Here is a 139,678-nt window from a genome sequence, read left to right on the forward strand (position 1 = left end):
AGATTGGACACTAATGTTATGAGCAGGTCTTGCATTATGCTGGGCCAGGAATCATAGTGGGCCAAGCCAATTGATAAATGAAGCCCAGTATATGGATGCTTAGATTGCTTTCTTTTGCCATTCCTTTATATTGCTTTTAGGGCCACGCTGCCCACGTTCCCTATCATATTGGACTTTTAAATAGGATTGTTCTTGGGCTAAAATAGACAAGGACCAACCTTACCTTGGGCTGAATCGTTCATTGATATGGTTGCGAGACACTGTTTCCAACCTATTTTTATAAATATATTTTGAACTTGGAGGTATGTTTTGATTCTGATGAGCTCTTGAAATTCAACTTATCTAAACTTTTTTATATATAAAAAAAAAGAACAGCTCTGCGTTTCTGTAGTTTGGTCATACATTAAGTGTGAAACTAAAGCCCAAAACAATTTGGTTCAATGGCACTGCTTTATAAAAATAGTTGTAGGTTCTGTATCATAAAATGACAACAAACATAGGGAGTGGATGTATAGATCCCTATTTTGTGAGGGGAGAGTCGAATTGTTAATTTTTTTTTTAAAGAGAGAATGCTGATCCAAATACTGAAGATATTATGAGAAAATATATCTAATTAAAAAATTAATTTTTTTATTCTTATAATTTTAATCAAGTTGCAACTCAATCCTTATAGTTTAGTCATTTCAAACATTAGTCTCTATATTTTAGAGAATAGAGTTACATGTTTAATTAACTTTAGAAATTAAAACGTTAAATGATTAAAATTATAGAGATTGAGTTATAACGAGTTAGAATTTAAGAACTAAGTTTCAATCGGGTCAACTATATAGTTAAAATGAGTGGCATCAAGTCAAAATTTAAAATTTAAGTCTGTTTACAGAGGTTTCGGTTGTAGTTAAGAATAAATAATATTCATTATTGTATTATTTTTTGCATTATTATCTCTAGAATGTTCCCACTAATGAGACACATATCACTATATGATTGTACACTGCAACATATAAATAGAGGAGCACATGCCCATAGCATACTCATTCTAGAGTATTATCATTTTACTGATAGTAATTTCCTGGTATCAGAGCCGTAAAAACATCAATAATGGCGTCATCAACTAGGAACAACACTATGAGCCAAAACCCTAGCACTCCTCTTAGTGAAGTCATCGTCACTTCAGAAAACCCTCACACTCTCCCCCTAGCAACGAGCCTCGCCTCTACTGAAGCCTTAGTTGTATCGTTCAATATCTCCATGCCTTTACCTTTTGTTCCCTCGTCTTGGTCTTGTTCGTTCGCCTTGCCAAACTTCTCCACAATTCTTCCTTTGATCTTCCCTTATATGTCGATTTTGAATCTTCCCTCCCAAATACCACTGCACCCAACTCTTCCCAATCAACACATACCCAGTTTTACCCAAACTTTCATCTGTTTGCTTATCCTTTTATTTCTAGCGCACCATTTCCAATGGCTCACCAAGCTCCAAATGTGTCTATGAGACCAATTCCTCTTCTAAGCTCCTTGAATCAAGCAAACTCCATCAAGTTGGATGGAGATAATTTCATTACATGGGAATCCATGATTCTTCCCATTATCAGAGGTCATCGACTTGAAGGATACTTATTGGGTACTAAAGCTACCCCACTTGAATCATCTCTAATGAAGCAGTGAAGATTCTCTCGAACCCAGCATTTGAGGACTGGTAGGCCACAGATCAAATCCTTCTGGGTTGGCTTCTTAGCACCATGACTCCTGAGATTGCATAACAAATGACGCACTGCAAGACATCATCAGCATTATAGAAGGCAGTAGAGGAGTATATTGGCGTAAATACAAGGTCCAGAGTCATTTTTTTGAAAAGTGAATTCCAAAGCACCAAAAAAAGAAGTCTCAAGATGAAGGAATATTTAGCAAAAATGAAAACAATCTCAAACAATCTTACTCTTGCTGGTGCTCCCCTTTTTGTTGCTGATCTAATCACCCATACTCTTGTACATCTTGATACAGACTACACACCTATTGTTGTGATCCTCTCTGAGAAGGACAATTTGAGTTAGAGTGACCTTCAATCTAAATTGCTCACATTTGAATCCTAACTAGAGCAACTCCAATCTTTATCTCCATCAAATTTCTCTAATGCCTTTGCTAATCTGACAGTGCAAAACACCAGATAGAGTCATTCCCATACATCAAGAAGGAGAGGAGGTAGGCAAGGTAGAGGCAGAGGTGGCCGTGAAAATAGAGGTCGTAGACAATCTGATAAATTAGAAAAGTTTTGTCATCTTTGTGACAAACCTGGACACAAGGTGTTTGACTACTGGCACCGCTATAATTGTGACTACAAAGGTCCCAAGAGAAATGAGAATGCCTTTGCTTATATAGCATCTTCAGATACTATAGTTGACCCCGCATGGTACATAGACACAGGAGCTACTCACCATGTTACTCATACCCCTGAAAATGTCAACTCTAGAACCTTTAACACAAGTATAAACTTACTCTCTGTTAGTAATGGTGCATCTCTTAAAGTTGTCAAGTTTGGAAACTCTAAACTACTATGTGACAATAGACTTTAGAACTCAACAATGTTCTTGTTCCTCCAAAAATGAGGAAAAATCTGATTAACGGCTATAAACTTACTAATGACAACTCAAATATCTTTGTTGAAATTCACTCACATGGGTGTTTTGTGAAGGACAAGAGTAGGCATAAGACATTGCTTCGAGGTACTACAACTCAAGGATCAACTCAAGGCCTTTATTAGATAAAAAATGAGGTGGTGCCTGCTAGAAATGTTGGTGCTATTAATTTTTTTTGGTAGAAGTAAATTTGAATTAGAAAAGAAATGTAAGTCAAATGTTTTCCTTTCAATAGTTGAGTCTTGGCATAAAAGACTTAGTCATCCAAATAGTTGTGCGTTGAAAAAGGTTCTTAGTAATGTTGATTTGAATATTAATGAAGACTTCAATTTCTGTGATTCCAGCCAACTTGGAAAATCTCACAAGCTTCCTTTCCCAACTTCACAATCTCGTGCCTCACATCATTTGGATCTAATCTACACAGATTTACAGGGTCCCTCACCAACCAATCCACTTTTGGATACAAGTATTATATAAGTTTTTTATATGACTGTACTCGTTTTCTTTGGGTATATCCTTTGAAGTTGAAAGATGAAGCATTATCGGCATTTATTCACTTTAAAAATATGATTGAAAATCAAATTAAAAGGAAAATTAAAGTTGTTCAAAGTGATTGGGGAGCTGAATTCAGATCCTTCTAATCTGTTTTAGATGAACATGGAATAATATTCAAACACTCTTGTCCCTACACCTCTATCCAAAATGGTCAAGTGGAAAGAAAACACAGGCATATAGTTGAAATGGGATTGACTCTTCTTGCTCAAGCTAAAATGCCATCATATTATTGGTGGGAGGCTTTCTTTACTATTATGTATTTAATAAATAGGTTGCCTACACCAATGTTGGACAATAAATCTCCTTTTGAAAGTTTGTTTGGTAAAAGGGTAGATTATAGTGGCTTCAAAACTTTTGGATGTGCTTGCTTTCCATGTCTTAGGCCATATAAATCAAAATAAATTTTAATTTCAAAGCACCAAGTATGTTTTTCTTGGCTATAGTGGGTCACACAAGGGTTATAAATGCTTAAGTTCTACTGGCAGAGTGTATATCTCACTCTATATCATCTTCAATGAAGAAGATTTTCCCTTCAGCGATGGTTTTCTAAATTTGAAACAACCAAAGAACTCTGAAATAGTAAATATCGCTGATACACCTTTTGTCATGTTACAAAATACTGACATTGCCTCTAAATTGCAGGATCAAAGAGGGAGTTGGAGAATGCCCATGCCAAATACTCATCAGTCCAAGAACTCTAATGATGTTGAATCTAATGGTGACTCTCTAAGCTCTCCGACCTCACACTAATCCCCCAAATCCTAATACAAATCCAAACCTACAACTAGAACCTCCTCAAGCCCCCACCTTTGACACACTAAACACTTCACAAATGCCACCAGAGAACCTGACATTAAATCACTCCTAACACAATCCATACCAAACCTAGCCACTACTACCCAAGCCAACTCATCACATGCTACCCTACATACTCACCCTATGCAAACTAGAAGTAAGAGTGGCATTTATAAACCTGGAGCATCTTACATTAGCTTGACTTAAACTGTAGAAATAGTCCCTCAATCACCCATGGAGGTACTCCATTCCCTACTATGGAAGCAAGCAATGGTTGATGAGTTCCTTGCCTTAAAGAAGAATGAGACAAGGGTCCTAGTCCCTAGACCTTCGACTTAGAAAGTTTTTGAAACAAGTGGCTCTTCAAACCAAAGTTCCATCCGGATGGGTCTCTAGCAAATTAAAAAGGAAAGCAAGACTGGTGGCAAAAGGGTTTCAACAAACTAAAGGTATTGACTTGTATGATCCTTTTGGTCCAGTTATAAAGGCATCTATCATCCAACTTATTTTGGCTCTTACAATTTCTCTTAGCTGTGAAGTTAAGCAAATTGACATTACCAATGCTTTTCTTAATAGTTTTCTTACTGAACCTATTTTTATGAAGCAACAGGAAGGTTTCATCGACCCTACCAAACATCATTTATGTATGCAAATTGTCCAAGGTCCTATGTGGCCTTAAGCAAGCCCCAAAGGCATGGTTTGATTAACTCAAAAATGTGTTGTTGTCGTGGGGATTCATTAACTCTAAAAGTGACATATCTTTGTTCATCTATTTTGACAAGTATTAGATACTAATGATATTAATATATGTTCATGATATTTTAGTTACAGGGAGTAACTCATATAGTCTGAAATGTTTCACTGAAAAACTACACAGTATTTTCTCCCTAAAAGATCCTAGGTCCCTTCACTGTTTTCTTAGAATCAAAGCATATCAAGATAGATCTGGGCTGTATCTAACCTAATGGAAGAATTTCTCTGATCTTTTGGACAGATTCCAAATGAGTCATGCCTCACCTTGTCAAACTCCTATAGCCTCAATACACTCTGGAGAGCCTCTTGAAGACCCCTCTACATATAGGACTACTGTTGGAGTATTGCAATATTTATGCAATACACGTCTAGATCTCAGCTTTAGTGTTGGAAGGCTAACTCAATTTCTTTCAAAACCAATAACAGAACACTGGAAAGTAGTGAAATGAGTATTAAGGTATCTTAGAGGGACAACCTACTATAGTATTCACATTAAACCATTAACTTTTCTTGATATTGTTGACTACTCTGATGTTGACTAAGCATCTTGCCCTGATAATAGAAGATCTGTTGGAGGTAGTGTATGTTCCTCAAGAATTTCTTATAAGTTGGTCATCTAAAAAGTAGAAAGTGGTTGCTAGATCTAGTACTGAGTCAGAATATCACTCTGTGGCTAATACTACAGCAGAACTTTGTTGGGTTAAGTCTCTCCTCTTTGAGCTCCACCTAAAACTCAAACATATACCTATCATATGGTGTGATAACACTAGTGCAGTAGCTTTATCTTCCAATTTTGTACACCATGCCAAGATTAAACATATTGAGATTGATGCTCATTTTGTAAGAGATCAAGTAATGTCAAAGCAATTAAGTGTTTGATATGTTCCTATTGAATATCAAATTGCTAATTGTCTTACAAAACCTCTTTAGCATGCACGATTCTGGTATTTGAGAGACAAGCTAGGGGTCATTACAACTCCAACAAGAACAAGTCAGATTCTTGGTGAAAGGGAGAGGAATAGAAAAGAACCTTAAAGTAAAGGAGGGAGTTAAGAATAAATAATATTCATTATTGTATTATTTTTTGCATTTGTATCTCTAAACTGTTCCCACCAATGGGACACATGTCATATATGATTGTACACTACAACATATAAATAGAGGAGCACATGCCTAGAGCATATTCATTCTAGAGCATTATCATTTTACTGATAGTAATTTCTGTTATCGATTCCCCTATCATCAGGTCACCAACTTCCTTGACTTTCCGGCACTAAGCAGACATCAACTCTATACAGTCTTACAATTTGCAAAGACTTGTGTTTTTGGTAAATAGTCATCCGAGCCTGGTCAGTGTGACCCCCTTTATGAGGAGGCAAGAAATTACAAAAATCAGTTTAAAAAATCCAGTTGCAACTTAATCCCCATAATTTAGTCATTTAAATATTAGTGCATATATTTTAGAAAACAAAGCTATATATTTAATTGAGCTTAGAGATTAAAGTTTTCAATGATTAAAATCATATAGATTGAGTTGCAGCGAGTTAAAATTTAAGGACTGAGTTTCAACTAAGTCAACTATATAGCTAAAATGAACTGCGTCAAGTTAAATTTAAGATCTGAGTTATAATGAAGTCAAAACTATAAAATTAATTTTTTTGGTACAAAAAACTATAAAAATAAATTTTTTAAAAGGGCTAAAGATGAAGATGCAAAAAAAGCTCTATATATTCATTGAAAAAAAAGAAGAACCCGTAATAGCATTGCTGGCTTCAATCCATTCAGCATTAGCCCAATTGGCAACCCAAAAATAAGAAGCCACAAAGAATAGAATCCCCATTTAAGAGGCGCATATCTTTTTGGCCCAAAAAAAAAGAAGGAAAAATGACCACAAAATACATATAAAAATTAAAAAAAAACAAAATAGGCATTCTAATAAGCAAAATGACTAAATGGACATGAGGTACCAATTTGGAATTTTTACTTTTGGCATAGAGATTGAAATGTCCATGGAGTGAGAGATAAAGAAGCTGAAGGTGAAAAGAAAGCAAACAGAGAAAGATATTGATGAAACACACATAGAAGGAAAGAGAAATGTTAGAAATGCTACTATCTTACTCCTCTGTATCACCATTCTATAGATATTATTGATTTGCTGGGTTTTGATTATGGGTAAGAGGGTTTGTAGTAAGAGAGGGAGTAAACTTGTAGGATTACGTAAGTGAGTAGAGAAATTGATGGTGGGGTTTGGGTTGTTCATTTTTTTGGTTGCTTCATGGTGAAATAGGGATAGGATTATTGGGTTTGAGGGTTTATATTTAGTATTTGGTAAATGATGTAGCAAAAATCAGAAAATAGTGGTAAGCAATTACGTAATGTAACTGCTGTCATATGCTTGTTAGTTTTTGGTAAATACCATTATGTGAATGGTATATTTCATCACACATGTAGTTAATCATGAAAGTTAATGGTTTAATGTTTACTATGATGTACTTCAAGTGCACGTCAACTAAATGGTTTATTTATGCTTATAAGTTGCCATCTGGTGAAAATAGGTTTACAAAACCCATTGAGAAAGTGGTCACTTTCACTATGAAAATTGTAAATTCCACTATGTGTTTTGTAAAATTCAGTGTAAAATTTTATTAGTGGTCGGAAACAGGTTACCTATCTCCCAAAAATAAGTTGCAAAACCTATTAACAAAGCTGTAATTTTTACTAAAAAAGTTGTAAATCCCAGTATATGTTTTGTAAAACTCAGTGTGAAATTTTATTAGTTTTTAGAAACAAGTTGCCCATCTCCTGAAAACAGGTTGCAAAACCCATTTAAGAAGTGGTCATTTTTACTACAAAGGTTATAAATCCCACTATGTATTTTGTAAAATTCAGCGTGGAATTTTATTGATTCTTAGAAACAAATTACCCATCCCTTGAAAATAGGTTGCAAAACCCATTTAAGAAGTGGTTTTCACTACGAAAGTTGTAAATCCCACTATGTGTTTTGTAAAATTCAGCATAGAATTTTATTGGTTTTTAGAAACAAGTCGTCCATCTCTTAAAAACAGGTTGCAAAACCTATTGAAGAAGTGATCATTTTTACTATGAAAGTTGTAAATCTCACTATGTGTTTTATCAAATTTAACATGGAATTTTATTGGTTTTTAGAAACAAGTTACCTATCTCCTGAAAACATGTTGCAAAACTCATTAACAAAGTGGTTACTTTCACTACGAAAATTGTAAATCCTAGTATGTATTTTGTAAAATTCAGGGCAAATGGTTTAATAATACTAGAAAATCAGGTAGCTTCACATTCCTTGAAAACAGGTTTATGCGAAGAACAAACACGAAACCAGAAAGAGGAATGCTAGACAATAACATTTTAAGCTTTGGGGACCCATTGAAAATGCTTTATGAAAAACAATATTCAAACTTTTTATTTGTTTATCACAGTTGGCATTACTTCATCGACCTCCTCGACAACGGCAACATCAGGGAGTACGAGTTATTTCAGGCAGAACAATGTACTTCAATGACGGTAACCCACTTCAACGACGATAATCTACTCCTGCGACAAGGGCAATGTAATTTCAAAGAACCCTTTTCGATTATTAGAGGAACTTGGATTTAGTTTTGTCAAGTGGAGGAAGTCAGTTTCTCCCTTTCTTCATCACACAAATGCACTTCTCAATTTTCAAAAACAATCAGGACATTTCAGTTTTTACACCAAAAACGTAAATTTCATATTAGTATCTCATGCCCATTTAGTCATTTTACTTATTTAAATGATTGTTTTGTCTTTTTGATTTTTATATTGTATTTTATGGTCATTTTCTCAAAAGAAAAACAAGGGGGGTTTCCTCCATGTGGTGACTCAGTAACGAGGTCAACGTCACCAGAACATGAAAAGCGTTACGGTGGCGTAACGTTGTTACCGGTAACAACCGCCACCTGCAGCCACCAGCTGCTCGCCTGCCACCCCGTGCGTAACAGAGGACGACGACGTTTGTGTCTTTTTTATTGTATTATTATTCACAATAAATTATGATTTGTCCGCTTTGATGTTGCCATTTGCTTGATACAGACAACTACAATTCACCGACTGCCCAGAAATCGAAACTGGAAACTCCCTCAATTCTTGCTCGAGGGCATTTTCGTCACTTAATTCTCCACTTTCCTTTCTCTAATAAAAGCCACCCCATTTGCGGTTTCCCCTGCCATTTTAGCCCTGTATTGCTCAGGAGGTGTTCGGTGTTCCAGCACCCCTGAGGGATATCCTTTTACACCCCCCATTTCCTTCTCCGTTCCCGATCCCATTCCTGTCTCCGATGGCCTCCGACAGCTTTGCCGACAAAAATGCTGTCTTCAGAAAACTCAAGGCAAAGTCCGATAACAAGGTTCGTTTTCTTCTTTCTTTCTTTTTTTTTTGAAATTTAACCGGGCCCGTCGTCATGTTATGCTTCCTTTAAATCTTATATTTCTTTGCTTTCCTTCTATGATTTTTACTTTGTGTCATTTCATTGCTGTGGATTTTGCGAGATCGGGTTCAGATCTGCGCTTTATTTTCTCTGGATTTGAAATCTTAATTTTTTTGCTTGTATTGCAGATGTGTTTCGATTGCAATGCAAAGAATCCAACTTGGGCGTCGGTTACATATGGGATCTTCCTCTGCATCGATTGCTCGGCTGTTCATCGCAGCCTTGGTGTGCACGTCAGCTTTGTGAGGCAAGTTGAATTATCTGGTCTCTTTTGGGGAGGCGAGTGTCTCTTATTTGCTTATTTGGCTGTTGAAAGTCGTTGATTTGCTTCGTAAGCAAAACCATTCTTTTTTGTGTATGGGGTCGTGTGTTGCAATGCGAGGAGGATTCCCTTTTCACACTAAAGAGTTAAGCATGTCGATGAATTTAAAACTGTGCGGTGCCACTTTTAGCTAATTTGCAAATTGAATTGTCCAAGCTTAATTTCATATCAACAGTGGCTATAAATCTGGATTCTGCATTTAGTATATCATTTCATGTGTCGTTATAGGGTATGGAAATGATTGCAGATATTATCTCTGTGCCATGAAATTTTGGAGGCATGCAAGTGTATGACTGTATGTAATTTTTTTCCTCAATGGGTTTGCCTGCTTCATATTGGAGATCTAATGGGAATCAGGACTAGCCTGTCTCTGTCACGGGCTTTAATGCTTTATTTGCAAGTATATAGCTGGCGAGTTCCTTTGTGGTTTGTTTTGAAGTTTATTCCTGCCTTTTCTTCTATCTATTGAGGGAGCTAGTGGCTGGTTAGAGGACCATCTATGAAATTGAATGGCATCTTAGTTGTCAATAGACGAAATCAACCTGGAGCAAATGAAAAAGCTTTATATATTATTCCTTTGTTATTTCTAATGACACAGAATAGTTATATCTGCCAAAATTTTTTTTCACCCTATTGATTATGGGACGGGTATATATTATTTTCACATCCTATGAATGAATAATTTGAAATGCTTGGTAGTTGTATGATGTATCATTGATTAATAATGTTCCATCCTTGTGTATGCTTTGCTTTTGATGATTTCCTTACCCAGTTTTTTTGTTAGATATACAAAAAAGGAGGAAGTAGCAGAATTTAAGGAAAATGAAGAAAGATGCATGCCATGAATCATGATAACCATGTCCTTTCTATGCAGATCTACAAATTTAGACTCATGGACTCCTGAGCAGCTGAGAACAATGAGCTTTGGAGGAAACAATCGTGCACATGTTTTCTTTAAGCAACATGGTTGGACTGATGGTGGAAAAATTGAAGCCAAGTATACATCTAGAGCTGCAGAGCTGTATAGACAACTTCTCTCCAAGGAAGTAGCTAAAAGTATGGCAGAGGAGGCAGGTTTGCCATCCTCACCTGTTGCTTCTCAGTCTACACAAGTAGCTAATGGACTTCCTGAAGTCAGAACCAATGAACCGCCAAAAGAGAACATTATGGAAAAGCCAGAAATGCCTGAGAGCACTGCTTCCCCTAAAGCTTCTCATACAACAGTTTCCAGTACTGTCAAGAAACCTATTGGTGTCAAAAAGGTTGGCAAGACTGGGGGCCTTGGTGCTCGGAAGCTTACTAAAAAGGTATGCATACAGTTGTCTTGTTCCCATATTTTATATGAAAAAGGCATCATATAAGTTTCCAATGGTTGAACATTTTTTTTCCTCTGCTTGATTTTAAGATTTGCTCTGATGACGAATAATTTTGTTGAAATACAGCCAAGTGAATCTCTATATGAACAGAAGCCAGAAGAAGCACCTGCTCCCGTTCCTTCCTCATCAAGCCATGCCTTGGCGGCTGGCCCATCCTTGACATCTCGGTTTGAGTACGTTGAAAATCTCCAGTCATCTGAGTTAAATTCTGCTGGAGATTCACACGTACTCAGTCATGTGGCTGCACCAAAGTCATCGAGCTTTTTTGCTGATTTTGGTATGGATAGTGGCTTCCCAAAACGGTCTGGGTCAAACTCCTCAAAAATGCAAGTAAGTTGTATGGACCGTTGCATTTGTCTCTGTATAGTGTAACTACTGCATGTAGTAAGGATATTTTGACCACATACATCCACATGTTGAATTGTTCTGAATGTTGCTTTCAGGGATAACTATGGCATATGCGTCTAGATTTGTGCATTAATGCATACTAGATTAAATATATGAAAAGATATGCATGTTATGTATGTTTTGAATGCATTAAGAGCATGTTTTGTTTGTTGTTGGCCAGATAAGATTTGCTTCAACTTATAATCTTGTTAGTAAGTTTCGTTTCAGGATCTCATGTGGGCATGTACTAAAGATGCATACTGTCTAGTCGTATGAACGAATCTGCATGCTAAGTGTTTGTTGAATGTTGTAACACTAACATGCATGTCTGTAGCTGTCAAGGAGCAGCATAAATGATCAGTTTGGAAGTGACATGAATACAAGTTGGGATGTCGTGCTTGATAAGACGATGGCATGATATCTTAATCTTGCATGGTATTGTGTGGTTAACGTAGTGGGAGAATTTTTGGAAAATTTTTAAATTGCAATATGCTAAACCATGGAATCATGGGGGGATTGCAGGAACCTTAAAAAAAAATAAAAAATCCTGGATTCATTTTAGAAAATAAAGCTTCAATATGCTAATTGCCTCAAATAATGATAGAGTTAATATTCTAGCCATTGAGGTCTTATATACTACCTACGGTCTTAATTATAACAGTTAGTTGACTAATTTGAGGAAATTAAGGAAAGAAGTTAAGTTAGTTATTTGTAATAAATATGTGTTGTCTTTCCTAAAATATCCTTGCTAATCAAGTGTGTTGGCTAGAATTACCATTGTTAGAAGGACTACCTTGGAAAAAAATACATAAATATGAGAGACAAAATGAATTAGGGTTTTATTTTTAGAACCAAAATAAAAGTCAAACGAGGTCTTATATTAAGAACCAGAGGTAGTAACATTTTTACATGGCTATCTCAGCTGACAGTTTTATTTCTGGCAAGACATATATAAAATATGTAGACAAGTGTTCTTACTGATGAATGTAAATTTTACTTCATATTTGGTTTTCAAATTCTGAATTTCTATATCTTATCAGATTCAGGATTCTGATGAAGCAAGGAAGAAGTTCTCAAATGCTAAATCTATATCCTCAGCCCAATTTTTTGGAGATCAGAACAAAGCTGCAGATGCGGACAGTCAAGTTACTTTGGCAAAGTTCTCGGTAATTATTTTTGCTGTTAATAATCCGCTTTCAATTTGTCTGACTAATATTAGCATGGAGATTTTGGGTATTGAGTTTGCATTCAACGGTTTTTTCCCCCCTTTATTTTCTCAGGATTAGTTCCTCTAAGCTTGGAACTCATATTATGATAGAAAGAATGTGAAGGGCCTGGAGATATATTAATGAGTTTACATTAAAATGAGACGGAGGAATTCAGGAATATATGAATTTGTGTTCTCAAACTTCCCTTTTCCCCCACTTGAAACAAAAGCAATGGTCAGCAAATTATTTGTCGTTGTGGCATGGATCATTGTTTATCATGACTGAAACAGGAAGAAGGCCTGGAGTTATTTCCAAACATCATTTGGGAAAAGTTGTCCACAATTGTGGCATCACCAATGCTGGTTTTTTCTTAATTATGCTTTTAGGAATTAACTTGGCTATTTTTCTCTCTTGTCAATGGGGAGCTTAAGGGATCAACTTATCAAGATCATCAATAAAAAATATATTTTTTTTAAGAATTATATAGTGTAGCTGACTTCCTATACTTAGTGTGTTTGGATACCTTCCTAAAAGAACTTTCATCATGTTTAGCAGTAGCAGAAAGGTTACCTTCCCAACCAACAATTTGTTGGATTTAGGAAAAATACTTCCAGCTTGTCTCCCAAACACACCTAATGCACGGGCCAGTATCTAGTTATATTGAATTGAACTCAAATGCAAATTCGAACTTGTTAAGATCCGCAAGGTCCTCTTAGATGGTTGCGCAATGATGTAAGAAAATTACTGTGAAAAAAAGAAGAAGAAGAAAATTACATGTGATTTTGCATGGTTCCATGCGCAATTTCACTTGTTACCTCATCATTGACGCTGTGGAGCGAACCCTTGATCACGTGGTGAAATTGATTACAATGTTTGTCATAACCTAAAAGGGCGAAGTTCCTTCTATGACTTATGGAAGAAAATTCTCTTCATTTTCTTCAAGAGTTTACTGGGTACCAAGCATGATCAAATACTTAAGCAGTAGTTGGTTTTAGCATCCTAATAGCAGGAAGAAGCTTTGATGTTAAAGCAATAGAGTCTTAACAGTATTTATCTTCCTGTTTTGTTTAGGGTTCAACTGCCATCTCTAGTGCAGATCTTTTTGGTCATTCGGCAGATCCCTCCATTGATATCAGTGCAAGTGACCTCATCAATCGTCTATCTTTTCAGGCATGCTTTTTCAGATTGATGAATTGAAACTTGGCTGTTTTGTCATTGTTTGTGCTCCGTGTCGTGGTGGTAATTGAGTTTCTTGTTTTACAGGCACAGCAGGATATCTCTTCTATCAAAAACATTGCCGGAGAGACTGGGAAGAAGCTGAGTTCTTTGGCATCCACTTTGATAACAGACCTTCAGGACAGAATCCTCTAATCCTTTATGTTCTGTCTGCCAGAAAAGGCTTTGCTGTTTATTCCAGATACCAGACAGTTATGTTTCCAATGCAATAGAAGAGCTCAATATACAATTTTTTTCTTAAGAAACAAAAATAAGATATTATAATATTCAGGCTTGTCGCAGGTGGTTGTTTCTATATATATATATATGTAGCACAGGTATTGTTTTGACTTTTGAGCTTCCTAATATGTTCAAGTATTTTAAATTAGTCAATATCATGCAAATTTGTAAGTTGTAACGAACACAGGTCAAAAAAAAAAAAAAACGAACACAGATGTCCTCTGCATCAGTTAGAAGTTTACTCTCCCGTAGACATTTCTGATTTTGCTGGGCCATTTTGTGAGTGAATAAGTTTTTCTTTGTTTATGGGCGGGCCGAGTGTGGGTTTGTCAAACCTGAAACTTGATGATGCGGATGTGATCATCAGACCAAATATGAAAGCTTTAGAAATCAAATTTCAAATCCACCAGCAAAAAAAAAAAAGGAGAGGAATTTGAACGTTCTGGCTTGACGGCACAATGCCTTTCTAATAAGAAAAACATTTGCTTGTTCTCATTATTGAATTTTTTTTTTTGGGGGGGTGAAATCTTAGTATTTGTTTTTGGTCAGGTGAAATTTCAATGGTTGATCTTTATGCTATTTGTTAGTATCAGAACATAAGTGGGGAGGAATTTTCCAATTCGTTTGTAACGAATTTATATATTACAGTGATAAACATGTATCGTGAAAAGTTATAATCACTGTCAATTTAATGGCGTTGGTTGGCATTCATTAAAAAAATATAGAACAAAATAAAGAAAATTGTAACATTGATAATTGCTGCCCCTAATATTAAAAAAAACAGAGGAAAAATGAATAGTGAATTGATTGACTATGAATCTCCCTTGTTGTGGGGAGAAATTGTTATTTTGCATAAAATTTGAGTGTTTAATTAGTTTTCATTATTTGGATGGCTAGGGATGATTTGAAATTAATTATTTTCTTGCAGACAGGGAACAAGAAAAAGAGAATCCAAAGCCTGAAAGTGTTTTTCAGATTCTTGTTTTTTTTTTCAATATTAATAAAATTGTTCTTGTGTTAAAAATAATTTTATTTAAACAAAGTCATACTAGTACTACCTTCAATTCTAATTATAAGAGCTAGTTAATTAATTTGAGGAGATTAAGAAAAGGAGTTAAATTAGTTATTTGTAATAAATATGTGATGTCTTTTCTAAAATATTCTTGTTAATTAAGTGTATTGGCTATAGCCACTATTGTTAGAAAGACTATATTGGAAAAAAAATGTATAAATACGAGAGATAAAATGAATTGGAGTTTTATATTTAAAACCAAAATAAAAGTCAAACAAGATTTTATATTAAAAACCATAGGTAGTACTCCTCCGATCCTTAATATAAGACCCATTTAACTAATTTGATTAAATTAAGGAAGTGAGGTAAGTTAGTTAATTATAAGAAAAGTGACATGTTTTTCTTAAAACACCATAATCATTTTTCTTAATACCTCCTCTTCCTCTTCTATTTGATTATGATTGAGGGGATATCCATATGGGTAATTCAAAGAAAATTGATAAATATAAGAAATGAGTCTTATATTTAAGACCAAAACCAACTTAAGAATTGGGTGCTATATTAAGGATTGGAAGAGTATCACACAAACGTCAATTTACAGATAGGGACAAAAGCATTTTTTAATAAAACTTATTTTTAAAAAAAGGATTTTCCAACACGAAATAGGCTTGGGTTGTACTAGCTGGCAGCTGCTAACTCATTTATTAGTAAAAATATCATTTGATTCATAAAGAAATAATAATTTCACTGGACTTAAATTTTAATGATAAGCAATAAAAGGAAAAGGTTGGAATGTTCGTATATTTGGTTTAATTAACATTTCGATTCAATGAGTATAAATATGAGAGATTTGGATAGATCTGATCTGACAGGTGATAATTTTGGATGAATTTAGAGTCTCATTTCTTTTAATTATTTATCTCTAAAAATATCTAATTATCTCTAATTCCAGGGCCATCTTATTTGTAACGTTCGAATTATCAGGATAATTTTCAAATGATTTAAAATGATTTTTATGGTCTTTTATACATCTATATTTATTATTATAATAATAAATTATAATTATTTGGAGAAGGCCCTCGATCACCATGTTCGCGTGTAGTTGGCAGAACGTGAGAGAGAGAGAGAGGGGGCGAGAGCGAGAGCGCGCAATGTCCCTTTCCTGAAATTTTTGGTGCGAAGGGGCAAATGCGAAATTGGGGATCGTTTTCCCTCTCTTTTCAAAATCTCTCTCCTCTTCAAAATTCTTTGGTTTTGAACACTTTTCATCTTTCCCTCTCCTTCTTCTCTCTCCGTTTTACTTCAGTTTCCCCCAATTTTTAAATCCCAAACCCTTGCAAATTCCTAACTTAAAACCTTTCAGCCCTAATTCCCGCCTCTTTTCGCCATTGCCCAACGATCCCGCTTCGCTTCACAAATTCTGATTTCGTTATGTACGTCCATCCTCCTGAAATCCTCCAAGCTAGGTTTTCAGATTCTGTTCTCGGCGGAGTACCCTTCAACGGCGCTTTAACGATTTCAGAGATGCCGGCTTCGGAGGCAGCTCTAACTGGGTCTTCACCGTCTTCGCATTCTAGGAGTCTTGATGGCCTTTCTTTGGTTCCATATGTGCCAAATCAGATGGGGGTTTCAGCGTCTTCATCCAGTGAAGCCCAGACGGAGCGGATCAATGCGTCCTTACCATCCAATGTGGGTGCATCTCACCCCTATTTAGGTTCCAAAACCCTAGATGATTGTTCCACTTCTGCATCAATAGAAATCTCAGCGCCTTTGGTGCCTCAGTCATCAACTCTTGACAAGTCGTCACTGCCCATGGCAACGGCTCATGAGAATAGCTATTACCTCCCATTCTGTGATTCCGGTGGGGAAGATCGAGGTGATGTTCCAGAGCCAATTCGATCGGTAAACAATTTATCATATTATCCACCTTTATCGTCTTCCCAGCAGTGGCCTTCGTGGCCCGCATCTTCACAGCTCCCCCCAAAAGAAACTTGGAATTCCGAGCTCACTTCTGATGAGATCTTGGTTCCATCTGAAGATACTGGCACGCCTTTGAACAATGGGTTTAATGTTTCCGGAATTGTACCCTTCACGGTGGTATGTTCCTTTATGTCTGTCTAGAAGATGATTGAATACTAGTCCTGTGGTTCTTGGATTTTGATTAGTTATTTGCATCACAGGGTGCTGGGCTTGAAAATCTTGGCAACACATGCTTTTTCAATGTTATCTTGCAATGCCTCACTCATACTGTGCCACTAATTCGGGGTCTTTGTACTTGCAGTCATACTGCACCTTGTGAAAGTAAGGCTTATTTCTTATTTGGAATGCCATTCTTGATTTAGTGCACATAATATCTTGTATTTATTGTGAGGTTTTGATTTTTGGATTTGGGAGTTTCAGGTGGTATGGGTGGATTCTGTGTTCTTTGTGTTCTTCGTGATCACATTGAACTTTCGTTGAAGTCTTCTGGAAGAATTCTGTCACCTCTGAAACTTGTTGACAATTTGAATTGTATCCTTTTCTTACCACAATTTAAGGTTTTATAAACTTTTCCTGCATCTTTCTGTTGCTATTAGTTATGTTACCAATGATTGGTATGGAGTATTAGGCAATGCTTCTGAAAATCTTGCATGTATTGGGCATGCATGTCTATGTGAATGCTAATATGTACCTCAAACAGTAGCTGGGATTTATTATTATTATTGTTATTATTTATTTATTTATTTATGTTATTTGGTGTATTTATATCTGATTACATATTGTGTCTAGTTTAGTTTAAAGGTCTCCAGTTGACATCAACGGCTAATGGATAAGGACCTAATTGTTAGGTGTCTATATTGGAGCTTTGCGTTTTCTTTGGTGTAAAGGCTTCCAGATGATATTAATGGCTAATGAATAAGGACCAAATTGTTTGCAAGCCCGGCTCCAATGGATGAGTACCTTATTCTTTAAAATGCTGTTTTCCATGACCGGCTATAGATTTTTCTTCTTTTTTTACAAGATACCAGCAGGAGGATGCCCATGAATTCCTGCAGTGCTTCTTAGATAAACTGGAAAGATGCTTTCTAGATTTGAAGAGAAATAGCAAGAGTTGGGAACAAGTTGACAATCTAGTGGAGAAAATATTTGGAGGTCGCCTCATCAGCAAAGTATGACAGAAATCTCCCTTTGTTATTTTTTTTTAAATTGTTTATTTCTAACTAATTAAATTAGTGTTATGCAAATTGATTTTTTGTTCAAGGTTCATAGTGTTTAAGTTGTTAATTATTTCATGTCTTGACTTTCATATTTCAGCTTCAATGTTGTAACTGTGGCCACTGTTCAGACACTTATGAGCCTCTCATTGACTTAAGCTTGGAGATAGAAAATGTGGATAGCCTTCCAAGTGCTTTAGCGTCTTTCACTAAGGTAGAAAAGATAGATGCTAAGTTTATATGTGATAGCTGCAAGGAAGAAGTATCCATGGAGAAGAGGCTTATTTTGGATCAGACACCTTCAGTTGCAACATTTCATTTAAAGAGATTTAAGACAGATGGGATATATGTTGAAAAGATTGATAATCATGTGGATTTCCCTCTAGAATTGGATTTGTTGCCTTATACCAATTGTAACAAGAGCAATAATGTGAGTTGTTATGCATTTCTCCCCCTTTTACCTTCATCTGACATTTGCAAATTATGGTTTTGGAGAGCTCTGGTTTTCATTTATTGTTTAGCATTGTCTGAATCTCCATCCTGATAACAGGAAGCTCTGAGGTATGACCTGTATGCCATTGTTGTGCATGTTGGACTATCATCTACTTCTGGGCATTACTTTTGTTTTGTCCGCACTGCACCTGACTTGTGGTATCGGTTGGATGATTCCAAGGTAATGTCTAAAAATTAAACTCTCCCCTGCTTACCTTGCCAGGATTTATTTCTGCTATGAAATGAGATGACACATAGGATATCATTCTTTCTCTTTATTACTTCCTTACATTTGGGGCTTTCTGGAGCCCTTTACAGTAAAGGATTTATATATTATTGAGATTCAATTATTTCCTTTAGGAGATTTAGAGATATTATTGATTTGCAAAGGGGTTTTGCCAAGATTTCGTAATGGCATGTTTTTCCTTCTTGATGTGCACGCATAAATGTCAACGTATTGGTAGATGCGATAGTTGAAATTTGCCTTTTAAGTGATCTCTTATTTACTCGTGGTGAATAATTTTTTTCTTGTTTGATCTTTTCTGTAGGTTACTAGGGTTGCAGGAGATTTTGTGCTGTCTCAGGAAGCATACATATTACTCTATGCTCGACAGGGCACACCATGGCTATCTGCCATAATGGATGCTTCAAGCCCATGCTTCGCCCCAAGTGTTCTTAATACTTCTCCGAAGTCAGTTTTAGACAATGTTGATGGCTCGTATTGTCCTAATCCTAGCGAGGCAAATTTTGCAAGTGGTGGTGCAAATGAATCCCAAGGAGTTTCCCAGCAGATGCCTGTTTATTCTAGTGGAGGATTTAATGAAATGCTCAATGATTATATGGATTCTTATCTTGAAGCTGGACAAGTTCACTTTGAGTTAAATCCAAGTACTGTTAGTTCTAACGGCTATAAAGAAGAAACCGGCGATGTCCAAGTGCCATGTAATGAGGGAAATGGTTCCATGTCCTCACATGATGAAAAAGGTCATCAGGAGGCTGTTGATATTAGAGAGAATGATGGTTTCCGTCCTTTAACTCCACCCAGCTCCCCAGGTCCAGATTCTAATTCTCCAGGTAACTTGATGAACTTTTTTTGGGGCCAAAATTAATTTTTTTTTTTTCAATGCTTTGTTTTTCTCCATGTTTTGGAACGGTATCTAACATCTGAGTCAGAGCTTTTAGATGTCACTTGCCGCATTCCACGGGATCATTTGAAGACGGAGAATCATGAGAGGGGTAAAAGACTATTAAATAAGAATGTGGATGATTCTGAGAGGAAAGAAGCTATGAGATATCTTAGCAAGAATGTGCATGGTTCAAGGAGATCAAAACTCTTGGGTGCCATGGCCGGTGGGCCCTCCCATGAAAGTTATTCGATAAAAAAGAGGAAGAAATTGGGTCTACAATGCAAGAAATCCATAACTCCTGGTGACCGTAAGAAGTCAAATCATGGTTCTGTCATGTGTGCTTCGAGATAACTCTCCTGAGGCTTCTGTCAGGGTAACTAGCGTCTTTTGGAAACAGAACTTTTACCGAGTTCTAGTGAAAATTTGCCTTCATTTTGCTAAATCTTGTCGATAAATACAGGCAAAAATGTATAGCTTGAGGCATTCTGCTGGCTCGTATTCTTGAATTTAATCACCAAGCGAGTTCTGCAATACAAATCGGCGTAGAATTGACGTGTGCAGTTGCCATGTTGTCCCCCCCCCCCCCCCAAACAAAAAAAAGGGAAAAAAAACTGCTAGTTAAACGTAATAACCTCAGGTTTTAACATGATGGTAAAATATGCGAATATAACATTTGACTGTTGACTGATTCCGAAACCGCAAGAAGGCATGATCCAGCAAAGTTGTGGGGATCTGTGTCCTGAATGCTACCAAGTGTCATTCAAGAAGATGCACGTACTAATATCTATGGGGGGTGTTCAGGACCTGACCTTGAAGCATTTGGTTTCTTTAATAAATGTCAAATGGGTTCTTGTGTACGTCTAAACTTGCGATTTATTCCCTGAAAAGAGGATCGTAGTTCAGTGGAATTTTGAACACAGCGCTCAAATGACTAATGTGTCTACCTGATGCTAATCATGAATTGAAATCCCAAGTGAAACTGCGTGAACCGGTTCTAAACCGGTCCTAAATCACACATATTGGAATTGGTGAAAGCGACGCTACTTTGATGAGCATAACCTCGACTATAAGCATAGAAGTTTTCCTGGATTTGACTCTGCATCACGTCAAATTTATTACTACCTTTTTCTTTTTTTTGGACTTACAAGAGGTGGGGTTCGAACCGGCAACACGTACACCCACTTACGCACACATACTAGTCAGCCAAGTGGCCAGTGATACTAGCTCCCATCTTTTAATATAAAGTATTACAAACTAAATCTTGTATTAAATAGTATCGCCATTTTTTGTATGGATAAGTAGTACTTTCTTATGCCGATACAGTAGCTATAACCTTCTTTGGAATACTGAGAGAAAAAACGAACATATTTTAATTAGTCTTGTTCTTTATATAGAGGTTGGAAATCAGACCTCCGACTATTATTTATTTAAAAGATGAAAACTTCTAACACTTCTTTTCAATTAAGTGGATCATGTCAAATTTATTATTTGAGCACATGATATATTCTTACATAATTTATTCCGATCAATATGGCAGACATTTACAGATCTTTGAAGAGAAAGAGCTAGTATATATACCAGCCAAACCACAACTATTAAACTCATTTCTCTTGGGTGGTTTATCTTCATTTATTTGGAAGCAGCACATGTGACAGAAAATTGTAAATATCAATCAATGTATACATCTAAATTTAATGTATATATGCAAATTGTTTTCATATGGCCCTTCATCTACAGTGAGAATTGAGAATTCACGATCTTATATTTTTAAAAAAATCACTGTATGGTAGCTGGGGAAATTAATTTATATTATATTTATAGTTTCATCCATTGATTGGTAATTAAGTTTGACAAATTAAAATTCCGAATTATTAAGCATTATCCTATTCCAGTGTTCTGAATTAATTTGATAAGAATGAAGATAGAACAAAGTATGAATAAGATTAATGATAATTATACTTTGATCAGGCACCCAAAAATAAAATGAGATAATTTACTTTTGTGTAAATATTAATATTATCAGCTAAGAAGCAGCGTAGCTCAGAATATTATAATGATACTGCAATTATCTATGGTAGACATATTTTCATTACATATAAATAGTAATACCAGGAAAGCGAAAAACATATGTTTTTATTAATATGATTATAATATCAATATATTTTTACTCAATTATTCTTGAATGTTGATGCGTCCAAGCAGATTCCATTTACGTCAAGGGTGATAGTGAACATAATAACCACCATGGCCTCCACCGTGTCCACCTCCTCCTCCGTAACCACCACCATGTGCACCACCTGCCCCGTATCCTCCTCCACCGCCAGAGCCACCTCCGCCACCTCCGCCATATCTGCATTGCCCCCACCAGCACCAGCTCCTCCGCCACTTCCATATCCTCCTCCATGAGCTCCTCCTTCACCATAGCCGGCGCCTCCACCACCTCCACTTCCCCCTCCTCCTCCGTACCCTATGCCATGCTCTCCACCGGCGCCATATCCTCCACCACCTCCACTACCCTGGCCTCCGCCATAACCACCACCATGCTCCCCTCCTCCACCATAACCTTCTCCAGCTCCACCACCTCCATAACCGGCACCATGTTCTCCTCCAGCGCCATAGCCTCCACCACTTCCTGCTCCACCGCCACCACCGTACCCGGCACCATGTTCTCCCCCAGCTCCATAACCTCCACCACTTCCCGCTCCTCCTCCACCTCCATAACCACCACCGTGCTCTCCCCCAGCTCCATAACCTGACCCGCCTCCACCACCACCACCGTGGCCTCCACCAGCTCCTTCACCTCCACCATATCCGCCACCAGCACCACCACCTCCTCCATAGCCACTACCATGCTCTCCACCACCGCCATAGCCACCCCCTGCTCCACCTCCTTGACCACCTCCATAACCACCACCGTGTTCCCCTCCTGCACCATAACCAGCACCACCACCACCACCACTTCCACCCCCACCTCCATATCCAGCACCATGCTCGCCCCCACCTCCATAGCCAGCCCCTCCTCCTCCACCACGCCCACCACCACCACCACCTGCACCACCATATCCTACGCCCCCACCTTCTCCACCGCCGCCACCACCTCCATAGCCAACAACTCCATGATCTCCTGCAGCTCCATAGCCGCCGCCGCCACCAGAGCCACCTCCATGTCCTCCGCCATAGCCAGCATCAAAAGTGAGAAGGGCCCTCCTTGCAGAACATAAGCCCAGAGCCAACAAGAGAAACAAGGCAAGAGTGGGAATTCTGTGAAGAGCCATGGGATTGGAAAAGAAGAAATCCCAGAAACTTGGTTGAGCGAAGGAGGGAGTGGGGTGGGTATATATAGGGAATGAAGCCGCGTATAAAGGAATAAGTGGTTGAAGGGCACATGGTACGAGAAGTTGGATGACCCCACAGTGTGGCCCAATATACAAGCACACAAAGATATACACACTAACCCACTCACTCCCCTTGTTGTGTGCTTCTGCTGTCTTCCACATCACCATATATCATTTTGCATATCTCTTCTATTCTCTTCAATTATTTTCCACCAATTCTTTCATACATATAGATGTTCAGTGAGAGTTTTTTATTAGGCTTTAGACACAAATCTTACTTTCCCCACTAAATCCTCCCCTGCCTAAATCTCTAGCTGCCACACCTGGCTACTGCCGACTCGCAACTTTCTGCTGCAAATTGCTCTCAGTATTTTATGTGTCTGTGTGTGTATAGAGATATATATAAATATATATTCTCCATTAGACCAAATAGTGATTACTTGGTACCTTTGCCGTTTCCCGGTCAAGGAGTGTGTTTAACACATATGCTACTCAAGAGATCAATTAAATTGCATGAATTAGAAGGTGATTGGAAGACCAAACTTCACCAGATGCAAGGTAGATAGGAATTATTAATACATATATGTATATATTGACCGACGTCAAGATGAAGAAAAGAAAAGGTAATTAAAGGTATTATAAGGCACATGAACATGCTTTACTGGTATGGTTTAAAATCATAATTAATTAATTATATATTCCTCCCAAAAATTTTACGTGTGGAATCACCAATACCATAAACGTTGCATGCGTCTCTTTACCTTATTGCACAAGTATTTCCATGCAAGCTTACGGAATGCGATCATAAACCTATCGGAAACTTCATAGTTTTCAATTTCTGCTCAATTACCGAAGAGTATAAAACCAGAAAATGCAGGTTCGACCTTCGGGACCCTCTGTCATACTGGTCTTTCTTCTTGAAATGTTTTGCAATATCGTCAAGTGCCACATTGGCATTCAAAAATTGGATTTTTTTTTATAAAATGGAACCAATTACTAATAACTAGCATTAAACTGCATGCTATGCATACGTATGATATGATGCTCACAAATAAGATAGTAGTATTTGAGCATGTGTAGAACATTATTTATGAGGTCATTATGAGCGTCAGCAACGACCTTTAGAAAGATCGATGCACATGCATCCCCAACTGTGTGCTTCTTTTAATTGGTTGCTTAAACAAATATTCTTTTGCACTGATGAAGAAACCGCACTTTGTGATGTTGACGTATGTGCGTGTTATCAAAAGCCGCCTACCTTCTGTGCTGCACCATGAAGTGGCAAGCTATAGGCATCCTATTTGGTTAAATATGATTCAATTCCCTTATTTTAGTAGTAATTAATCAAGCATATATATCAGATGTATGTAATCCTCCTTATCGTATTCATGCCTTAAAATTATTTGATAAAATAAAATTCCAATGATTTCTGATATTGCCATTGTTTAATGAGCACATTAATTAATTTTAGGGAATTTGACATGATTTCCAAAGATAATGCATATATTTCCTAATACCTCAGGAAATACGGGATAATATAGTGTTATATATATATGTTTGATACGCCAAAAAGTCATTTTAACAAAGAAAATGAGAATAAGCATGAGGAAGAGATTTTCCAGAATACCTATAATTAATGTCAAAGGACCAGTGGTGGATAATCAATGTTCAGATATCTTACAGACGGGAGCAAATTCTATGCTCAGCACAATGATAAACATGAAGTGCTCATCGTAATTTGGACCATCCAGATTGATTTTAGATAGTTCAGATTGAATTTAAATTTTTTATATATTTTAATCAATTTTTTGCTTTAGTAGATACAGAATTTAAAATAAATATAATATTATAACTAACATATCCTTAAAAAATAAATTTATCATTGGAAAAATTGTATATTAAAATTTTAAATATGAACCATTCATATTAGATTTGGATGGTTTAGATTGCATTACAGTGATGAGTATTATGATAAGCACTGAATAAATGAAGAGCTACAAAATGACTAATATTAAAATGACTTATCATTAATATTAAAAGAGCCAGAGTACGGGAGGTTCACATAGTTTTCAGGAATTTAAACAATTGAATATATGGAGTACTCCTTTCATGCCCTGGTTATTCGTTGTATATATGGTAACACGAAACTAATTAATCAGGTGCTCTTCGTTTCGTTCAGATTTGACTACTTTTTCGTGTTTAAGATTACATATAAACAGATTATGATAGAAGATTATTGTAAAATGAAATCGAATAATGCATATACAGTATATATATTTTTATATATTCGATAACTATATTACCTGTGAAACTGTGGAATTTGATACGTATTGTTGAGAGTTGAGACCATCTCAACTGGACATTCACGTAGCAATATATACAAGTATCACTGAATGGTTTAATATGAGCGCCCCATAATATCCTCCTTATTTTTTTGACCAAGATAATATCCTCCTTATTGTTGTTACTTTATACACATGTATATATTTATATACATGAGGATGAGAGGCCACATTAATATTATGGCGCGCCATCAACTCAAGGTTAATATCCACCACCTACGCCAATTCCGCGGCCAGCTCCAAATCCGACACCTGCGCCGCCACCGTATCCTCCTCCAGCACCAGCTCCACTGCCGCTCTCACTTCCACCTCCATCACCGCCCCCAGTACCATATCCTGCACCAACTCCTTGGCCACTTCCATTTGATCCTTCCCCTTGTGTTCCTCCTGAACCTCCTCCTCCGATGCCACTGCCACCTCCGCCTCCATATCCTCCACTATTTTTTCCTCCACCGCCGTATCCGCCTCCAACTCCTTCACCTCCTCCAGCACCGCCTCCACTGCCGCCCTCACTTCCACTTCCACCACCGCCTCCAGTACCATATCCTGCACCAACTCCTTGGCCACTCCCATTTGATCCTTCTCCTTGTGTTCCTCCTGAGCCCCCTCCTCCGATGCCACCGCCACTTCCGCCTCCATATCCTCCAGCTCCACCATTTTCACTGCCAGATCCCGTTGCACCACCGACTCCGCCTCCACCACTACCACCTCCAGTGCCACAGCCTTCACTTCCTCCACTACTAGTGCTTCCTACATTTCCGCCGTCCCCAGCACCTCCTCCTTCCCCGTAGCCATTTCCACTTGCACCACCACGCCCCCCTCCTTCAGCAGCTCCATATCCGGCACCAACACCTGCACCATTCTCACCACCAGCTTCTCCTCCACCGCCATAACCTCCAGCAGCAACATCGTGGTTGCCCTGACCTAGACCAGAGCTGACATCGCCCTTGGGAGTAGTGAGGAGTGTTCGAGCGGCAGAGCATGCAGCTAAACCCAAGAAAGCAAAGAACACAAAACCGACAAGTTTAGTTGTAGCCATGGGAATATACTCAAGCGTTGGAGTCCAACAATTGTTGGTTTTAGGTTTAAAGAGAAGATCGATATGTATATGTAGGGAAGGGTGTTGGAACGCAAAAACACATATTGTATCTGTATATTGCTGAAAGTGAAGTTAGGTCGCATGTCCCGACAAGGCAGTCCGATCGATACAAGTATGAGTTCTACATCACTTGCACTATAGTGTGCTATATATTGCTGTCGCCCAGAAGAGTTTGATTTTTGGATCGTTACAAATGAAGCCAGAGGTAGCTCGTCCTTCGAACTGATTTCCCAGTTGGACTATTGATGTATTTTTCCATTTATTAACGGAATGTACCTGTTACGGTATTACCTAATCCTAAACAAAATATAGGAAATTTCAGCAAGTTATTGTAAGCAACTTATTTAATTCACATATACTTTCGTGCCACCTGAACATGATGCATTCAATTCCCAGAAAGTAAATATGATTGTATTGTTATTGTCAGAAAATTACTAGAGGGTGAGAGGGTTAGTCTATTCTATTACAACTCACAAGAAAGAAGGGGAGAAGGGAGAGAGTCACTGATGTATTTCATTTCTATTCATGGTGGCCACCATTGTTTATAAAGTGGACAGTTGAAATATTTACGATAGAAAATACACCATATTCTATTCATCTTTTGAATAACGTAATTAAAAAAGAACAATTCAAATATTATCTTATATATACTCAGTCAAAACCTATTTAATTGATTATGAATTTAATATTATTTAATTCAGCCAGGTAGCTAGCCTCATCAAATATTATGGCCTGGCCATTAAGAGCAGACTCGAAATCCAATAGTTATTCAGATTTGCAAAAAAAAAAAAAAAGGGAGTTAATTTTTGTAGTTAAATGTTTTGAATGATCGAAAATGAGAAGCCACAAGAAACTGAAAAATATAATGCACATAGTTGAACCTTTGAATGCACTGAACAGAAATTAGTTGGAAGCAAAGTCTTATCCGTTCCCCTGTAACGTTTTGGTTAAGAATTCCCTTGTCCGGCTAGTTCAAATCTGCGACAAATATCATATATATGTGCTTTTGAATGACCACACACACCGTATAGCATGGCTACCTTACCTATACTTAATTTAGTTGATATTAACATGTGGACTGGGAAGCAAAATGAAGGACACTTGTTATTTGCCAACTTGCCTTGCCAGAGGACCTGGCAACTTTTGCTGTACGTTATTGTGGCGGAGAGTATTTTGCAGATATTCACTTAGAATTCTAGCCCATCATTGAAGTTTTATGGAAAAATTAAGTTATTTAATTAATCGCTCTTAACACTAAGAAGGTATTCAAAATAAATAGTCCTACTTAAACTTTACTAAGCTTAATAAACTTCTTTTTAATACATGCAGGCATGCATCCATACTTATACATGCATATAGTTTTTTATGGGATTTTTAACACCGACAAATTCAAGTTAATTTCACTTTAGAATTGGCACTTGGGGTTTGGTCAATGTCATTTCAATGTATTTACTGGGAGACATTTTTTAAAAGTTTTCCTCGACATTGACAATTTTCTTTCTTGCAGACAGTAATTAGACAGTCTCACACTATATATATGGTTATGACACCAGGTCATATTGGCCCTTCGGTAAACGTTATCGTCATGATCATAAATTGGAGTACTAGGATCAAGACAAATAAAAGAGCCTTGTTTCTTCACAACATCGAAATTTCCTTAGTTACCAGGAAGGGATAGTTAGAGATTGATTTGAACAAGTAATTATAACTTAAAGGAAGACGTGCTGATCAGATCTTCATAAGTCACCACCCTCCCTTTATTACTTGTTGCTTTATTACTGTCATGGCCTATGTAAATATTGTATTCATTCTCCCCTAATTTTCATGTCCTTTCCTTTTTCTTACGTGGCCATTATATATATATATATATATATATATATCCTTCTTGCAGCAGATTGATCCAATACTTTCTGCCATTATTTGATTTGGCAATATAAGTGGCTTCCAGCCAATCAGCATTAATAAACTCTTCTCCTCTGATAAAAAATTTCCATCGACTTCTTGTAAAACATAGAGCTTAGATGAGAATTCCGTGTAAGGACAATGCATAAAGTAACCCAATCAATTAACTAATTAAACACAAAAATATATATAGGGTAGCTCATGACTGCAAATTACCTAACAACATATATAAGGTAGAAATGTGTAAGATCACAAGGCTTTATGGCCCTTCAAAAGTCTCATTTCTGGAGAGTTGAAGGATATGTAACCATTGCTATATTTACACACACACACACACACACACGCTATGAGCAGCAATAATAGATCGAAACTGCTTCCGTAGCATTTAGTGGATGATCACATGCAAATTAATTAAATAGGTGAAGCGTAGGACCCATCCATCTCATTCTGCTTATAAGTGGAAATTACCCTTTTCTTTTTCCACCACGCCTGTGCTTGATGACACCATTCCTATTCCCACTATACGTCTTTCTGACGTTATCATCTGTGAGACGAGCCAGTCTGCTTAATTGTCGTTCAAGACTCTACGTATGGCGGTAGGAATTTAGCACTTCGATATTTGTTTCAACAATTTTTTGATGATTCGAACAATCCCCTTATAATTAATCCTTGCTATTAGTTAGCTGGGAGTTTATCTATATATGAATCTTGATGAGCCATCTGAGGGTTGATTTTGCGCATGCGAAGTGTTTAGTAGTTACTCCTTTTGTTCTTTTTATAAGACACTTTTAACATTATCGTTGGCACTAATTAATGAGAGGCTTAACACTCATTTTGTCTTGAAATCAATAAGTTTCTATAATCTTACCTTTATTTGAGTTCATATGGTTTAAATTGAAAAAAAATAAAATCAACATTGAATAAGAACAATATGAAAAGATGTAATGAATATATTGTATGATGCCTTGTATAAAGGTTTGGAGGGAGTATTTATTATTAGCATAAAATTAAGGACAGATCTGGTAAAATTATACTGTTCTTTCTTACTGCTACTTTACTTAAAAACAATATATAGGTGGTGTTGAGCTATCGCTGAGATTTATGAATTTGATCATGTTCATTCTGAATATATATATATATATATATATATAGAACTTCTTGTCTGCCAGAAGAAGTATAAAATTATATGCATAACTTCTCTATTATTATTCCCTCTAAATATTTGATTGCTCGCAAATTTTATATTCAAAATCCATCAATTCATACATCATAAAACACAATATACTACTTTGCATTTTAACAGCATTTTAACTAAGCAAGACCCCAAAATATTTCAACAAAAGGGTCGTCATTTCAGATTTCGGCCATATCTTCCACAAAATATATTTGCATGAAAAGCCCATTTGTGATTGTTAACACATCACATTTTTGTATAACTATGCCATATTTGGCTATTATCGTGTCAAAATCCAAAAAGTTAATATAACCTTTGATCTTTTAAACTTGTCCTTATTTTGATTTTGACCCCTCAAATTTCAAACTGTAAGTTTTTGTCTCTCAAATTTTTCCATTTAATACATTGGTCCCCATAATCCAATAAAAACTTAAATTATTTTGCCTTTTGAGGGATCAAAACTTATAGTTTGAAACTTGAGAAATCAAAACCAAAATGAGTACAAACTTAAGAGGCTAAAAATTATATTAACCCAAATGCAAATTACGGGTAATATCCTCAGTATGATTTTTTTAAAGCTCCAGTTATTAGGCCGAATAAGGTCCCCCCCCCCCCCCCCAAACAAAAAGATTCAAGCTCAGTTATTAGGCTAAATAAGGCTGAGTGTTGTGGCCATATGTAGTGTGACGGAAGCCCAATCCAGCATCAGGAGTACCATCCATTTCCAATACATAGGCGCGGCCCATTGCTGACAATGCCAAAACGACACCGCTTAAGTGTAAACACCCCATTTTGCCCCTAGTAGATGGGAGAATCATTAACACATCAAACAAATAATCGTGTGAATTAATTTGGATGTTTAGTCTATAATGACTCTTATCCTGTGTTTGGTATGAGAAAAATTGTAGGGAGGAACAATTTTGATGAGTTCGATTTAAAAAAATTAGAGAACTAAGGTTATAAAATTTTAATAAAAATAAGATGTAAGATATAAAAGAGTAATAAAAATTAATTCAAAAATTTTAACTCAATTTTTTTAATTTTTTAAATTGAGTGCATTAAAATTTTTCCACCCCTCTTCTTTCCTTGTCTCAATTTCGCTTGTACCAAATCGACATTTAGGAAAATTTCATTGATTAGAAGACTATTAACAAATGGAGGCATATATACCCAATATTTGAAAGAGAGGATTATAATGAAATCCTAAGAAAAGAAAATAATTATGATTAAATCTCAATGACAAATGAGTAGTGTCATTTATTACCTCAAAACTTGTCATTGGAGATTGCTTTTGTTGCATCTAGAATTTTGTTTTGGTAATTATATTCCTCACTTGGAATTTCATAGAATTTCTCCCTACTTAAAATCCGGTTTTTACTATAAGAGCTATTTTGACATTTAAGTTGATTCTAAATATAAGATTCTAATACACTTTGTCTCTTATATTTATTCATTTTTTCAAAATAGTTCTTAAAGTAGTTACATATATTAAAAGTTTCATTAAATAGTAGTTCTAGAAAATCTGACACTCATTTATTACAAATAAATAATTTAATAAATTTTCTTAATCTTCTCAAATTAGTCAAGTAACTTTTATATTAAGATCATAAATAGTACTCTTCTGGTCCTAAATGTAAGACCTTTATACATGTATAAGGGTCTTACATTTAGAACTAGAGGAGTACATTGTTTGGTTTTCACCCATAAGTCCCTTGTCTTCTATGCGACATATAAATAAAAAAAAGTTTCGGGGCAATATATATATATTTTTCTGAAGAGCCACAAAGCACCCCTAGCTGCGCTTAATTAATTAAAGTAATAATGTGGGTCTCATGTGATAATTCAAAAATAATATGTTCGATTATTAACAACTACTTATCAATCATTCAACCTATTGGATTTTTTTATATCAGACTTGGTTTTGTTGATTTATCAATTATTGATGGGATTCTTTTGAGATTAGTTGTCGTAATTGATAAGTAGACACACTTTTATGCAATTATTGATGTCCAGTATTACTAAACCAAATTTAAGGACCACTGAGCTCAATCAAAGTCGCTTTGTCAGAATTATTTTTTCAATTTATAAACTTGGAATTTGGGCCCCTTCTTCTTTACTTAACTACCATGGATAATATAATACGCATCCATTATTATTGTCTATGATCTCTGGAGTTAGAACATGCATGGACATTGTACGAGGTTTTGAAAATATTAAAAAAAAAAAAGAAGAAAATATAAAAGGGGGTCAGAAAAAAAATAATAGAATATAAAAAGTTACAAAGTCCACCGACACTTAGGTTAAAAAATGAGAAGTATTCTCGACTCACGTCATGCATGACACAAATAAATAAAGAATTTTTATACTTTTCACATAGTAACTATACAAATTTTGATTTTTAATAGAAAAACTATATTTTACAGAGTTTGTGATCAATTTGGGGGGTATTTTATATAGGTATCTCAATTCACGTCATGCATGACGCAAATAAATAAATATTCTTTTTATATTTTTCACTCAAACTTTTAATTTTAAATAGAAAAGCCATATTTTATAGAGTTTGTGATCAATTTGTATAAAAGTTCCTATAGTTTTTTATTTAAGGAATTCATCGTTTGGGATTATCATCAGCATTAATTAAAATCCTTATAAGTAATTGTGTCGCTAATATGACAACTGTATTTGGAATTTGGAAATATTAATTAAAATTTGACCACAACTCTATCGCTTAATTTATTAATGAAAAAACTATAAAAATCTTATTTCAAGTTCACCACAACTATAATAGTTAAAACCATGCCTTTCTTTTCAAATATTGAAAAGATTAAAATATGTTCATAATATGGCCATAATCAAACTACAGGCAAGTTCATGATAGAAATTACAATGATCATGTGAAAGCAATTTTTTTTGGCCAGAGCATGTGTTAACAAATTGAATTAAAGTATTCAACTAATCAACAATTAGTTCAGTGAAATTAAGTTTGCTAATATTTTCCGTTGTGTAAAAAACTTTATTAAATACCAATTTATTAGTATGTACGTCAACAAAGTCATCATTAGTCAGCTAAAAAATCATGAAGATCATTTGCAAGTTATGCCATATTGATATCTCTTTATCGTGAGAATATTTAATAAGAAAGTATTAATAATTATGCTATCTCATGATACGAAACCCAACTCGGTTTGGGGGACTGGACCAGTAAATTAGTTTGTTAACCGGTCTAACTAAGAGTTTTAAACCGATTGATCGGGTTGGATTTTATATGTTTTTTTCTTTTCATTATTGAACTTAAAATGACCTCATTTTGAGTTATACAAAATAATGGTCTATCATATTTGTGCTTTATTGGATTATGTGTGATTTACATATAAATATTCTACTTGGGAATTAATGGCTTTTTATTTAAATATTACTCTTTTCAGAGTTATATATGAATACTTTTGTATATTCTAATTAAATTATATGATTCTAAATGACTGATTTGATCTCGGGTTGAACCACTAACCTTTGAATTATTGTCTTAGACCAATCCAGTTTTTGGTACCTTGTGTTTTTTTAGGGTCATGGTATGAAAATCCAACTTGGTTTGAGGGGTCAAAGCAGCGAACTAGTTTCCTAGTTGGTCCAGTTAAAAATTTTGAATTGGTTGGCCATGTTGGATTTTATACATTTTTCATTCAATAATGACATTAAAATGACCTTGTTTTGAGTTTAAAAAATAGCAATCCATCGTATTTATGCTTTATTAATTCTTTTTCACTACCTCTTATTTTGCATGATTTATATATGAATGCTCTACTTACTTATGAATTAATGTTTTTATTATTTAAATATTACTCTTTTCACAGTTATAATATTTTTATATATTTTAATTAAATTAAGTTATTTTAAATGATCAGTTTGCCCTGAATTAACCTTCTAAACCATTGTCTTAATTAGTTTATTCACTGATCCCATTTTTAGTAGCTTGCTTTTGGTCAAAAGATTAAGTCTGTGTGCGTATTAAAACACTACATATGCAAAAGGGTTGGCTAAAAAAACATATGCAAAAGGAAATTTAACTCCAAAAAACTACACCACACGTCAAATCACCAATCGCAAAACAAAATCGAGCCCTTCAAGTTATTTATTTGTTGGTTCTTTAAATTTTAATCCAGTCTCAAGATATAATCGACTTTATAAAATTTTCGGGTTGAAATAGACATCACTGTGTTGATTCATCAGACGAACTCTCTAGACACGGGTCTGATACAAAAAACGTTAATAAGAAAGAGGCCAAGTAACAAGTGGGACCAAAAAAAAAAGAAGAAGAAGCATGGGGCACATGGGAACGACAACGATATTGCATTTGTTCTTGTCCAAATTACTCGACCACATTAGTTTAATTCTGGTGCCCGACAATCCATGTGTTAATTAAAAATATCGATCGATAATAATATTATCCTGAGCTAGAGTGGAGACGAAGTTTGAGTATTGAATTGACGAAACTGCCCGCAATACTTTATGACTTGAATCTCAAGGACCAAAGGGCAAGTTTGAGTTTTGAAATTGCCAAGTGGAATAGACAAGTGTAATGCAAATATAAAGAGGGGAGGGTGGAAGTCCCATGAAACCAAATCGGAGAAGTTAAGGAAGAAAGATGGAGTCTCAGAGCCAAATCAGGTTTCCTTTTCGAACTTCAATTCGCTTGATCTATTCTGATTAAAGTTTACCTTTTGAGATCTTATTTTCTTACCAAAGCTTCAGGTTCCTTGGGTGTCTGTGTGTGTATAAAGTGTATTATTATGCGCTTGTGATTCATACATATCACCAACCATGCACTTACAGGGAAGTCCCTCTTGAAGGCACCTTCGGCAACGTGTACTGTAAATGTGGAGAGGGCTGGACATGTGTGATCAGCAAGACCACAGGGCCTGATGCTGGCAAACCCTACTTTAAATGTGGCGAAAGTTGCGACTGCTCTATGTATGTTACAGCAGTAACTTACACCTCAAATTTTTCATAACATTTGTATATGTAATACCACCTCCTGTCCCTCACAGTAAGGGGTTGAATTTGATCCTAAATATAAGATTATAATTTATTTTGTCCTCCTTATTCATCCAAACTAATTTTATTGATTGCATATGTTAAGGGAATTTGCATCAAGTGATAGTTTCAAACCAAATTATTTGAGAAGGTATTTTAGGAAAACCAACACATATTTTTAACAAATCACTAATTTAACTACTTTTGTTAGTTTACCCAATTAGTTAAGTAGATCTTATATATTTACTTAAAAGTGGAATGGAATAAGACACCAAGTTAAAGGGGTTTATTGTTGTCTGGTGCATGCAGAGATGGGGCAAAAGTGCCAGGAGAGGAGGTGAAGGAGGTAGGAGATGCTGCGAGCGGAGCGTACTGCAAGTGTGGAGAAGGATGGAGCTGTGTGATTTCTAGGGTTCAGCCATCTGATGCGCAGAAAGGTTTTGAATGCGCTGGACCCTGCACCTGCGCTGTGGAGGCCAAATGAATGGTGCTTCTTCACTGATATAATTATCTGCTTGCGTCTGTGGTTTACTTTGGTTGCAGAAATAAAGAAATATTATTGTATGTTCAAACTCCTCACTTTGGTTATTTTATGTATCCCCATGTATTTGCGTGTGTGATTTTCTAGCAAATCAAGGTTTGTATGTAATATGCTTTAATTTAATTAATCAAATAAACTTTTCATCAACGAAATATTATTTGTGGGAATTATGTAAGACGAGACGATGGGGGGAAAAAAACGAAAGACTTGTTTAAGATCCAATGTGAATCAATGGAGAATAGACTGAAAATAAAGATGCATGGCGAGAACCGAAATACTTTACATAGAGGGCGAGATAGACGCAAACTGATGGATCACTTTTATAAATATGGTTCAAAAGAAATATTCTTCTCAGTCTTAAATATATGAACTAGTTGCAGGTTCTAAATTTAAAATTTCAATGCAATTTATCTCTCAAATTTATGAATTTCTTTATCCAACTATTTATTTTTATTGCATGTATTAAAGGGATTTTATTAAAAAGATGATTTTTAATACGACTGATTGAGGGAATATTTTAGGAAAACCAATGTATACTTTTTATAAATAGTTTTTTTTTTAATCTTTACAAATTAGCTATCATACTCTTGTATTTAGGATGACTGCAAGTATAATGCTTTTGGATTACAATAACTTAGTAGGGTCTCTAAGCAATCCATGACGTCCATGTTTATTGGCACTCTTAGAAGGGTGACAGATTTCATCCTCTATAAATTTATTAAAAGCTAAGTGATAAATATTCATAGATATGCGACCAAACATGTGGACCAAAAAAGAGCCCAAGGGAACAAGGAAAGGGCTCCATAATTGCTATGATGATGATCTTCTTACCTAATTTATCGATAATGTTACTTTAATATTCCTTATCCACACAATGGAGGGTGGATATCCCAATAATATTATTGTCATATATAATTCGTCATTACACATGACGGGAAAGAATTTTCTCCCCCAGCAAATTAACCAAACAAAAAGGAACAAAAGAGCATGGCTAAGTTTGGAAGTGATCGAGAATCGTATAGAAGCCAATGGCCAAATGAGAATAGACAAGTCCACGTAACAAGGAGCCACACGCGCGGCCGGCAAAAAGAATGGAGAACTCCACATATAAGCAGGAGAGACCACCCTCAAAGCCAACCAAATATATCGAAGAAGAAGAAGAAGGAACATGGAGATTCAGTCTCAGAGCTCTGTCCCCCTCAAGTAATCATTCCCCTAACTTCATCTTCCTTCTTCTTGTACCGCTTCTAACCTCTACCTACTGAAATTCTTTTTATATCAGTCCTTAAAGCTTCATCGATCTGCCATAATATAAACTCTGCTATACGTATCTCACATATATCTGGTTCATGGCACTAGAGGTTAATTTGAATATCATATATTTGCAGGGAAGTGACGCCTGAAGGAAACTCAGTAGACTTGTGCTGCAAAACTGGAGAGGGTTGGACATGTGTGGTAACCAAGACCTCAGGCCCAGATGCCGGAAAATCCATTAAATGTGATGAGAATTGCTCACTTACTATGTACGTCAATACTTTATGCCCATTTCAGACGACTGAATTAATTGCAGCATATGGGATGATTAATGCTATGGGTTTGGTTTTTTGGCATGTAGCGAGGGGGACAAAGTGTGCAAAGAGGAGTCGAAGGAGGTTGGTGACACAGCTTGCTGCAAATGTGGTGAAGGTTGGAGCTGTGTCATTTCCAAAGCCTGAGTGTTATGTGGCGCCACTTGTCTTGATGCAAAATAAATTCTGTCCATATGCATAATATCTCGTGCGTTATCATTATGTTGCAGAAAATAAAGGATTGTGTATAATTATTATGAATCTCTTGCATAATCACTGTCTGTATTACGTACACGCTCTTTAAATTGTCCTTGTCATGATTTATCTAATATTGGCTCTTCTTTCTTCTTCTCTGTTTTGTCCTTCCTTTCGGGCCAAGTATTAATAAAAACTTGCCAATTGATCGAGTAGAGAATACAACGACGGTATCTATTAATTGCTATATCTAGACATATGGAGCGTGTTTGTTCACGGTTACGTGAATATTCTCTGTAAATTAAAGCAACGAATGAGGGAGGGAAATGGGGAAAGCGTTCATAAGGGTTTAGCCCAGTCTAAGTCTCAATCTAGGGTGGTGAAAGTTAATTATTAATGTTGCTTTAATGTCTCATGAGCAGCAACAGAAACAAAAACAAGAAGCTTTTATCTTGCTCCGTTGAGACACACCCACGGGCAAGGGGCCTCTAATACCCTACTCTCGGATGCCCCACCATCGATGAGTAATCCAGTGTAGCTCCGATCCGTTTTCTTGTGATCAACCACCATCGTTCGGAATTCGCATCCGAAGATGACCTGGAAAAGGTTCATAAAAATGGCAAAAATAAGGGTTTAAGGATCCAAACATTTTCGGTGGACGCATCGGGCCGTGCGTGTAGTAATCCACGCACGCATAGGAATGGCAACTTCCAAGGTCATTGCAGACCGATAGAGTGGGACGTAGCTAGTGGGACGGCGCCAGGTTTCTTCTTCCTCCGATGGATAGAAGCCATTTTGGTTGAACCCTGAAAGATTGTGAAATGCGAAGGGAAGATGTGATTGGAGATTGCCTTTGGGAGGTTCTGTTTCAGCTCAGATTTTCAGAAGGCACTGCTCCGTTCTTCCTTAAGAATGTAATATTTCTGTTTGAGCATCCGCTTTCATTGGACATAACAGTTCTGCATAACGACTTTGATGGAGGAAAGCTGAAGAATCCCTTGTCGTGGATTTGACTTGGCAGCAAGTTGTGCTTTTACAAGGTTCAGATTAGCGTTAACATACAAAGGGAAGTGGGGGAAAAGGTCCAAAAAGTTGTCCCCAGCGACATGAACTCCACTTTCCTTACTCTTCACTTCCTTCCACATTTTTATTCTTGCCATCAGATACACTTCAATTAAATGGTTGAGATTTAATATCCTATGAAAAATTTAAAAAATGTGTAAAATATTTTAATAAAAATATAACGATGTGCACTATTTAGATCAAATTAATTATTTAAATTTATTTATATACATTTTTTGTTGTTTGATATTAAAATAATATTTTTATATAAGATCTTAAATCTTAACCGTTTAATTTATATGAGAATAAAAAGGTGAAGAGAAGTGGAGGGAAGTGAAAATGTTTCTCTCCGACTGTGAGCACTGGAGGTGGAGGAAGTTCTGAATCCCATCATCTTTTTGAAAATACCGATATTTAGGGCTTGTTTAGTTTTATTTTTTATTTTCTGTTGTCAAAACACTTTTATAAAACTGTTTTTGAAAACAAGCTTTGAGAATAGAAAAAACGTAAAATATGTTTGGATAATTATTTTAAAAAGTCACATTTCAAATTAATTTGGTAAACAGTGGCTCGGCATAGATAAATAGTGGGCAGTAAGTAAGAAGAAAAGAAAGTTTCTCTAATTTTCTAAAACAAAAAATAAAAATACTAAAACAAAAACAAGAAAACATCTAAAAATTGTTAGGTTTTTTAGTTTTTAAAAACATAGTGTATGTTTTGTTTCTATTTAAAACAACCAACTAAAAACAAATTATCAAATAAGTTTTTTTTTGTTTTTAAAAATAAAAAATTGTTTTCAAAACAAGAACCAAACAAGCCCTCGATGATGTCCCCTCAATAAATGATCTTTCCGGTTTTCAAAAATATCACTATTTAATGAGAGACAGATTTTGGGGAAAAAACAAAAATAAATATTCAGATACCAAACAACTATTTATTATATTTAGGGACGGTGATTAATCATCAAGTATTCATTGAGAATGTGAGATCAAACTATATTAATAATCAATTACTAATTGAATAGAAATTCATTAATATTCAATTTTATTATCTGGATCTTTAAGACCATAAATGGAGGTTATTTGTAATACTGGTATGCTCATCAATTAAAGTGATTAACTTGATTTTTTTGGCCAACGATTAACTTAATTAGTTGGGTCTTAAGAATATCATTTGAAAAATAATATTAGCTAGTTCATTAGAGGTGGGAATACGGGCCGACTCAACCCATCAGGGCTAAAATTTTAAAAATATCCCAATTTGCTAGGCTTAACCTTTAAGTTGACAGGCCCAGGGTCGGCTCACAGGCTTTTGGTCTGTTTAAGAAAAAAAATTCTATTTTTCATATTTCTCATATTTTTTATCAAAAAATGAAAGCAAACTAATGAAATTATTAATAAAAGACATAAATATGAATAAAATTAAGTCACAAATACAAAATATCATTATATATAAATATCCTTCAACATCTAAAACATCTATCAACGAGACAATGACATTCAAAAGTTCCATCAATATTTAGGGGTGGAAATAGTACTTATGACACTAAAATTTAAATAAAAGACAAGACTTAAAAATTAATTATGTACACTTTTTTTAATCTTAGTCTTTTTTTTTTTTTACATATCACTATGTAATTTAAATTTTTTTAAAAAAATGTAGGCTTTTTGATAGGTTTCAGGCCAAGCTACGCTTTTATACAAGTCAAGCTCAGGCTGAAGAATAAGCGTGTAACAGGCCATAGGCTAAGCCCATGCCGATGTGCTACAAAACAAGCCTAGCTTGTTAAGAGCAAGGACTGGCCTAACTTGGCCTGTTTCCACCTTTATCAATAGTGCAACTGTGTAATAGACAAACACTATCATTAATTTCTTAAAACTTCATCATCATTATAATTAATTACTCTTCTCATAAGTATGCTCTTCTTTCATAGCAAAAATATCAAGTTTTTCTTCTTCATAGGAATTTTGTTGTTGAAACTCATAAATTTCTAATTCAAATTATAGAATCACAAGTTATATAAGTACAAAAATACTCTCTTATCAAATATATATAGTTTAAAAATATCAACACATATAATACAAATCAAATAACTATTAAAGTCCAAAGTAACCCATTTTTTAAAATTTAATTGGACAAATTATTGTTTAAAACCAAATAAATCAAACCATTATGTGAAATTTAATTTCAAAATGATAATAATAACTAAATATTCAAAATATCATTAATAATGTAAAAATAATAATAATATTAGAATTACACAAAAATTTTTAAAAAATTATAAAAAGACTTTAACAGGTCAGTCCGCAGCCTTGCAGGGCCGGCCTGTTTAAGCCCTTGACCTCTTATAAGTTCGTTTTTATTTGACAGGAAACATTTCAAGCTCGACCTTATAATTTTCAGGCCTCAGCAGGCCGGTCTGTTTTTCTGGCTCTATACTTCATAGATTCATACAAATTGACTCATAAATGAACACCAAGAGTTCTGATGCGTAACTGATCCAATTGATAACAAACTCACACACCAGTCCATTGACTACTCAAAGCAGCCCACTAGAAACCGTAATTACAGGCTGCAGCAGCATTGTTTGTTAATTCTTTTTATAAAAAATATTGCTGTTTTTTTATTTAAATACAAGTATTATTCTATTAAAAGGAAGTCTATTTGAAACATTGTTAATGTTGCTATTTGAGGGTGTTTTAATTAGCTTTTTAGAAATAATTTTATGAGTAAATATATAAGAAGAGTTTTGCCTCAATTTGCATAAAATTATTTTTAAGTGCGTGTGAAAAGTTTTTCAAACACCCACGAATATATTCCCCTAAATCATCGTTCTACCTCCGCGTTTTGGGCCAATTTGATCCTTTTATTGAATAACCTTGGTTTTTTGCTGTGACTTATGCTTATATGATTGCGGTTGCTGGCCCATTACGCACTAATAAATGATTTTATTATTCAAAATTAATTTTAAAGCTGAACTATTGAAATTATTTTTGGACAATGCAAATCGTACCACAATTATGAAGGTGCTCGTCACAGTGATGATGACCTAAACGGTTTCAAATTAAAAACGAGACACAGAGTTGGGACAAATTTGCAATTTTATTTGAAGGACCACGAGTGGGGTGAGCGGGTCCTTGCACTTGATTAATTTATGCGCGTATCGTGATAATTCAAAAATAATATGCTAGACTATACTGTGACGACGTCTTATCAATCATTCAACTTATTTGGAATTTTCTATATTAAACATGATTTGGCTGATTTATCAATTACTGATTAGATTAATTTAACATTAATTGGCGTAATTGATAAGGAAACACATTCTTATACAATTATTGACGTATTATTAAGTCATATTTAAGTATTATTGAGCTCAATTAGGTGGCTTTCTCAAAATAATTTTGCAATTGGTAAACTTCATTTAAAATTTTAACGTTACATGAGAGAAATTAAGCCCTTTCTTCTTGGCTTAACTATGGCCAATATATGCATACAATACTTTTATCTATGATCTGGAGCTAGAATATAATAAGCCTGGAAACTAGACGAGGTTTTGAAAACATTTTTTAATTTAGAATATAAAAAGGAGGTTAAGCCATAAAATAAAAAAAATAGAGTATACAAGAAAGTTACAAAGTCCGCTGACACTCACATTGAAAAAATTATGAGGAGCATTATTTAAGATTTATAGTTTTATATGGGTATCTCAACTCACGTCATGCATGACACAAACACTGCTATATAAATATTCCTCCTTTTTTTTTTTTTTCATGTGAGAAGCGAAGTGCCAAATGAAACGGAAAGTATAATACCCATATATAAATAGTAGAGGGTGGGAGTCCCATGAAATTAACCAACCAAATATCGAAGAAGCTGATCGAGGAAGATGGCATCTCAAAGCCAAATCAGGTTTTCTTTCCTAACTCCGATTCGCTTTAACGTTTGCCTCTTGAGAGATCTTGTCTTCTTAAAGAGCTTCATCAGATTAATATATCACTGTACTGTACTTGCAGGGAAGTCCCGGTGGAAGGCAGCTTGGGCAACGTGTTCTGTAAATGTGGAGAGGGATGGACATGCGTGATCAGTAAGACCACAGGCCCTGATGCTGGCAAACCCTACTATAAATGTGGCGAGAAGTGCGACTGCTCTATGTATGTTTCATCAATAATAACTTACAAAGTGAATTTATGTCTTATATTTAAGACTAAATTAACTATCAAACTAGCTCTTATATTAAATATCAGATAGTATTAATTAAAGTGGTATTTTGTATGTGATGCATGCAGAGATGGGGTGAAAGTGCCAGGACAGGAAGCGAAGGAGGTAGGAGATGTTGCGAGTGGAGCATACTGCAAGTGTGGAGAAGGATGGGGCTGTGTGATTTCTAGGGTTCAGCCATCTGAGGCCCAGAAAGGTTTCGAATGCGCTGGACCCTGCACCTGTGCTATCGAGGCCTGATGAATAACACTTCATCACTAAAATAATACTACCTCTGATTCTAATTATTATAAGACCCTATAATTAGGACAGGAGGTAGTATTAGTTATCTGTGACGTCTGTGCTTTACTTTGGCTGCAAAAAAATAAATAAAGGGATATTGTATGCTCAAACCCCGTCCCTTCGGTTCCTTTATGTATCCCCATGGATCTGCGTGTGTGATTTGCCCGCAAATCAAGGTTGTTATGTAATTAAGAACTTGTCATCGTTTGGGTTATTAATATTAATGTTGTTGTTGTTGTTGTTATATATGTATGTATGTCATCTTATGCTTAATCTACAGTGTTAAAGGATGATTGTTGCTTTTTTTTTTGTCTTGTGAGCAGCAACAGAAAGCTGCTTCCGTAGTTGCTGCCACGAACAAATTAAAAGCTTCACTTCCTCTTCTCTGTTTCTACTATAATATATAGCTGCACGAAACAAAAACAAAAAAACTTTTATCTGGTCCCATTGAGACACACCCACATGTTGCAACCAGCGATGGAAAACCAACATATATAGCTACCATTGTTCGGACTCCCTATGGCCCACCTCATATGTGAAGATGGCCTGGAACAGGTTTATAAAAATGGCAAAAGTTAAATGAGGGTTTAAGGATCCAAAGAATACTAAGGCCATTAATTGCTGGTTCTTGTAGAACGTCTTCGGCACCCGCTGCCTCTTTGTCCAATACAATAGATAACTAGAGCCGGAAGCATTTGGTTGAACCCTATAAACTCTCTAATGTTTAGTGGAGAATTGTGATTGGAGATTGGCATTTCTGTTTAAGCATCCTCTTTCGTTATGGATAACAGTTCTGCAAAAGGAACCCAAAAAGCTTGAGGATCTCTTGTCAGGGACGTGCCTTGGCAGCGAGTTGAACTATTGATCAGAGGGTTCAGATTAGCATGAACATATGAAGGAAAGTAGGGGAAAGATCCAATATCTTGCCGTTTTAAGGGTCTATTTAGATTCATGGTATAAAAAAGGTGACTTATTTTTAATTTTATTTTTGAAGAAATTAGGTTGGGTAAAGTTAAATTGGTAACATAATTTTATATTTGGATTGAATTTTATAAAAGTTAGTTTGTAAAAGTTAGATTAGATAAAAGTTGTTTGGATTATAATTAAATAAATAAGTTTAGTTTATAAAATTATCAAAATAGATATGGCTTTTATTAAATAATAAAAAATGATAAAAAAATTAATTTACATAATATAGTTAATTAAAATTATTTTAACAGGAAGAAGTGAAATTCAATTATTGAAATATATTTTAAGCGTGCTCCACTAACCATAAGCATGATATATAAACTCAAAAAACAGCTTAGATTAGTTTATCCAAATCGTGCGTCTGAATCCCACTTTTTAGGGTGTGTTTGGATGACTTCAAACCGTGGTTTGGAAAAGTGATTCTGGAGAATAGATTTTGTGGAGAATAGATTCTGAGAAAAAGTGATTCTGAGAAGTGAGAGTGTTTGGATAGTTATTACCAGAAGTGCTTTTGACATGTGGAAATGACCAAAAAGGGTATAAGTTAATATGATAATTATATAATGGATAGATTTTATGATTTATTTTGATTTGAAGAAATAAAATTGTTAATGAAATAATTTTTACTAACATAATTAATAATATATAAGATAATATAATTAATACATAATTAATATGTGTACATATATTTATAAAACATAATATTAAATATGTTTATAGAAAAATGATTTTTTTATAACAGAAAAATATTAATTTTGTTTAAAGATTGTAAACGTGAAATCCCATAACATTTTTTCATAACTACTTTTTGTAATAACATACTACATGTATAATAACCTCTGATGTTTAATACAATTAATTAATTAATTGTCACCACACATATATATTCATAAAATATAAGAGTGAAAAATATTTTTAGAGAAGATGAATTATTTTGTTGCAAAATAGAATAAACACGTCTTAAAATAATTTATTAATTATTCAAGTAAGTAATAATTAGCTTGAGAATATAAGGCATAATATTAATAAGAGAAATATAAATAAAGAAGTGTCATAATCATTAAGATGATGCATCGATACAAAGCATTTGTAATAGGTTTTGTTTTTAACTACATATTACAATCTATGATAAAAGGAAATAAATAAGACATGACTACTATCCTCGTATTGAATTAACAAGTTCGTCTCTTATGCTGTCACGAACCTGAGCCATGTAAGATGAAGATTGAATTGATGAATGTATACGTGAAAATCTAACCCCATCACCATCATCTTCTGCATAAGTACCTTCTTCTTCCAACTGAACGAATCCAGGATCAGTAATAGATGTCGTTCTAATAAAATTATGTATAGCCATCGTTGCACAAACGATTTTAACTTGTGTTTCAAAATCATAAGATGGCATGTTTTGTAAGATTGCGAACTTTTTTTTCCAAACTCCGAAAGTTCTTTCAATTGTACTCCTTAAACTTGAATGGAAATAATTAAAGATTTCATTGTCATTTTCAAACCCAGATGTCCTTCGAAAATCAGGCAAATGGTAACGCTCCCGTCTGTATGGGCCGAGATATCCATTCGGTGTTGGGTATCCAGCATCCACCAAATAATATTTTCCTATATAAAAAATGAAATTATTGTAAATTATGTTTGTTAAGCTAAATATAAAAAAATATAGGAAATAAAAAAATACCTTCAGGTGGATGGGGAAAGTTCATTGAAGGAGTTGTGAGGGCATGATCAAATATCCGAGCATCATGTGCGCTACCTTCCCATCCGGCCAAGACAAAAGTAAAACACATGTCCCAATCACAAACCGCCATGACATTTTGTGACACTGTTCCTTTCCTAGAGATAAATTTAGTTTGATCTGTTGCACTGACAACGCAGGAAACATGTGTGCCATCAATTGCTCCAATAGCATGTTTAAAAAAAGGCCAGTATTTACCAAACCGAATTTTTGTATGAACATGCCGGAATGTTGGATCTTTTGGTTTGATATTAGACATGGCAAGTCTACAGCATGCCATTAGGACATTATGAAAATGTCTGCTAATTGTCTCCCCTGAATGTTGAAATCTTTCTTGCTGCATTCTGCTACTAAGTGCATGCCCAACGGTATGTAAAAACATTGCAACTGATTCATGTATCCCTATATTTTTAGTTTCTTTTAGACCATGTTGTTGCAATTGTTCCACCAGACTTAAGAACACATCTCGTTCCATCCTAAACATGTTATAACAACGACTGGAGTTGCCATCTAAAACATCCCTTACCCATATGCAGCCTGTATAAGCACTTGTATGCCGAGGCTCCTTACACAAGTTCAAAGTAGCGTATGCACCAACCAATGCTGCAACTTTGTTAACTCTTTTTTTCCGTCCCTTAGCATGCTCTTCCACATGTTTAATTTCATCATCCATATTCGTTTTATCCTGTGCACATACACATAAAGTTTAGAATTCCTACGTAGAAATTACGAAACATTTATAAAAGTTACAGAGTTGTTTGATTCATATAACAATCCACTGGTCACATAAAACATACACATATGGAACTGTCTAATATAATAAACAAGTCATAAATCCCTAGTAAAATGCTCTAAAATGGGTAGAAGCTGTTCCTTCTGATCCTTCAGAGCTGCATACATTTCTCGTGCATCCTGCCGTTCCATAAGGAGTTGTGTGCACCGTCTAAAGAAATCAGGATCACTGACAACTTCAGGAACTGTTTTCAGGTGAGACAGGACTCCCCTAATTGAAACCTCATAAGCACGCGCTTCTTCTTCCAACCTTCTAGCTTCTGCTCGTGAAATGACCTCATTTCCACGCTCGGCCTCAGAAATATTTGTTTCAGCAATCTTGCTAATTGCATCCGCTATTTTCATAGAGGGAGATGTGCGTTTCTTCTTGACTTCACTCTTCCTTCTGACCCCCAGTGAGCTACTAGGTCGACTCCTACCTCTGCTTGTACCCCCACCACTGGTATCCTGTCTCAATTCAGTGTTGCCTCCACTACCTCCACTATTATCATTGAAGTTCACTGTGTTAAATTCCCCACTTATACCAGTTGGTGCACCTAAAATTTCATCACTATCTCCGGACCCTTCTTCCAAATCTTCATTCGGTGTTCCTTCACTTGGAAGTGTCATGGAAGAAGGTGCCCATGCTTGTGGTCCAGTTGCAGCCACACTTCCAAATAGTTGCGTCAATTCATCCCTAAATTGAAGTCCTCTTTCTCTGAATTTTTCGTAGTTTGGAACTTCCTGCACATTAGACACCAATAATATCATAAAATATTCCAAAAACAGTAAATATACACAAAACATTAACAAGTAGAGAAAATGTAAGATCAAAAGGTTCAATAATTACCCTTATTTTTCTCTCTCCACCAATCATCAGTTGCACTGACAGTATTCCTTTCAGTATCCCATCCCAATCCTGTCTCACGAAGCAGCCTATCCCATGTCTGCCACTCCTTTCGTAGGAATCATATTTATTCTTAAATTGACCTTTTTCATACACTCTTCCAGTTTTGGCAGTAAAGTTATCACCAAGAATATCCCAAGCTTTCTTTGTTAAGCTAGTACCTTTTCTTTCCCCTTGTTGCACAAGTTCAATGCAGAGGTCAATAAACACTTTTGTGGTTCGTAGGTCCCAGGAAGCTTTCACCGTATTCTTACGCATTATGCTATAGCACAATTATAACTCTTCAGTCATCCCAGGTTAATCAACTCAAAATCAATTGAAATAACAAAAATCATATTGTCTACTGTAATAGGTGAAAAAATTGATCACATTTTAAATCTCAATTCCTTCCTACCAAACCAAGTGTGACAAAAATTAATAAACACAAAAAATTTCTAATTTTACATGGTTGGAAAAAATACACCCCCTCCTTTCTAAACTTCATTATCTGTTTTTACTTCAAAATACTAAAAATTTTAAAACGTCCAAAATAACATGTTAATTAAATAACATTATAAAGCACATTATTGTTTTTAAAAAATAACATGTTGCACAAGCCTTTCATAATATTTTTAAAAATTATATCCTTATCAGATTTGTCAACCGAAAATAAAAAAACTACCAACATAAACCTCTGACCAAAATACAAATCACTTCCTTCAATATATATACATGGATTTCAGTTGTGATTTCATTTTTCCTCACTCTCAAAAGTTGGCCATAAATTTATCAAAATCCTTAATACAACAATACAGAACAATACAATTCTTATCTCATCCCAAATCAGATCAACTCTTAACAAATAATGTTCATTATCACAAGTACTATCCACGGCAAAAAAAAAAAAAAACCAAAGTCTCGACTTCACAGCTTCTTCTCCGGGGGAAATCTGGACTACAGCAGGAAAAACAAATTGCATTGAATTTATATAACAATTGCCAGACTTTCTCATCCATATACGTCCCCTGCCTCCAGAACCAGACATTGATTACCATAATTTGTTCCCTCTTTGTTTCATAAAATCAGAACCAATTTACCAAACGAACATACCATTTATAATCCCCAGCACATGAAGCTCAATTAAAGAAATCCAAAAACACGATAAACCCCGAAACAATCCATGGCAAAAACGAACAAGATCTTCGGCAATAACCATTGATCAAATCCGCCGAATGACGCAAAGGAAGACCAAGGAATATCCAGACAACAATTATACATCGCTTGGATCCACTAGGCATACAAAGCTGAAATCGAAGGCCACGGTTCAAAAATAGAACCGAGAGGAAGCTTGCAATTGAAGAGGATATACAGCCAAATCATTCCAATTCAACATACCACAGTCAAAATACTAATAGCCACGGTTGAAAAAAAATTCATATCACTTCCGGATGACAGACCGAAAACAGAGGAGGGACCGAATCAGAACCACCGAACCAGAATCATAAGCAAGAAGCTGATAGATCAATGAATGGAGGAAATACGAACAAAATTTTGGGCAATCACCAGAGAGAGCTCACCGGGTGAACTGAAGAACGAAGATTGGAGACAGAGGATGGATGGATCGGAGCTTCCTTTGGTTTTGGCGAGCCGAGAAACGCACGACCACCCCTGTTTTCGCGAGGCCAGGACGATCTCACCGGTGTCGAGTTTCAGAGCAGCGACGGCGAACACTCGAGCTGGCAAAGAGGCGAGCTGGCGATGAAGCACGGCCCTTACCCACAAGTAGAATGAGCCAAAAGCTCAACCAAGCAGAATCAAATTTTGAAACGGGCTTCTGAACTAAAATAAGGAGCTTTTAGACCTATGATCGCTAACCCGAATAGACTCTTAATGATGTGCAAGTTGTCCCTCACACTTAAAAGCTTTGGCTGGCTTTTAGTCATATGTAACATGTGATTTAATTATTGGGTTAAAATGCAAATTTACTCAGAAAAATATTAGAATAATGTTGCCCCAAAATTTTTTTGAACTACAAGTTGGTTTCAAAAGTGTTAAAATAGAATAATGCTACCCCATACTGTTAACATAGTCAATACCAATATTTTAATGTTTGACGTCAATTTTTTAACAAGGTGTGACAATATTGCTATATTTTGAAACTTTCAAGATGACAATAAACTAAAAAAAAAAAATCAGAATGACACTGATCTTAAACAAAAAATTTTGAGGTAAATTTACAACTTAACACTTAAAAGTGACATGGGGAAAGTGCCACTCCATGTGTGCATGCATATGAATGTATTATTATTTAAGTCCCAACTTAGCAATAGCAACGGAAGTGACGGCTGAAGCCAAGAACAGGGAGGGATCCAGATGCTGGCAAATGCTTCTTCATATCTTCTATTATTATTTAAATCCATATTTACAACTAAAGTGTGGAATCATTCACATGTACAAGTTTCATATTGTTGGCAAAAAGAAGGGGGGGGGGGTTTCCATGTCAAGTTATTGAAATACTACGATGAGTCTGAAACTTAGAGTGGAGCGTTTGTTGGTGGAATCAAGTTGAATATTTGGTGGCGGGGAAGTGTCGGTGGGCGTCCCCATTACGATTGGTGGGCCAAATCGAATATGGAAGCCGCTTGGATTTCTGTGTGTGTTGTTATGCTAATTATGCTTAATTAGCGTTTTTAAATTTTAATGACTCATATGCATGGACTCAGTGATCCCAGCTTCCTTTTTTTTTTTTTTTTTTAAATCACTACTCCCCCCCCGTCTATAATATAAAAGTTGGTTAACTTTTCTAACACACTAAAAAATACTCCCTCTGTTCCTTATTATAAGAGACATCTGATGCTTATGACATGTTCCCATATATAAGAGACACTTAAAAGTTGTCTCTATTTTTTTGTATTGATTTCCTATTTACCTCTATTATTTTGTCCCCAACTCATACTCTCCCAGTCTCTCTCCCTCCCACTTCTCTTTCTTTTAATAATTTAATTATTCTCTCTCATACTCTCTCTCCTTATTAATGGGGGCATTGTTGGAAAAAATATTATACTTTTTACACATTAATTGTCCTCAACTAATTTTAACTATTTTTTTATCAACATAATTTGGTTATTTGCCTCTTATAATAAGGAACGGAGGGAGTAGAAGTATAGTGATTAAATTTATTCTAAAATGCTAGAGTTTTTCTATTTTATTCTAACAAAAGATAAAATTACCTTCAATGTTACATTTTTATTATCTCTCATCTCTCTCCTTTCTTTCTTATAATTAATAGGAATAAAACTGAATGATAGCACTAATTATCCGGACAAAATCTTATCTTATATTTGGGACCATAATTTTTTTCCAACCAATAGCTAGCCATATCATGGACAAGAGGTAGTAGCTCGCCTAGCATGAGTGTGCCAGAAGGGTAGCGGTGTATTACTAAACAAGTTATCAATCAATGATGAGCGCACCAGCCTCAAAATCAAATATTCTTAATCATATACACTAAATTTTAACTCAATTAGTGAAGAAAATAATTAAAAGGACATGAAATGTTCTACAATACACAAGTCCGCTGCACAAAGTAGCCCATAAGGAACAGCAGCAATTTTTGTCCTTTTTTTTAACCAAAAAACGAAAAAGGTTGCTACAACTAGCTACAGTGATAATTCTTCCACGATTTCTAATTGACTGATTTCTCCCAAATTCAATCGACAATGCTACTAGGAGCTGAGCCCACTAAGTCCAAAAGCTCATCAACAAGACTTCTGTCCTGTGCTCTCCGCTCTATCCTCACCTGATCCAACGCATTCTCCGATGTGTACTCGCTCATCCCAACTACTCCTCTCTTCTTCCACAGGGCTTCGCCGAAGCAGCCGTGCGCGAAATATGCCTCCGCCTCCGCCTCTTCCCCCGATCCGTCCATCGCCACCCGAATAGGGCGGCGCTCGTAGTGTTTGATCGTCACTCCTTCAAGCTCATCGAGTCGGGCCAGGCCTCGGCTGGTTACTCCATACAGCTCTCCCTTGATCTGATGACCCGACCCGGGCAAGTGGATGAGGTAAGGCACGCCATACAGCCCGCACACCAGAGGGTAGTGCTCGGTGGTCACGCAGCTTCCCCTGAAAACGGCGTCTTTCTTGCCAATCAAATCCTCCAGGAGCGTGTGGTTCGGAAGTCCTCTCTTCAGCGTACCGTACGTAAACATCAGGCGCAGTTTCTCGCCCTTACCCTCACTCTCCGCCTCAGACATCGTCGCCTGTGAAGGCAGTCTACCTGATTGGTTAACTTTATAGCTCGGACAGATCGTTCATTTCTCAGTAGTATGGGCTGGGCTGAGCCCATATCTTTAACTCAACATATTTGATGCCCGATAGAACTGTCCGTGGGACTCAAAGGAAGAAATGAAGAAGCGCTTATGAGTTTTTCTCTGGGAAACATCATTGTGCAATCTAATGTATAGATAACCTAATCATTAAAAAACTCATAGCAAGTGAACAATATGCACTGTTATACCTTTTCTACACCGAAACTTGTTGTATGAACTGCTTACGTGGAATAACATCATAATTTCCAGAAGGTATGGAAGGGGGGCGGGGGGTTAAGAATGGAAGATTGGCGACTCCAATTATGGGGTTGGAAAGACCGTTGAGGTAGTTGGGACTAACCAAAATCAAACTGATGTTTGGGAGAAATGACGTGGCAGAGGAAGATATGACTCTATTCAGTAGACATGGAAGGCCTTTCCGTCACGCCTCTCTCTCTACTACACGAAGCTAGAGAATAAGTTCCCCACACAAAAACCCTGTTGTGGCCATGGAAATTTTGCCACTATTTGAGCTTCTATCATCATGATCACTTGCAGGGAACTGGCGGTTGAAGGCTGCTTGGGCAGCATATACTGTAAATGTGGAGAGAGTGGACGTCTGATCAGCAAAACCACGGGCCCTGATGCTGGCAAACCCTACTTTAAATGTGCCGAAAATTGCGACTGCTCTGTGTATGTTTCATCAATAGCTTTTATGTAATATATATATATCCTCAGATCCTCCATATATATATAACACTAAAGATGATATGTGTTTGGTTGCAGAGATGGGGCGAAAGTGCCAGGAGAGGAGGTGAAAGAGGTTTGAGACGCTGAGCGGAGCGAACTGCAAGTGCGGAGAAGGACGGAGCTGCGTGATTTCTAGGGTTCAGCCTTCTGATGCGCAGAAGGGTTTCGAATGCTCTGGACCCCGCACCTGTGCTGTGGAGGCCAAATGAATAGTGCTTCTTCACTGATATAAAGGATAATATTATTGTATGTTCAGACTCGTCACTTTGGTTACTTTATGCATCCCCATGTATCTGTGTGTGTGATTTTCTAGCAAATCAAGGTTTGTATGTAATAATTAAGAACTTGTCACTTGGGTTACTGTGTGTATGTATCGCCGTGCATATTGTATATGCTTTAATTAATCAAATAAATGTTTTCATCAACGAAATTTTTATATAGATTTGTGGGGAAATTGTAAGACGAGAAAAATGTAAAATAAAAACAGAAAAAAAATGAAAGAATTATTTTAAGATCCAATTTGAATCATTGGAGAATTGATTAAAAATAAAGATTGCAAAACTGAAATACCTTACTATGGTAAAGTATATTCATATATAGAGAGAGACTGATGGAGAGATTTGCTTCAATTGTAAATTTAAAATTTCAATAATTCAATTTATTATTTGCATTCAATGCATACATATTAAATGGATTTCATTAAAAGATACTACCTCCGGTCCTAATTACAAGAGCCAGTTGACTAATTTGAAGAGATTAAGAAAATAAATTAAGTTAGTTATTTGTAATAAATAGGTATTAGCTTTCCTAAAATATCCTTACTAATCAAGTGTATTGGTTAAAATTACAATTATTAAAAGGATTATCTTGAAAAAAAAATTACACAAATATGAGAGAAAAAATGGATTAAGGTCTTATATTTAGGACCAAAATAAAAGTTAAACAAGGTCTTATATTAAGGATCGGAGGTGGTAATTTTTAATACAAATGATTAAGGGGATATTTTACAAAAACTAATATATATTTTTTACAAATAATTTTGTTAATCACTACAAATTAGTTATCTTACATTCTAACTTCTATATTTTATATTTAGGATGAGTCGGAGGACATGATGTTCTTGGATAACAGTAGCCTAGTAGGGTCCATATATAAGCAATCCATGGCGTCCATTTTTATTGGCACTCTTAGAACTAGAAGGGTGTGAGGGATATTATCCCCCATAATTCTATTAAAAACCAAGTAATAAATGTCTTCATAGGTACACCAAGCAAGTGGACCAAAAAAGAGGCCAAGGGAACAGGGATAAAGAGGCCATAATTGCCATGATGGTCTTGTTACCTAATTTATCGATAAGATTACTTTAATCCTTGTCCACACGATGGAAGGTGGATATCCCAATAATTATCGTCATATATAATTCGTTTTTATACGTGACAAGAAAGAATCCCCCCCCCCCAAAAAAAAAAAAAAAAAGAACCAAACGGCGAAGAACAAAAGATCTTGGAAGTCAGAATCGCATAGAAGCCAATGGCCAAATGAGAATAGACAAGTCCACGTAACAAGGAGAGGCACGCCCAGCGGGCAAAAAGAATGGAGAACTCCATATATAAGCAGGAGAGACAGCCCTTAAAGCCAACCCAATATCCATATATTGAAAAAGAAGAAGAAGAAGGAACATGGAGACTCAGTCTCAGAGCCCTGTCCCCCTCAGGTAATCATTCCCCTAACTCCATCTTATTCTCCTCTGTATCGCTTCTAACCTTTACCTACTGAAACTCTTGTTTATGTATGAGTCCTTAATGCTCCATCGATCTGCTATAATATACTAAACTGCTACGTACGTGTATCTCCCACACACACACACATGATTCATAGCACTAGAGATTAGTTTGAATATCATATATATATGAGCAGGGAAGTCGCCCCTGAAGGCAACTCAGTAGACGTGTGCTGCAAAACTGGAGAGGGTTGGACATGTGTGGTAACCAAGGCCTCAGGCCCTGATGCCGGCAAATCCATTAAATGTGATGAAAATTGCTCGCTCACTATGTACGACAATACTTTATATTTGCATTTCAGATTATTGAAGTAATCTTAGCATATGGAACAATTAATGATATGGGTTTGGTTTTGTTTCGCGTTTAGCGAGGGGGACAAGGTGTGCAAAGAGGAGACGAAGGAGGTTGGTGATATTGCCTGCTGCAAATGTGGTGAAGGTTGGAGCTGTGTCGTTTCCAAAGCCTGAATGCTATGTGCCACATGTACCACTTATCTTGATAATACATGCCAAATAAATTCCGTCCTCATTATGCTGCAGAAAATAAAGGATTGTGTATCACCATGAAGGTTTTGCACAACCAACAGCTGTCTGTATTACCGACACGCTGTTTAATTAGTTCTTGTCATGGTTTATATCTAATATTGGCTCTTCTTTCTTCTCTGTTTTGTGCTTGCATAAGGATTTAGGCCCTTCAAAGGATAATTAATGTTGCTTTAACGTCTTATGAGCATCAACTAACAGAAAGCTGCTTCCAATACTTGCGACCATCGAACAAATTAAAAGCTTCACTTCTCCTTCTCTGTTTCTGATATAGCTGCACGAAACAAAAACAAAGACGAAACTTTTATCTTGTTCCATTTGGACACGCCCACATGTTAGTGCCACCATCAACGGGCAATCCAACATACCGCCTTTTGCTTATGATCAGCCACCATCGTACGGTCAGAATCCGTATACTCCACCTCATATCTATACCTAGTCTTTAATATAAGAACTAGTTGACTAATTTTTAATAGATTAAGAAATTAGTTAAATCAGTTGTTTGTAATAAATATATGTTGTTTTTCCTAAACTACCATTACTAATCAAGTGTTATTTGATGAAATATTTTAATATGTGTAATTACTATTGGGACTATTTTAAAAAATAGATAAGCATAAGAAACAAATTGAATTGGAGTCTTATATTTATAACCAAATTAAATCATAGAAAACAATCCATCTGATTCAAAAGGATAAGAATTTTTTTGTAGTTTTGGATTCCGAATCATTAATTTGTTTAGGAACTAATTTTTTATTTTCCATTCCAAGAAAAAGACATATATTTTTGGAAAAATTTGTAAGTCAAACATCTCTGATATCAAGAATAGAAAATAGTATATACGAAAATATCCTGGAAAAGGTTTGCAAGAATGGCCAAAATAAGGGTTCGTTTGAGGATCCAAAGAATACATGACATTTTTGGGGGACTCATAAGAACCCGTACGTATATGGGTGTCGTTAGAAATGGCAACTTCTTCTTCTTGTAACTAGGGCCACTGCAAATCTATGCGTCGAATGGGACGTACGGCTAAATTCTTAGATACAAACAACCTCCTTGGTGGGCTAAATTTTAGCATCCATCTGTATATTATATCTAGGGACAGTGATTAATCGCCAGTTATGCACTGAGATCAACTTGTACTAATAATCAACCAATTATTAGTTGAATAGTAATTCATTCATATTCAATGTCATCACCTGAATCATTAAGCAAGAGCATAATTGGAGGATATACTTAATAATGGTGTATGCATCCATCCATTAATAACAACATGACTCAAAAGTGAACATTAAAATATTGCTGCTAACTACAGTAATAATACACGTTCGGGGAAAAGAAACTCACACATAGTAGCCCCCTAGAAACAGTACAGGCTGCCGCAGAATTTTTTGTCCTTTTTTTAAAAAAAATATTGCTGCTAGCTATAATAATTCCTCCATGATTGCAGGAACAATTTCCACTGATCATTTCTGGTTGATTTCTCCCAAATTCAATCGACAGCACTACTGGGAGCTGAGCCCACTAACTCCAAAAGCTCTTCAACAAGACTCTTGTCCTGTGCTCTCTGCTCCATCCTCACGTAATCCAACCCATTCTCCGATGTGTACTCGCTCATCCCAACTTCTCCTCTCTTCTTCCACAGGGCTTCGCCGTAGCCGCCGTGCGCGAAATATGCCTCTGCCTCCGCCTCTTCCCCCGATCCGTCCATCGCCACCCGAATAGGGCGGCGCTCGTAGTGTTTGATCTTCACTCCTTCGAGCTCATCGAGTCGGGCCAGGCCTCGGCTTGTTACTCCATACAGCTCTCCCTTGACCTGATTGCCTGACCCGGGCAAGTGGACGAGGTAAGGCACGCCATACAACCCGCACACCAGAGGGAAGTGCTCGGTGGTCACGCAGCTTCCCCTGAAAACGGCGTCGTTCTTGCCAATCAAATCCTCCAGGAGCGAGTGGTTCGGAAATCCTATCTTCAGCGTACCGTACGTAAATATCAGGCGCAGTTTCTCGCCCTTTCCCTCACTCTCCGCCTCAGACATCGCCGCTGGTGAAGGCAGTTCGCCTGATTGGTTAACTTTATAGCTCAGATACAACGTTCATTTCTCAGTTGTATGGGTTGGGCTGAGCCCATATCTTTAACTCGAACAATTTGATGCCAGATAAAATTGGGCCTTTGAGGCCCACGATGCGTCCGTGAGACTTATAGGAAGAAATGAAGAAGGGCTGGTGACTTTTTTCTCTCGGGAAACATCATTGCGCAGTCTAATGAATAGATCACCTAATCATTAAAAACCTCATAACAAGTGAACATATGCACTGTTATCCTTTTTCTACGCCGAAACTTGTTGTAACAACTGCTTACGTGGAATTACAACCATAATTTTCTCTTTCTGGCTTGTTTTAAAAGGAGGGGTTCCAGAAGGTATGGAAGAGGGGGGTAAGAATTGAAAATTGGTGACTCCATTATGGGGTTGGAAAGACTGTTGAGGGTAGTTGGGAATGGCATGAATGGTCTAATCAAAATGAAACTGATGTTTGGGGGAAAATGACATGGCAGAGGAAGATATGACTCTATTCAGTAGACATGGGGGCCTTTCCGTTACGCCCTCTTTCTCTACTACACCAATCTAGAGAATAAAGTTCCCCACACAAACCCTGTTGTGGTCATGGAAAAGTTTGCCCCTCTTTGAGCTTCCATCATCATGACTTGATTTTCTCATCATTTTTTTTTTCACTTCGTACTCCTTTATTTTCTTTCTTTCACAAAAAGATGCACTTCGAAATATATTTATCTCACGATCCTTGCCCGGTTTCGTTCAAAAGTAAAGGTCCTTGGACCACGTGAGATCACGTAGGCCTCCATGACCATGAGCTCTCGAGCAAGGCAGAGGGCTCAGAGGACGAGGAGGACTTTCCTCTTGATCAGTCGATGATGAAGAAAATAACTAGACATTCGTGTGGGTATGTCTGTCGAATACGTTGAACAGAGAGTCACTCGTAGCAGAAAACTCACTTCACGCTTTTATAGAGAAATAATACTATTCAAAAGTCGAGGATGAAAAAAATAATATAAGGTGAGAGGAAGATGCGGAATGGACAGGATCACGTGTAGGAGACAACAGGAAGCACATGAGGTGTTGAGGGAAAGTGAAGAGGAAGGTGGGGACAACAACGTTGGATTTGGTTAAGGAGTGCCCCGATGTTCAAAGGGCTTTTTGTTTGTGTGGCTTATCTTGCTGGGCTCCTGGCTACGAAAGTTACCGCTCAGGTTCATCGATCGGATGGTTTACCAAAAGGTGTGTACCATCTTTTCCTTTTTGGGTCGGTGCATTGCACAATTGAACCCCTCTTCCTCTCCTTCCATAATATCCCACATTCATATGAATCTTCCGTCCATTCTCCTAGATTTTTTCTGTCCTTTACCTCAGCTCATGAAATAGTATCGCTTCAAATTACAGGTATTGTATATATATCTGTACATTGGCCGGTCCCTTAGGATCAGGAATGTTTGCCTTCAATTCGATGCTGTACTGTATTGTGAAGGCAGCTCCCACAAGGTTTGTCCCATAATATGGAACTGTTTTATTTTTCCGAATGATGGTATAGGGTTCATCCAACTTGGTCGCTGTTAATAATCGTGTTGGATTATGCAATAAGGGAACATGTAATGACTTTATGTGCACATTGTCAAATATATAGGAGTAACTTTCTTCCGTGCTTTTTTCGTTCTATTTTGGTTTTTATGAGATTCATGAATCTCTTGGAAATACATAGAATGCGTTGTGTGAACAGAAACCAATAAGAGCACGACGAAGATTTTGATCTCTTCATTCTTTTTATTATATGAAACGAAAACAATTTTTGACCTTTATTGGGGCTTGGGAGGGATGGAACCATTGGGAAAAAAAAGGATCAAACTAGCTGATTCAACCGATCTTGATTTGGTTTGGGTGTTGAACCAGTATCAATCCAGTCAAATCGAGATAAACCGATAGAAACCGATTTGGATGATTATATTGCTATTAATTCTATTTTTGTTCATTGAGCTCCTAATATTTCAATCATATAGATTTGAATGAATTTTAATGATGATTTTGTGTCAATAATTATTAATTTTAGTTATTAAAGAATCGTAAAGATCAAACTTCTTAATATCGTTATACTTTGTTACTGTTATAATCAAACTGTTATTATATTTTCTTATATTTTGTCATTAGTAATTATTCATATCATTATATTTTGTTATTTTTAATTAAGTTATATTATTTTTAATATAACCTGTTTGATCCCAACTTGACTCACTGACACTTGTACCACTATTTCAAATGGTTTAGTATTCAATCTGGTTTTTTTTTCTCGGATGAAACCATCTATAATTGGACTCTCTCTATATATGTATATCTCTGTGGGTGTGTGTGTATATATGTATACGTATTTAATGAATTCTCAGTGCATCGAATCCTGTGTATCTCCTAAAATATTTGGCGTAAGTTTTGCGAAAGTCAACTGCCTCACAAAACTGCTGGTGTTACATGTATGAACTTTATATGGTGTTATAAGAAACCAAGCAAGACAATATTCACAACGATAAGCTGGTTTTTTTAGACTGCGTGCTCATGGATTAATTCAATATGCAAGGAATATATATAATAGTGCTAATTAAGAAACAAATCAAGACGAATTCATAGCTCTGACCTGGTTTTTCAGACTTCTTAGGCGCAATATATATATATATATATATATATTGGAACTAGGGACGACATTCATGGTCAAAGGAACGAAGATAAACATTCTTACCTCGTTTGTATTAAAAAGGCAGTCATCCCATTTCCAAAGAGATGTGATAGATGTGTGTTTGTTATATAAAAAGTCGGATGCTTGAAGAAGAAGCATATACGTAATTCTAAACCAAGGCATATGAAAAGTCAAAAGCTACAAGAAAACAAACTTCAATAACGCCAAAGCGAAGTATGTGGTATATTATTATCAATCACAAAGAAGCCTCCAGATGTATACGTCATAAGTAAATATGCAATACGTGTACGCACGAGTATCTTCTTAACTCAGAACTCCTTCGCAAGAACAGGGAGAAATTCACTTAACCAAGAAAGATATTATTATTATCTCTTGACTGTTGAGAAAGTCTTGTTTTGGAAAAGCAGTAGAGTAAGGCATGAAAATTGAAAAATACTTTTCTCACTTGTCCATCTTTTTGTCCCCTCCACGTTTTCCTTCTCCCCTTATAATATATGAACTGTTCATTGAGTCACATTTATAGGCATTTGTCTACGTGGTGTCTATCTCCAATATACTACCTCCAGTTTTTTAGTATAAGATTTCGTTTGATTTTTTTTTGTCTTAAATATAATATGTCAATCCACTTTGTCTTTCATATTTATTTTTTTTAAAGATAATCCTTCTCATAATGATAGTTCTAGCTAATAAACTTGATTAGTAATGATATTCTAGGAAAGACAGCACCTATTTATGATAGATAACTAACTTAACTTATTTTTTTAATTTAATTAAATTAATCAACTAGCTCTTATATTTAGAACCAGAAGTAGTCTATCATTTCCGTCGTCCTTAGCAATTCAACTCCACATGAAGATTAAAGGCCTCATGCATATGGACCACGCGTCACATGGTGGATATCTATATCTTTAAGGATCGAAAAAATATAAAGCAAAGACAAGAGGGCTAGTTATACGAAAGAAAGTGACCCGAAGAAAGATAGAAGAAGCTAGCCATGGCCCCTCAAAAATCAAATGTTACTTCTTCAAGGATATTCCTCAAGCAAAGAAAGATGGATATAGATCCATGGGGGTATGGGGTATGATTTGTTCCGTGTGCAATATGCATTGAGGCTTCAATCTCACTGTACCGACTTGTTTGGCTGTTTGTTACATAACTTTTGAACTATGAGTGGCCTTCTAATTACTCCTCCGGTCCTAATTATAAGACCTAATTGACTTATTTGAGGAGATTAAGGAAGTAAGTTAAGTTGGTTTTATAATAAATAAGTGTTGTTATTCCTAAAATATCCTTGCTAATTAAGTATATTGGCTAAAACTATCATTATTAGAAGGATTATCTTGAAAAAAATACATAAATATAAGAGAGAAATGGATTGGGTCTTATAATTAGGACCAAATAAAAAGTCAAATTGGGTCTTATAATAAGGACCGGAGGAGTATTTCTGGTAATGAAGTCAACACATGCCGCATGTGAGAACCCGAATATTGTCTCCACACACACACACACATGTATATATGTATATCCTTCAACTTCATTCTGCTACTACATAGAGGCATGTACCCTTGCTTCTGTTCCCATGGAGCATTTTTAGGAAACCCCATTGGATAGTTATGGCTTTGTTCAGAGTTTCATGCTTTTTTGATCCCTATATATTGTTCATTGATTTTAACCTATTAAAACAAGTTGAGGAAACAAAGGAGGAAGGCTAACGCAGATCATGCGCCTCCCTAGCTCTTAGCTTTATAGCCAATAATGTGTGTGTCAATTGTTATGGTCGGAATTATATATGTTTGAAGTGGAAAGATAGCTTCTTTAATTTTTGCTCCGGAAATGAAGATGAATTTCCTTTTCTAGAAGTTGCATTCTTGCCTATGCTTTCTTAAACAGTCCCTATTGTCCACATAATAGTCTTCATAAATGAAATGCTCCTAGCCCTTCAAATTCACAGACACTCCGAAAAAGATATATTAATGTATATTATTATAGAGGCACCTGCCAACTTTAAAGCCATTATTATTTGAAAATGAACGTGTAGAGGGAGATTTATTCGTTCATGATATATCTATGTGTTTACCCGCAATTATTACACATTCATCTAGAACACTATATATATGGTAGGGAGAGATCAACCAGAGAACTAATCATTGATGAGTAACCTATATCACATAGCCTTTTCATGATCAGTTGAAACAGATTGCGACAGTAACTATTATAGTTTATAAAGAATCTATCTTGCTTATGAATTAGGAGTCGCCACTAAAAATCTTACTTTGAAAAATTGATCTTCAATGGCAAATCTAAAAAGCCATCACTAAAAATACACTTTTAACAGCAACATTTATGACAGCCACTGAAAGTAAGATTTTTAGCGACAACTTTTAATATCGTTATTGAAAGTCACACTTTTAAGGGTAACATTTTATGTCACCGTTGAAAGTCGTCCCTGAAATTTTTTTTTTGTTTTTGTAGTGGACATACTTGCATAACCACCAAAAATGATACTTTTTTTTAGTAACACTTGTTATCCTGAAATATGTTTTTAGTATCATTTGGCATACAAAACTAATTTGTAGTTCATTCAGCATTTTAATTTTTTTTTTCCGGTGGCATACTGCACATACTAAGGTATTTTTTATTCAACTTTGTCCTTAAAGCATTTTTCTCAACAATAATGTGTACCCGAAACTTATGATAGTAAGTGAAATTTAAAAAATATTTTAAAGTAGTAGATACATAAAAATTTATTAAACATTGGGTGTTACTGAAAAAATTAACTTAAGGTGTGAGATGATTCATAAATTACTTTAGAATATTGAGGATGTAACTTGTCCATATCTTAAAAAAAAGCTGTTTTGTTGGACAGATAGACAGTCATGTGGAGGGCATCCAACAAATTAATTACCAAGATTCGAATCAGCTTGAAGAATCTGAATATGCAGTAGAAAAAGTACAAGCATGTGAATTGGGTAAAAACAGTTGGTTCTCACAATGTGAACCATCAGAATGTTGCATTGTTTAATTAGATATGGCTTCTTCTGTCTCCAATGTTGTGTCACACTACTAGTCAACACCGCGACACGTGATAACATTCTCCTATCTGTAACGCCCCTTTCTCATTACATAATTTTATATACTTCGATGTGGGCCCCCACGTCATGCCAAACTTTTTTTTTTAAAAAAAAAACCTTAGTATTTATAATATATGTGACCAATGTTCATGTATTTCCTATAATAAATTATACGTGTATATACATATATGATCGTTTCATATTTAAGTATTAGTAGCCGAAAGCAAGAAGCGCATCATCAGGATTAAGGCAGTTGTATGTGTTGGGTGCTACATATCCCTCTCAAATCCAGTTGTTGATTACAAAATAGAGTGACTGTGGTTTCTTGTGCATTTAAAAATATTCCACCAATGATGATTTGAAGGAATCTGTCCCTTAAACAAGAGGTAAGCGACGTTCATCGTGCTTTAGCACTTATTATTTGGCCACTTGATTAAGCTAATCATCATTTGTGTTTTCGATAACATATTGTTGTCATCTCAATAATAATTTTAATTATATATAACATTTAATTATTAATAACAAGGCTAAAGTATACTTTTAATCCTTTAAGTTTACATAAGGTTTTAATTTGGTCACTTAACTTTAAAAAGTATACTTTTAGTCCTCTAATCCCAAAACTGTTAACAAAAAATGATGATATTAAGTTTTTGAATGCTGACAAAATATTACTAAATTCTAACATATTAAATTTAATATTCAAAACAACAATGATTGTTACAAAAAAAAAATTATCATTTGAAACTACTAATTTTGAAGTTAAAGAACTAAAAGTATACTTTTTTTAAAGTTAAGGGGCTGAATTAAAATATTACATAAAGTTAAAGGACCAAATATATACTTTAATCTAATAATAATCTTATGCAATATATATAAACTCACACACATGTAAATGACATTATTATTGGAGCAATCACAGAGCCCATCAAGGGGGTACATTCATATATTATAACTTGCTAGTTATAGTTACCCCCTTGAAGTCCCCGTGGATTCCAAGTTACAAATTGGCCACTCATCTAACTCAGCTCCACATGGGACATAATCAGCCGATAATATCTTTGGCTTCAAATGCTTGGATGTATGTTAGCTAGGCCTTGTAGAACACAAAATTAAAATCAATAATAAGTAATGATTTTGTCAATAAACAATACTACCTCCTCTTCTTGATATAAAGTATAGTTTGTGATTTACAATTATAAATTAAATCTTATGATAAGGACGGGTGGTGGTATATACAGAATGAAATTTGTGTAGATTTTCTTTTAAAGAAAAAGGGGATGATAAGAAAGGATGATTGATGAGCAATGTGAGGGGGCCAAACATGTCTAGGTGATGAGATTAATTGCGTAGAGTTGATTGACGTGTTATTTGGCGGAATCAACACAATAAAAGCCATCAATCTCTTCCTCTCGCAAAATTCCGAATGCTACCACCAAAACAAGATCTCTCATCTTTCCACCTTTCACCAAAAACTCTTGCCCACTCATTCAATTATCTTCATGTCAGTATTCAATTCACTGCATCGATTGCTAGCTACATCACAGTTAAGTAAATTTTTTTGAAAAAATGATTTAAAAAAAAAAGAAGCCAAAAATTATTAAATCCTAAATCAGGTTTTTGGTGTTGACAATACTAAATTTGCAAATGACAACAAATTTTTGTTAGCATTCCTTATTTGGTATTTAGTAATTTTTAGTTTTTTTGGGTCATTTTTCCCAATTTTTTCCTCTCTAATTTATTTTTCTCAGGCAATTTAGTAGTTTTGGTATAATAATATTGGGCCCAATAATTAAGATAAATTGTCGGTATTTATCCTAAGTAGTCCGGTGCTCCATCACAAAGAACTCTTAATGTGGAGAAGAAATTACGCTCAAAGACTGTGTTATTTTACTTTCTTTTTTTTTTTTACATTCTGGCATGCAAATTAATTTTAATGGTATTTAAATACGAAAGATTAAAAAAAGTCGTCGAATTATTTGTAATTATTTTTTTTAACTTGCGGAGAAGGTACTTTTTACCCTATCAAGAAATCGTTGGAGTTGCAAGAAAATACTTGAACCCGAGAGGTTTGAGGGCTCCATTGATCATCGTCTTCTTCTAAATTAGAAGGGGTTAATGATTTCTTTTTTGGGGGAAAAAAAAACAGCTTTAAAGAAACTTTTCTATTTAATATAACTTACTGATTTTTTTTCCCAATTATTTAGTTCACTCCCTGAGACAAATATAACTTTTCATGTGGCCTGGTGTTTTCCACGCAAAAAAAATGCTTTTAATGTCAACGTTCAAATTTAGTGCAATGATAAAAAGTCCAAAAAGCCCTGTAGGACCATTGCGATTGAAATAAACAAGCTTGAAGAATGAAATTGAGATACTTTGTACTTAAAATATCAAAGTAAAAAAAATCACTAAAATCAAACACAATCTTTAGAGCGCTAAACTGATAGAAAACTGCTTCCCCCAGTTCTCATGTATTGATTTGCTCTTTACTTACAAATTAGCTGAGTTAACAAAGAAGATATTACGCTTTTTAGTAACTCGGATTTTTTCCCTTCAATAACAGAGTTTAAAATGTTTACGCACACTAGACAAGATTAATGAAAGAGAATTAAATAGTCAAAAGTTTAAAAATGCTCCCTTCCTCTTAAAAAAGAAATTCGTCTTCATGGAAAGAAAAATCAACATATCCACCAATAAGAGTGAGTACCCAGAATCATCCAGAAACAGCGCCATAAACAAGAATGGAAACAATCAAAATCTGACATGATGAATCGAAGGAAAGAAATGAAGCGGAGTTAGTTCCGCATGAAAAGTGGGACCAAAATTCAAATATGGATCGCTTACTTTCATGAATGGTAAGGTTTAATTTAGCTGGGTTGTTAACGTGGTGTAATACAATAAAAATGATTAGTTCTTGTTTCCGATATAAGCTCTATATTTTGCCACTATCTACAGAATCAAAATTTTAACCTCTATACAAAGGAGACCTTTCCTGATTTACTTTCGATGCCTTCGATTGCCGGAAGGCCTTTATCGGACTCGGAAAGAACCATCCCTTTCCCTTAGCCGACGGCCTCCGCTCCCGACCGCCAGAGTCCGAGACCGCCACCGACCTCGACCTCATCATCATCGTCGTCGCTGTCCTCATATTCGCATCCCCAACCGATTCCCCTGCTAACACCTTCCTACGACCCTGATCCTCTGGCACTTCGCTTCTGTCCTTCTTGTGAGGCTTGAACATTGACCAGAACGACCTCGTCGACCTGCTTCTGTTCAGAGCCGGAGATTCATCGGTGCTATCGGGATCAAAACCCCTATCGCTGCCGGAGAATCTGGACCGAGACCGGAGAAACGGAATCGCCATGGACCGAGAGCGACGCAAGCCGGGCTCGTTGTCCATTAGGCTATGTACGCGGCCGATTGCACCGACGCCGGTGGCGTGGACGGAGAAACGCGAGAAGGAAGACGAAGAGGATGAAGAAGAGGAACAACTGGTGGCGCAGCAAGAGCAGGGGCGGAGGTTACCACATTCAGGGCAGAGAGCGAGGAGGCGCTCGCGGAGGCAGAGAGGGCAAATTCCGCTCCTCCGTCGCTTGGAAGGGTGTTTGGAACACTTCCAAACCTCATCCTCGTCCAGGAATAGCGCCATTTCTCCGGTGGATTATAAATTTCCTGGGCTCTGTTTGTTTTGTTCCTCTAGCTTTCGGATCTATGGCTCCGGGCTTATAAAACAAGTGGTTTGATTGCAGCAAGGAGACAAACTAACCATAGTTAATTACCGGGGCCATTTATAAACCGTGGTTTAGAATGCGAGCGCCGCGTTTCGAGGAGCAGCAAGCAGCGGACGCGTGTACTTAATTCCCCTCAAAATATTAAACATTCACGAGAATGCCACTACTTTATTATTAAACTAACGGAAAAATTAATGTTGTGTTCAGATTATTTTGAGTCAATTTTCTCTCGATCCTTAAATTTTCACTCAATACAATTGAATCTTTTGTATTTTTGACTTTGTTAAAACCTAATCAGTCAATTTGATTTGTTGCAACTTAGTCCATCATAATTTTAATTATCCAAATTAGCCCTTAAATTTTATAAAATATATAATTTATTTTTTAGAATATAAGGACAGATATTTTAAATAGTCAAAATTATAAGAATTAAATTAGGTCAAATTAAAATTCATGACCTGAATCATAACCAAATCAAAATTTTAGAAACTGAGTTATATCTAAAAAAATTTTAAATATTGAGTCATAATCCAGTAAAAAATACTACTTCCGGTTCTTAATATAAGACATTATTTGATTTTTATTTTGGTTCTAAATATAAGATCCTAGTCTATATTGTTTTTCATATTTATATATTTTTTTAAGATAGTCTTTCTAACAATGATAATTCTAGCCAATACACTTAATTAGTAAGAATATTTTAGAAAAAACAACATATATTTATTACAAATAACTAACTTAACTTCTTTCTTTAATCTTCTCAAATTAGTTAACTAACTTTTATAATTAGAACTAGAGGCAATAGAAACTATTTAAGCCATTAGGCCGGAAAAAAAAGAAGAAGAAGAAGAAACTATTGAAATGAAAAGATTAATTTTTCTTTTAAAAAATAAATGGAAAAGGGGGAAGGGGGATAAGGGGGATAGTGGGAAGCTAGGAGGATGATTGTGATTGTGGAGAGGTGTTTGGAGGGTAATGGAAGCACATCAAAATAAATGGAAGGGACGGATGGGACTGGTCGAAAGGCCAGGACCAAAGTTAAAGAGGGGTCCCACGTTCCCAAAGGCGTAGAAAGATGAATCGATAATAATTTAACTTCATCATAATACAAGTCATAGTACAAAAAAAGCAAGCAGTTCCGTTTTGTCTTTGAATTTGTTATTATTAGATTTGGATCTCCCAAACTTTAAAAGAAAGAGATGAGATATGTGCCTGGCTACTTGTTCAGACCTGAAACTTCTTAAAAAAAGAGAGTTGTTCAAAGCGAAAATGGTCAAAGGGGATTGAATCCAGAGTTTTTTGCTTTTGAGTCGTTAATATATGCCACGTGCAAAGGTGGGTGGCACAAAATAAAAAGTGTTCCGGCAGCTAACTTGGAAGACACTTTTCGTATACACATTGGGAGATAACAATAATTTTTGGCGTGTTCTCGTAATTATTTGTTAATTTTTGTAATTATGAGATGAATTAAATCGACCCCACCGCCAGATGAGTAGCGCATTGTGATCTCTCCGGATCTGCTTCGCAACCTTTTCGCACAAATGAAAGGTTTTTTTTAGTTTTTTAACTGTGATTTACAAAACACGAGAAAATATTTAAAAAGAGTTTTATTTCTACTTATATGAAACGTGTTTATAATTGCTTTTGAACACTATCCTAAATAAGCACAAATAGGTGAAAAGGAGAAACTCAATAAACCTGTTAATTATGTTAATTAAGTAGGATAATATGACATTACCCAACATCACTATATTTGTGAGGGGAATAAAAAACGACGTGGGGCGCATCCTTGGGAAAATGGAACTACGAGGGCATATGGATCTCCAATACTCAGCTGGATCATATTTCTGAGTCGTCTACCAAATATGGCTTGACTCTTTGAAGAATGATGTTTTATTCGAGGGATAACCATGAAATGAGTAGTGCCATGGTTGCCTTCTCGCATTCAGGTTGCCCAAGTCATCGGTTCTTGTAAAGGAAGCACTTCGCCATTCGCCTTCTCTGCTTTGTACCTCCTGCATATGGTATTTATGTTAGTTTGAAGTTGTCCTTTTTCAAGTTTATTTTAGGTTTTGCTATTGCTGGATTATAGCATCAGCATTATCTCTTTTTTCAACACCTCAAATGATGCATACCTCGTGAGATCTTGAATTATACTTTTGTTTCATGGTGGCATTTCCTTGTGGGAGTAAAACTCTACAGGTGTGTTTACCAAACATCTTTCCAAAATATTGGAGCTTCTTGTCTGATTATGCACCGAGTTAGGTTAGTTGGTGGGGATGACAAACTTGCTTTAGGGGTGTTTGGATGAAACCAAACCATGGTTTGAAGAATAGTTTCTGAAGAATAGATTTTGGGGAGAATAGATTTTGTGAAGAATAAATTTTGTGAAAAAGTAATTCTGAGAAGTAAGAGTGTTTGGATAGTTGTTATCAGAAACACTTTTTATATACATAAATTACTAAAAAAAAACATAAGTTAATATGATAATTACATAAAAGATAGATTTTATGATATATTTTATTTTGAAGGAATAAAATTGTTAATAATATATTTTTTATCAACATAATTAATAATACATAAGATAATGTAATTAATATGTGTATATATTTATAAGATATAAGATTAAATATGTACATAAAAAATAATTGAGGAATGTTAAAATCATATTATTGTTGAAATCTACTCTGACAGGCACAATCATACTCTCCAATTTGAACCAAAAGCAGAATGGATTCACTTCTCTTGAAACTATGGTTTTGGCCCAAACCATAGTTTCAGATTATTAGCCCAAAATTGATGCTGTTTGGGTGACATTTCGCCCAAACCATGGTTTTGCCTCCCAAAATATGGTTTTGGGGGCCACCCAAATAGACACTTAAGGGATGTTTGGATAGAAACCAAACCATAGTTTCAGAAGTATTTTTATAGTTTACGAAGTAAATATGTGAAGGAATTTGCCTCGTTTTACGGAAAAGTGCTTCTGAAACCATGGTTTGGAGGTTGCTAAACACCTTTTTAAACCATGGTTAGATTTACACATACGTGATTTATGAATTGGGTTATGATTCATATTATAATCCTTAAGCAAGTTAAATCTTTATAATGTACTTCATCTTATTTGAAATACAAGCATCAAATCTTTGAAGGGATTTTGTAATTTTTATAAGCATCAATTTAGATTTGTTTGATTATTGAATGCACTTTTTTGCCTGATTATTTAATGTAATTTTTTTTATTCCCAATCAATTATATGTCTTATTTATATCTTTTTTTCTAATTATTCTCCTTCATCTCTTTTTTCACTAATTTTTTTCTCCCTTACCCTCTCTACAAATAAAAGTGTTTTAAAAAAATAAGTTGTATTGTTTACATATTTATCATTTTTTTATTAAATTTAATTACCTTTTTGTGTTGTTTTGAATGTGAAATAACATTTTTTTACTTTTCTTTAAATAAAATTGCCATTTTATTTAAAAATATTATTGCATTTCGAAGCGTCACATCATTTGAAACGAGTCTGAGATTTGGTACGAGGGTTTGAATTCTTAATGACAGCTTTTGAATTTTAAATCCCTAATAAGTGGCTAAGCTAGCTAGGTGGATCAAACGGAAACTCGGATTAGGGGCGATGTTCGTGTTGTGAGTTTTGACTTTTGAGCGCCGAGGCCATTAAATATTTATTAACCCATTCAGCTGCACTTCCATGATATCTGAGAAAATCAAGACTCCTATCATCCTATTTAGAATTTTGAATTGACAACATCAAATCAAAATAATACCAAAATGTTGACCCTTGCTTGAATAATGAGTCTCTTTTATTTTTGGTCTGTCTTTTGTTATCTAAATTAAACTAAAATTACATAAATGTGATGTACACCGAGTTGTTTCAATTTCATCCAAGTAAGTTTTAATCACAATAAAGAACATATGGGATATTGTAATATTCTCCTAATTTTATTTATAAGACACTTTTAACATATTTTAGTAAAACTAAAAAAATTATAATTTTATTAACCTTTTTTTAAAATTTAATAATTTTTGAACTTCACTGCAATTTAATATATAAAATAATAGTTTATAATAATAAATTACAAGTAAACTGACAACTTGTATTAAAAATAAAAAATTCTCTCTCTTTACACTATAAATAGGATAATTTTTTTAAAAAAAAAACTCCTCATATTTCCAAATATTTATACATGATGACAATATTTTTGCAACGATTACTCTGGACTTGTCCTTCGCTCCAGATAGGGTTGAAAATAGACCAGGCGGCCTGTCAGGGGCCTGTAGTTTGTCAAGTATTTGACCTAGCCTAGCCTGGTCTTTTTCAAAATAGAAAAAGGCTTAGGTCTTTTTAATGGCTTGTTAAGCCTAACAAGTCAGGCCTAGGCCTTTTGAAAAGCCTGTTAAGCCTGTCAGGCCTAGCCTGACATGTTTATTATCTTATTTTTAATTTTTAATTTGTATTTATATCTTATTTAATTTTAAATTTTAATATATAATTATAACTTATTTTTAATAATTTTAACTGTAATTAAGATTTAAAATATTACTCATGACGCTAAAATTTGAATAAAAGATAATAATAAAAAATAATTATTATGTAGTATGTCTATTTTATCATTTTTTATTCACTTATAAATTTTTTACTATGCACTTTGAAAATTTTAAAATTATAGGCTTTTTTAACAGGTTCAGACCAAGCCAGGTTTTTATACAGGTTAGGCTCAAACTGGAAAAAAAAAAAAAAGTCTATTTACAGGCCACAAGGCAAGTTCAAGCTAACATGTTACTAAATAGGCCTGATCTGTTAAGGGCAAAACTTGACTTGATCTGATCTGTTTCCATCCCTAACTCAAGAGGCATTACAAAAATATCACTGCAAAAGAAAAGGCAATGTTATCAAATATCTACGCATCGCCGACATTTTTATGACACTTTTTTGCTTTCTAATTCCTTCAATTTTTATAAAGCGCTACAGAATCATAATTATATAATAATGGTGGATCTAGGGGGGGAAAACTTAACTCATGTTATCCATAACAGAAACATCATACGCTGAATTATTGAAAATTTATCTATAAATTACATATAAATACAATAGTTATAAACAAGTGCAAAAGTGCCCAAATCACTTATTTAATTAATGTTTGAAAAAAAAAAAGATCAAACATTTAGAGTGTTGATGTTTGATAATCACCAAAAAAAAAACGAATGCCTAATGCATTTCGTTGTGCCATACACCTCTAGCGCAATTCACCTAATCATAGTGTGATAATTAAATAAATTTTCCAGATAAAGCGGAGATTAAACAGTCAAATGATTGACCCCAAAAAAAAGTGCATTATACATATGTTTAAGTTTTGGTTGGGGTTTCTTTCCCAAAAAAAAAAAATTGTTTTAGTTGGGGGGAAATTATTGGAATGGGACAAGAAAGTGGCAAAGCGAGAAAGCCCAGGAATAAAGCAAGTAGAGACCAATAATATGTAGGCCTGTAATGGCTAAGAGGGTCCATTTATAATATGGGCCTGGGAATAGCTTATCCAAGGCCTGTACGGAGCAATAGACCATGGGTTTGGTTATCTTTCGACTTTGTGCTCAGCCCAAGATCCACAAACAAATGCAACAAAAAGGGGTGAATTGGGAATTGAACTCATCTGGGAAGGAATTGGATCTCAGCTGAAATAAATCTTGTTTCAGCGAATTGAAATAGCAGAAGCTAGTGTTTTTTTTTTCTTGCCAAAGCAGAAGTTAGTGTTTGAACAATACTGTAGTATTTTTACATGGATGGTTTAGTTTGAACCAAAAGATAGATGAAGTAATAATAATAATTATTATTATTATAAAAAAGACAATGAGTGGAGATAGATGGAGATAGATAGAAATGTGGAAGAGAGAAATAGAGATGGGAGTGGTACAAGAGCGTGAGGTTTCCCTCAAACAGTGTGAGGGCGTTGGGTGTCTGCATTTCCGTCTTCCTTGCTTGCCCTTTTGCTTTCCTATTTATAGCCTCTCTGCTCCTACCTCTTACCTTCACTCCCCACTCTCCTCTCTATTTTTGCCTTTGAATCCCAACACAACACATGCCGCCAGGGAAAACGTTAAAATTTGGCCCTTCTAACAAAATTAATCACACATGAGTCCTTTAAATTTGTTTCATTATTGCCTATACAAGGCCTTCGATTTTGGAGTAATTAGGGGGAAAACATGTGAAATGACCACAATACCTTCTTAATCAAATATGCAATAAACTACATGCAATTTGATTGTACTTATGAATGTCACGTGCGGTTAATTTAACCACTCGTTCACTTAATCTTCCAATTAAAAACAAGTGAAAAGAATGTCTTGTTCCCGAACGTCAAGATCTCGCCAAGAAAAAAAATGTGTTTTAATACATTTTAAAAGGTTTTCATACATTTTTTTTTAAACCAGGATTAAACACACATAATTGGACACCGTAATCCAAGAGTTGGAGAAGCGTGGTAGAAGAAGACGAGAAGGAATAGATAGGAAATAGGAAGGGGGGATGGGATGATGGAGAAAGAGGCCAAACTCAATTCAAAAGGCTCATACATATATAAATATAGAAATGGTCACTGCCCTTTTGAAAATGAAAGCTTTTTGGGACACTTAATTTGGATTCCCTTTCTTCCCAACTTGCAATTATGCACGTACACTTGTCCTCTTTCTATTCCTAGTCTTCCTCTTCTTATCTTTCACTTTCTATTGCCACCTCAAAAGGGAAAAAAAAAAATCAAAAGGGCTCATATCAAACATGGCCTACATTCCTTCAATTCAATTCCAAAATAGGGCGGCATGCCCTTAACTTTCTCCTGCCTTTTATGGAATCCTCCCATCTCCTCTATTTCTCTTCTTCCTCTCTTGGCCTCCCCCTTACCTTTCTTTTTGCCTGCATTTGTTTCCACTCATACTTTCTTTTACACACACACACACATTTGTGTGTGTGTCTTTGTAACTTTTATAATATTTTGTAGTTATCCAATTGTAATCCACATCAACCTCAACCACTAGCTTCCTTTGGATGAGGAAAAAATGTTTACAAATCACCGAAATTTTCATTTTAATTAATTCCTTTAACAAGTTAAACATTTTCTTAAAATGGTGTCTCAAAAAGTTGTATTTTCGATAGAGATCATTGTAAGACATATTTATCAAACAAAAAAATTGCTATGAGATTTTAAATAAAGACTATAATTATTAAAAAGTTTCAATTTCATTATTATTATTTCTTCATTAAAATTTGTCATTCACTAATAGTTATATTTCCTTCTTTGTGTTACATAGTGACTTTCCCTTATCAAACCCGTCCCTTTTAGATTCACATTCTTCAATTTGTTCTCTCTCGATAATCAGATAATGTATTTTAATTTTTTTCCTTGCAATTTATTGCTTAATTATTATCATATCTCGTGCTTAATATAAGAACTAGTTTGACACTCAATTTACTTTTAAACATAAGATTTCAATCTATTTTGTCTCTCATATTTATCTTTTTTTTAAATTAGTACTTGTAATTGTTTTGTAGGTTAAAAGTTCTATCAAATAATAGTTACAGCTAATATATATGAATAATAAGGGTATTTTAGAGAAAATAACACTTATTTATTATAAACAACTAACTTAACAAACTTCTATAATTTACTTAAATTAGTCAACTATATGAGAGGTAGTATTGTACTACCACGCTAAAATTTGTTGATCGAGATTAGACTATCAGCAATACATTGATAGATAACAATTTCACTTATGCTGGACCATTTTGTTTTCTTAAAAACGACTCATGAGTGAATAATCTGTTTGAAATTTTATGGGAACTAATGCAGAAAAATTATTTATGAAAAAATTAAAGCTGAAAATTCTGAGAGTTATTTAATTAAAACGAAAAACCCCACGTATTAGCAACCAAATTAAAATTCTATCCCTTTATTATCCCATGTTATATAAAAGTGAGCCCTTTCATTACCATGTCTTCATAGCTTAAGGAAAAATTAAAAGAAAAAAAGGAGCATATATCTTAAACAACAAGGATTGTGCTGGTTTAAATTATTACCTTCAATCATAAATATAAGAGCTAGTTGATTAAAAAAATAGATAAATATAAGAGATAAAGTAGATTGAAATCTTATATTTAGGATCAAAATAAAAACCAAACAAGGCTTTATATTAAGGATCGGAAGTAATACTATATAAGAATGAAGCTAAGTCGAACACTTAATTGCAAGAGTTATATTGCAAAGTCATATATTAATGGTAACAAAAAGAGGCTCGAGAATTTTCACAATGATTTTTTTTATTTTAAATGAATTAATTAAAGATATTCTAGGGGGGGAACACACTCCTAATTTTATTAATTGCCTATAGTGCTCTAGGTCTACTAATCGTTATCACCCCTCACCAAATGTCTCATAAATTTAGCTTCGTCTCCCCAATTCATGTTAACTAATAAAGCATCTCATTGACTTCTTCTCAATTATTGCATCCTTCATTCCCTTAACCTTCGAGACAATATTTTTAATATTTTTTGTTGGTTATTATTATTATTTTTTGGTAATATTCAAGAGTGGCATCATTGGCCTTTTATTCTATATTTTTATTTCATATATATATATATATATATATATAGACACACACATTATCCTCGTCTTATTTATAAGGTAAAGATAATGAATTTTTTGGTCATACGTACGGGATATAGAGAAATTTTCTATTGGAACTATAATTTTACCCTTCATTTGTTATTGTGTTGATTTTATTCTCATGGGGTATAATTTATATTAAATACGAATAAAGTTTGAAAGTTATTGAATTTTAAGAAAGAGTCAATAAAATTTAAGACTTTATTTTATGTGAAACATATTAGTGACTTATAAATAGGATAAAAAAATATACTACATTCTGTCCTTAATATAAGAGTTAGTTTGACTTTTAATTTGGTTCTAAATATAAAACACTAATTCACTTTGTCTCTCTCTTTTTTTTTTTTCATTTTTCTCAAGATCCTTGTAGTAGTTGTACATATTAAAAGTTTTCGTCACATGGTAATTTTAGCAAGGATATTTTAGATGAGACAATATTTATTTATTACAAATAACTAATTTAACTAATTTCTTTAATTTACTCAAATTAGCTAACTAGCTCTTATATTAAGGTAATCTTATACGTGGGTTTGTCAATTTGGCCTTTTATTCTTCTCTTGAAACAGAAACATTGTCGTCTTCGTCTCATTAACGCCGACTTTTGATTATTGAGCAGTTGGGGCTCAATCAATCGCCATTAACATGCAATTAATTTACTCATCAAGTTATCCCGCCGATAATTAGTTAATTAAACAAAAGTTTAGTTATAAATTCTTAGCATATGAATGTAAGTCTCCTTATAAAATAATTACGGAAGAGAATTTTTTGTAGGTATAACGTGTACACCAAATCAATATTTATTGTGGACCCATGACCAGGCCTGTCCCAGAGGAGTGAACAACGAAATTAAAATATCAAACTAAATATCTAAAAATGCCAAATTATGTATAGTTTGGAGACAACTGGATTCAACAGGGATAATTAATTAATTAACAAATTTTCATTCGATATCTCATAATCTTATCCCAATGTACTGTAGTACATCACAATCACATTTTTAGGGAAAACGAAAAGATGAATAAGTTGGGCTGTGGTCAGAAATTTTTGGAATTTAATACTAGAATGGACAACCACGTGTTACATGAGTAGAAAGATTTAATTAAGATAAATGAATGTTATAGAGTACCATTTAAATTTAAAACATTTTAATCATTCAAACAATTAAACACAAATATTAAATTGTAGAATTAAAAAATAATAATATTTACAATCCAAGCAACAAAAATGTACTTCCCACTGAATCTATGGATTAGTAAATGCTCTCCAAAATAATATATTTGCACTTTTAAAATCTGTGTGCATCCAATACTAGTGGCACCAAACCAAGAACTTTTATATCATATTATGCTAAATGCTAATGACCAAATCTAAAGGAATATTACTGAAATCTTCGTTATCTTTGTTTTTGGTTTTGGTTTTATTAGCGACCACATCGCAATATTGAATCGACCAAAAAAACACACTATGGTAATGAGTAATGACGACACATAAGAGGACAAAAGGCAATAAAAAAAAGAGGAGCAAAGGGAAAGAATAGTCATGAGATCTCAGAGAAGACAAAACACTCGGAATAAAGTAGAATTTACTTTTTGATCAGGGACAAATCTCGGCTAAGAAAATCAATTATTTTTTGGAATAACCTAATTATTATGTCAACTCTAATAAACAGGCTTCAGATTAATTAGGTTCCCAACTCTGAAGATTATCATCACCCATTATTATATATGGGTAAAGGGGGTCTATCTCCCTGAATTTTTTTTTATAGTGCATATAATGCTCTCATCTTATTTTTTATTTATTTATTCAGTATCATAATCTTATTTTTAGTGTATGTAATGCTATAAAGATTGAAGTACAGTTTGACAAGAAAAAGACGATCAAATGATTTTTCCCATAACTCATACACACATTATTATTATTTTTTTAACAGAAAGTGAACTCAAAACATTATATTTAAGAAAATTCTAAGAGGGGCACTTAGTATCATTTGGGTTACATGGCACTAACAAAATAAAATGGTTGATTAACGGGAACAATAGAGCTTTTGAAGAGGGAAAAGTTTAATTAAGAAACCTTATATAGTCTATCAATATATGACAAAGGATCATAAAAGTCGCAATGATTTTAAAGGACAAGAAAATTAATAGCAATTGTTGATAGTTTAAAAAAAAATCTTTCTTCTTTATATTCCCACCGGGTTTCTGAAGAGTGAAAAAAAAAAAATCTAAGCAACTAAAACCCATCGTATAAAATTTATCCAAAAAAAATTTGACTTTAATAATGTGATTGTACTCCTTCGATCCTAAATATAATATCCTTATCCTGTTCTAAATATAAAATCCTTATAATATTTATAAGGATCTTATATTTAGGACCGGAACAGTAATACTCTAATGATTATAAGAAACTTGAGGAAATTCTTACTGTAAAATTTTATAAGCGCGCATATCACATATAGATGCAAGAAGTTCACAAATAGAGGGCCAAAAAAAAAAGAAAAATGAAAAATAGGTTCGCAAATGAGGTGTCAAAAATTTAACCCTGATATGTGATAGTTTGCAAAGGATGCTCCAACTCTTCACATGCATCATCAAAGATTGGAAAAATTTTGTTTAATTAAAGCACATAATTATAAGAATTTAATACTCATTCTGTAGCTTACTATTGACTATGTTATAACTTGCAATCAATGTTTTCAACCTTTTACATTTGAACTATTAAATACCTTTTGATCTTGGCCAAGGAAAAACAAAAACGAACTGTGATGTTTCTACATAAATTTTTAAATATTTTGGTTCTAAACTGGGAGTATAATTAAGTTAGCACATTGCTCCCAAATTTTCATTTCCCTTTAGGGTTGTTTTTCCACGAATAGATAATGGAGGGTCAATAATTATCTGGTCATTCAAAATAATTACTACTTCAGTTTTTAATACAAGACTTATTTAACTAATTTAATTAAATTAAAAAAGTTAGGTAAGTTAGTTAATTATAAGAAATATGACATGTTTTTCATTATAAGAAATATGACATGTTTTTCCTAAAATACCATAATCATTTTTCTTAATATCCTCTCTTTCTCTTCTACTTGATTATGGTTAAGAGAGTATCCATAAGAGTAATTTAGAAAAAAATTGATAAATATGAGAAATAGGTCTTATATTTAGGATTAAAATTAATTCAATAATTAGGTTCTATATTAAAGACAGGAAAAATATAATTTTTAAAGCTTTCATCATAATGAATATTGGCCCATATGAGCCCTTTATTAAAATTGTGCTTTTGGAAAATAGATCATAACAAACAAGGAGTAGAAAATGGGAAAAAGAATATCAAAAGACCCAGCTGGGAAGGGAGACATGGAAGGAACGGGCCGGGGAGGCAGAGAAGAGATAAGAAGGGCAGAAGGGGAAGAAGACAAGAAGCGTGGGACCCAGAGAGGGACGGAAACGCGGGAAGTGGGGGGCCCACAGAAGGGGGTGATCACGTGAGAAGAGGGCACACGTGTGAAGCAAAGGGGTCAACGTTGGTGTGCCTTGGACGGCACCAACAAGCGTGTGTGATGACATATGTAATGTGTCTGGTGGTGAGCCTCTTTCCATGGCAACCCTCCTTTTTTGACCTTACCCTTCATCTTTCCCTTCTTTCCTGTGATTTTCCCATTTCTTTTTCATTTTTTTTAAAAAAAAATCATTTACTCTGCTTTACTCTTTAAGTCTATCTTGCGAGCCCTTTATTAACAGTGAATTAGTCAGGTTCAAATTATTTGTTACTCCTATTTTAGAATCTTTTTTTCCCAATTAATGTTACCTTAAAATTCTATGGATATTAACTATTTTTTTATATGATTTCTCCCTTTGTTAATAATTATCACTGATCAAACCACTTTAAACACATTTCAATTATAAAAAATATTTAGATCAAGTTTTTTATACCCATTATATTAATTTCTCCAATTATGTATGTACTAGTACATATGTCTTATTTTCTCGGGTTTATAATTAAATGGAATATTTTAAAAATAAGACACAAATTATTGATTTAACTTGTTATGGGAAAGCAAAAAGGGGTGTTGAGGACCAATTGTGCACTCTTGAGACTCCAATAATTGGACGGCATTGTCATTATTGAAATGTGCTTAGTGCAAACCTCTCTCTCTAATTCATACGCATCAACGACTACAGTAGCATTTGGATGTTTCTATATCAAGCGAACTCACCCGCCACGGTAAATCTTCGTATATAATGAACCCCCTGAAATGTTCGGAAATTTATTTTTAGTCAGTATTTTTTTAAAAAAAGAACCGAAATTAGTTTTTAAAAATTAACACAATTTTTAGATGTTTTGTTATTTTTCTGTTTTTATTTCTTATTATTTTGTTTAAGAAAATTAGGAGAACTCTTCTCCACTTGATGGCTTTTTCTTCATTATTTAAGAATTTGAAGTCTCTTTAAAGTTTCAGCCTCCAATCCCGATGTATTTATTTTCAAACGCAACTTTTTAAGGCAATTATCGAGGCAATTTTTTAAAAACAAAGAAATTGAAAAAGGAAACAAAAAAAGCCTTAATTTTTCCCCAAAAATGACCCATGCAAAATTATCATTTATTAAAGATTTTATTAAAGATAGCGTGGAATCACTTGGGCTTTTTATGCAATGACGCTAGTAATCTTTTTAAGCTCTTAGTACAGGTCGTGAGTTTGATTCTTATGAACATGGTGGGTGTATGAGTTGTTTTTATTGAGAAAAAATGACAGGAAAAAACCACATTAAAATAAATTAAAGCATAAATATGAACATTATAATAAACTCGATCCTCAACTTTGTCCCTGCCTCTGCACGGTAATTCAGGGACACGGACTCTGCATTCTGCAATTTGCCAAGTTGTAGCTCACCCTGCCCTCACAATAATTATTTTTTCTCATAAGAGATAACAATCATTTTTTAGGAATGGATCGGATTTGTCCCTGTTAATTATTTATTTTAATATTCAATATATTTATTATTTTTTTTTTTCAAAACATCATTCATTTATTTTCTTATTCTTTTTTATACTCCCCATCCATAAATAAATAAGGGTATTTTAAGGGAAAAAACTTATAATTTTTACATATTTACTAAATTTTTGTTGATTTCCGTAATTTAGTTAGATGTTTTCTGTAAAAAGAAATGAAAGGAGGACTGAATGTGTCCTTAACTTTGCCCATTCCCTTCACTCTTGTCCTTTTAGCCCTGCTTAGATGGATGCCATTATGGCTCTTGAGAACCCAACTCCAAATTAAATTAGATATGATATGATTGGATCAAAAAAACAAAATATGGTGATGTGAATCCTATGAAAATGAAATTAATGACGGTATAGATCACATTGAACTCTACACCCCAACCTTCCCAATCCCCATCTCTGCTTTACACATTTATCAGAACGAGGCAGAATCTTCTAAATTTATAAGCATACCCCCCAAATAAAAGGCCATATATACTTTGGGGTTATATTCTGCTATGTGTGTGCATGTGTATATAATAGCAATGGTGTTCAAACTTATAGTCCATCGTTACCTTTTTTGATGCGCTTTATGAGTCTCCTTTAGGCCACTTTCAATCTCCTGAGTTCAACACAAACCACTGTCCAGTAGCAATTGGGCATGGCCCACCTTCCACTACCTCCTTTTCTTCAAACATAACAACGACTGAATTGTATTCCCAATACGTATAAAGAAAAACATACGATCACTCTCTCTATAAGGAATTCATATAGTAAAAACTAAAAGTAGAGTCTCAGTAGTGCTTATCCACAGATGAATCTGGCCGCAGATATGGTTTCCCTGCTCTCCACTACTCTAAGAAAAGATGCAAAAAAGATATGGTCAGTGTCCTATCAAACACGCACTCACTTAATTCGCTCACACCCTCAGACACCTAATCTGATTAGCATGTGATGAAAGGAAAAAGTATGATGAACTAGATATTAATGAAGGATATACAGAAAGGAGATAATACTGCAATAATCATCGTGTAGCTTCTAGGGCTTCGATCTTCTCCTGTGTGTTTGGTAGGGAAAAAGGATAAAATGGAGTGAGATAGAGAAGTTGCAGCCGCTTGGATGGATCGTTTGTTTGTTGTTATATAAGAGAACGGAAGTTAGCAGCGAAGCGGGCGAGTGTTAGACCAAAACGTGTCCCCTTTGTTGACAACTATATTGTTGGCACTCGCTTTAATTCAATTTTGCCATGTAGAAAAGTCTTATTAGTTCCGGTTCTTAATACGAGAGTTAGATAACTAATTTAAAAATATTAATAAAATTAGTTAAATTGTTTTTTTGGTCATAAATATATATTGGTCTCCTTAAACCATCCTCTTCAATCATGTATATTAGATGAGATAGAAATACTTTTGGAAAAGATGAAGACAAAGTGGATTGAAGTCTTATGTCTAGAATTAAATTTAATTTATCAATTAGTTCTTATATTAAGAATTAGAGATAGTATAAATTCAGTGGTTGAGGATGATGACAATGTAGTGTCGGAGGAACCTGGAACTGTTTTTTTCTTCTTCTTAATTATCAATGTTTTCTAGCAGAGTGAAATGGGGCCACTTTATTTTGATTGATCCAACACTTATTTTTGCACTGGGTTGGGAGTGATTGGGATTAATTAGACTCTAAATCCTCTTTTGGACTAACATTTATCCGCAAAATTTTCTTATTTACATTCTTAATTTTGCAATTTCCAAGCAAAAGTCGTCTGACTTGACTGTACATAGGATCTCACCACTCTCCATTCATGATGTTGAGTGCTTGTAAGGAGATTTAACCCTTGCATTTTAGTTGAAAATGAAAGAGATGTAATTTATGGGGATAGAAAAGTTTCATTATTCATTTCTCCTTCGGTCCTTAATATAAGACCTAATTCTTAAGTTAGTTTTGTGTCTAAATATAAGACTTATTTTTTATATTTATTAATTTTCTCTAAATTACCCCTATGGATACTCCCTAAACCATAATCAAGTAGAAGAGAGAGAGGGGTATTAAAAAAGATAATTAGAGTGTTTTAGAAAAACTATGTAACTTTTCTTATAATTAACTAATTTACCTAATTTTCTTAATCTAATCAAATTAGTTAAATGGATCTTATATTAAGGACTGGAGGAGTATTATGCTTCCATGTATTCAAACAGGCCAAAAAAATTAAAATTACATATAAATTGATTTAGCTAACAAATACTATGTGAAATTAAATTCAGAGCCGATTGAGTTGGATTACATGAATCTAAGGCTTTCAGGTAGTAAATTTTTTTTTTTCATACACAAATTAAAAGTTAAAAACCTCACTTTAAAAAGGTGGAACGTGACCGAGCATTAGTCCAAAAATTAAATAGCTGTTATATAATATGATAACTATAATAAGTGGTTTAAAAGTTTAACATATACGTTTCTGGTCAGAATATGTTGAAATGTGTGAATACTTGGGAGAAGGTAAACAGTAAGGAAAGTGAACAAAAAACATTCTTTTCACACAAACTTAAACCTCAAGTTCAGGCAGTCGGCAAAAAAAAAAAAAGAAGAAGTGCAAAAGGATAGGTAGAAAAAACCAAGCAAAAAAACAAAGAAAAAGAAAAAGAGAGGAAGGAATTGTCACGTGCCACATATGTTAAAACTGAGGAGATATTTGAGGAGAAACAACAGTTTGCAACTACTAGGTAACGAGTAACCGCTAGGGTCTTGTCTCATCATGATGATGCCTTGTTTATTTGAAGAAAATGTTTCTAATTATAATTAATCAATAATCAATTCAACTTTGGCTGCTTCACTAATCATGTACTTTGGGTCTCCCATAAAGTCGTCCTCCCACTTGATCATCACTGCTTTATATATTCCTTTTTCTTACAGTGTTCACAATAATAATAATAATAATAATAGTAATGGCTAACCCTCATCATCAAACGTGTTGCTCATAGTGCCTCGCCCTCAGTGGCTTTCCCTTTAATCCCAATCACACATCACCAAAACTCCATTATTAACATGTGATCGAGTGATCTTCTTTTCCTAGTGATGCGATCAAACAGATTTAATTTATTTTAATCACTTGCACTCAACTTACCATTCAAATTTCCTTTTCCCTTCCCTTTTCTTTTTTCTGAATCCCATAATTGAAGTTGTGTTTTTTAAGTTATTTTTAATATCTTTCACTAGAATAAAAAAAAAACTTTAAACCTGATCAAGTTTATCTAAAAATTTAATAAGATTTTCACTTTATTCCTATTAAATATGAATACTTTAAAAGTTGTTGTTTTTGTTTTTATTTATAAGGTAAAAGAGATAAGTTTTTCTGGTCCTATTCCTAAGTCATATTATTACATTTTAATATGAATGAACTCCTTTATCTTTTATTTATTATTATTAGATTGTTATTTTTCAAAAGTATACATATTAAATAGATATAAAGTTGAGAATTTTTTCAATTTTAAGGCACGTTTAGTGATGTTTGATGTCAAATATATTAGAAGCGAATTATAAATAAAATTATATGAGTAAAGAGATATACAAATATTTAATGATAGGTAAAAGAGAAAAAGGGAGTGATAAAAAATTAATAACATGAACTATAATTAGAATAATTTTTTTTCTTTTCTACCTTATAAATAAAATCAGAATGGTGATAGTACCGGGAGATTAGTTTCTTATTATTAGAATAAGAGGATATCCTGAGCAACTTGAAAAAAAATCAGAATGGTATATCTTAGCGGGGATTTGGTTTCATTTTCAAGAATCTATTTTAGGAGATAAGAGATTTTGCTCCCGTGTTTAACATTTACTTTATAACATGACTAGACTGAAACAGCTTTCTTTTTTTTGGTGGAATGAAACAGCTTTTCTTCTGGGACTTGACCATCTCGTGGTTATGTGGGATATTAACTTCATGAACGGCAAACACTGCAACCAATAATTGAAGATATTTGGTTCCCACGTCATTTTTCATAAATCACATCCCTCTCCCACCCTCGCATCTCATGAACATAATAATTTGGAATTCCCTCGAATTTATATTTACTCATACTCCTATGCTTATTCATATAATCGGTTCCCTTTGTCTATCCCACTTGGGATGGCCAGCCAACTGAGACCTAACCCACCATTATTAGGGCCAACATAATGCATATTCTTCTCCCACTATATTAAATTTCTTTCCAAAATTATAATTTCATCCATTTGCTCGCCTCAACCAACCCGAGCATTATTTAATTACAACTTAATTAAATTAATAATTACCTGGGGGTGTTCTCTGCGTTTAATTTTGCTCATACATTATTGCCATTTGCTAGACGCAATCTATAATTAAGCTGAATTGACTAATTCATTTATAATATATATATATATATATATATATATATGTTGCGCACTGACGATAATAAACAATTGTCATGGGAATTGACAAATTAAGCATCAGCCAAAGGTTTCCTCTTTGTATGCTTATAGTATAACAAATCCAAAGATTCTTATCTCGCTTGACACACTCAATTGTAACATACTGAAACTGTAGAGTAAGTAATAATGCAAGTTGCTTTATTAAAATTAATTAAGCAGCATGAATTTAAAAAAAATGGTGAATAAATAGCATGTAATCATAAATCAATAATAAACAGATGACATAACAAAATGAATGGAGCTAACTTAATACTCCTCCGGACCTTAATATAAGACCCAATTGTTGAGTTGATTTTGATTCTAAATATAAGACCCATTTATCATATTTATTAATTTTCTCTAAATTGCCAGATACTCCATCAACTATAATCAAGTAAAAGAGGGAGAGAGGGTATTAAGAAAGATGATTATGGTATTTTAGGAAAAATGTGTCACATTTCTTATAGTTAACTAACTTACCTAACTTCCTTAATCAAGTCAAATTAGTTAAATGGGTCTTATATTAAGGACCGGAGGAGTATAAAATAATAAGAACAACGTGAATATGCAATTAGGATAGAATTATAAATCAATTTAAAACCGATGAGATAGGTGTGCCTAATGTGATAATTAGGGGAAAATGCGTTTGATGAGCGATGAGTGAGAGCGATTCAAATAATTAGAAATTTTATTTTATTCTTTTTTAAATGATAAGACCAAAGCGAGTAGAAGAGTGAAATGGAAATAAATCATACTTTGAAAAAGAGATTAATATAAAAAAAAAAGGGGAAATGGGAAGGCAAGTTCCTTGCAGCTAACGTATCTACGGGCAGCTTTGGGTTCGGAGCTAGGTTTGGTAGTGGACTTTGTGCGGATAAGAACGACCCGTCGCCTTGCTCTCTGTGTTCAGTCTCTCTCTTTAACTCTCTCGTTCCTTCTTTAACGCCATCACCCCATCACCATTCTACCGCCCCTTCCTTCTTCTACCCCATTAACCCCCTTTTCTCCTTCAAACCTCTCTCTCACCCCCTCATTCATATCCCTCTTCACTCTCTCTCACATTCATCGAATCCTCTTCTTTCTCGCTTACCAGTCATGGCCTTCGAAGCTCACCACGACACCACTGTCATGGAAATCAAGCCCAAGAACAGAAGAATCATGGTAAGGACCTTCTAGGATTGTTTTCTGATTGCTCTCATTGTGTTTTCTGTTATAATTCCGGCTAATGCGCTTTGCTCTGTTTCATCTGGGTTTCGAGGGAATCTGAAATATCAGCGTGCATTGGTGTTCTGTTTTTTGTTTCTGGGTCTGATTGGGAATCTTAGATTATTGACTTTTTTTGCTTTTGGTTTTGTTTTGTGAAATTTAAATAGGCTGCTGGAGGTCCTGATGGCGAGGACAACAGGTGGCCGCCATGGTTGAAGCCTCTGCTCAAAGAGAGCTTCTTTGTTCCATGCCAGGAGCACGCTGATTCTCACAAGAGCGAATGCAATATGTATTGTCTGGATTGTATGAACGGCGCTCTCTGCTCTCTCTGCCTCGCGGACCACAGAGACCATCGTGTTATACAGGTATCTATCTTTTACTAATTCATCCCTATTTTCTTCCTCTTCCTTAAATTCCTTGTTTTTGATAGCTGTTTGCATCTGGCTCCCATTCTGATTTCCAAAATCATTGCTTTTCCTTTAATGGGGCTACTAGGTTCCTTCTTTTTCCGGAATTTGCTATACCGGTCACGCGTTTCCTTAATTCGTGAAGTTTGAGCCTTCCATTAATTCAGCCCTGTTTTCATCCCCCACCAATTAGCCAATTCCTGATGTTTCCTTCGCTTTTAAGTTTTCTTCTTTTGAAAAAAACAAATCCCTCGAGATCCTGCATTGATAACGCTTAAAATTAATCTGGATTCTGCTTTTTCAAAATCTCATTCAGTTTATGGGGGTCCTTTCACAGATAAGGAGGTCTTCCTACCACGATGTGATTAGAGTCAATGAGATTCAGAAGGTTCTCGACATATCCGGCGTTCAGACCTACATTATCAACAGCGCAAGGGTGGTGTTCTTGAACGAGAGGCCTCAGCCTAGGCCCGGAAAGGGCGTCACCAACACTTGCGAAGTCTGCGAGCGTAGCCTCCTCGATTCCTATCGATTCTGTTCTCTGGGCTGCAAGGTAATGTGTTTCCCTTAATTTTAATTTGCTTTCTCTTCAAGCTACCAGAGGAAGTTTTTCTTAGTTCAAATGAGTTGACTTTACTTTTCCTTAAGAAAGACTCTGATTCATTCAATTTACTTGCCTCTGTTTCATTCTCGCTGATGAATGTGATTGCGAAATTTGCAGATTAAGGGGACATCGAGGGATTTCCAGAAGAAGAAAAGGTCGGCGGCATTAGCATCGGAGTCAGAGGATTCATACAGCAGCAGCAGCAACCACAGCCGGCGCAGGAACAGTAAAGTTCAGAGCTTCACACCGTCGACGCCGCCGCCGACTTCGGGGAATCACAGGGCGGCCAAGAGAAGAAAGGGGATACCTCACAGGGCCCCAATGGGAGGACTAATCATAGAATACTAGACTAGATACTCTGTGAGTATTTTAGTTTATTTGCAGTAATGCCCCTGACAGGGGGGCCGGAATCGGGGACTCTGATATATCCCCCCTCTGGTATTTTGGTTTGGCTTTTCTAGTGGCTTCTAGTTCTCTGTATATACAAGATCCAAATAGGTTGAGAGGAAGATAAAAGGAAAGGCAGACAATACGCTAAGCTATATGTGAAATACGGTTTGGTGAGGCAGGAAAACTGGTATAGGTTGGGTCTCTAGGTCAAAATATGCGGAACTATTGGGGTCGGAATGTAAATAGTGGATGTTCAATGTCTATAGTCTAATAATCTATATATGGAATGGTGGAATAAGAAGTTTTATGTATCTTGATATCATAATTCCCTTGGCAGTTTTAAGCGTGTTAATTATTTATTTCTTTTGCGTATCTTAAGTGTTAAGCCTTTATAAATTCATTGAATTGAAACAGGAAACAATTTTATATTACTGAACAAATATGGAAGCATAAACGATACCAGTAATGCGTCGCAGTGAAAATAGAAATTTAAGAGCAAGTGGAGTGTCGAGTGGGGAAGGAAGGGGGAATAAGGCGGTAATGGTGTGGGGTCCGGTGCGACCGGCAAGTGGGGGCGGGTCAAGGATCGGGTCGTCAGCATGCACACGTGGCGCGCTTGAATTGGTGTGGGGGTGAAAACGAGACGTATTGGCTCGCGAAAACAGAGATTAGGTCAGCCGCCCACTATGACCGCAAAATCAAAGTCACTGCTATTGTTATAATATCGGGGGGGAACGGTACCGTACTTCGTGGGTATTCATACACCTATTTTTAATCAACGGCTGCGATTATGGGTGTACCAACGGTGATGATCGTTGGGAATGTTTGAGAACCTTTTTGTTTGTTTGAGAACATTAAATAAAGCTGATGTGCAAATTTGTCCCCCACCTGAAACCCAAGTAAACCCAACCGAAAAGGGAAAAGAGTGATTGGGAATTTTATTGAAGGAGCTTTGATGAAAACTAAAACTAAGATGATCTTTTTTGTTGCTTAAAGTGCAAGGCTTGGTATTATATTTAAGAGTCTCGAGCGCATTTGACCGGGAAAGTTGATCGTGCAACATTTCATTTACACTTTCGTTTCCTTTATCTTTTCCCGATGTTAACAATTTGAGAGTTAGGTTTGGACGAGAATCGCATCATGAATCTCGTGCTTTTTTTTTTTTTTTCTTGCGGGGGAAAAAGTTAAGAGTGGAATTTGACTTACAAATATGTTAATGAGAAGAATCTCATTAAAGAGATCATTTCATTTCCTCCCTCCCAGCAATCAATATCCACAGGGACATATCAACTAATGTAAATATGGATTGTCTGTATCAATTTGCGATGAGGTGCTCATAATTAGATGTGAAATTCAGCGTCACACACAAAAAGGATGATGCGATGAGGCTAAATTTGGTTGGTGACTTTATTGAAGATATTGTGGGAATAAAAGAAATGAAGAGTAATCTGGTGAGTGAAGTAAATAAATTAGAGAGAATGTGAAGGGCAGAAAGAGGATGGACCCTATAAAGAAATTTCCTTTTTTTTGTTTTTTTTTGGGGGGAGGGGTGGTTGTTGGTACCTAACAAAGGCAAAGAGCTGCCGCACGCACGAGCGTGGAGTGTACATAGATTCTTGCAACGTGTGAGCTTTCATTTCTTGTTTTTCTTGCGTGATTATCTTATTGGTTCAACTTCGAGTATTATTAAGCGCGATTATAAGCTTGAACACAAAATATTTCAACGCGCACACTTAACAACACATAGAGAACCCATCCAAAGGGAGGAGGTTGGCACTATTAAATCCAAGAGTTCTTGACGAGGACGGACTAATTGAAGTATAAGCTTGGTAATAAATATTAGCTTCATACTAATAAATTGTTGGTTGAAATGGTAACAGTCTCACTTTTGTGAGAAGGAAAACACAAATTCAAATTTTAAAAAACACATTTATTGCGAAGACTATTCTTTAACCACTCTAAGTCTTAATTCTAATGTTACTTAAAGGTACTCTTATTTTTAAAAAAGATCCATGGAAAAAAATTAGGTTCATCATTCGCCATCAGCAAGCGCATGTTGTGAATTCTAATGTTACTTCTAGATAGCTAGCTAGCTAGCTAGCCGCTATATATACATGCATAACTTTGCAATTCATATTTTAACTAATCAAAGTAATAGAAAAGAAGGAAAAGCACATTTATGATCCCGAAAAAAAGAAGGGAGTGAATATACTGTCCCTTTCACTCTCCACAATCTACTCTGCCTACCCACCCCTTTCTTTCTGATGCCATTCCCCATAATCCCAACCTTTGCCTACTTTACATCTCACTTTCTTCTTAAAAAATATAAATCGAACCTCTCTCTCTCTCTCTCTCTCTATATATATATATATATATATATATATGCTTTGCACCAAACCATTCCTGCCCTTCATACTTTTCATAACACGCAAAATACGCTTAATTTATTACACCGTTATATATTTCGCAAAATAGGACAGGCAAGTGTGGATGATGATGGGCGTTGCATTTCTGCCCACCAAATAGAAAAAGATTTGTTTAACGCTCTGCTTTATTTTGCAGCAGGCCCCACCTTAATCACCTTGCTTAGGCCCTGATGTCATCCATTTACTCCCTCTTAATAATATCAAGGTATTGTAAACCCGACCGGTTAATGAATTCCCCCCTCCTTCTTATCGTCAATCTTCTTGGGAACTAATTGCAATTCCCCCTTCTTCTTATCGTCAATCTTCTGATGTGGGGTCATCGTAGCCTTTTGTCTGTGTGCCGCCCCTACATCACCTTCGCATGTTCTAGTTACGGCTTCCCAACACTCCCTCCTTCTCATCGAAAAGGAAAAAAGAAAACAACTTATATATAAAGAGGGGTCAATGTGCTTTCTTTTACCATGGATACTTCTCTAGAGTACAATGTGATAGCATTATTATCCCTACAATTTCAAATTCAATCTTTGATTTTTTTTTGCCCGAGATTTCATTGAATATATATATTATGTGTATGAATTTTTTTCAAAGAGGGTGATGTGGCTATATCGCTTCACCTGGGTCCCCCTGCGTATGTACATATCCACAAATTCCTTGTTCGGTCTTTTTCCGCGGCCATCCATTAACTACGTACACGTCCTTCCTTGTTCCTCTCATCAGCATCTACTTTAATTATTACAAAACGTGAACTCCCATTTAGTTCGAGCTCCTTATAATGAAAACAAATTTTCAATCATAATTTATGAAATACAAGATGAGCACGTAAAGAGAGCTTAACTTATATGAAAAGTGTTTATCTAAATGATTCCAAACCAGCACAAGGTCGTGTTCCATGTAAATGTTTTTTGGGGCCAAATTTCATATAAATACGTTAAGCTCACTCGCTGAAATATTGAAAAAAATAAACATCATAGCTTATCAATTTACTATGCACAAATGCATGGACCTATGGAAAAAAATTTAATTACATTTTAGTAAAACAGTAAATGTTCTGTTATTTACTTTTTATTTTGCCTCAGGGATGAAGGCATGAAGGTCCCGGCGGACAGGAGTCATCAGAATGGCGACCCGCAACTCGGGGGAGGGGCCAAGAACTGTTTGGTGGGTCCCCGGAGAGTTGGTGGGCCCAGACTATAATGGATAAGTGACACAGGCTCACGAAACTGAAAGTTTCATACTTTGGCATCAAAATATCTTTGTGGAAAAATCCCCAAGTTGGCGAACCCTGCTCCCCATTAAGATCCTCATGCTGGAATTATTATGATAATTGTTATTAACTCTGATTCTTAATACTACCTCTAATCCTTAATATAAAATCTTATTTGATTTTTATTTTGATCCTAAATATAAGACCCCTATCTATTTTGTCTCTCATATTTATAAATTTTTTTCTAAAATAATTCTTCTAACAATGATAATTTTAGATAACAAACTTGATTAGTGAGAATATTTTAGAAAAAACAAGACCTATTCATTACAAATAACTCTTAATCTCTCCAAATTAGTCAACTAGGTCTTATAATTAGGACCGGAGGTAGTATAAGATTTTATTTGACTTTTATTTTAATCTTAAATATAAGATCCCAATTTACTTTGTCTCTTATATTTATGTATTTTTTATGCATTTTTTTTTCAAGGTAGTCATTCTAATAATGATAATTTTAGGCAATACATTTGATTAACAAGGATATTTTAAGGAAAAAAACACTTATTTATTACAAATAACTAACTTAACTTATTTTCTCAATCTCCTCAAGTTAATCAACTAACTCTTATAATTAGAACCGGAGGTAGTATTATTGAGGCATTAACTAGGAATATTTAATTTTGTTCCCGCTGATTTCCCAACTTGATCAGTTATTTCCTGCCCTGGTTCTCCGCATATCTGCAGGATCCATGCACTTGGTTCATGCCACTGATCAGATTCATGCACTTTGAAAAAGCCAGATTTAATTCCCCCATCTGAATTTAATCGACCAAGTTGAATCAATCATTTTTCTGTCAAAAAGTTAATATTATGTACACGGACAAATAATTTACAGACCAATCTTCTCATTGAAGCGCCAATAAGAGGGGAACAAAGACCGTGACATATCGCATCTATAATGTACTACGTGACAAGTTGATAATTCGTTCACAAGTTCAATTCATTTCTCTTGCTTTATATTCCATTTGGCCCTCTCCTGTCCTTGCATCAACATGCATGCTTCTTTTCCACAATCTTATTTATCAGCAGTAATATTCCCATTAGTGCTTTCTTCTCCTGTATATATACCTAATTAAACTAAAGATTTGAACTGTAATTTTGTTTAGTGCTTGGATTGGACTGAGCACAATAATAATTAGTTAGATAGCTGCAAGTGATCTTTTGCTAGTGTTGTGGAAAAGGCAACACGTTCACGGCTTCTTCTCTTCTCTCTTGATCGTCAGTTCCACTTGATCAATAAATGTACGTACGAAACCAAACAAAATAGCCATCTTAGTCAATGAAGTCATCAGCTGATGATGAAGAAACAAGTGAAATAATGACCCACCAGAAAACATTATCTTGTATAGTAGTGCAGACGTAAACGTTTGTCTCTGTAGGGTAAAAAGAACAAGGGATCAACGTTGAAAATGGCCTGCTCATCAGCAATATAGAATGTTGCCATGAGTAAATAAAAATGGCAGAAAGTCGTAGCCACGGTTACACATGGCTGGTGGAAACTTAAGAGTAGTACTACTGTTTACCCACCAACTTCACGAAGGTAATAAAGTTTTTACCCACAGGCCACGAGTCAACATTGTCATTGCATGAGCCTTTTAAGTTTCAGATATACTCGACATGTCCCAATGAATGCAGACGTACTACGTACTGCCCAAGTCTCACGACCAAACTTCGATGGTCGGTCAATCAATGGTGTTTTTTTTTTTTAAATACTTTTGAAATCTGTTTTGGACGTGAATTTTGGTGCTGCTGGGGAAGCAGCCTCGTTGGTCGGGGTTCTCTGGGTGCTTCATTTAGGGAGTGCTTGAGCGAGAACAAAATTATAGCTTCAAAAGTGTTTTTACGGCATACAAAATAAATACGTGAAAGAATTTATTTGGATTTGTAAAAAAATACTTCTGAAAAGTGATTTTGGGTTACCCAAACACCCCATTAATAGGTCATTTTGTCTCCATCTGAGTCAGACCCACAGAATCTGACGCGTCTCCGCGTCTTAAAGACGTTAGGATTTTTCAAAGGCTGGTTCCTGGTTAATTACCCATTTATTGACGCGGTTTCGTGGAAAGACTCGGATCTATTAAATTGTTGGAAGGTGAGGTTGAAATTTGCTAAGAAAGAGTCCGATACGTGGAGGGATAAGAGAAGAAGCCTCGGAGAAATCGGGTTGATCGAGCTGATGTGATTTGGAGTTTATGCATTGACTTGGAAGTCAATAGGATGCCCATTCGTGGGTACCCCTGAAATTTGGATCTGCCAATATATTGCTGTCTGGCGTGAACAGACAGCCAAGGTACCAACGGCACATATCATCATCATGAGTGCCGCCATCCCATGGACTTTTGGGGTCGATCACATCTAGCTAGGCTCATTCCAACACTCCCACACTTCATGTACTGTTCAGGCCTGTTCAAAATAGCTTATAAATAGTTTTTAATTATGATTTATAGACTATAAAATAAATATGTAAGAGAAGTTTTATCTCAATTTATGTAAAATGTGGTTATGAGTACTTATAATCATGATTCGAAGCAAGACACATGTGGATTTGAGTCTTGGAAATGAACTAGTTGAGCATTTCTATTTGGTTAACTCTATGGAATCATGGGAAGACTAGTTCATCACAAAAATGTTTGTCAATGCATTTTAAAGGGTTAAAACAAACTTTGGTCTTTTAAGTTTTGCTCTCATTTTGGTTTTTGTCTCCCAAATTTTAAACTATAAGTTTTGGTACCTCAAATTTCTTTTCATTTAAAATATTAGTCACTATAATCTAATAAAAACTTATACCATTTTGCCTCTAAAGGGACTAAAACCTATTATTTGAAATTTGAGGGATCAAAACCAAAATGAGAACAAATTTAAAGAACTAAATATTTTATTAACCCTATTTTAAAGAATATTTTTATGGGTTTTGTGATCACTTTACATAGAAAATAAAAGAAAGTGCATCAACATGGCTTAGCTTGTTTTTATATTAAATGTAATTAGCTTGCATTTCGCCAGATTTGTGCACGGAAATGATCTATGAATGTTGCAGGGCTCTAAGAGAGAGAAGAATGGATCATACTCACAGAACCAGAAAAAGTTTGATGCCAAAATGAGATAGTAATGGCCAACATGGACATGGAATTGGGCAAAAACAAAGCGTCTAATTTATTGGAAGAAGCCCATAATACCATTGGTATCAGTAGATGATCCATATGTAAATAGTGCCTCGTACCTTCATGGCCTTTTAACTAAGTTTACTTTTTGGGCTAACTTTAAGATGGACTCTTGTTGGGCTTTTCTCTTTTGGGTCCATTTGTTTAGTCAGGCCCCATTGGGCTCCATTACTAAGAGCAAAACTAGGCGAAAAGTATACCCCCAGGAAAAAAAAAAGGGCGAAAAATATCAAAGTATAACGTGATGATAGAAAAACAACACTTGTACGTCTGCCATTGACAATCGTACATATTCACCGGTGGCAAAATAATGATGATAATTCTCTTTCTCTTGAACTTCGTAATCATATATATATGTATATATCAAGTTCTAATTTTACACAATTCACTGGTTTCATGTTCCTTTTCTTAAAAGCAATTAAGATATCGTGTTTATTTTACATTATGTACTTGTTAAGGTTGAAAAAAACAACTAAAATATTAAGAATAAAAGTAAATAAAATATGAACTGTTGGATTTATTATAGACATATCTTGATGTAAAGATGAGCATATCCGAACCCATGGTCATGTTCAAAATATGGGCATGGGATCCACCCTGTTATTTCTATCGTGTCCTATCATGTTTTTGCTGCTAAAGTTACGTACCCACAGTGAATTGCTGTAGTGCTGCGAGCAATCATGGCATTCCCATCCCATATTTTCTTGTTAATATCAATCCAGCTAAGGCAATGATACATTCAAAACATGAAGATGGATCAAAAGGAAGCTTTGGAATCAAAAGGATCCTCTCATTGATTATCCATGTTGTTTCATTATATATAATCCAAATCACTTTCCCCAGCAGCAACTTTGACGAGGCAAATTCTGAATACGAATAGGCATTAATTAATAATAAACAAATCAAACTGTAACAAAAACCCAGAAAACCCTCCAGTAAAGTGAGAAAGTAGCCCTTGTGATGCTTGGACAGTGATAGTATAGTGTCAATATATAAGCATTTAGTAACTCGAGAAATCAACTTTCGGTGGCCTCTATGACGCAAATCACGCGGACCCTCTCCCATCCCACCCCCCAAAGTTTCAAACGCTATTCATAAAAAGGTCCAAACATCTTTTCAGATGATTCAAAAAAAGAGATACAAAATCATAAATAATGGACAGACCACTTTTCAAACACAAACCCCACTGAGAATCAATACAGACTCTGCTCTCTAGCTGTTGAGAACTATATAGCTTTCTACCAGTACATGAGCTTCACTTTCAGGTCTCACCGATTTCTAATTTCAAGTGTAGCCTTGCCTGTATTTGCTAAACATCTCATCAGTTTTGGCATTCCTGAAGGCACAACAACCTATGAGGTAAGTTAGGATTAAGACAATGGCAGTGATGATCAAAACGACATTAGCCCTCCTCCATTCTTTCCTGAGATTTGCCAGTAACCCAGCTTTGCACGAGTCGCAGTTGTAGCACACTTGGGTCTGGTCGTTGCTCCATTGAAGGCAATCCATATCAGCTGCTGTATTAATGGGGCTTATCCAGTAGGTTGGATTCACAAAAGTGTACCCACATTGTGTTGGTGGCTTACAGCATCCAGACTACATCTCAAAAACACATAAACAACATCGAGTTAAAAACCCAACACACTTATTTTCAAAATGAAATCTAAGGATATCATAAAGGTTGCATCTTTATTAAGACTGCACAGAAAGGAACATAGTTTGGAGCCAAATCTAAGGACAGTCGGGCGTTAACTGAAAGAAAAACAAAAGCAAAAGAGTTGAATGCGGACAGGAAAAAAAAGAAAAAGTAGGTTCATAACTCAAGGTTGAAGAATCTTGATAAGGAAATCCTACTTTCTGGGATGATTGGCCGAGGGCAGGTGAAAAAGAAACAAGCCTAAAAGACAGTGTAAAAACTGATGATGAAATTAGATAAAATCATGTAGTACCTGCATGGGCGTTAGATGCGCGTTGAAGAAGTCCTGAGCCATGCGATAACTCTGGTTCAACTCATTACACATATTGGAGGCGCTAAGGCAGCTTCTGATGCCGTCCCATTTATAGGAACTCCTGACACGGCGGCGGAGCCAGCCGGAGAAGTTGTCGAGATGGTATTCCAAGTAAGCTCGGTTGGGTTCAATGTCGCCGTGGCCTCTGAGCGTGACCATGTAGATGAACACCGCCAAGCACACCAGAAGTATAATGAGCACGAGCATGGCCACCATGTAGACAATGAGGAGCCATTGGATTCTCCAGAACCCTCCAATGAAGCCAGCTAGAGCCACCAGCAGTATCAGAACGCCAAGTAGAATGACTGGCCATTGTAGTGTCTTAACGCAGGCATTTGCAGGCTCGTTCATTAGCCAGATTCCGGCGCCGATTATCGGGATTGCGAGGAGTACGGCAACGAAGTTGATGGCTCCGATGGCATGGTTGCTCAGTGCCATCTTCAGGGGATCAGAGGGCGAGCTTGATAAGAGTGTTTGATTGCTTTCTTCAAATACAAAGATGGTATTTTGTTTTGTCGTAACCAAGACAAGAGTGCCCCACAAATATTTGTTCCTTTCCTTGGATTCCTACTGATAGCTACTGATTAAAGCAAATTTTTTGGGCCATTACCAGGTAGAGATCATTTTAATATACATGAGGGTTTTGATTTTTGGGGCACATTCACATTGAGCTTGACTTTTTGGAAAAACCTACCTTGAAAGGACAATTCTGCGCGGGAAGCGAGAGGAGGGAAAGACGATATGGAGATTTGATGAGTAGGATCAGCTAGCCATGGACAAAAATCAGAAGAATGCATTGATGGTTTCTGATGCTTTTGCAGAAGCAAGCTTGACTTGTTTTCACATACCTTTTCTCTGGCTCAGACATGCGGAGCAAATAAGGGGGGAAAAAGTTGTTTATTTATAAATACCAATATTTAATGTAAGAATAAGTTAGGAGTTAAATTTTATTTTAAATATAAAAGCTCCATTTATTTTGGACATGTTTGGATTGATAGTTAAAAACACTTAAGTACATTTTATTTAAGTCAAGACAAAATTCTTTTTATATACTTATTTCGTATTCTGAAGATTACGATTAAAAGGTTACCTATAAACCATTCCAAATGGGTTTTTGTTTTTCATCTTTTCTTAAAATATTCTTATTGATTATAATAAATAATCAACTTAACTAATTTTTTTTAATATGTTTAAATTAATTATTTAACTATTATATTAAGATTCGGAGGAGGAGGTGATATTAAATGTAAAATTCATACTTGCGTACTTTCCATTTGGGTGTTGGTGGTATGTAAAATCTAAGAAAAATTAATTTTTTAGTTCTTTAACTTTTAATTTATTTTTAACTTAGCTCTTTAACTATGATTATTCAGTCTGTGAACTTTTGACTTAATTATAACTTATTTCCTTATCTTTTTTAGTTTTTATATTATGATCCTGAGTTATCTTATATGAAAAAAAAAAAAAAAATAATACCTTTATAATTATTTTCATCTCAGCTCCGCCTGTTTTGTTTTTTTTTTTTTTTGCCAAAAAACAAGTCCATTTTATTAATCACAAAAAAAAATCAGTTACAAACACTAATAGCCGAAGCCAAATAAAATAAAATAAAATAAAGTAAACAAAGGAACAAGCTATGTAACTCGATGATCATCCTTCCCACCGGTATTCACAGGCTTGCTGGCGTTTTTGTGATCTCTGAGGTTAGTTGAGATTCAAACCAATTCCTAGCTTCAAATCTAACACTAACGTCCATTCTCACTTTGAAGCTCACATCTCTCCTCCTCCATTTCTCCCTCACTTCTGCAAATATCTTTTACTTCCGCAGCTTGGTGAGCCCGCCTTCGTGACCGTGTGAAGGTATTTGCGAAGCTTTTTTTTAATTGGCATAACACCTGCACTTTTAGCTTTTAGTGTACAGCTTCGAAAAGATTAACCCAGTACCATAGTTTTGTATTTGATATGTGTACATCTTGGGTCACCATAGTTATTTTTTTCCCAAAAAACGCCAGTATCAACTATCAACTATCATGAGAAGGGGTTAAGAGGAGGTTTTCGTTGTCTGTTCCTGCTTCTTCTAGTTCTCTCTCTCTGTCAGGTAGCAAAGTCACAACTTGTTATCTTCGGAATTCACCCAAGCTGCGGAATTGGTTTGAATCTCAACTGTGGTGACCTCAGAGACCAAAAAGACGCCAGCAAGCCTGTGAATACCTTTTGTTTACTTTATTTTATTTTCTTAAAACAAAACAGGCAGAGTTGAGATGAAAATAATTATTAGTTTTTTTTCCACGTAGGATGACTCAGGATCATGATATAAAAACTGAAAAAGAGGAGAAATTGAGTTATAAGCGAGTGAAAAATTTAAAGACTAAGTCATATCAAATTATAATCAAGAGATTAAGTTGAAAATTAAAGGCCAAAAATTAATTTTCCTAAAATCTATATATTTTGTTTGTCACCCAAAAAAATTATCTATTTTGTTCCTTGAAACTAATCACGTGGTAAGAATGGCAAGATGAAGCATGAATTGGGCAAAGTTCATCTATTATTTCCTTTTTGTTTTTTTTTTTGGGAAGAAAAGCAAAAATGATATATTAAAAAGAAACAAGGTTTACAGAGTGCTAAAACAAGTAAAAAAAATATCTCCTAAAACATTAGGAAAAAATTAAAAGGAATTAATTTAAATGGTAGAACATGAAAATCATGAAAAAGAACTAAAATCTTTTAGATGATTGTTGAAGATTGACAATAATAAGCTGCCTTCATAATAAATTTTTTTTTTTTAATCAACACATATAATATTTAAATCAGGATGCTCTTCTTGCCTGCTTATATCAGAATTATGAATCCATAGTAAAGAAGCTCTTAGCCACCCAGATAGAAATGGCAAACCAGGCTCAACTCATTACACATATTGGAGGTACCTGCATGGGTGTTAGGTGTGAGTTTGAAGAAGTCCTGAGCCATGCGGTAACTCTGGTTCAACTCATTACACATATAGGAGGCGCTAAGGCAGCTTCTGATGCCGTCCCATTCATAGGAACTCCTGACACGGCGGCAGAGCCAGGCGGAGAAGCTGTCGAGATGGTATTCCAAGTAAGCTCGGTTGGGTTCAATGTCGCCGTGGCCTCTGATCGTGACCATGTAGATGAACACCGCCAAGCACACCAGAAGTATAATGAGCAAGAGCATGGCCACCATGTAGACAATAAGGAGCCATAGGATTCTCCAGAATCCCCCAATGAAGCCAGCTAGAGCCACCTGCAGTATCAGAAACCAAGTAGAATGACCGGCCATTGTAGAGTCTTCACGCAGGCATTTGCAGGCTCGTTCGGTAACCAGATTCCGGCGCCGATTATCGGGATTGCGAGGAGTACGGCAACGAAGTTGATGGATCCGTTGGCATGGTTGCTCAGTGCCATCTTCAGGGGATCAGAGGGCGAGCTTGATAGCGTGTTTGGTTGCTTTCTTCAAATACAAAGATGGTATTTTGTTTTGTTGTATCCAAGACAAGGGTGCCCCACAAATATTTGTTCCTTTCCTTGGATCCCTACTGATAGCTACTGATTAAAGCAATTTTCTGGGTCATTACCAAGTAGAGATCATTTTAATATACATGAGGGTTTTGATTCTTGGGGCACATCCACATTGAGCTTGACTTTTTGGAAAAACCAACCTTGAAAGGACTATGCTGCGCGGGAAGAGAGAGGAGGGAAAGATGATATGGAGATCTGATGAGTTGGATCAGCTAGCCATGGACAAAAATCAGAAGAATGCATTGATGGGTTCTGATGCTTTTGCAGAAGCAAGTTTGACTTGTTTTCACATACCTCCTCTCTGACTCAGACATGTGGAGCAATTAAAAGGGCAAAAAGTTGTTTGTTTATAAATACTAGTATTTAATATAAAGGTTGGAAGTTGAATTTTATTTTAAATATAAGACTTTGATATATTTTATTTTTAATTTTTTTTAATTTTTTTATTAATTATTATAAATAATCAATTTAACTAATTCTTCTAATATTTTTAAATTAATTATTTAATTATTATATTTTTTTGACCAGATATTTAATTATTATATTAAGACTTGAAAGAGGAGGAGATGATATTAAATGCAAAGTTCATACTCACGCACTTTCCATTTGGGTGTTGGTGGTATGTAAAATCTATATATTTTGTTTGTCACCTTAAAAAATTATCCATTTTGTTCCTTGAAACTAGTCACTCGGTAAGAATGGCAAGATGAAGTATGAATTGCGCAAAGTTTATCTATTATTTCCTTTTTTTTTTAAGAAAAGGAAAAATGATATATTAAAAAGAAACAATGTTGATAAAGTGCTAAAACAAGTAGAAAAAAATTAAAAGGAATTAATTTAAATGTTAGAACATGAAAATCATGAAGAAGAGCTAAAATTTCCTGCCAGGTGATTGTTGAAGATTGGCGATGATAAGCTGCCTTCATAGTAAAAGAAATTTTATCAACCTACATAATATTTAAATCATGATGCTCTTCCTGCTTGCTTATATCAGAATTACGAATCCATAGCAAAGAAGCTCTCAGGCACCCAGATAGAAATGGCAAATCAGGCTCAGTAGTATTTTCCATACAAATTCTGTTAAAGCAGCCTTTTGCCAACAAATAACATATTGACAAAAATCCCTTCGTAGATGCTTGAACTTACGGATGATAATGCTCCAATCTGCAAGATTTCTCAAATCATCTTCTGAAATTATCATAAGATTGCCACATCAAAAAATAGTGCATGCTGGCTTTTCGAAAGCCATATGAGAGAGGGCAAGCGAGCCATTGATATCTCTTTTCACCATATGAGGATCATCATCCTTTCCATGTTGCATAGCTTGATTTTGTTTGCGCCAAATAGTTCCCAATAAACACAAAATCCCACAGAACAAATTGGGATGTTCATTATGATACAACTGCAGAAGAATATCCTTAATCTAAATCTTCAATCCATCAAAGTCCAAATCAGGTATTCTTAAAGAAAAACATCCAAACCATAAGGATCTACTATGTGGAAAATGAAAAAATATATATATGTTTAAGAGATTCAAACTTGTCACATCCAAACAAGCAAAAAATATTGACAGGCAGATGACACTTGGTAAGAATATCACCAGAAAGAAATGCATTATGCAGCAGTTTCTAGAAGTAAAGAATGTATTTAAAAGGTAAAAAGGCTTTCCATATGACTCTCCAAAAAGCTTCATCTCTCAAATTATTAAAAGGGTGATTGGAGGCTAACAACCTACTTCCTAACTATGTAGAGACCAGAGACATTACCAGTCCAAGAAAGGCTATCAGGCAAATGAAACATGGAGATAGGAATTTTAATAATTTTATCTGCTATATGATGTGAATAGAGTGATGAGATTAAAGCATTATTCCAACGCAAATAATTCCAAGAAGAAGAAACATGCATTAACAAATCAGCCACCGGGCATATGAGACTCATCGGAGGTTGATCACACTGCATCGGCCACCAATATCGGTAGTTAAAGAGGATCAAGGCACCATTTCCTACCTTCCAAGCTAGATTGTCTAAAATCATATATGAGCATTTTCAGCAATGCTTTTCCAAATCCAAGAGGAGTTATGAGGCAATCTAATGACCAAATGAGAGTGCAGATCAATATATTTAATCTTTAAAGTGCCACCCGAAAGAGAGTCAGATTAAGCAGTCAAAATCCTCCATATTTGTTTAGCTAGTAAAACCTGATTCATGACCTCCGTAGATCTAAGCCCCAAGCCCTATTTCTCTCTAGGTTGGAAGAGAATATTCCTATTTATCAAGTGAGTTTTGCTCTTGTCACCATTAAATCTCCAGAAAAAGTCAATACAGTAGGAGTCAATACGGTTCTAAACATATTAAGGAAGGCTTACGCATGAAAGAACATGAATATTCACTACTGCTAAGACTGATTTAATCAAAGTGAGCCGAGAAGCTTGTGAGAGAAGCTTAGTTTGCCAAGCACCGATGCTCAATCAAAGTGAGAACTTGATCATAAATAATAGCTTTACTTCTAACAGAATTCAAAATGATACCCCAACAACTTAGAATAATTCAGCTTGGTAGCATGAGTGACATTACGATTGAAAATAAGAAAATATTTATTACAATCCTGTCTTGACCACAAGGCATGCATATTGAGTACCATCTTGATAGCAACCAAGTTCTTGATTGTACACTCGTAGACGAAAAGAGAGTCATCAACATAAAGAATGTAAGAGATTGGCAAGGCATTTTTATATCCTGTCGGCAAACAAAGCCAAAAAAAAAAAAATCATCTATTTTATATTGGAAAGAATTAATGAATTTAAGTTTTTTGAAAAAATAGAATACCAGCTGGCCATAACTATTTCAATTTTCTTTTTTGCCTCACTAACTATTTCAACCTGGCTGTCCACCTTCTCTTCTCTTTTTAATGTTTTAATTTTGTTTTTATATATACAGTACATTAATGATTATTGCGATCGAATATATTTATCAAAATTTTATCTTTACATTCTAAAATTTCATTCAAGCTTGTAAACTGTAGTTGGAAGAAGTTCAATTTGGAGGCATGCCTAGTCAGGGCAAAGAGGACGCCATTGAATCTTTATATATATTGACACACTCAAAAATATCCAACCCCAGCTTTATCCGCTTTCTTCGTCCTGCTTACTGTCAATCAATGGCCACTCTGGAATCTGGACTCACAGTCTTGGGATCTTTCCGCTGTTCTAATAAGTACTCTTTATCCGCCAAATCATTCGATTCGATAAAGCTCAAAGTCTCCACTTCTCTTTATCCCATTTCCCACAGTTGCGTCGTCCCCTCGATTTTATCTTCTATCGACTCCAGCAGGAGGCTCTGCTTCGAATTATGCTCTGCGCTGCAAGAGGCGGTAACAGAAGAAAAACCAGGGCAAACCCAGGAAAACAACATAAAAAAGAAGCTCTACGTGTTTAATCTACCATGGTCGCTATCGGTGGTGGACATCAAGAACCTCTTTGGTCAATGCGGAACTGTAACCGATGTCGAGGTTCTTCAATTTCTCATCTCGCAACTTTATTTGGGGTTCTTATCCTGCGTCCCCCCTAATTTCTCTAATTTTGAAGGTTGAAGTTTTGCTTTTTAATTGAAGTAGATAATAAAAAACAAAGATGGCAAGAGCAGAGGATTTGCCTTCGTCACTATGGCTTCCGGGGAAGAGTCGCAGACTGCAATTGATAAACTTGACTCTCATGTGAGTTGCTTCTATGTGGTTTTATTTCAGTGCGATTCTTCGGTTTGGTCTGAGAATTTTATTCTTTATACATAGCACTGATATGTCGAAAGCACTTTTCATTCTGGGTCTGATATAACATGTTGTTACATATATTTGTTTTCATTTTCTCAAAGTTGGTACTGTGTATCGATACAGTCTCAGACTAGCGTTTGCAGAATCGGGTCTTCGGGAACTGGGGTCTAGATGATGAGTTCCTTGCATTACCATTGAATGATCCTTTCTTTGAAAAAGTAGAAATAATTTGCTAGTTCTGTGGGTTATTCTATACGAGTATGCTAGAACCCCGGGAGATATGATGATCAGGACATGAAATGCCTATTGCTAATCGCATTTATCACTGGCAATTCAGTCAGAGATCAGTAACTGGATTGCTCTATTCATAATTCATCATCGTGGAATTATATGTCTAGAGGCCTATAGTCAGCAATGAAGAAAGCCAAATCTCGTCTCCTAGGAATTAGGAAACGGCAGAATCACATCACGTTTTGCTTTCTTCAAGCTCTGAATTTTAATCACTTGTGCTCCACAATGAGCCTAGGCGTTCCCAGCTTGACTAAATTTCCTCTTCAGTTTGCGGAGCGTTTTACTTGAGAATATTGTCCTCATTGTTGTGATCCTTTGTCTTTGCGTTTGCATGATCTGGTACTTAAGAATCAAGTTTCAGTTGAAATTGGTATGCAAAAACTTGTCTTTTACTGGTTTTGACTTTTGCAAAACATTATCAATGAGCCGGAATTTGTACACTGCCTTCTTCAATTCGTTTCAGTTGAAGCAGTCACACTTTTAGCGTAAAAACAAGATACTACCTTTGATTCTTAATATAAGATCTAGTTTTTAGTAACACTAGCAGTTTACAAAATAAGGTGGCTTGTTTTCCTAATGAAACGATGAAGTTCTGTTGTTTATGGGGTCCATGTAGTAAGGTCAGTTTCACTTGCATTTCTTAGAACAATTTTAACCCACGTTTTTCCCCATGCGAAGTATTTTGGACTATATAGAGGAATAATAGAACTCTTTCTACCCATACTTCTATAGTTGATTTGTATACTTAGTCAAGTTCTAAGCTTTAGTTGTATCTGTTTGATATAGCTAAGTGACTTTAACTGTACACATCTATTGTACTTACAGTATCAATGGAAGTCCAGTTTTTCGGCTCACCATTTTGTGATATGGACATCCTAAATTGTTCAAGTCGTTTCTATCCTAAAAGTTCTCTGTGTAATGCTTTGGCATATACCAAACAGTGCCAAAACTGAATGACCAAAAAAATTAATTTGAATATCTGCTCTAAAATCTGTCTGGCAACAATTCTCTTGACTCAGAACCCTGCAATATAGGAATTGTCTGGCAGGATAATAAGGGTAGAGCTTGCAAAGAGATTCAAGAAACCTCCTCCTCCACGGCCTCCTAAAAGTCCCCCTGCCGGCGAAACAAGCCATAAAATTTATGCGTCGAATCTTGCCTGGAAAGCAAGATCTAGCCATCTCAGAGCATTCTTTGCAGAGAATTTCAAGTCACCGGTTTCAGCCAGGGTTGTCTTTGACAGCCCTAATGGAAGATCTGCTGGGTATGGATTTGTTTCTTTTTCTACAAGAGATGAAGCAGAGGCTGCCATTTCTACTCTAGATGGGAAGGTAATTATCATCTTGTAGCTGGCCACTATCCTTGTAATTTCTCTTGATGTCATTTTAGACAGATTTGACTTCTTCTTAGGCTTGGCTCAGTTCTCATGTTGAATGAAAATGACTTACCCTTGAGCTATGCCTTGCAGGAATTAATGGGGCGACCACTTCGCCTAAAATTCAGTGAAAGGACTGTCAAAGAATCTGGGGATGAGAAAGGGGAGGACCAAGGTTCTGATGATCAAGCGGCAGAACCAGAGAAAGTAGAAGAGCAAGGTTCTGATGGTGAACCGGCAGAATCATAGGTTTCTTTTCTTTTTTTTTTCCTTCTCAATTATCTGAGACTTTGACCATGCTCCGTGGACTGCGATGTGGGAGCTGGATTTTGACCTCAAAACCAAACACTTGTACACACGATTACGATAATTTAATTCTACATCCATTCTCATCATCTTTCACCAGACTCATCAGTTTCTAGAGCTGGAATCCATGTATAGTGAGACGATTTATTATAACCAATGTCCAGGAAACCTAGATCTTGTACTTTTGGGAAGATATGTTCCTTGTGATTATGTTTGCTATATAACTAGTGCGGAATCGATTATAAGACTGATATTTACCAAGTTTTTTCTGACCAGCTAATTTACCCAACTTTGAATTCTGTAAAACTATAAATGTGGTTGCGCGCACACACGCCAAACCTTGAAATAAAATAATAATTAATAATTTTTAGTCAGTACTGAGAGGATTAACAACTCACAAGAAACTTGGATGAGCTCAGTTTTCTCATTATGTCAGTGGTTCCCAGAAGACCTGTCAAACCCATAAATTTGACAGATATGAATTTTCTTTTATCATACGAAAATATACACTTTTTTTGAAGCAGATTTGGAATATATGCTTCTTCATGTACCCGTACAAAACAGTCCACATAAGCCACCACTTAAAGTGTGACAAGTTGTCGGCAGAGCATGGAAAGATGAAGTGCATCAAAGGAAGAGAAAGACAATAAGCTGTTGATAATAATAAAGGTGATATTATCAGCTTCGGTCGACATTACAGCCATTACAGTCATGAATCCCTAATCAGCTAACAGTGCTTCTTCACTGATATATCTCAAACAATTTGGATCACAACTTCTGCAAGTAGTGCCAGTGCATAGTTTTTGGTCATAAATACAAAATTAATATCTTTGTCAAACTCATAATACATGTAATTTGGTGGGAGAAAGCGAGAATTAATGAAGACTAAAAGAAGACTCTTGAATTGACTGTAAACTACTTTAAATTTAAAAACCACTCTTATTTAGCTGTGGCTTTATTCCCTCAAGAGTCAATGCTCATGATTACTGTGTAGATGAGTATTAGCATTATAAAATTCAGCTGTCTTGTGATTGAAGTTGTGGATGACGTGCAAGTTTAGGCTTTTAATTTAGAAGACTAGGGTTTTCTATTGTGCTGGAATATCAGTTAATTTAATAAAAGAAAATGCAAGTTTCTGTGCACTTAGCAACAAGTTAACCCCAGGTTGTAGGTAGATACTTAGATTCCAGGAAATGAAGAATATATGCAAAGTAGAATAGGGTGGTCGTTTACTTAATTAAGGTCCACAGAAAAGAGGATATGATGCACAGAGAGAAGAGACAAATTAAGAGAGCATCATATCTTTGTTGAATTGCAAATAATTTAAGTACTCTCAACCTTAAGATCCCTTCCTAACTATTCTTTCTTTGGTTTTTCTTTGCAGAATATATTTATCCGTTTACTCTTGAATATATATATTCACCCCGCCACGTGTCACTTGTTTGATAGTTGACTTCAAAATCAGAACAAAAGACTTGTGTTAAGCGATATATTTGAGATTATGACTGTGGTTTAACCAGCCTAATGGATCAAACGATATTATATGATTCTTCCTTGTATCTCAGAAATGGTTGTCAAACACACTAGCATAGTATAGGCATGTTCGATATTATCAATTAATAAATAGATAAACTCAATTTTTTTTAAAAAAATGTCGAATATTGTCTTTTTCCATATTCATTTATGAAATGTTTAGTTTATCGTGTTCTGGAAATAAATTGGGACAGGATATGTTCATAAATTCGTTCATAAATAATTAGAAGTCCTAACTACATTAGCTGTGCCTGGTGCAACAAACTTGACGGCTCAAGTGGCTCCACACATTAATAGCCCTGCATGGAATTACAGTGAGTTTTGAATCATGATTATTTTGATTTTTCAGAAAAACCGTAGCATTTGAATCTCCAAGTTACTACAAGTTAACCAAATGTTTTCAAAATAAAAAGAGAAGAAGTAAATGAATAGAAAAGAACTAAATCCCTTTCGTTCAAATCGTAAAAAAAAAAAAAAGCACTATGTTGCACTTTGTTGAAATCAAGGAGGACAAGAAAGAAAAATTAAATAGAAAAAGTATTGATTACTTCAATAAATTCCCAACAAACATGATCACTGTTTAGTCAAGAGGCCATTATACTGTTGTAACAAAGAAAAGAGAAAGCCCTGCACAACAAAAGAAAAGCAAAAGCATGCCAATTGGTCCTCCCATTTTCCTCGTCTTTCCCTTCTTTTCCACGCCATCTTTTCCTTTCCCAGAAACTCATCTTCTCCCATCTCTCTCTCTCTCTCTCTCTCTCTCTCACTCACTCATTCTAATCATTGGGCTATAAGATCAATTTTGTCCATGTTTGCTTAGCAGGAAGATGGAAACTCCATGATTAGAACCCCAAGTTGTAATATTTTTCCATGGCTGCGCTTGGCAACCCAAAAACTTGGATTCCCTACGTGAACATCAGAGATTGCTCTCAAGGTTTTTGCAGTGTTTACTGTCCACAGTGGTGTTATATAGTGCTTCCTCCTCCTCCTCCACCTGCCCTCGATTTCCCTCAAGATGACGATTCATCCCCAAATTTCTCTCCTCTCGTTATAGCCATAATTGGGATATTGGCCAGTGCTTTCCTTCTGGTAAGTTATTACACGTTCATGTCCAAGTACTGTGGGAACAGAGGAAGATCTTCAGACGGAGAGAATCTTCCCCAGAATGATGAGATTGAAGATAATCACAACCCTTCGCTGCACGAGCCCTGGCATGTCCAAACCAGTGGGTTAGATGAAGCTCTGATAAAGTCAATCACAGTGTGTAAGTACAAAAAAGGAGATGGGTTGGTTGGTGTCACAGACTGCTCTGTTTGTCTCAGTGAGTTTCGAGAAGATGAGCATATCAGACTGTTGCCTAAATGCAGCCACGCTTTTCACCTTCCGTGTATCGATCAATGGCTCAAATCTCACTCTAATTGTCCTCTCTGTCGTGCTCTTATCTTCACCTTCAATGCTTCGACCCCTCAAGTGGTTCCACCTGTGACAGAGGAATCTTCCTCAGGAAATGGATCTTCTTCACGGGAAATTCAGAATGTGAATGAGGAAAATGGAGGGGTTGGAAGAAGAAACGAAGAAACAGTTGGGGATGGGGAAGAAGGTCCGAAGCCAGCGTTGCGTGCTTTTAGCGATCTGGGTTTTCTGCGAGGAAGGCATAGAATGATTGAGATGATCAGAGACGAAGGGGATGAAGACGATGAAGCCATAAGAAGGTCAGTGTCCATGGATCATCATTCGCTACAAATTGGTGGAGTAGGATCAAACGAAGCGGGCCCTTCAAAGAGATCACAAGGAGAAAGTAGCAAGTCTAGTAGCAGAAGAAGGGTGCTTCTGCATTGTGTGTTGAGTCCAATCACAATGAAGAGATCATTTTCCAGTGGAAGATTCTCGTTTCGCAGAAATGGAGGAAGGCAAGGGATTATCCCTGTCTGAGACTTCCCCTGTTTTTCCCAAAAAACAAAAACTCTGATGGTATGATGTTAAGATGACAATATGTGTGGAGAGTAATTGGCATACTAATTAGTGAGTGTGAGAGCAGAAATATGTGGAAAAACCTGTGTTTGTGTTTACCATCATCGTCGGATGGACATATTTTTCCCCTAATGAAAGAGTTTACGTTTTGGTCAACATCACAATAAATGTCTCTCCGTCTCCGCCTTGTGCGGATGAAGATTACAAGGCCTACAAGGCCTCGTTTCAGATACATCTCTAATCGTTTCTTTCTCTGAACCATACTTTCATCTGCACATGGCTTAAAGATGATCATAAGTTTATAGCCTTTTTGATTTCTCTGCATCTCTCTGACATCCAATTATGAGGCCATTCACCTCTGACGTCCAATTATTAGATACCCCTTCACCGTTCAATTTTTCAAAAGTATAATTGACTGTAAAACGAGCACATGAACATGAATTGGTGTTATTGGGTGTTGATTAAAATTAAAAATCTTTTCGCAATGTAATGAAATTCATAAGAAACTCTGAGTATAAAATACAATGAATCGAGATAAGCATAATCACATTAGTAAAATGGTTTAGCTGGAAATATAAAGAGGTAAGAAAAGAGAAGATGCAAACTATGATTTATCCTGGTTCGGTCCTCACCGACCTACGTCCAGTCCCCAGGCTCCCATTGAGATTTTCAATCCACTATCTCCCTCAAGTTTAACACAGGTACTTGAGAACCACTACAACCACAAGTTTGATCTGGGCACTTGTGACGCCACTTACAATTTTTTTAGACTAACCAGTCTATTCAGCAGCAACCTCACACTGAGGTAAAAACTCCCCCTTACACACCGTAGGGATACAATCTAATAATGATAAGGAAGATTGAATATTTCTTCTCTCAAAAAAGTGATAGATGAATCTTAAGCACGTTTTGGAAACTCTCCTCTCTATCTTACGAATACATAAGTTTTAGAGTATGAAATACAGAGACAGAGAGTTTTTTCTCGGAGCTCTAAATGAGAATATATTGATTCGGCATTTTAGCATTTGATGTTGTAAGCTCGGACTCTTCTTCTTTTTCTTGTTTTGAATGCTCTTCTATTTATAGATGATATTGGGTACTTGACCGTTGAGCACTTTCTTCCCGTTTGGCTTGAAGAATATGACCGTTGAAACTAGCCATTGGAAGCTTCTGACAAAAGTCGATTCTTCACATCATAAATTCGTTGTGGCTCTTTACCTGAAATAATCTTCCTCAAATCAAGTGATAAGTATATGATAATTTTGAAACAATAAGTTGGAAAACATGGAATCAATCATCAAATCTTCAGATATTCAGAAAGTAAGATAAACTTACTTAATCGATGCCTTGATCGATAATCCTTTGATCGATCATATTATCGATTAATTATATGAAGAAAAGATATAGCAAATATATGCAATTATCGAATAGGTTATGGATCATGTGATGATCGAAGAAATAATCGATAAATGATGAAACATGAACACAGTGAACTCCGAATGAAATATGCAAGGTTAATCCCTTTCAAGTTTCGTTTGCCTTCGTGTCTTTTCGATAAAGAGTTATATGTTAAAAGAAGGCTGAGAAAAGCTTGAAAGAAAATAGATCATTGATTTTAAGAATCATCATAGTCGACTGATGTTTAAACGGAAAACGTTCCATGATCGAACAAGTGATCGAACAGATTATCGATAATCCAAGTGTTACAGAAATGAAACTTCAGTCATTGATAATCGAACAGATTATCGATAATCCAAGTGTTACAGAAATGAAACTTCAATCATTGATGATCGAACAGATTATCGATAAATGGATGATGGATAAGGTTATTGATAAACAATGAGTAAGAATATATTCAACGAAAAACACAGACTATGTGGATTAATCGAACAGGTGATCGATCAATGAATATTCGATCAAGTGATCGATAAAACGAAAAACAGAGATTTAATCCTGTAAGGTAAAGAAATTGATTATCGATCACATTATGTGAAAACAGGAGTTTCAGGAAATCGGATGATCGATCATTTTATCAATAAATCAATGATCGATTAGGTGATCGAAAAAATGATTCCACATAAGTTAATGCAGTGAAGATAATAATCCTGAGGCTCTTTATCGATCATGTTATGTGAAAGATACTATGCAGACAGGTTAAATTATCGATAATGTTATCGATAATTTGGTTGTAGAAAAACTAAGTATGAGCAGATAGAACATTGATTATCGATCATGTGATCGATAATTTAGTAATCGATAAGGTTATCAATTCAGCAGCTATGATGAGTACCTGCATCCAGAGAGTTAGAACATAATGTTCGATCATATGATCGATAAACAAGTGATCGATAGTATGATGGATAAATGATGACAGAATTAATGTGCAGACGGAGTAGAGTGTGTTACCTCTTATCGAAGTCGTTATTGATAACTGATTTATCGATCATGTGATCGATAAATGCACTTCAGATTTGGTTCTCTTTATCTGTTACCTGTTCGTTTATCTGATGTCATCGATCAAGTGATCGATAATTAACTGTAACCTTATGTAACTTGCATGTTATCGATAATCGATCATTTTATCGATCAACAACTTATCGAATAGCTCTTCGATTAAAATACTTAATATAAAACTGATTTATACTGAACAATTATCTGATAGCTTATCGATAATCATTTGATCGATCAGATGATCGATCAACATATTTAATCCAATTAATCTAACTTTGTTATCATCAAAACCATAATCCTAACATAAATTACATGTCTTCTTTAGATTAAAAAAGAGATTGAAAATGTTATAAAAAAAAAAGAGAGAGAGATTGAAAAAAATAATTTTATATCGTCTGTGTTTCATTGAGTTTACCTTCGTTGTCATTTGATTTCCAAAAATAAAATGTTATGAGATAAAAACCTAGAGATTAAAGTAGGCCTGGCTAGAACGGAAGTATTCAATTTGAGAAATTTACAATCTGGATTTGATACATAAACACTTTTCTCAATTCCAGGATCGAAAAGAGCAGATTGAAGTGCATTTGTCCAACAAAATTGAAAGGCAACCTAAACAAAATAAGAAAGTGTGAAATTGAGAAATTTAAGTTTGCAAAAGAACACGCTCTACACTCCCTAACAGGCTAAGACTGACTTGAATTTATTGTCCGAAATGGAAAAGCAACCTAAATTTTATGTCTTTAATCAATGCAAATCACTGGTGTTATAAGTAATTAAAGATTTATTATGAATTATCTTTACCTTGTTAAACCATATTCCTTCCCGTCCGTAATATAGGGCGGTTATTAGAAACTCTACTCAGTTCAAAATATAGGGCAATGTACACACACTTCAGTCATACTCCTTTTATTTCATTTATTATTTCTTCATGTAACCAAGGATGAGTGTTTCAAAGGAGCCAACTACTTAAATGTAGACATTTATTTTACTCAAGATTATACTACTTCTCTAGTCCTATTTATGAGGCACTTTCAGCATGTTTCACACAAACAAAAAAAAACCTTAAACTTTATTAACTCTCATTTAAAATTTAATGACTTTTCAACTTTATCTCTATTTAATATACATTATACCTAATATAAACAAACAAAGTCAACACAATAATAAATGAGGGGTAAAATTGTACATCCATATAAAATTTTTTTCTTAGTGTCCTATAAATAGGATCAAAAAATACCTTATCTCTCTGTCCTATAAATAAAATCAGAGGAGTAACAATTATTTAAAACCACAAAGTAGTTGACATTGCTCTTTATTGTGGATTGGAATGAGTACAAATTTTGATTCATTAAACAAAACTAGACTGTAGGCCCTGTTTTGCATAGAATTAAAGAACCATACTATTTATAACATGAATTGAACTGTATAACTTAATATAAATTTTATATTACAGATAGGTGCAATTAATTGAAAAGGAACACTTAGATAACATTATAATCACTAATTCATGGCTAAATAAGTTTATTAATATATCACATCCAAAGAGTTTTATATCCATGGTGATTTTATCAATTCAAAAGATTGTCTTTGATAGGGGGGAGCTTTTAAAGCTATAAATCCATGTACTTGAACGGAGCTCGAAATGAATTTTATTGTTTATAAATAATGAATAATGTAACTCCTTATATTCTTGGTATTTTAGATTCACAAAGGAAACAATTTTAGAATGATAAGATTATAAAAAAAATAACGCTTTTAAGACCTAAAATATGAATTTGGATAATGAGATATATGAAACTGAAGAGGGTAAGAAATGGGTGGGAGTGATAGAAGTGTGACGTGAAAATGGGGTATGCCATGGATTGGCGACGCCCTTGCAAGATAGTCCCTTTCTCCTTAGCCCTCTCTCAACAGGGACGGTGTGCCCTTAATGACTGTGTCTCCTCAAAATTATTGACCAGGAATCAGACCCTCAATATTCAGATTCCTCTTTCAAAACACACACACACCTTTCTCCTTAGCCCTCTCTCAACAGGGACGTTGTGCCCTTAATGACTGTGTCTCCTCAAAATTATTGACCAGGAATCAGACCCTCAATATTCAGATTCCTCTTTCAACACACACACACCCTCTCTCTCTTTCTCTCAAGCCATTTTTTTTAGTAGAAAAAAATTCAGGTGAGTTGGATGATGAAAGCTCATTAAGGTCAGAATATGCTTTCAGACTTAAAAAGCACTCATAGAGCTACTTACATATCACTCACTAACAAGGTCCTCATATTAGTAGTGAGATTTGAACTTACGATCTTATGGATTATAAGTTTATTCCTTTCTAATTAGACTAATTCTTATTAGCACACTTGTAAGCCTTTTTTTTTTTTCCTTTGCTAAGCATATGCATATTTTTATTGGAGGTTCAAGGTACTATTGGGTACTTCTTCTAATGAGAATTCAAATCTTGGTCCCTCGTGTGATAAAGAGCTAGTCTCTTTTGATATACCCAATTCTTTTTGGTCACTTGTAAGCCTTTTTTTTTTTCTTTTTGGGTTACACTTGTAAGCCATGTTGAAGCTGAAGATTCTGGCCTCATCCATTCACCACGGACAACGCTCCTGTGGTTCCATATGCATGGAATCAAATTTGAGTCTAATATAAGAAAGACAACTAAATCTGGGTCTTATAAACAAGCCTAGAAGCCCAACAACTTTTTTCAAAAACACGTTTTTGGGAGTGGGGCCCAAGTTTCGTCAGCGAGCAATTATTATAAGGAGCCGACGAATTTTTGCAGCGTGGCAGGCTGAGCTCAATAATTTTTGGTAATAATGAACGGTTCTGTTGTTTCAGACTCAAATTCCTTTAGATGCAGGGAAGACATTATGTATGCTTCAATATTACGTACTGCGTCCTTGCTTCCTTCTAGGTCTACGCCATTATATATTTGACCTCTCAAAGCTTTCATAGCCAACCTCGTCCTTTAAAGTTACAGGAGTTTTTACAGTTCGTCAAATCAGTTAATTGAAGCAGTGAGGTAAATGTCACGTGGGAAGAAAAATGGAGTTTAATCAGTTAGAGACGGGCACGTATGAACCAAAGGAAAGAAACAAAGATAGTTACTGTACAATCGAACTGAAAGGAGCTTGCATTAAATGCCACATGTATTAATATATATGAATGCAACGAATGGCTACTGTTATAGTTTTCTTGTGTGATTCTAATCTAACAAAAAGGATCTCTGGGACGATAAGGTTTATCCCTTTAGTTTATAAACGGACGGATTATCATCCAAATATGTCAAGTCAACTCACCCCTTAATTTGTTTTCAGCTCTTGTTTTGTTTGATAACTCCAATATTAATGCATCAACGCCAAGTTAGGCTAACTCATTTTTATTTATGAGATTATCATCCAAATATGTCCATCACTGGTGAACTAATAGCTTCACACAAGCTTATTAGGCAGAGTAATATACAATATCGCTAACGTGGAAATTTAAATGCCTCACAACTTACACCCAAACTATATATCTTTCATTTTTGCTCTTAAAATCCCCAGATTTGCAAGTTTGGGTTTATGTTTCATTAATTCAAAGAAGAGAACAAGTATTTGGATTCAAAGGTTCAATCCTCTTCTGCGAATTAAAATTTTGATGGGTTTCTTTCACGAGCATCAACGAAAAGTAGGGCAAAAGTTGTTGAATGCACTGTAGTTACTTACAGATGATGAACCCAGAGGAAATCCTGGCCTAAAATCTTAAAATTTGACACACTCCAGAAACTGGAACTTGTCTTCGGCGTAAAATTAAGGATAAGCTTCCATATCCAATATTGACTTATAAAATAGGGTATTGGAATGTCAATATTATTGTAAGATCTTGTTCCTTGATTAGTTGCAGACAGAGGAGTTTTGTCTTCTTGTTCAACTGGATTTAGCGAATCTTGAAGATGAAATTAACAGTATATGTATATATGGGGAAAGTATGCAAGTGAAAAGGAAGTTCTTCTACGGATTAGTGTCAAATGATGAAACTATAATTAGCTAACTAATTAATATAATCAATCAATGAAGTTTGAGCCAGTACTGGAGGGAGACTTAATGGGCTTCCCCACAGAGAAGATCAAGTACAACAGATGGGAGATCAGGCGTGCATGTCTGTTTCTTCTTCTGCTTCACACTAAATGACACAAACCCTTTAATGAGGATAACAATCGAACGCTCACAACCTTACAAAACTGAAAGCTGACCTTAGAAATTTTGCATATTGAAAATCTCTTATTTGATCCAAAGTTACAAAGCTACATCACACATTCCAATATACCCACACTATCACATTCGCCCATGCAGCTTAATTCTTCCCCTTTCTTAAAATGCATGCAATTCCCTTGATAATGAGGAAACATCATAGATTATTTGAGGGTTCCTGTAAGATCAAGTCTCAGTTACTGTTTCCATATGTTTCGTTTTCTGTGATTCATTGCAAACCAAGAAGCCAGAAAACATGTGTGATGATCAATGGCTCAAATATAATATATATATGTATATGGAATGCAGCCTCAGATATATAGAGATCCAAACATGTGTTAATGTCTGTGAGCCTCTATATTTTCATCACTTAGAATTTCGGGCCAGGAACCATATCTTGCTAGACAAATCCTGCCCGCTCCATTCCCAGAAAAGGACAAATCTTTTCTTTTGTTGCTACAACCATTATGGGCCAGCACTGTTTTGCGCTTGAGTTTTTCTTTTGGGCGCTAAAGTTCAGTTTTGAAGAATTTACAGTAAGATAGCTTTTTTCTGTTATCAACTCTTATCATCTATCACTAAAATCCCTACAAATAGTCATATCATAGTGGTTTTTTCTCTGGGCAACATTTGGTGACATGTTGTGTTGAGATGATATGAGAGGGGCCTTTTGCTGGAGGAAGTGTCGAGTCTCTTTCTAGGCAGCATTTGTTTGTGTGTGTGAGAGACGAATCTGTATTATAAAAGGGAGGTCTTTCCCGAGTGTATCAACTCACAAGTCCGTGACTGTTTCAAACTTCGAAGCAGAAGTTTCTGACTTCTGATGGCCAAAATCAGCATCACGGGGCACAGCTCTTCTTTTGTTTTTTTTCCTTCTTCCTCTTTTTTTTTTTTGGAGGATAGATAATTCATTTTCACATTCTATTTTTCAGTTAAAAATCTCTTTTATTAAACAAAATAAGACAATTCTAATTTTTTATTTTATCTTATAGAATAAGAGCAAGACGAAGGTACGCATACGCAGTATTATCTCCATATTGGGCCAGGGAATGGGATGAGACAGCTCACCTTAGCTCAACTCCAAACAAGATTCCATATGCACTCTACTCTCCTGTTAAGTCCTAACCTTACATTATATCTGAGTTCTAAGGAGTCAAAATTACAAAAAAAGCCATCCACTGCACACCTTTTCATCAGCATTTGACACATCATCTCTACATGCACACATCAAGAAATAAAGAAATAAATAAAGAAAAAAAGAACTGAAAGATTCACCCACACAAACCCTCCTTTCTAAGAGGAAGGGGTTAGTTTGGTCACGTCACCAAAGTATGTATCACAATTCATCATCAACCGCAACGGGAAGCTTCTTCCTCAATTCTTCTGAGCAAGTGATGAACTGCTGTCGCTATATCCTCCGCCGAACCCAGGTGGCATCCTTCTTCAACCTACACATACAAAAACCCCTCCTCATCTCAGCCACACAATTTCCTCCATTTTTCATACACACCTATATGTAGATATAATCATGCCCATTTGTCCCTTCCACTATCTGGTTATGGCAACTAGAACTCAGCAATAATTAAAACACCAGATGATTCCCTCCCTTCTAGTCAGTAGAAGAATGATGAAGCATACTGCCATAAGTTCAATTAACCTTGGCTAAGTCAATTTTGGTAAACTAATTAACACATTACATGAAGGTTTTGAAGTTCTATGATTATGGAAAGTTTACATACCTTAGCACTGATAGAATAAAGCACCAAAGGGTCGATGGTGGTGACATTAAGATGAAGGATGGTGAGGTAGAGTGATTGAAAACCAGAGACCAGCTTTGACAACAGCGTGGGGCTTCTCCGTGACAGAATTCTAAGGTTTGCATGTGTCTCTATCAAAGTAACCTCAATATCAGCTATGGCTGCCTTGGTCTTGGAAGGATATTTGGTTGGAGCCTGAGACCACGTGTACTGAGGATAAGAAAAGAATTGTGCAAAAGGGGGATTCATGAGTTTGAAAATGGAAGAAGGGGAAGAAGAGTCTTCATTAGTTTGTGCTGCATCTTGTTGCAGAAGCTGCAATTTCTTAGCTTCAAGTGACTGCAGCAGATGCTCAAGCTCCTTCACAAATTCTATGGCACCACCCACTATAGAGGCCTGGTCACCCTGCAAGATATATACAATTTGGACATTTATTAATGTAGACAGCTTTAAATTTCCATCATAAATGTCTTTCTTGAAAAAGCTGTGCGTAAAAGTTTGAAACTTTTGGTCTGTGCTTTGCAGTACGATGAACAGAGGAATTTGTTTATCTCTGCTTTTAATATGAACCTCAACATTTCCAACTTTGGCTTGAAAAATCCCAAGAAAAAAGAGAAAAGGATTAAAGGCAAACCCTTTGGACGTAGGATTCAGGCATGAGTGAACGCAGGACGGCGAGATGCTCATTCATCTGCTTGCGGCGGTTTCTTTCAACCGCAATGTGGGTCATTCTCTGCGTCTCAGCTTCTTCTTTGTTCTTACAAACTCTTGGCTTCCTTCTCCTCTTCTTCCTTCCTTGCACAACAGGCACCTGAAGCTCATCAGAATGACGACGTTTCCTTGAAGAAGAGAAATCACCGAACATTGCAGGGTCATGTTCGACTGGATTCACTCTGTTCTCAAACAAGACAGCAGCTTCTGAGGAGGAATCAAGGTGGATAAAGGGGGTTGCAGAGATAGTGTCATGGATAATGAAGTTGTAAAGCTCATTAGGCGAAAGAGTCTCAAGCAGAGCCATCATCCCTTCCCTTCAAGTGAGTGATGAGCCAGAGAGAACTAATGGAGCATATAAAACATCACATAGCAAATCCCAATTGACTGATATAACATGCAGAGAGTTTGAGAGCTGGAGAGAGAGAGAGAGAGAGAAGGGTAAATAATGGAGGAGGAGAGGATTCGAAGCATGTGAGAAGGGGCAGAAAAAAGGAGAGGTGCTTTTCAGCAAAGGAAGAGAGCGTAAAAAGGAAAGGAAAGGGAAGGAAGCTGACAGTCACACACAAATATCGCTGTGATTTCCAAAAATTCACAGATACTGTCAAAAGACTGGAGGGATGATGGGGGCCGGGGGGGACCCAAATCTATATAGAAAGACGCATACAAACAACGAAACGAGCTGTGCAATAGCTACTCCTCGCATTCAAATCTGTGTTGGGCTTTGCAGGACATGACTGCTTCACGTACCTCAGATTCCCCTTTCAATATTTTACAATTAAACACCCTCTACTCTCTGTTATATATATGATGGCTCTGGGGACTCTATCATCTAGTTTCAGTTTTATTTAAACAAGTTTGATTCTGTCGCATCTAATAATTGCATATGCAATTGAAATTTTCAATGTGTAGATATCCATCTGATCTCTTTTCCTTTAGGAAGCTCAGTAAAATATTGGAGTTTTTAAGAAAATCATAGGAAGGGTAATTTGGATATCGCATGTCAGTCATGCTGGCAAAGACCGCAGAATTGGCTTGTTTCAACTTGTCAATGTGCTAATCATGAGATTAACTCAGTCCGTTGGCAAAAACCCAAAAAAAAAAAAAAGAAGAAGAAGAAAGAAGAAAGATTAATTCAGTCCTTCATGAAATTTAAGATGGATAATAACATTTTTCATATTCATAATTTATAAATAATATGGCATATTATAAATTTTATACTACATATCTTTAATATAAAAACTAGTTTGACTTTCAATTTAATCCTCAATATAAGATTTCAATCCACTCTATCTCTCATATTTATTCATTTATTTTCAAGGCATTCCTTATAGTAATTGCATATTTTAAATGTTTTATTAATTGGTAATTTTAGCTAATACACATTATTAGTAAAGATAGTTTAAAAAAAGATAAGATCTATTTATTACAAATAATTAACTTAACAAACTTTTTTAATCTATTCAAATTTATTATCTGGTTCTTATTTTAAAAAGGGAAAATGACAATAAAATACCACTTGAATTCTAAAAAGACAAATAAGGGACCTGAATAAGCAAAATGACAAAGAAGGCATCAGCTACCAATATGGGATTTTGATTTTGAATTTTACAAAACACATAGTGGGATTTACAACTTTCATAGTGAGAGTTACTACTTCGTCAATGGGTTTTACAACCTGTTTTGAAGGGCCGAGCAAGTTTTGCCTAATTTTACAAACACATAGTGGGATTTACAACTTTCATAATGAGAATTACTACTTGGTTAATGGCTTTTGCAACCTGTTTTGAGGGGTTAGGCAACTTTTCTATAAAAAAGAATATAATTCCACACTGAATTTTACAAAACACATAGTGGGATTTACAACTTTCATAGTGAGAGTTACTACTTTGTCAATGGGTTTTGTAACATGTTTTGACATCAAAAATCAAAATTCCAGATTGGTACCCAGTGCCCTATTTGTCATTTTGCTTATTCAGGTCTCTTATTTGTCTTTTTGAAATTCAAGTGGTATTTTATTGTCATTTTCCCCTTTAAAAACTGGAGATAATATTTTATATTAAGGTATTGACGTCAGTGAACTTGTAGATGTCACGGCAGCCTTAAGGGCTCTTTTTTTTTTTTTTAACTGCAACTGTATGTATGTATTAATCAAAACGAGAGACTTACAAAAGCTGAACAGGGCAGGGTCAAAAAAAGCATCACCTGTTTAAGATTGTGGCATGTGACCTCGAAAACAATTCTCAGCTTTCTAGAGGCGTGTACTCTAAGGACTATATGTCCCTTTTAATGTTACCTTATTGAAATTTAATATGATTATCTTTTCTCATACTGGATCGGTAATAAGTTAAACTATTTGGGATCTGGGTTCCTTTTTTTGGGCCTTAGTGGGATCTGGGTTGAAGTTCAAAATTTAGACCCTTCATGTGCCAAAGAAAATTGCTCGAAATCTTATAAATGTTGCATTTCAAAATTGTATAATTTATGAATAGCCCATTTTAAATTGTTTGATCATATTTATAAGTTATCAGGAAAAAAGATATAAGATGCAAACTTCAATGCGGATCAAATGTTCACATCGTTCGCCTAACTTCTCTTAACACAAAGGAAAAGAATTGAATATTATATCATATACACTTAGCACAGTTTTATCTAATTAAATCATAACGAATAGATTGTAAAAATTTAATAATATTAATTACAAGAATTTTTATATAATAAATTTTACATATAAATCTTGATTTGACCTTATTTAAACTTTCGAAAGCATACAAAACATAATTGCATGCACTGGCGTGAGAGTGACCAGAGTCCCGTGCAAGAGCTCACTGATATACAATACAAGCAGTTACAAAGAAATGGCTCTCCATTATATTTGAGATCCATGGAACTAAGCTTTATAATCAATATCTTCATTGATTTATCGTCACACATACGCATTCTCAACAATGACAATTTCGGTAAGATCTAAAATTTTCTCAACCGTTAACCAGATGGAGGCAAAATAGAATTGGAACTTCCAATCTCACTTTTTGTACAAAAGTCGATTGCAATGCATATGGATCCTAAGCTAGTAGGTTATCTGGAAGATTTACAAAATCTTTTTTGTCACTTTAATACTATAAATAAGAGGAGGCAGGAGCAACGCCAACGGGCAGCATCAACCAAGTTTCAGCTTGATACCATAAAAATCAGCAATTCCAGCCGTAATTGATAAAACTAAGGTATAGACAATCAAGATACAAGTGGCTGTAAAAGATGACGCAGAGAGGGTATTGATAGACATGTTTATCAGTCCTGTGAAGAGATTTGCCTGCAAATGAATAATTATGATTAATTAAAAAGGAAAACTAGAGAGAAAGAAATGTAAATTTATCTAAGGGAAACGTTGTTCACCAGAAGAAATGTGGGCAGTAAGTTCCGATTAAATGCTTCTTCAAGTATTGAAATTTTACGTCCAGGAACAAGATCGCCCAGCATCAGAATTGAAAAAATCTGAAAACAAATAAAAAGTAATATTCTGATCAGGGATTCAAATACTGAATCCGTAATCTGATGCCCAAATGGTAGTCACATTTTTTACAGTAGATTCACCAATGCTCTACTAGGAAAATAAGAATTATGAAACTATTGAAATACATGCTGCTGCAATTGGTATGACACATTACTTTAAGGACCCAGTTCCATCAAAATAGGCTGATAAATGCTAATTAATACCAATAAAGATAGATTAAGAGAAGAACCCTAATATGTTGGCAGCCTTGAAACAAGCTAGAGTGAACAGTCCCCATCAAACTACCAAAACACGAGATTCATAAATAAAAGGAAGTAAGGATAACCTGTAGGTTGTTAGCGAATACCATAACAACATATGGAAGGTTGCACTGCACAGAATGGTAAAAATTAGATTTCATCCACCGATTCCAAAAGGCATAAGTGAACTTTAGTCCCTTAGGTTGGAGGTGTTTCCATTCCGTCCCTTTAATTTTTTTAGCCTCAATCGCATCTTACATGGCATATATGTGTAAAAGTCAGTAGCTAGTCTCTGATGATCACATTACATTCATGCCCAACGCTTCATAAGGATTTCATAATTCAAACAAAATTACTGGCACAATTATCAATCAACTTTTGAGACTTATCTTGCTCTCAACTCAGCTGCCAACTACCTTTACACTCCCAATCTGTACAATCCCTTGCACCCCACCAATCCCTTATTCTTCTATTTCTTCTACAACTCAGAAGAAACAAAATACCAACAGACTCCAAGGCAAACATCAAAAGGGGAAGTGTAAAATTTGGAATTACCCTATCCTAGTAGTATTATTAAAGCTATGAATTATTAAGTTAATCTCTAATTAAAGAACAAAGGTTTAAAGGCTATTAAATTTAGTATTTACAATGATATTGATATTAGCAATACTTCGTGTTTTATTATTCCTATATTATTAAGGAAACCCATTCATTTAATTTGTATTGCAACATACATTAAAAGAAGAAACTTCCATGCTTTGGCCAAGGCAAGGCACAAGTTATTTGATATGTGTGTCTGTGCATGTGATAAAGTCCCACGTGTCCCATAAACCCCATCAAACCTAATCACACGCAACGAAAGAGAGAGAGGACTGAGGGGAAAAGTGGGGAGTTGGCAGTTTGAACTTGTATTTGGAGACTCTCCTCAGTCTATTGAAGTTGTAGCATTTTGAGATTATAGCATTATTATCTTCACCAGAATTTTCTTTCTTTCTTTCTTTCTTTTTTTTTTAAATTTCCCAAGCCCAGATCTCATCAATGTGTTTCCACAACGAAGAAATAGAAAAGGCCAGAGTTATGCTTATGGACAGCAAGATTAACCTTCATTGCATGTGTAGGGAAGTTAATAATAGGTGTGCAAATGAGCATGCGAGGGTTGCACATAAACACCAATGATTTTGTGTTGTTTGATTAAACACCAACCTGTTGTCTCCATACTGTTTGAGGCATTTATAATCTGTTCTTGCTGTATTTTGATGGTTTAACATTTGTAATCAAAACAACAACAGCAATAAGAAGTAATTAGCCAAAACCAAGTTTTACCATGTACTATATGTCTTCTTCAATTCTCCTAACATGGCCAAAGAAAGTGGAAGAGAGAGTAGAGGAAATTGATTTAAAAATTATAAGGATTAATGGATGGTGGCAGAACCACAAGGGCTTTATCATAACATTAATTCATTTCCAAATGCTAGCTAGGTTTGATTCTTGGTGGATCTCTTGCTTAGCTGAATTTAGGAGAGGAAAAGGGAAGAAGAGCCCTAGGAACTAAGGTTTTTACCGTGCTCTTCAATGGACATGTAACTGTATGATGTGACCATGCAAATGCCAGGTAGGAGGATTCTGCCAATGGCTCTGATGGAGTAATCTCTTAGAAAAAAACACTGAAACATTTTAGCAAATTATAGGGCTTGACTTAATTGTTTAAAAAAGGGACGAAACTGAAAGCCACCACAAATTTAAGGACTAAAGTACACCTTCGCCCATTTAAATTAATGCCCGATTAGTTAAAATATCTTCAAATGGTAAGATGTCCTACCATTCTCCGTGAGACTCTTTCAACATATCTGTCTAGCAGCACGGTTAATAACCTGACACGGGCATGTAACAGAAGGAGAAGAATGCAATTGTAACAGTGAACTTCATTGAAAAGAGTCAATCAGGTACTGGATAAAGGATTACCAGAATAATAGACAGAGAATCCATACTCTTATTCTAACCCATCTGCTGCTTTTAAACGCAGAGGAGGATCTTCCAAAGAAAAGATAATTTGCCAAATGAACACCAATGAGGTACATACCCCAGTATCCTGGTGACAGAATAACATAATTTGACTAAAAATTATATACATGAAGCAAAATGATTGAAAGTACTTTATCACCAAATCTCATACCCAACACCAACATTAAAACATGAAGGGTATAATTCTCACCAAATAAGCTAAATAGCCCCTCCTTATTTTGGCTGATAATATCAGTTCCTCTTTCATCAGAAAGCAGATAATTATTTAACCCACGTAACAAGCAGAGCTGGTACCCTTAAAAACAGAAAATAAACTTTAAAAAATAATCACGTTACAAAAGATAAGATCTGGAAAGAAGCCTGAAATAATCATTTACCTATTAAGACAAGAGAACCAAGAATTCCAGAATATTGTGCGGGAATATTAACCACGGAAGTAAGGATTGAAATCCCAGCAAGTGTGAAGAAAAAATTCCAATGCACACCATATTCACTCACATGTAGCTGTATGAAAATGAAATTTAAGTATACATTTCCATAAGAATGCCTTGAACTAATAATTTGACCAGAAGAGCTCAAACGTCTAGCGGAAAGGCCATAGCAGCAAATCATTGTCCAGAACAACCATGAGAGCTACTGCACTTGTTCTTCCTCTCATTTTATATTATTTTACTACTCATTTTGGACAGAGAATGTCTACAACAGTAAACACCAAAAGACTATCATCTCTTTATCATATTGAAAGCTAATTAGCTCACTAAGATCCGTGGGACAGAAATTGCATACCATGCGACAATTTATGAGGAAACCCAGGAAAATAATGCTACCTGATAATTGATACCCGTTGTTGTAACGATACGAATAAATCCTAAGATAATCAGTGGAATAGTGGACAGCACTGCAGTCTTCCAGCCACTGAAGCATGGGAAAATTGATGTAATCAGATGAATGCAAAATGCAGTATAGTACTACACCACAGACAACATATATTCAGATCTAAGCTCCTCAAACAAGTAACTACACGACATTTGGGAGGCGCCAAAAGAAAAATTTCCCTGTGATGTCCTATCAAATTTTAAAGGAGAACTTTCAACACATCCCAATAGTATCCTTCTAAAGATAGGAAATACAAGGCTTTCAATATGTTTGAGGAATTCTTTTTTAGAATGCAAAGACAATCAAGTGATTTTGCAATGGCACCACACCATGGAAAGTCGGAAACTGCTTGGCCTTAAATTTCCACTGCCTACTCAATTCCTTCTTTAATGTCAACTTCTACAATTATAATGAGTTTAGGACACAGAAGTTTGGTCTCAAGTTCCATTGGAATAGTATGGGTAACCAATCCAATATCTTGTTTCTCCAACAACTTAATTGTGCCAATAACATAGGGGTTCCCCGTTTTATATTTTATTGACGCCAAATCAAGATTACAATAAGGAGATTAAAAATTTTTGCACAAGGTGATGAAGCCAGGGGAGGAAGGAGAAAAACCATAACCAAAATCCTGTCAGCAAGGGCATGTTAGACACATGGCCTCTTTGCCCATAGTATAAGACTGGCATCTAAGCTCTCTAACTGATTTGGCTGGAACAACTAACATTTCATAAAAGCTGAGAGAAAATCACTGCCATATCAATATATATATATATATGTATGTATGCATATTATTGCATCATAGTGGGCTTATATACACAAAAAATTTACGAGTTCACTTTGCAAGTTAATGCAATTAGGTCTTAAAGATCATTCATAGAGACAAGTCTGATTACTCACGTTGATATGATATTTCTAGCTTGCCGAGAAACAAATGAGTTTACCACCACAAATGATCCAACTCCAAGATCCATCTGGCATGCACAATTATTCTCAAATTCAATAATATAATGATATTATCAGACATGCTACTACTTGGCATCTGACTCAGTAAAACAGAAAAAAATGGACGCACCAAGCAGCAAATACAGGGCAGCCACATGATAAAGAGATACCAAACCAACACATAAGTTAGTTAATATTTTATGTCCCATTATTATCTTTCCTTGAGCCAAAAAATCCTTCCAAAATTGAACAACCTATGCAAATATATAACTGAAGAAACTCTTTCAATAGATAAGAATCAATTGAAAGATGAGTAGAAGTGTGGAGGTTGTTGGGGGATGTCCCTCTTTTTCAAACTGTAGTACAAGATTGGTTCATGTACCATAAAATTACAATAAATAGCTCACTTGTCTAGTTATAAACATAAAAAGCGAAGTTACAAATTTCTTAAAAATCTCACCAAACTAGTTCCATACGTTTCAGTCTTCGCAAATCTTCTGGGAAATATTCTGAAGTCAACAGCCAAAATACACGCACATGTTATAATCATCTGCAAAGGTTAAATTTCATCACAATGGAAAAAAGAAAAATTGGTAAAATGGAATGACAGAGTTCAATGGGAACTTTACATACCACAATAAACCTGTATGATGAAATGTATGCACGGAGAGACCTGGAATCCCCCTCAAAAGAAAGAGAAGAACCACCATATTTGCACCTAAGAACACAAAGTGAATCATCATGTGCTTCAGAATCAAACTCATGCGAAATTTTAAGAATCAAAGATTGATTGATGGCATAAATCTCTTCCTTCAAAAGGTTAGGAAAATAAATTCACATGACTACCTTTTGGCAGCAACAGAAATTAAGGTGAAGAGTACAATCACAAATGACCCAATATAGGTCCGATCTGCCAGTACCTGTAATGCATGTTTAGAAACCAAAGTAAAAATAAAAAATAAAAAAAAGGAAACAAAGCAAAAAATGATTTAAAAATTGAGTAATTTTTCTCGAAAAAAAAACGCAGACATATTAGAATCTTGCTATTTTCAACCAGATCCCCGAACAGAGGGAGGGAGGGAGAAAGAGCAAAAGAATGAGACGAGCAAGAAATTACAAGCACCCTCTCAAAAATGAAGTATTTTATTCATTAAAACGGACCGTTTATAAACCAAAATCTCCTTAAGCGACTGGAATTTTTAACATCCACAGCCTTGGTATCAATTAGAGTTTGAACAAGCATCCTTGAAGCAGGCATTTTGTACTTCTGGAAAAATACTTGATATGAACACTTACAGTGCCAAACGCGGAAACAGGAAGAATAATGACAAGATAATCCAAACACAAGGTAGTTAAGTATGTTTTCAGATTTCTAGACTCAGCAACTGCATCATCTGTTTTCTTCAGCGAGCCACCTATGGTGGAGAAGAAATTAAAAAAATAAATAAATGAAACAACATATCTTATCTGCGCCATGTATGATGCTATGCACCAAGCGGACCTTAATGGAACAAACAAGAGAAACGTGGACCAATTACTAGCATGTAATATGCTTTTATGCCATTGGGAAGGGAAAAACTAAAATCTGGAGTATCAATGAACTAACATGGCAAGCTAGAAGCAAATGCAAAAACAGAAAATCCAAAATCTGGAGATTTGTAAATGTCAAATTCATCGAATCTAGATTTAAAAAAAAAAAAAAAAAAACCAACATGAAAAAAAAAGTCTCAGGACTGACCGGCAATGGAATTGGAGATGGTTGAGTGACGAAAAACGGCCAACAACTGAAAGCACAATGAGAACTGTATCATATCTTAGTTAATATAAAGATTAGTACTATTCAATCCAGCCCGAGGAGACTCACAGGAATTGTCATTGTGAGAACCGCTATTTCCAGCATAGAGGATCCGGTCAAATTGGTCACGAACCTGTATAATTAACAGGAAAATTAAAACAAAAGACGGCATCAAATGTGATAAACTCTGAATTATAGTAAAGAAACTACAGGGACAACGAGAGTTACTTTTCTTTCTCAAGCTTATAAGAATCCATGGGAAACAGCTGAAAAGCCTCGCCCAGGTGAGGCGACGAGACAAGTGTAATACCCAGCTTTGGCCGAACTAAAATAGCAGAACACAAATTGCTTTCAACCCCACCAGGTCGGAATGTAGCGTCTGGAGAATTGAGACCCAGTAGGGCGCGCTCTTCTCCATATGGGCCGTTAGCTTATAAACCCTGTTCCCTCTTGTCGATCTCCTGTCGTGATGGCCAAGGGCAATTATATATTTTGGGAAAAAGTTATAAATTATTACCCATTACCTTATAAATAATAATATAATAATTAATTTATAAATTCTTATATACGAGTATTTTGTAAACCTTGAAAAATTGTAAATTGTATATATAAAGATTTGAAAATAATATTAATTAATATTTAGATTATCAATTATTAATTATAAAAGTGTTAATATTTTAATAAAATATTATTAAAATAAAAATATTTTTAACTACTTACTAACACATGATAAGAAATAACATTAGTCCTTTGACATTTATTTATAAATTTTAAAAACTTAATTAGTAACTATATTGGTCTCCATGGACTAATGGTCAAAATAAGGTATACTCAACAAAGGGCAACATCATATTTTTTCCCTCAAAACTTTAGACTAACATTGAACTATGAAAAGAATGTATAATGTTTTAATGATATTATCTAATTTATGGAGGATGTAAATTAGACTAAAAAAATGATAAAAACAAAGAAGCTAAAAATGACTGAATATCAATAAAAATTTATTGTCATTTACAAATTTAACGTTGTCAACATCAAATAAAATGCTATTACCAAACTTGATTTGAGATTTAATAATTTTCAACTTCTTTTTTTGTCATTTTTTCTTTAAAAAAACACCTCAGTTTCAAAGGGAATGAGTATTTATATACCACCTCCGATCCTTAATATAAAATCTCATTTGACTTTTATTTTGGTCCTAAATATAAAACTCCAATCCATTTTGTCTCTCATATTTATGTATTTTTTCTAAAGTAATCCTTCCAATAATAGTAGTTCTAACCAAGACACTTAATTAGCAAGAATATTTTAGAAAAAATAACACCTATTTATTACAAATAACTAAATTAATTTATTTTTTTAATATACTCAAATTAGTCAATTAATTTTATATTTAGTATCAAATATATTTAGAACGGAAGATAGTATTTAAATGGATTTATTTTGGGTCGAAAGTCGAAACATAATATCGGATAAACAGGCCATGCCCTTCATAGACTGTTTCTAGGCTTACTTTTCATAAAATTATGCAGGGGCTCTCACTCTTTTTAAACATAGTCAAGCGCAAGAAAGACAAGGGCTAATGCGTTTGATAAGAAGAGAGAAGAACCATAACAGGCACAGAATCTGATGCAGATACGGTGATGCGGCTATGGATCAAATTTAGAAACGGAACATATATTAGTGAATTGAAACAATGTTCTCGTAGGATGAAAAGTTCATCTGATAGGTTAAAGTGATACACAAAAAAGGTGAGAATGGAAATCATAAAATAACTCATCCCTTCCCCCTGTGCTTTCTTCGCAAAGAGAAGACCAGAGATACATGATCATCATATGATAAGATCACAGCCTAAGGAAACTACATATCCAGTTTATAGGTGATACACGTCGTGGCCATAAATCCTTATCAGCCGTTTCCTCCGATAGCAAAAATGGGACTCCTGAATTCATTCCAAGTCATCAATCCAATCACCATATATCCTACTGATTTTATCCGGACCCTTCCACTTCTGATGAGCTCTCTGACCTGGCCGCTGAATCACAATGGAAGATCTCTGTGAAGGAACTCCAATATGATAGACATCAGGATGAGCCACAGGAGTGACTGCTGAAACCACATTATCAGCAGGCGTTTTCGAAGGCACCCCACCCTGCTTCGTGTCAGGAGCAGTAGCAGATCCAGGGTCCCTATTTTCTCCCTCCATAGGACCCCCTCCATATCGGTGCAACTCTGAGGTGGAAATATACAATGAAAACTCAGACCGTGAAACGGCTGGTTAAACACAGTTCTAGCAGTAACAGTTAAAGCCCACAAAGTACTTGAGTATTTGCTTATGTTAACGTCAAAGAAAAATGTCTTTAAATATTACCCACAAGGACAAGGACTGATAGATTAGCTGAGACTACAACAGCACTGGACTCATTCCTTGGTGCAGATAGCATTCGGACAGAACAATAAGTAGCATGCACACTGACTACATCATTAGCATTTAATTGACGATGACAAACATATGTCTCAGATAACTTTCATGATGAGTGTAGAGTAACATTAACGACAATAGCATTACATCGAATAAGACTTTTATCCTCCAGCTCTTGCTTAACACTATATCACAAATACACAGCTCCATTTAAGGGTAAAGGATGTAATCCCAATACAAGGTAATCTTCTCTTCTTTTTATTGTTTTAGCCTAGAAAGCACAGAACCATGAACGCACATCAGTCGTTTCCAACTTCAGCCACAAAATCCGCAGCTCAGTCTCATTCTCTCAGAAAGAGAGACAGTGACGTACCAAAATCAACTGGGCAAATTTTTCTAATTACATATACTCTTGCCATTTTAGATGCAATCTTCTTTTTCAGGTTGATAATTGCACCAGTTTTCATTGATTTGAAATGAGCAGGCAACCAAATAATGACTAAGCTAAATAGTTAATCATTCCTATAATCATCCTCCCCCAGTTCTCTCTCTATTCTCCTCCTTTATTTTTCCTTTCCAATCCACAGGTTTTGGGGTAGACAGCTTTTTTCCTTTTTAATTAAAAGGGCAAGCACTAACAACCTGAGTTACAAGGGGGATCAAACCCGCGACCTTCAACTTACAGGAGAGTATCAATGCCACTAAGCTATAAGACCTTTGGCAGTAGACACCTATTTCAATCACATCCTTTTTATAACTATCTCGATCACAACTTTTTGCACCTTATATGTTAAGTACATAGTTTTTTCTGAGAATTTGATTTTCCTCCATATGATGTTGCTCAGTTAAAAATAATATGCATCTTAAGATGCCATTGTTTAATCCTGAGAGGACTCAGTGACTTTAAGTATTCAGCTATTTTTCAGCTGGGTCCAACTTCATTCTTCAACAAATATAATTAGAATGCCCATCTTCTGGCAAGCTTCTTTAAATTTGGCCTCTACTGTAATATCATAAGTTGCCTAAAAGTGCACCAGTGTAAGCATGACTCACGGTCTCATGCCATCTTAAAAGCATCTCTAAAAGCCCTGAGGATTTAAGCTATTCTCTTTCTGAACATAGCCCAACTTCTATTTTTCAAGTTTTCAAATGCTGCTTCCTTATATCAGACAAAGCAAGCTAAGATATTAAAGCACACAAAGCGTAGGAAGCAAAAGGTGAGAATCCTCGTTATATTAACACACCACATAATTTATAGGAAGGCAAAGCATTGCTCATAATTAATGAGCTAAGCCTCACTTCAAATTCTATGCAACACACAGGACCCACCGTCTAGTGGTGTAGAAAGAAAATGGGAAACTGAAGAACAATATCGGAATTCCTGAATATTATCACAGGCTCAACGACAAAGCTGCAGCCCATCAGACAGATATATGCCTTTTTATAGGTGATTTAAACAGCTCTAATTTAACTAGGATAAGAAATCCAAAATTAAGACTCAAGCGAACATAACTACCACTAATGGTCCAGCTACGAATGAGATAACCCATGACTCAAAAAACAGAGTTCTAAACTTCTACGCAATGCATAAAGTCCAGTGGCCAAGGAAAAAAAGGTTACAAATAAATTCCCAATTACAGGTACTCCTCCGGTCCTTAATATAAGACCCAATTCTTGAGTTGGTTTTGGTCCTAAATATAAGAGCCCTTTCTCAGATTTATCAATTTTCTCTAAATTACCCCTATGAATACTCCCTCAACCATAATCAAGTAAAGAAGGAGAGGGGGTATTAAAAAGATGATTGTGGTGTTTTAGGAAAAATGTGTCACTTTTCTTATAATTAACTAACTTACCTAACTTCCTTAATCTAATCAAATTAGTTAAATGGGTCTTATATTAAGGACCGGAGGAGTACATCATAAATGAACACAATTATCATGAATTTATTCTCCCCATGCTTCCCTTTTTTTTTCTTTTGGGTGGGACAGCAGCTCTCGAACTCATACCTTGCAGCTTATACGCGTGGCAATAAACCACAAAAGGCCAGGGTAGCTAGCTCCCCATGCTTCCTTTGACAAAGTCTTGGCTAAGTGCATAAGAGTTTGAAAGAAATGAAAAAGAAATTTCCCTAGCTCAGTCAATAATTCTGCTGTAACTGTATTTCAGTTGTTTGTTAGACCTTTCACTAGGCAATGAATAAGAACCCTTTTTTCTGATTATACGAATGTGTCCCTCATTTTCTAAATAAAACATTGTAAGGGATAAATAAGCCAGTTCAAAGTAAACTTGACTGGTATGCTTAATGAAAGTCATGCTTATCATATAATAATAGCTCTCAGTAGTTAGTATCCGCCACCACAGACATGTTTTTGCATTGTGGTGCCAAAGGGAATTTTGTTTTATACGAAATTATAGCCGTAGTGACAATCGGAAATGAAAATTTTATGTGTAGTAATCCAAAAGCAACCTAATGTCAATACGCGGAACTATTATCTCGGTCACAGAATGTGTATCCAACTAAAGTGACGGTCACAAACTAATTTTAATTCCAGCAGAATGCTATGTCCAATACACATCCCCTTAATTATGATCAAGCATCGTTATCCCAAGTCGTCACCAGACTAAAAGATGACGCTAATTCCTTTTTAAATATATATATATATATATATATATATATATATATTTCAGGTCTTTAAGTTCTAAGAAAATCTTGCTTAAGAGTAATTTTGACGATTTGGCTGATTTGAAAAGATTACAGCATAAAAGTTCATCTTTCTTCAATTAAAGCATAAGCTCTTCAACATCTCAAGGTTAGCGAATCATACCTGCAGCACCATGAGCAAAATGACATTTATTTCCAAATGGGCAATACCCAGTCATCTCCCACTTATTGCAAATCCGTGTTTTCCAATTTGATGGCTTGGAACTAGAGCCGCTCCCAGCACCACCATACCCACCGGGGCCTAAACTTATAGCCACACTCTCACGATTCCTAGATTGCTCGTCATGAAGAAATGTACAATTATCTCCATATGGGCATCCTTCTTCCGTGTAAAACTTCTTGCAATGGCGACCTTTATACGCTCTCTGCATCTCCCCAGCAAACCCGGACGACCCAATGGACGGAATTTGAAACTCCTCCCTCGGTTCCGACATTATGGATTTTTCCTCCTCATGAGCAGCCACAATTTCTTGCCAATTCGGAGGTGGCCGTCGAAGCTCTTCAACACTGTGGGCGAAATTGCAGTTCGTGATGTAAGGACATGTACCGGCCCGGAATTTGCAACACAGTTTTGTCTTGAAGAACATTTTCCCTATAGCTTTGGACCGATTCGATGAAGACACATCCTGAGAATTCCTGGATTTCTTATTGGGGGGTTCGCTCCCAGATCGTGATTGGGACTGCCTTTGATCGTAATTCGAGTCCGAGGGAGTGTCAGAATCCCCGTTGTTCCAGAATCGATAATCGTCTTCCGTTGCCCAGACGGCCTGGTCACTGGACCAGTTTTCATTTCCACCGCCAGTGATTATTTGAACGACGTTTCCATCTCGACCATAATCCATTACAAGAATAATGGAGATACAAAAGTGTACAATTTTAAGTTAGAGTAACAGAAAGAAAACCCTAAGCAAGTAGTCCGGTGCTACCTTGTTTAACTAAAACATCAAACACATCTCTGAGACCAAACAAGAACGAAAACAACAGCCCACCGGACCAGACATAGATAAAAAGCAAAATGGATAAGTTAGGAGGAAAAAGAAAATAGAGGACACCAAAATGACTCAACGAGGAGGTAAGTAGCTAGATCTGCGGCATCTGGAGAAAACATGGTGAAAGAGCATGAAATGATTTGGAATTACCGAATTAGGAAACGGATTCACTGTATTAATTTAGAAGATTGGACAAATTTATAGTTGGAGATGAGAAAAAAGATTTGCAGTCATTAATAAAAAAGGCAAGAGATTGCCATCCTATCTTTTCTTGCAGTAATTAATAAAGAAAGGAGATGTTTTTTCCCCCCCTAAATTTTCATTTTAATATACTGCCTCTGATTTAAATATAAATTAAACTTTATTGGAGAAATTTGATTTTTTTTTAAGATAACCTTATTTTTTGTCTTAATATTTAATATGTTTTTTCAATTTTACTTCTATATATTCTCTTTCCTCTTTGATTTATTTATTGCAGCTTTTACTTCTTATCTTTGTTAATAAAGGCATATTTTGAAAAAATAAATATATTTTACGTATTTATTGTTTTAAATTTATTTTAACTGATTTCTTCATAAATGTAAATGGATAAAGTTTAACTTATATTTTGAATTAGAGGGAGTATAACTTACCTTTTATTTAGTGTTTATGAAAAAAATATTTAAAATGTATTATATATTAATAGAAGTAAAATTGAGAAGTTATTAAATTTTAAGAGAGTGAATAAAACATTATAACCAATCAAGCTGACCCATGAAACATAATTGTTGAGATTTTTTACAATAAATAATTAGTTTTATCTAAATTTCTTAATTTATGTAGAGTGATTTTTTATTTTTTTGCCATCTATGTAAAGTAATTAATTAGAGCTTATAAAATGAATGAGAGGGGGAATATTATAAATGGTGCTGCCCATTTTAAATTTTGCGCCAAATATACGGTGAAATCCAAATTAAATGCTACCTCCGGTCTTAATTATAAGAGCCAGTTAACTAATTTGAGGAGATTAAAGAAGTAAGATAAATTAGTTATTTGTCCTAAATAAGTGTTGTCTTTCCTAAAATATCCTTGCTAATAAAGTGTATTAACTATAACTATGATTATTAGAATGACTATCTTGAAAAAAATTGAGTAAATATGAGAGATAAAGTGGATTGGAGGTCTTATATTTAGGACTAAAATAAAAGTTAAACAGAATCTTATATTAAGGATCAGAAGTAGTACTTGATAGGAATTTTGGGGAAAGAAATTAACTTGGAGTTCATTAGTATATTTATAACATGAATTTCGCGACATTATTAATTTAATTTGTTGTTTTACCATTCATGGGGGTTGTTGTCGGAATAGTGTCCCGCAAATGACAACTTGTTTGTACCGTTGTGTTGATAGTGTTAGACCTGTTCGTTCCCTTTGAACTTGTTTGATCTATTGTATTGTATGAACTCAATTATATGCATACGTATTTGGCCAGAAAAAGAAAATTATATGCATACGTATCGTGTGAATTGCAATTATAACCCTTGACACTGTGTGGCTGAGGTTGTCGTCACCATTTCATCAATGTGGTTGCGTTCTCGTAAAGCCAGACAGTTGCAAGTCCTTTTATGAGTCAATTCAATTCCAAGAGCATTTTTCCTTGTTTCCTAGCCAGCCAGTCTGGTTCCTGCTTAGAACAGCTTTTCTCTGTCGTACCCTCCCTCCGTCCATCTCATCTCTGTCTTGGATTCAAACTCTATTTCATATGAGTATGGTTAAATTCAAGGTGCCGTTTCCAGTTCTCCCTCTTCATCTACGTGACTTCATTGTCTCTCCTTCCCAATCACCTTGTATGATATAAGCAAAATCTGACTTTTATTTTAATTGGTTTTTGCTTCAGGCAAAAAAAAAGTTTAGTGTAATAATTTATATTTAGATGGACTATTAAAAACATTAGTTTGCCAGAATCTTATTCAGATAATATATTGAAACATAATGCCAAACAAGCTAAATTTGTTGGATGCAGCTTCTCTCCTCTACTTTTTCCTCAGCTGCCTATCCGCAGCCCAATAAACGATGCCGTACGTGAGGGAGCAAATGGCCAAATGATGGGATGAGGCGGGCTAAGGGCCTGTTTGGGTGTTCCAAAACTGTGGTTTCAGAAGCATTTTTCCACAAAACGAGGTAACCTCCTCTACATATTTACTTCGTAATCCGTAAAAGTACTTTTGAAACCATGGTTTGGTTTCTATCCAAACACTCCCTAAGTCACGCAAAATCGCAAATGAGGTGGTGGGGCACATTATAATATAAATAATTGTTAAAAATTATTAACAGTGACTCTTTGCACGGGTTCAAACTTTTATGAAATCACAAAAAACTTGAGAAACACAAATTAACTGAGTAAAAAATGGGGGTTAAGTAATCTCCTAAAATATTTTTTTAAAGTAAGACTCAATATCTTAAAATAATTTTTAAATAGTACTTAGTAGTCTAATGTAATTTTTGTTGGATATTTACTTTACAAGGAGTCATAAATATTCTAAAGAATTTTTTTTTTGGATTTAAAACTCTAAAATATTTTTTTAGTAACACCTAGAATCCTAAAGTAATTTGGTGTAATTTTTTTTCTTAAAGCATTTTTTAGTAACGAGAAGCACCCTAAACTTAAGATACTAAGGGCTTTTGGAAAAAAAAAAAAAAGGAGAACTGCAATTAAGTCTCAAGAAAGAAATATAATTACTAAAAATCCCAATAACAATCTAAACAACCTGTAATGACAAATTCTAGAATAGAAAATAACAACATCTTATTTATCACTGGTAATTATTGGCAGTTACTTTCCTTCATTGGAGCCTCGTTGTAATTCTCCCAAAAAAGGGCTACTTCCAATCCTTAATATAAAAGCTAGTTAATTAATTTGTGTTAATTAAGAAAGTTTATTAAGTTACTTATTTGTAATAAATAGGTGTTGTCTATTTTAAAATACCTTTACTAATCATGTGTATTAACTAAAAGTACCATATGATGAAACATTTAACATGTACGAGCACTACCATGACTATTTTGAAACAAAAAACAAAAAAATATGATATTAATATCTTATATTTAGAACCAAATTAAAAATCAAAGTAATTTTTATATTAAGGACTGAAAATTAATATTTTGGGGTGTTGAATATACAAAAAATTAGTTTACACCACTAAGTACTATTTTAAAAATATTTTAAGATATTATAAATAACCAACTTAACTTACTTAACCCAAATTTTTTTAATCAGTTAATTTGTTTTTTTAATTTTTTTTTGGTGATTTTATAAAAATTTGAACACGTGCGAGGGTCACTGTTAGCAACTGTTAATAATTATTCATGTCATAATGTGCCCCACCACCTCACTTTCGTGACCCAGCGCGCCTCACTTCATCATTTGGCCATTTATTCCCTCGCGTACCGCGTCGTTTCTCGGGCAGCGGAGGAGAAGGTAGAGAAGAGAAGCTGTGTCCTTAATTGTTTGTTGTAGAAATACTGTTTCCTTTTCAGCTTTTGTCTCAATTTGAATAGGCCTTTTCGGTTTCTCATGTACAAAAGACTTTGTGTATGATCAGCATCATTGTGCAGGGCGAATCAGGAAGCGGCATTTGCATTCAGCAAAGAATAAAAAAATTGGAGGTCGTTTTTATCACAAAGGCAAGCAACTTGCCTCGACTTATCTCACAAAATTATTACATTGATTTCTTACACAAGCCAACCTACATACAACTCTGAATAAATGAGGCCCCCCCCCCCCAATAAGTTAAATTACTTATAGTCCTCCCCCACCGATATTCTAACGTGTCGTCACTGCTCTAAAATCCCCTCCACCTCATAGCCGAATCAATCAATTCATTTCTGGAAATCCACCATCAACTTGTTCAACTTCTTGTTGCTTATTCTTTGCTCTACAAACTTTTTGCCCTCCTCACTGCACAATATACATAATTCAATCGAATTAAAGTAAGCAGATCACAAGTGATTTTTTTTTTTTAAAGGTAAAATTGCTGAGTATATTTTTTTTTCAAAACAAACTTGTTTTTGGAATGAACGAACCTGTGGGACGTGGAAGGGGCTGAAGGAGTCAACTTGCGAGCGAGAGTGCTGGCGTCGTGGTGAGTATTGATGACGCGGTTGAAGCACAAATAGCGACCGTAGGATGAGACGTCTTCGAAGATGCAGACGTGGGCGTGCACCAAGAAGTCAAGATCGACGGTCACGAACACTCCGTCCTCGTACATCTCGGCGGCGCCTCTCAAGTATGGAGTCTTGATGGAGAGATCGGGGTCGTCCATCAACAAGCCGGCGTTGATAGACACCATGTTCACCCCTCGGTCCATGGCCAGCGCCCAGGCTGTCTTCTCCGCCACCGTCTTTGACATCCCATGCCATAACTGCTCACCCATTTCATTTCAAACCAACTTCATTAATTTTAATTCAACTCACTTGCAGATTGCAATCACAGTTACTACACCCACTTAGAAGTTTATACTACCCATCTTATCATCGAATCTTCCAATAATTGAGATGCCATCATTTTCTTAGTAAGCCACAGTTATGGCTCAAATTATTGGGCACACAAGTATATTTTTATCTAACTCCTTACTTCTGGACAAGGTTCTTATTTTTACTCATAGTCACTCGATAACAATACTGTTACTCATACTTACCATCTTTTGTATAATTATATATTCATGGCCCAACCATCAAGCTAGCCGGTCTCATGTGCCTTCTGTCTTTTCAAGTTTAATTTATTCTAATTTTACATATTTTTCGTGCACGCATAATCAGGATATCATATTTTTTTACACGTAAATATAGTTCCAAGAAAATCGGCAAAACCTTAAATCACACGTCCCATGCATTGGCCTCCATGGGAAACCAATTAATTATTTGAGATTAAAATGATACTCCTCCGGTCCTTAATATAAGACTCATTTAACTAATTTGATTAGATTAAGGAAGTTAGGTAAGTTAGTTAATTATAAAAAAAGTGACACATTTTTCCTAAAACACCATAATCATCTTTTTTAATACCTCATCTCCTTCTTCTATTTGATTATAGTTGAGGGAGTGTCTATAGGGGTAATTTAGAGAAAATTGATAAATATGAGAAATAGGTCTTATATTTAGGACCAAAACCAACTCAAGAATTGGGTCCTATATTAAGGACCGGAGGAGTAATAACAACACCATGCAATACAACCAAGAGCTAGCCCATAAGCACACATAGTTTAATCAGTTAACCAATGCCAAACAATTTCGTAAAACATAACTAAGTTGAAATAATTACCTTGAACTTTCGACATAAGTTGACATCACTCCAATTCCTTTCATCCAAGTCAAGGGATTTGCGATCCTCCCTCCACACAACGGCGGTGGCTGAGGATGCGAACACCACTTTATCAATGGTCTCTGTTTGAGCACAAGCTTCTAGCACGTTGTGTGCAGCTCTAACCTCCACATCCGCCATGTATTCCTGTATATACAAACCCAGAACACCGCCATAAGAATATTTATATCAGTCAACCGCTAAATTTCTCCTTATAAATAAATCTCGCCGTCTTTTTTGTTTTGCCCTTTTGTTTGGTGGAAAATCCAACCGTCTTTAAATAATCAACCTGGTCAAACTTTTTCTTGTATATTAAAATATGCTAAAGAAACAATTCGCCTCATATGGAATGGGTTCTGGCCAACTTTGAATTTGGGAAGGAAAAAAAAATTGGTCAGTTGTGGGAAATAGCTTGGTTAGTTCTGAAATTTCAAGAGCACACCCACTTATTCATGGCTTATTTATTCTTTTCATTTGGGAGGGAGGTATTAAAATATAGAGATTAATTAGTTTGGCACACCAAGCCGATGCTCATGTGCGAGGTTGGCCACTGAGTTTGGTGATATTCATTAATGATAATGACATATAAATAATACCAATTATTTGGGCAAGGGAGGATTAACCAACTTAAACTAATACTGCATCAGAGGCTTTATTTCCTCTATTTTCGCAGAAGTGCATGAACAATTGGAGGTCACAGAGCATCTAATAGCTGCCCAACAAAGTGGGTAACCGGCCAATTAATTAGGAAAAATTTTCAGTAAACTGGTTTACTTGATAAATATGAGTTTTCTAATTTGTTTCTGAAGCTGATATTTACAAATGAAAATATATAATGTGTGTGAAAAGTATTATTAATCACAGTATCGGTTTAAGGGGGAAAAAATTGGGGACACTCATTTCAAGAACTCTGAAACTACTTTCCTCTATTGATGAAACTAGTAATTGACGAACGTAAACAGACTCTGCTACTTGCCGTCTTCTCCAACTACCACCAACCATGTTAAGCGCATGCATTAATTCTCTAAGTAAATGTTTTTTCTTTTTATTGAGGCAACTTTTGCCAGCAAGATGAACGCGTCCAAATAATCTCAACGAATTTCAAAAAAGGGATTAAGGAAGCTTACATCATAATCAGGCTGATCTTTCGGTGGCTCAAAGTTGTAAAACAAGCCAGAGCAGCCTTTGAGAGCATCAATTATGCTGTGGTAATCAAACGGGTCCGATCGGAAAATCTTGAGCTTATCGGAATCCGAGGAAAGCCGACGGAATTGCTCCTCCCCTAATCACAATTCACAAAACATTAAAGTAAAACGAACCAAAAGTAGTGGAATTATAGAATCAGAGTCGCGGGCAAGGAAATTAACCATGATCCTGAACAGAGGCATGGACGGTATAGCCCCGTTGAAGGAGTCGCTTGACCAAATTGAAGCCAAGGTGACCCGAAGCGTCCATCACGCAAACCGTGCTGACAGAGGGATCATAAAACGAGGGTGCCATAG

At 35.4% G+C, this 139,678-nt stretch overlaps 20 protein-coding genes, 1 long non-coding RNA gene and 1 pseudogene across 29 annotated transcripts in view; 11 read left to right on the forward strand and 11 right to left on the reverse strand.

The window, feature by feature from the left end:
- The first annotated feature begins 8,967 nt into the window (after nt 1–8,967).
- Nucleotides 8,968–14,266, forward strand: LOC114758056 (probable ADP-ribosylation factor GTPase-activating protein AGD8). Its single transcript, XM_028947062.1, has 8 exons — nt 8,968–9,131; nt 9,341–9,459; nt 10,409–10,841; nt 10,977–11,240; nt 12,338–12,463; nt 13,577–13,675; nt 13,769–14,147; nt 14,175–14,266. Exons 1-7 carry the CDS (start codon nt 9,063–9,065, stop codon nt 13,874–13,876), a joined length of 1,218 nt encoding a protein of 405 aa, XP_028802895.1. The 5' UTR covers nt 8,968–9,062; the 3' UTR covers nt 13,877–14,147; nt 14,175–14,266.
- Nucleotides 14,267–16,150: 1,884 nt separating this feature from the next.
- On the forward strand, nt 16,151–20,337 carry LOC114757994 (ubiquitin carboxyl-terminal hydrolase 20). 2 transcript variants are annotated; one of them, XM_028946976.1, is made up of 8 exons: nt 16,151–17,069; nt 17,153–17,273; nt 17,373–17,483; nt 17,952–18,121; nt 18,267–18,596; nt 18,717–18,839; nt 19,207–19,732; nt 19,832–20,337. In XM_028946976.1, the coding sequence occupies exons 1-8, from the start codon at nt 16,404–16,406 to the stop codon at nt 20,134–20,136; spliced, it is 2,352 nt and encodes a 783-aa protein (XP_028802809.1). In that variant the 5' UTR covers nt 16,151–16,403; the 3' UTR covers nt 20,137–20,337. The 2 variants fall into 2 exon arrangements, with proteins under 2 accessions (XP_028802809.1, XP_028802810.1); XM_028946977.1 differs by having other exon boundaries at nt 16,152–17,069; nt 19,841–20,337.
- Nucleotides 20,338–21,764: 1,427 nt separating this feature from the next.
- LOC114758006 (glycine-rich cell wall structural protein 1.8-like) lies at nt 21,765–23,098 on the reverse strand. Of its 5 annotated transcripts, XM_028946996.1 has the most exons (3): nt 22,736–23,098; nt 22,494–22,537; nt 21,765–22,433 (listed from the first exon to the last, which is right to left on the reverse strand). In XM_028946996.1, the coding sequence occupies exons 1-3, from the start codon at nt 23,058–23,060 to the stop codon at nt 21,954–21,956; spliced, it is 849 nt and encodes a 282-aa protein (XP_028802829.1). In that variant the 5' UTR covers nt 23,061–23,098; the 3' UTR covers nt 21,765–21,953. The 5 variants fall into 5 exon arrangements, with proteins under 5 accessions (XP_028802829.1, XP_028802828.1, XP_028802825.1 ...); XM_028946995.1 differs by having other exon boundaries at nt 21,765–22,537; XM_028946992.1 differs by having other exon boundaries at nt 22,494–23,098.
- Nucleotides 23,099–25,664: 2,566 nt separating this feature from the next.
- Nucleotides 25,665–26,501, reverse strand: LOC114758044 (glycine-rich cell wall structural protein 1.8-like). Its single transcript, XM_028947048.1, has one exon. The coding sequence runs from the start codon at nt 26,499–26,501 to the stop codon at nt 25,665–25,667; it is 837 nt and encodes a 278-aa protein (XP_028802881.1).
- A 7,704-nt stretch (nt 26,502–34,205) lies between these two features.
- LOC114758027 (metallothionein) lies at nt 34,206–35,361 on the forward strand. Its single transcript, XM_028947030.1, has 3 exons — nt 34,206–34,302; nt 34,468–34,605; nt 34,978–35,361. Exons 1-3 carry the CDS (start codon nt 34,280–34,282, stop codon nt 35,150–35,152), a joined length of 336 nt encoding a protein of 111 aa, XP_028802863.1. The 5' UTR covers nt 34,206–34,279; the 3' UTR covers nt 35,153–35,361.
- A 392-nt stretch (nt 35,362–35,753) lies between these two features.
- LOC114758025 (uncharacterized) lies at nt 35,754–54,402 on the forward strand. 3 transcript variants are annotated; one of them, XM_028947025.1, is made up of 4 exons: nt 35,754–36,447; nt 36,598–36,732; nt 36,825–36,924; nt 54,214–54,402. In XM_028947025.1, exons 1-3 carry the CDS (start codon nt 36,197–36,199, stop codon nt 36,922–36,924), a joined length of 486 nt encoding a protein of 161 aa, XP_028802858.1. In that variant the 5' UTR covers nt 35,754–36,196; the 3' UTR covers nt 54,214–54,402. The 3 variants fall into 3 exon arrangements, with proteins under 3 accessions (XP_028802858.1, XP_028802859.1, XP_028802860.1); XM_028947026.1 differs by lacking the exon at nt 54,214–54,402 and having other exon boundaries at nt 35,804–36,401; nt 36,595–36,732; nt 36,825–37,128; XM_028947027.1 differs by lacking the exon at nt 54,214–54,402 and having other exon boundaries at nt 36,059–36,412; nt 36,825–37,128.
- On the forward strand, nt 41,858–42,827 carry LOC114758026 (uncharacterized). 2 transcript variants are annotated; one of them, XM_028947028.1, is made up of 3 exons: nt 41,858–41,946; nt 42,051–42,188; nt 42,312–42,827. In XM_028947028.1, the coding sequence occupies exons 1-3, from the start codon at nt 41,924–41,926 to the stop codon at nt 42,493–42,495; spliced, it is 345 nt and encodes a 114-aa protein (XP_028802861.1). In that variant the 5' UTR covers nt 41,858–41,923; the 3' UTR covers nt 42,496–42,827. The 2 variants fall into 2 exon arrangements, with proteins under 2 accessions (XP_028802861.1, XP_028802862.1); XM_028947029.1 differs by having other exon boundaries at nt 41,859–41,946; nt 42,324–42,827.
- Nucleotides 50,403–51,911, reverse strand: LOC114758024 (putative gamma-glutamylcyclotransferase At3g02910). Its single transcript, XM_028947023.1, has one exon. It carries the CDS (start codon nt 51,163–51,165, stop codon nt 50,620–50,622), a length of 546 nt encoding a protein of 181 aa, XP_028802856.1. The 5' UTR covers nt 51,166–51,911; the 3' UTR covers nt 50,403–50,619.
- LOC114758028 (uncharacterized) lies at nt 53,469–54,412 on the forward strand. Its single transcript, XM_028947031.1, has 3 exons — nt 53,469–53,683; nt 53,887–54,021; nt 54,118–54,412. Exons 1-3 carry the CDS (start codon nt 53,649–53,651, stop codon nt 54,215–54,217), a joined length of 270 nt encoding a protein of 89 aa, XP_028802864.1. The 5' UTR covers nt 53,469–53,648; the 3' UTR covers nt 54,218–54,412.
- Nucleotides 54,413–55,429: 1,017 nt separating this feature from the next.
- LOC114758055 (putative gamma-glutamylcyclotransferase At3g02910) lies at nt 55,430–56,545 on the reverse strand. The gene is made up of 2 exons (XM_028947061.1): nt 55,720–56,545; nt 55,430–55,607 (listed from the first exon to the last, which is right to left on the reverse strand). The coding sequence occupies exon 1, from the start codon at nt 56,328–56,330 to the stop codon at nt 55,785–55,787; it is 546 nt and encodes a 181-aa protein (XP_028802894.1). The 5' UTR covers nt 56,331–56,545; the 3' UTR covers nt 55,430–55,607; nt 55,720–55,784.
- A 380-nt stretch (nt 56,546–56,925) lies between these two features.
- Nucleotides 56,926–58,022, forward strand: LOC114758066 (uncharacterized). The gene is made up of 2 exons (XR_003741742.1): nt 56,926–57,587; nt 57,750–58,022. It is a non-coding gene; the product is annotated as an uncharacterized LOC114758066 (long non-coding RNA).
- A 6,736-nt stretch (nt 58,023–64,758) lies between these two features.
- On the reverse strand, nt 64,759–65,817 carry LOC114758007 (uncharacterized). The gene has a single exon (XM_028946997.1). The coding sequence runs from the start codon at nt 65,761–65,763 to the stop codon at nt 65,080–65,082; it is 684 nt and encodes a 227-aa protein (XP_028802830.1). The 5' UTR covers nt 65,764–65,817; the 3' UTR covers nt 64,759–65,079.
- Nucleotides 65,818–84,919: 19,102 nt separating this feature from the next.
- Nucleotides 84,920–86,837, forward strand: LOC114758062 (uncharacterized). Its single transcript, XM_028947069.1, has 4 exons — nt 84,920–85,074; nt 85,287–85,484; nt 85,864–86,079; nt 86,248–86,837. Exons 1-4 carry the CDS (start codon nt 85,009–85,011, stop codon nt 86,476–86,478), a joined length of 711 nt encoding a protein of 236 aa, XP_028802902.1. The 5' UTR covers nt 84,920–85,008; the 3' UTR covers nt 86,479–86,837.
- Nucleotides 86,838–94,349: 7,512 nt separating this feature from the next.
- Nucleotides 94,350–95,841, reverse strand: LOC114757993 (protein TORNADO 2-like). The gene is made up of 2 exons (XM_028946975.1): nt 95,321–95,841; nt 94,350–94,967 (listed from the first exon to the last, which is right to left on the reverse strand). The coding sequence occupies exons 1-2, from the start codon at nt 95,816–95,818 to the stop codon at nt 94,656–94,658; spliced, it is 810 nt and encodes a 269-aa protein (XP_028802808.1). The 5' UTR covers nt 95,819–95,841; the 3' UTR covers nt 94,350–94,655.
- Nucleotides 95,842–98,245: 2,404 nt separating this feature from the next.
- On the reverse strand, nt 98,246–98,802 carry LOC114758045 (protein TORNADO 2-like; annotated as a pseudogene).
- Nucleotides 98,803–102,023: 3,221 nt separating this feature from the next.
- On the forward strand, nt 102,024–102,853 carry LOC114758047 (33 kDa ribonucleoprotein, chloroplastic-like). The gene is made up of 3 exons (XM_028947049.1): nt 102,024–102,424; nt 102,530–102,628; nt 102,806–102,853. The coding sequence occupies exons 1-3, from the start codon at nt 102,074–102,076 to the stop codon at nt 102,851–102,853; spliced, it is 498 nt and encodes a 165-aa protein (XP_028802882.1). The 5' UTR covers nt 102,024–102,073.
- A 128-nt stretch (nt 102,854–102,981) lies between these two features.
- LOC114758048 (31 kDa ribonucleoprotein, chloroplastic) lies at nt 102,982–104,905 on the forward strand. The gene is made up of 3 exons (XM_028947050.1): nt 102,982–103,029; nt 104,008–104,304; nt 104,442–104,905. The coding sequence occupies exons 1-3, from the start codon at nt 102,982–102,984 to the stop codon at nt 104,595–104,597; spliced, it is 501 nt and encodes a 166-aa protein (XP_028802883.1). The 3' UTR covers nt 104,598–104,905.
- A 1,885-nt stretch (nt 104,906–106,790) lies between these two features.
- Nucleotides 106,791–108,390, forward strand: LOC114758010 (RING-H2 finger protein ATL51-like). The gene has a single exon (XM_028947005.1). It carries the CDS (start codon nt 107,058–107,060, stop codon nt 108,117–108,119), a length of 1,062 nt encoding a protein of 353 aa, XP_028802838.1. The 5' UTR covers nt 106,791–107,057; the 3' UTR covers nt 108,120–108,390.
- Nucleotides 108,391–115,882: 7,492 nt separating this feature from the next.
- On the reverse strand, nt 115,883–117,706 carry LOC114758061 (transcription factor bHLH71). The gene is made up of 3 exons (XM_028947068.1): nt 117,238–117,706; nt 116,586–117,008; nt 115,883–116,294 (listed from the first exon to the last, which is right to left on the reverse strand). Exons 1-3 carry the CDS (start codon nt 117,622–117,624, stop codon nt 116,196–116,198), a joined length of 909 nt encoding a protein of 302 aa, XP_028802901.1. The 5' UTR covers nt 117,625–117,706; the 3' UTR covers nt 115,883–116,195.
- Nucleotides 117,707–120,164: 2,458 nt separating this feature from the next.
- On the reverse strand, nt 120,165–127,125 carry LOC114758060 (uncharacterized protein At4g17910). The gene is made up of 16 exons (XM_028947067.1): nt 126,934–127,125; nt 126,775–126,838; nt 126,649–126,694; nt 126,207–126,325; nt 125,757–125,830; nt 125,544–125,628; nt 125,371–125,460; nt 124,866–124,939; nt 123,917–124,004; nt 123,467–123,593; nt 123,280–123,384; nt 123,030–123,156; nt 122,887–122,938; nt 121,154–121,198; nt 120,711–120,809; nt 120,165–120,627 (listed from the first exon to the last, which is right to left on the reverse strand). Exons 1-16 carry the CDS (start codon nt 126,960–126,962, stop codon nt 120,475–120,477), a joined length of 1,377 nt encoding a protein of 458 aa, XP_028802900.1. The 5' UTR covers nt 126,963–127,125; the 3' UTR covers nt 120,165–120,474.
- A 1,234-nt stretch (nt 127,126–128,359) lies between these two features.
- LOC114757998 (zinc finger CCCH domain-containing protein 12-like) lies at nt 128,360–132,744 on the reverse strand. The gene is made up of 2 exons (XM_028946982.1): nt 131,953–132,744; nt 128,360–128,937 (listed from the first exon to the last, which is right to left on the reverse strand). The coding sequence occupies exons 1-2, from the start codon at nt 132,689–132,691 to the stop codon at nt 128,654–128,656; spliced, it is 1,023 nt and encodes a 340-aa protein (XP_028802815.1). The 5' UTR covers nt 132,692–132,744; the 3' UTR covers nt 128,360–128,653.
- Nucleotides 132,745–136,424: 3,680 nt separating this feature from the next.
- LOC114757999 (cinnamoyl-CoA reductase-like SNL6) overlaps nt 136,425–139,678 on the reverse strand; it is a 3,506-nt gene continuing 252 nt past the window's right edge. The window contains exons 1-5 of the mRNA XM_028946984.1: nt 139,544–139,678; nt 139,304–139,458; nt 138,138–138,323; nt 136,901–137,238; nt 136,425–136,775 (exon numbers count right to left, since the gene is read on the reverse strand). The exon at nt 139,544–139,678 is cut by the window's right edge and continues 252 nt beyond it. Coding sequence (XP_028802817.1) covers nt 136,697–136,775; nt 136,901–137,238; nt 138,138–138,323; nt 139,304–139,458; nt 139,544–139,676 — 891 coding nt within the window. The 5' untranslated portion in view covers nt 139,677–139,678 and the 3' untranslated portion in view covers nt 136,425–136,696. The remainder of the gene's footprint in view (nt 136,776–136,900; nt 137,239–138,137; nt 138,324–139,303; nt 139,459–139,543) is intronic.

Source organism: Neltuma alba, unplaced genomic scaffold, assembly GCF_004799145.2.
Source record: "Neltuma alba isolate B1F8T4 unplaced genomic scaffold, ASM479914v2 tig00010661_pilon, whole genome shotgun sequence".
Taxonomy (NCBI): domain Eukaryota; kingdom Viridiplantae; phylum Streptophyta; class Magnoliopsida; order Fabales; family Fabaceae; genus Neltuma; species Neltuma alba.

What these genes read in the sequence shown, in the direction of transcription:
- LOC114758056 (XM_028947062.1), top strand. Translation starts at nt 9,063, where the DNA reads ATGGCCTCCGACAGCTTTGCCGACAAAAATGCTGTCTTCAGAAAACTC. An exon ending in CAAACTCCTCAAAAATGCAA is followed by an intron (nt 11,241 to 12,337) that starts GTAAGTTGTATG and finishes ATATCTTATCAG; the next exon opens with ATTCAGGATTCTGATGAAGC. An exon ending in TTACTTTGGCAAAGTTCTCG is followed by an intron (nt 12,464 to 13,576) that starts GTAATTATTTTT and finishes TGTTTTGTTTAG; the next exon opens with GGTTCAACTGCCATCTCTAG.
- LOC114757994 (XM_028946976.1), top strand. Translation starts at nt 16,404, where the DNA reads ATGTACGTCCATCCTCCTGAAATCCTCCAAGCTAGGTTTTCAGATTCT. An exon ending in TCATACTGCACCTTGTGAAA is followed by an intron (nt 17,274 to 17,372) that starts GTAAGGCTTATT and finishes TGGGAGTTTCAG; the next exon opens with GTGGTATGGGTGGATTCTGT. An exon ending in ATCGGTTGGATGATTCCAAG is followed by an intron (nt 18,840 to 19,206) that starts GTAATGTCTAAA and finishes TCTTTTCTGTAG; the next exon opens with GTTACTAGGGTTGCAGGAGA.
- LOC114758006 (XM_028946992.1), bottom strand. Translation starts at nt 23,060, where the DNA reads ATGGCTCTTCACAGAATTCCCACTCTTGCCTTGTTTCTCTTGTTGGCT. An exon ending in GTGGTGGTTATGGAGGTGGA is followed by an intron (nt 22,434 to 22,493) that starts GGAGGAGCGGGA and finishes GCCGGGTACGGT; the next exon opens with GGTGGCGGTGGAGCAGGAAG.
- LOC114758044 (XM_028947048.1), bottom strand. Translation starts at nt 26,501, where the DNA reads ATGGCTACAACTAAACTTGTCGGTTTTGTGTTCTTTGCTTTCTTGGGT.
- LOC114758027 (XM_028947030.1), top strand. Translation starts at nt 34,280, where the DNA reads ATGGAGTCTCAGAGCCAAATCAG. An exon ending in GAGTCTCAGAGCCAAATCAG is followed by an intron (nt 34,303 to 34,467) that starts GTTTCCTTTTCG and finishes ATGCACTTACAG; the next exon opens with GGAAGTCCCTCTTGAAGGCA. An exon ending in GAAAGTTGCGACTGCTCTAT is followed by an intron (nt 34,606 to 34,977) that starts GTATGTTACAGC and finishes TGGTGCATGCAG; the next exon opens with AGATGGGGCAAAAGTGCCAG.
- LOC114758025 (XM_028947025.1), top strand. Translation starts at nt 36,197, where the DNA reads ATGGCTAAGTTTGGAAGTGATCGAGAATCGTATAGAAGCCAATGGCCA. An exon ending in ACTTCATCTTCCTTCTTCTT is followed by an intron (nt 36,448 to 36,597) that starts GTACCGCTTCTA and finishes ATATATTTGCAG; the next exon opens with GGAAGTGACGCCTGAAGGAA. An exon ending in GAGAATTGCTCACTTACTAT is followed by an intron (nt 36,733 to 36,824) that starts GTACGTCAATAC and finishes TTTGGCATGTAG; the next exon opens with CGAGGGGGACAAAGTGTGCA.
- LOC114758026 (XM_028947028.1), top strand. Translation starts at nt 41,924, where the DNA reads ATGGCATCTCAAAGCCAAATCAG. An exon ending in GCATCTCAAAGCCAAATCAG is followed by an intron (nt 41,947 to 42,050) that starts GTTTTCTTTCCT and finishes CTGTACTTGCAG; the next exon opens with GGAAGTCCCGGTGGAAGGCA. An exon ending in GAGAAGTGCGACTGCTCTAT is followed by an intron (nt 42,189 to 42,311) that starts GTATGTTTCATC and finishes GTATTTTGTATG; the next exon opens with TGATGCATGCAGAGATGGGG.
- LOC114758024 (XM_028947023.1), bottom strand. Translation starts at nt 51,165, where the DNA reads ATGTCTGAGGCGGAGAGTGAGGGTAAGGGCGAGAAACTGCGCCTGATG.
- LOC114758028 (XM_028947031.1), top strand. Translation starts at nt 53,649, where the DNA reads ATGGAGACTCAGTCTCAGAGCCCTGTCCCCCTCAG. An exon ending in CAGAGCCCTGTCCCCCTCAG is followed by an intron (nt 53,684 to 53,886) that starts GTAATCATTCCC and finishes ATATATGAGCAG; the next exon opens with GGAAGTCGCCCCTGAAGGCA. An exon ending in GAAAATTGCTCGCTCACTAT is followed by an intron (nt 54,022 to 54,117) that starts GTACGACAATAC and finishes TTTCGCGTTTAG; the next exon opens with CGAGGGGGACAAGGTGTGCA.
- LOC114758055 (XM_028947061.1), bottom strand. Translation starts at nt 56,330, where the DNA reads ATGTCTGAGGCGGAGAGTGAGGGAAAGGGCGAGAAACTGCGCCTGATA.
- LOC114758007 (XM_028946997.1), bottom strand. Translation starts at nt 65,763, where the DNA reads ATGGCGCTATTCCTGGACGAGGATGAGGTTTGGAAGTGTTCCAAACAC.
- LOC114758062 (XM_028947069.1), top strand. Translation starts at nt 85,009, where the DNA reads ATGGCCTTCGAAGCTCACCACGACACCACTGTCATGGAAATCAAGCCC. An exon ending in CCAAGAACAGAAGAATCATG is followed by an intron (nt 85,075 to 85,286) that starts GTAAGGACCTTC and finishes AAATTTAAATAG; the next exon opens with GCTGCTGGAGGTCCTGATGG. An exon ending in GAGACCATCGTGTTATACAG is followed by an intron (nt 85,485 to 85,863) that starts GTATCTATCTTT and finishes GTCCTTTCACAG; the next exon opens with ATAAGGAGGTCTTCCTACCA.
- LOC114757993 (XM_028946975.1), bottom strand. Translation starts at nt 95,818, where the DNA reads ATGGCACTGAGCAACCATGCCATCGGAGCCATCAACTTCGTTGCCGTA. An exon ending in CGCATCTAACGCCCATGCAG is followed by an intron (nt 94,968 to 95,320) that starts GTACTACATGAT and finishes TTTGAGATGTAG; the next exon opens with TCTGGATGCTGTAAGCCACC.
- LOC114758047 (XM_028947049.1), top strand. Translation starts at nt 102,074, where the DNA reads ATGGCCACTCTGGAATCTGGACTCACAGTCTTGGGATCTTTCCGCTGT. An exon ending in GAACTGTAACCGATGTCGAG is followed by an intron (nt 102,425 to 102,529) that starts GTTCTTCAATTT and finishes TAATTGAAGTAG; the next exon opens with ATAATAAAAAACAAAGATGG. An exon ending in TTGATAAACTTGACTCTCAT is followed by an intron (nt 102,629 to 102,805) that starts GTGAGTTGCTTC and finishes GTATCGATACAG; the next exon opens with TCTCAGACTAGCGTTTGCAG.
- LOC114758048 (XM_028947050.1), top strand. Translation starts at nt 102,982, where the DNA reads ATGCCTATTGCTAATCGCATTTATCACTGGCAATTCAGTCAGAGATCA. An exon ending in GGCAATTCAGTCAGAGATCA is followed by an intron (nt 103,030 to 104,007) that starts GTAACTGGATTG and finishes CCTGCAATATAG; the next exon opens with GAATTGTCTGGCAGGATAAT. An exon ending in TTTCTACTCTAGATGGGAAG is followed by an intron (nt 104,305 to 104,441) that starts GTAATTATCATC and finishes TATGCCTTGCAG; the next exon opens with GAATTAATGGGGCGACCACT.
- LOC114758010 (XM_028947005.1), top strand. Translation starts at nt 107,058, where the DNA reads ATGGCTGCGCTTGGCAACCCAAAAACTTGGATTCCCTACGTGAACATC.
- LOC114758061 (XM_028947068.1), bottom strand. Translation starts at nt 117,624, where the DNA reads ATGATGGCTCTGCTTGAGACTCTTTCGCCTAATGAGCTTTACAACTTC. An exon ending in CTGAATCCTACGTCCAAAGG is followed by an intron (nt 117,009 to 117,237) that starts GTTTGCCTTTAA and finishes TATATCTTGCAG; the next exon opens with GGTGACCAGGCCTCTATAGT. An exon ending in TTTATTCTATCAGTGCTAAG is followed by an intron (nt 116,295 to 116,585) that starts GTATGTAAACTT and finishes TTGTATGTGTAG; the next exon opens with GTTGAAGAAGGATGCCACCT.
- LOC114758060 (XM_028947067.1), bottom strand. Translation starts at nt 126,962, where the DNA reads ATGGATTCTTATAAGCTTGAGAAAGAAAA. An exon ending in TATAAGCTTGAGAAAGAAAA is followed by an intron (nt 126,839 to 126,933) that starts GTAACTCTCGTT and finishes TTAATTATACAG; the next exon opens with GTTCGTGACCAATTTGACCG. An exon ending in TACTGCCCACATTTCTTCTG is followed by an intron (nt 120,628 to 120,710) that starts GTGAACAACGTT and finishes ATTCATTTGCAG; the next exon opens with GCAAATCTCTTCACAGGACT.
- LOC114757998 (XM_028946982.1), bottom strand. Translation starts at nt 132,691, where the DNA reads ATGGATTATGGTCGAGATGGAAACGTCGTTCAAATAATCACTGGCGGT. An exon ending in TTTTGCTCATGGTGCTGCAG is followed by an intron (nt 128,938 to 131,952) that starts GTATGATTCGCT and finishes TTTCCACCTCAG; the next exon opens with AGTTGCACCGATATGGAGGG.